Source organism: Cryptomeria japonica, chromosome 7 (genome assembly GCF_030272615.1).
Source record: "Cryptomeria japonica chromosome 7, Sugi_1.0, whole genome shotgun sequence".
Classification (NCBI taxonomy): Eukaryota; Viridiplantae; Streptophyta; class Pinopsida; order Cupressales; family Cupressaceae; genus Cryptomeria; species Cryptomeria japonica.
In genome coordinates this window covers 486,779,629-486,923,807 of record NC_081411.1, presented here as the reverse complement: position 1 = coordinate 486,923,807, position 144,179 = coordinate 486,779,629, and the positions used below count along the sequence as shown (strand labels likewise).

At 36.0% G+C, this 144,179-nt stretch overlaps 1 protein-coding gene across 1 annotated transcript; it reads right to left on the bottom strand.

Annotated features, from left to right (window-relative positions):
- Window positions 1–30,243: 30,243 nt before the first annotated feature.
- LOC131065750 (protein IN CHLOROPLAST ATPASE BIOGENESIS, chloroplastic) lies at window positions 30,244–126,804 on the bottom strand. The gene is made up of 11 exons (XM_058000375.2): window positions 126,595–126,804; window positions 89,512–89,595; window positions 64,042–64,116; window positions 63,911–63,953; window positions 63,528–63,585; window positions 63,191–63,358; window positions 31,651–31,713; window positions 31,451–31,545; window positions 31,167–31,248; window positions 30,632–30,742; window positions 30,244–30,531 (listed from the first exon to the last, which is right to left on the bottom strand). Exons 1-11 carry the CDS (start codon window positions 126,668–126,670, stop codon window positions 30,391–30,393), a joined length of 996 nt encoding a protein of 331 aa, XP_057856358.1. The 5' UTR covers window positions 126,671–126,804; the 3' UTR covers window positions 30,244–30,390.
- Between the last annotated feature and the right edge of the window lie 17,375 nt (window positions 126,805–144,179).

The following is a 144,179-nucleotide window of genomic DNA, read 5'->3' as shown; positions in this document are numbered from 1 at the left end:
CACTCAAAAGTTTCAATTGTGGTAAAGTTGGAGACTTTGCTGCAAAATGTCCTTATAATGAAACCGATGGAGATGAGTCAAGAGGGCTTAGCAAATCTTCTGGAAAAGATAAAGAAATAAATGTCTACCGGCAAGGAAGAAGAGGCTACTAGAAGAAGAAAAAACTCTATACTATTGAGGATGATGCCATAGATGAAGAAAGTGCATCAAAAGATGACTACCATGAGAATGATAGAAAATGTAATCTCTTTATGGAAATTGGTTAATCAGTTGGTGAAGATGAGGAAGAAGAGGATATTGAGGCTCAAGTGAATTTAGAAGGTGAGCTTATAAGTGCTCTTGAGGAACTGAGTAAAACAAGAAGAGAACTCAAGAAGGTCAAGCTTACTGCAATAGATGAACAAGGTCTCTTGAAGCAATCCCTGGATGAGTCCAGTCAAGTTATATTTGACTTGAAACTGCAATTGGAAGAAACCAAGAGGATATGTGAAGTTACATCCTCTGATATGATGAAGAAGGAAAAGGAGCATCAAGATCTAGAAGCAGAAATAGTGAAGCTCGGAAAGGATCTTGAAGAAAGTAAGGAAGAAATAAAAGTGAGGAGCAAATATGAAGGCAGCACCGAAGCCTTAGACAAGATGTTGAGCAAACAGAAGCAATCCAAAGATACCGGTGGCTCAGGTTTTGAAGAAGTTCAAAGTTCAAACAACAAAGACACATCTGATAAAGAAATAAAGTTCACCTCTTCAAATGAAGGTGAAGAGAAGAAGACATTCACTGTACACAAGGATACCGATAAAAAGACATATGTAGATGTTGTTGGAAATCATCATACAAACCAGTATACACAAGCAATCAATCAGAGGCCACACTCATTCTACTGACATGCAGATCCAAGGAGAAATGCAAGAGATGACCATGAAAGATTCACCAGAGTCAAAAGCATAAAGGGAAGACCCTCAGTGAGGAAGTCCTTTGCAAGACCAAGACAACCTAACCGGTATGTTTCAAACTTTCATGGTTATTGTTATCGGTGTAACAATTTTGGGCATAGAATAGCTGACTGTAGATTAACCAATAAGCCCTCTATGAGTTATGAAAGTAGAAATCCTTTTAATGCACTCTGGGATGTGAATTTTGTATGTTATCAACGCAATGGATATGGTCATAGGATTTTTGAATGTAGGAAGAATAAACCAATGCCCTACAATAATTTTAAGGATTCATCTTTAAATGAAAATGTGAAATGCTATAATTGTCAAGAGTTTGGACATATAGTAAAGTTTTGTAAAAACAGGAAGATCGAGCAGAAGAAGACAAATCCTGATCAAGAACCAGTAGTTGAACCAGAGCACAAAATAGCAGCTGACAAGAAGAAGGAAACCAAACCGGTATGGGTTGAGAAAGAAAAGGACAAGGCAGAATCAAGTCTGCTAGTGTATACTACTTTACATGTTGAAAGGAAAAATCTATGGATTGTAGATAGTGGTTGTTTCGACCACATGACCGGTGATAAAAATAAATTTATCAAACTTGAAGATTGGAATGGTGATTCAGTAAGATTCAGAGACAACTCATCCATCAAAGTAAAGGGAAAAGGTACTCTAAATATTGATAGAAAATTGAAGGCACATGATGTATATTATGTGGAAGGCCTAAAGCACAATCTGTTGAGTGTGAGTCAGATGTGTGACAAAGGTTATAAATTCACCTTTGACTCAACCAATTGCCAGATAAAGAAAGGGAGTATCGGTTAGGTTGTGGCAGAAGGAAAAAGAATAGATGCCAATGTTTACAATTTGAAGGAATGCTATGAGTCCCAATGCATGATAGGACAAGTTGATGAAAGTTGGTTGTGGCACCAAAGATTAGGCCACATAAACTTTGATAACTTAGTTGTAGTAAGAAGAAAGGGGTGTGTGAGGAATATTCCACCCATCATCAAACTAATAAGCACATTTTGTGATCAATGTGTGAAAGGAAAGAAGACTAAGGTGAGCTTCAAGACAAAAGAGCACAACACCTCAAGACCACTTGAGATTGTGCATACAGATTTATGTGGTCCAACTATGACAAGAGAACTTGTGGGTGAAAGATATTCTATGCTCTTTATTCATGATTATTTAAGAATGGCATGGGTCACTTTCCTGAAAGATAAGTCACAAGCATTTGACAGATTCAAGATCTTTAGGAAGATGGTGGAGAAAGAAAGTGGGTGCAAGCTAAAATGTCTAAGATCAAACTGGGGAGGAGAGTTCACATCAAATGAATTTGAAGATTATTGTGAAAAACATGGAATTAGAAGGAAATAATCATCCCCTAGGACACCACAGAAAAATGGTGTGGTAGAAAGGAAGAACAGGACAATTAAGGAGATGGCCAGAACCATGTTAAATGAGGCCAGTCTGCCAGACACATATTGGAAGGAATTTGTTCATACTATTGCATATACCTTGAATCGGGTCCAACTAAGAACAAACAACAGAATGACACCTTATGAGTTGTCGTATGTGAGAGGGAGAGTCCTAATTTACCACCAAATGGAGTTCTTTGATGGTGTAATCCTATTCTCTATTAGGGCCCATAGTCTTCTCCTATGTACTCCCCTACCAATAGTTTGCTTGTTTCACCTTCATCAAGCTCACAAGGTAAGCTTGCTCACTAAATCCTTGCAGGGGTACATGACAGTCAACACTTGTTCCCTCTCTTTGCAAAACCACCCTTCATGTTTGGTTTGGAAAACTCTCTCCTTTCGATTACAAAATGGCTAAGTTCCAAGGCTTATAGCCTTCTGGATCTTCTTCCAGTTCTCAATAGATTCCTCCCTTGCAAGTTATCTCCTTCACACTACTGACACCTAGCCGGACTATCACCAAGCTTGCCTAGTGCCAGTTTGCAGTAATAGCTAATGCCATCTCCTGGACTTCCACAAATGAAAACCTACTGTACATGATTGGCTCTGCTTGACCACCTCCAATGGTCGTGTGGAGTTTCAAGCCAGAGCCATGTTGTTATTTATAAACAGAGAACCAAAATTGAAAAAGGAAAACTTATATACATATTCTAAGCTTATTCCCGAGTTCAACCCAGTAACTCAAAGAATAGAGAAATGGAGCGTTTACATTGACTACATAAGTGAACTTAAAGATTCTAAAACATTGTTGCAATTCACAAAAAAAAATTAGACACTGAATGTAAACCAGAAAATAGACTTCTCTTTATTATTTAGGAAAACAGATGTGTTCTCCATGGCAATCAACCATCCACATTCAAGACAACAACAACCCTTTTATAGATGCCTGTTGGGTCTTTTATACATTCCATCCTCTGTCGTAAACTCCTCCTATTGGACAAGATTGATCTCATTACCAACGGTTTCCAACGGCAACTGTCGGGCAGGTTCTATCGGAGCATCGGGGTAGGATCCAAACAAGGTTACCGATGTTCGATGATAACCTCCAACTCTTCGCACTTCCTATCGAGTCTTCGGTGTAACATCAGAACGGACTACCAATGACCAACATCTTCACACTTCCGCTTCGCACTTTCCATCGGGTCTCACTTGTGCTTTGTCATCGGGTCGTTGGTGTAACATTGAAGCATTCCATCCGATAGTCGATGACTTACTCCAGTCCGTCCACTTTTCTATCGGGTCCGCGGGATAGCTTGAAACCACTCTGCTTTGTCATCGGGTCATCAATGTAACATTCAAGCATTCCATCTGATAGCCGATGACTTACTCTGATTCGTCCACTTTTCTATCGGGTTCGTGAGATAGCTTGAAACCACTCTCCCCAATAGCCGATAACAATACTTTGTGCCTATGTTTTCTCATCAGGTCATCGGGGTAGCTTGAAAACCACTTCCGCTGATACTCGATGGCTCTGCTCCAAGACAATGCTAACTCATCGGCTCATTGGGGTAACTTGAACCGGCTCCTTCTGATACCCGATGACTCACCAATAAACAACCCATCAGAATAGGTTATCCCGATGTACTTATGAGATACCATTTCAAACTGAGAAAACACACATTTGAACCTAATCACACCAAAATTGTTGAAAACTTTGAAAATTTAACCAAAATTGGGTGGTCCTGCACCAGCATGACCAGAAATCATCAGTCAAATACTTCAAAGTATTTGGAAGCAAGTGTTTTATCAAGAGAGACATGGATCGTCTAGGTAGTTTTGACTCCAAGAGTGATGAAGGAATATTACTTGGTTACTCATCAAATAGCAAGGCCTACAAATGCTACAACAAAAGACTAAGAAGAGTCACTGAGAGTGTGCATGTAAAAGTTGATGAGGATATGCACAAAGGAAGTCAATCACAGGTGAACCGATATGATCATTTTGATGATGAAGGTGAGGAAGCTCAGTTAGACAATGAACCAAAAGAAGCATCCAAGAAGGCTCCCAACTGGTATGTGCAATTGAATCACCTAAAAGAACAAATTCTAGGAAATAAGAGTGATGGTGTGCAGACTAGAAGAAGACTTACCCAGAGTGATGAACAAGTAAACTTTTGCCTCATGACTGAAGTGGAACCTAAAACATTTAATGAGTCCAGAAAAAGACAAGAATGGATGAATGCCATGGAGGAAGAACTGCAACAGATTGAGAAGAATAGAACTTGGGAATCAGTCCCTAGACTGGAAGACAAGAACATCATTGGTACCAAATGGGTCTACTGGAATAAGATGAATGAAGAAGGTAAAATTGTTAGGCATAAAGCTAGACTGGTGTGCAAAGGATACTCTCAGGTAGAGGGAATTGAATTTGAAGAAACATTTGCACCGATAGCTAGATTAGAAGCAATTAGGATGTTTCTAGCCTTTTCTGCCTACAAGGGTTATAAAGTATATCAGATGGATGTAAAATCTGCCTTCCTGAATGGAAATTTGGAAGAAGTGAACAGGTACCAACCGGAAGGGTTTCTGCTACATGATGATGAAACCTTTGTGTGCCGGTTAAAGGGGGCTCTTTATGGCTTAAAGAAAGCTCCTAGAGCATGGTATTCAAGATTGGATCGATACCTGAAGGAGCAAGGATTTAAAAAGGGGAGTGCTGATAGAAATTTATACATAAAGAAAGATGGAAACCACATGATCATTGTGGTTGTGTATGTAGATGATATTATTTTTGGAGGCAATAAGGACACCCTATGCAAAGAATTTGCTGATCAAATGCAGTCAGAATTTGAGATGTCAAATCTTGGTGAATTGACATACTTTCTTGGTTTGTAGATATTACAGCAAGATAAGGGAATCTTTATCTCACAAACCAAGTATGCAAAGGATATGTTGAAAAAAATTCAACTGGAAGATTGCAAATCGGTAAGTACCCCCATGGTGACCGGAAGAAAATTAAGCAAGAATGATGAATCACCGGTGGTGGATCAAACATTGTATAGATCCATGATAGGTAGTCTATTGTATCTAACTTCTTCTAGACCTATAGTACAAGTAGTGTGCATGGTGGCTAGATTTCAAGCTGCACCTAAGCAGTCACATATGAATGTTGTAAGCAGAATATTTAGGTACCTCCAAGGAACACTCACTTATGGATTGTGGTACCCTAAACAAGGGGAATTCATCTTGGAAGCCTACACTGATGTTGATTGGGAAGGTTGCATTGATGACTAGAAGAGCACAAGTGGTGGTGTGTTCTTCCTAGGTGATCAGTTGGTCTCATGGCATAGCAAGAAGCAGGTCTCAGTCTCTCTATCAACTGTTGAAGCAAAATACATTGTTGTTGCTACATGCTTCTCTCAGGTGCTTTGGATGAAGCAGACCCTCAAAGACATACATGTGGACATCACTAATCCTATTCTCATCTAGTGTGATAATTCGAATGAAATCAACATAGCAAAGAATCTGGTGATGCATTCTAGAACAAAGCACATTGCTATCAAGTATCATTTTCTCAGAGAGAAGGTTGAAGGAAAGGAAGTAAGGATGGATTATGTCCCTACTGGAGAACAAGTAGCATACATTTTCACCAAACCATTATTGGTCAGCACCATTGAGTATCTACGACACAAGTTGTGAGTTGTGTCATTTGCCTTATGCACTTAAGAAAGGAAGGTTTGATATGGTTCAGGGGGAGTTCATAAAAGCATCTATAACTCTCGAACCACATCTCAGTACTGGCTACAATCACTGGAAGCATCCAAAGGGGGAGCGTACAATACCCTTTGTCATTGTGTCAAAGGTGGATAAATCTACCGGTATGAAGTGTCTAGTAGTAAGTTGACATCAATGCCAAAGGAGGAGATTGTTGGCATTATTGGCATTAAGTTGTCATTGATGTCAACTGATTTGGAAAGGTCATCGATAGTAACAAGTGGTGACCGGTATGATGGCAATACACATGAGAGTGTGCAGACAGAAGGAAGGCTACCGGTACACATGACATGTGTCATCTACTGGTAAAGAAGGCTTATCGATAAGGCATAAACCGGAATGAAGGTTGTTTGTTTTCTATGAAGGCACAACAACTGGTGAACAAAACATAGAGGATGTTTGATGGTCATAACCACTAAGATGAACTAAACTGATAGTCTATCTTAGTTGACAAAGAGTGTCAAACCGACATAGGAATCCAAGCAGAGGTGGATGTCGACAAGCATGACAATTGGATGCGAGGTGGAGGTATTGCATAGGTCGATGGAGTGTGCATCGACGTCATGAAGATCATGTCCCTGGAAAAGCATATCAAATCAAATCGGATTCAAATCAAGTTGGAGAAAGTAAAACCTAACAAGGTAGTGATTGAATGTGTTCTTGGTGGGAATCCATGATTATAAACAGATGAGCTTGAAACTGAAATGATTAATGTTGAAGGAGAGGAAGAAGAGTGAAGAGAGATTGAGTGTAGAGGAGGATCATCTCCCTTAGAATTTACACTAAGGAAGTTGTAGAGTGAGTGTGCAAGCAAACCGGTGTGAGGGTTTAACCGGTTGTGATAGAGTACCGGTAAACTATAGCAGGTCTAACAGTTGAGATAACCGGTGAGGTGTGATTGATCAAGAAGGAATCCCAGTACGACACAATGTGTTGAGAGGTTGTGAGAAAGAGAGAAGAGAGTTCAAGAAGCAGTGAGAGAAATATGTTGACTACTAGTGTGAGATCCAGTAAAGAAGAGAAGACTGTTAACCGGTAGAGACCTATTTGGTCAAGAGTTACAGAACTCATTTGCAACAAGAAGCTATAACTGTATCAAAATTGGATTCCAATATACATCACCAAGTTGGAGCTTGGTGCAGGGGTTGGTGCTCCTTGGGTTGGTTCCCTAAATTTTTGTAATTCAGTGTTTCATTTGTGAGGCTGGATTGGAGCAGTTGTCTCTAGTAGCATTTCTCATTGAGGTTTTTCCCAAATTGGGTTTTCCTCGTATACCTGGTGTTGTGGGTTGCATTTGTGTGATTGTCCCTTTTGATATTCTCTTTTGTCTTACCGGTTTGATTGTTTAGAGCTTAGGATAACAATCAGTATTCTAAGGTTGCTTTAAAAGGGAAAATATTAGGAACCACTGGTTCACCCCTCTCTTAGTGGTACATTGTGTTCAACACTAGAAAGAAGCAAAATCGCTACAGAAAGAGGAAATCTCTACCATGATGCACTTGCAGGGCAAAAAGTATTCAAAACGCATTGAATGGGCATGAGTGTCGTTTGAAATCAACTTGTAGAGTCATTTATGGAGTAATGGTGATCATCCACGGTCACTTGAAAGTAGTTGGGAATGATTTTGATCAGATTTGGACTATCAATGGGACATAACTGATTGTCGACCATTAAAGTTGATAACCACCTCAGGCAGCCATTTGAATTTTATCATGCTTGTGAGTTTGAATATCAACCGTTAGATTTCCCTTGTCACGTGTAGACAGACATTCCAGATTGCGTCATGAATCCCTCCAAGGGCTCAATAAAAGTTTACTGATGGTCGTGATCACGCCATACCACCTTGGTCCTCCGATATGGGATGACGGGGAGCATCAATCTCCTTGTGTTTTTGTCACCCCACGAGGCCTTTTGATTCTTTGTATTTCCCTTGTGAGATGGTGGGGAGAGTTATTTCCTTCTTTCCTTCTATCCCATAGCATCTTTTCTCCTTTCATTTATCCTCGCGGGGTAGAAAAGAAGGACTTTTTGTCCCCCACTATCCCACGACAGCCTTTCAGTCTTCTTTATTTGCTTGTAGGGTAATGGGGAAGGAGGAACCTTCTTTACCCCACTATCCTGCAAGAATTTATTCAATTGTCTTCTCACCGTGCGGGGTGAAGAAAGAACAAACTCTCTTTCTTCCTTGCTATCTTGCAGAGCCTTTTTGTTCTATGTTTTCACTACGACGACTAACACAATGTGCATAACACGACATGTTAAACACAGTGTGGCTAACATGTCAGGATTTTAGCCATGATGATTTCTTCAAATCGGTAATTTTTAGGGCTAAGGTTGACATAAAATTAGTCAACAATGGCTATTTGCATTGAATTGTAATATTGAGATTGAATTTCCTCTTGTGGAGCAAGAGTATAGTTTTTTTGCAAAGTCAACCATTGAAAGTATAGTTCCAGCTAGAAATGTGTCTCTACATGTAGAAATTCATTCATCAATCCATCAGACATGTTGAGTGTGTTTCACATATTTTGGTACAATCTTACTCTTAAATTATGATATGAATGTATGTACACTTATTCTTTTTTATAATTAAATCACAATGCTTCCCATTTTTCCATCCTTTAAAGAACAATTAATATTCTTAAATATTTTAATATCTACTAATGTTGTCCAAAATCCTTTCCAATACTTTCATGCATACATTCTCCTAAAAATGAAAGGTTGACACAACTAGTGCATTATCCAAAAATGCATAAGCTTAAATAAAACAATTGTCTATTAGATCTTTCACAAAACAAACCTGTAATAAACTCCTTAATTATTTTAGGCGGCATATTAATACCATGTTATGGCATAATCATGTTAGTATGTAAAGTGCGACATATATATTTAAAAATATTATAATAATAATGAAATTTCCCATGCGTTTTACAACAATAAGAGATTTGATGCTTATTTTTTCACATACCAAGCTTTACATTTTTCAAATGATCTTTGGCTTAGTGGTAATATTTCTAAGTAACACTGAATCATCTAAAAAAATTATATAAAATTTGGTTTGAGTTGAATCTAATAGGTTTTTGTGATGAGGATCAAAAATTTTGAACCCCACTCTTAATTTCAAAACATCTCTAGCATTAGATGATGTTAGACAAATCTAATACCGGGAGAAAACTGAGATGGCGGGGGGGGGGGGGGGGGTGTTGTGAATCCATTTTCTATCTATTCACAACTATTTCATATTATAACCTTTATACTGGAGCACAAGGAAACCAACACAATTAAAGATAAAACATGAAAGCACAGTACACACAACACTAATATTTTGACGTGGAAAACCTGGTAAAGGGAAAAACCATGGTGGGAAACCCTACCCACAATCAGATAATACTTCTATACCAATATGTAAAATAATTAAAATGGGGATTGTACTTGCAATCAGGCCAATAGCCTAGAGCTCATTGTTCATCACAAAAGATAAGTCTCACTGACTTAGAAAATCATCAGACTATGATCTAGAAAGAATGAACAGTGAAAGTAGCATCTCCTAATGCTTGATACAGTTCCGGTTAAGCACAGATGTCTACCCTACAACACCAAAACCTTTTGCTGAATGATATAACAATGTTTTCACATAAACCTTCCTCTGATAATTCACACATAACCATCGATCCCATACCATACCATTGATCCCAAAAACCATATTCAATTACATGAATAAGTCACCTATAAATACAGATCATCAACCTTATTGATAAGGTCGGATAAACTCTAAGCCCATAAACCGATAATTACAAAAATTACATCACACGATATTACCAGACCAATATTATGATTTATATTACATATCATGGACCTAAAACAAATTTCCAAAATAATTATATCCGTTGGAAATCACACTAAGACCAATCACCAACCGGTAGAAACCCTTAGTGCAATAACATAGAAAGTCTAATTGGATTCAAATAGGACCATCATAACAGCACACAATCCAATGCAAAGTCACCAAACAATTAGGACATGATCAAGAAGCACCTTCAGCATGCTTGAAACCATTTCCATAAGACCGACCAAAATCATCTAACCAAATCATCAAATATCGCTAACTGGTAAAACTAATCGGTACCGAGAATAGCAACCGGGAACATAAGCGATAGATACTAGAGCACAGAATCATAAACCAACAAAATATGGTAAGGATATAACCATCCTAAATAAGCATCCAAAAATAAAAACCAGGGATCCGATCATACCGGATCAGAATCACAGTCAAAACCAAGATAAACACCAAGTCTAACTGGGATAGTAGAACCGTATCCAATTGGGACACACTGTAGGCATCAATGACAACACTTAACCAAATCCATCATATTGCCAACAATCTCCCCCTTTGGCATTGATGGCAACACTGAATGTGAAAAACATCCAAGTGCCAAGGAATGCCAACAATCTCCCAAAGAAGATTGATCTGAAGTATATCTCCCCCTGAGATAGACATGAATACCTTCTCCTCCAAAGATTAGCTATTTTTCACATGAGAACCATCTCCCCCTTTGACATCAATGACAAAGGATGGATACCAAACCAAAAAGAAAAACTAAACCAAACAGCTGACTACTCCCCTTGAGCAACAACATCATCTCATCAACCCAGATCAGAAAGTATGTCTGATAGGATCATAGGATTGTTGCATTCCTGCATCTATAAGTCTCTTTCGGAGGGGTGGTAACCCCCAACTAATCTTTGAGATATTCAAAAGTATCTATAGGCAATGGTTTTGTTAGAATATTCACAATCTGTTCCTTAGTAGGCACATAAACTAATCTGACTTCCTTTGCTTTAACCTTTTCTTTCAAGAAATTATACCTTATGTAAATGTGTTTTGATTTGGAATGAAATACCATCTTTTTTGACATATCAATAGTAGCAGTATTATCGTGCAGCGAATAACAATAGGCTCATCATAACTTACCCTTATATATTTCAACATTTGTTTCATCCATAATATATGAGTATAGTTAATTGCAGCAACTACATATTCTGCTTCAGCAGTAGATAATGAAGTACATGTTTTTTCCTTGCTAAACCATGAAACCAACTTCTTATCAAGAAAGAATGCATCGCCTATAGTGCTCTTCTGATCATCCACATCTCCTACCTAATCAGAGTTTGTATATGCATATAGTCTAAAATCATCACCTTTTGCATACCATAACCCATAGTCTGTTGTACCTACTAGATATCTGAATATCCTCTTGACAAATATATCATGATTTTCTCTAGGATCTAACTAAAATCTAGAAGCAATACAAACAACATTCATTATATCATTTCTAGTCTGATTTAAGTAAAGCAATCCACCAATCATTGATTTGTATCTTCTTGGATTAATTCTAAGAGATTCATCATCCTTTGACAATTTGCAACCGGTTATCATAGGAGTACCGACAGGTTTAGCATTCTCAAGTCCAAAATTCTCAAGAAATTCCTTCACATACTTAGTTTGACAAATGAAAATACCTTTATCAGTTTGAGTGATCTACAAAGCTAAGAAAAATTTCATCTTGCCAATCATAAACATTTCAAATTCATTCTTCATATCATCGGCAAATTTCATGCATAAACTTTCTTCTCCACCAAAAATGATATCATCCACAAAGACTTCAATGATCAGTATGTCATCATGTTCAATCTTATAATACAAAGTACTATCAGCATTACCTTTACTAAAACCGAGCTTTGAAAGATGTTTATCTAATCTAGCATACCATACTCTAGGGGCTTGTTTCAAATCATATAAAGGTTTCTTCAATCTGTAAACCATGTCCTTGTCCTCTGATAAAGAAAATCCATTAGGTTTATTAATGTAGACTTTCTCTTCAAGATCTCCATTCATAAATGCACGTTTGACATCCATCTGATATACCTTGTAGTTCTTGTGTGCATCATAGGCAATAAATAGTCTTACCGCTTCAATTCTTACAGACAGAGCATAAGCCTCATCATAATCAACTCCTTCTTCCTGTGAATAACCTTTGCAAACCAATATAGCTTTATTTCTCACAACTTGACCTTCCTCATTTAATTTATTTCTGAAAACCCATTTAGTTCCAATAATATTCTTATCTTTAGGTCTAGGAACTAATTCTCATGTCTTATTCTTTTCTATATGATCTAATTCCTCTTCCATTGCTTTCATCCAATTTTCATCTTGACTTGGTTCAATAAAAGATGGTTCAATTTCAGAAATTAAGGATACCTCTTCAATATCTAACCTTCTAGTCATCACAACTTTCCTTTTATCTCCAATGATCTGATCTTCAGAATGATTTAGTTTCACATACCTGAGAGTCTTTGAATTTTCTTGATTTAATGACTCTTTTTGTTGTTCAACAGTCACTGTTGAATTTTCTAATGTTGTCAGAGTCACTGGTTCAATGCTTTAAACAGGTTCTTGCACTACCAGTTCTGGTCTGACAAATTCATCTTTCAGTCCATAGTCATATGATCTGATCTAATTATTGCCTTGCTCATCCACCTTAACATTTATGCTCCCCATTATCCTATTCAATCTTTTGTTATAACATCTATATGCTTTTCTCTCAGTAGAATAACCCAAAAATATTCCTTCATCACTTCTAGGATCAAATATTCCTAATGCATCATCTCTTTTTATATAGCATTTAATTCAAATAATTTTAAAATATCTGACAGTGGGAGTATGACCAAACAACAATTCATCAGGAGTCTTATCGGTATCACCTTTTATGTGTACTATGTTGAAAGTGTATACAATGGTATTGAAAGCTTCTCTCCAATAGATATTAGGCAATTTAGCTTCAATCATCATTGTCCTTGCAACATCCAATATGGTTCTATTCTTTCATTCCACTAATCCATTTTGTTGTGGGGTTCTAGGTGCAGAAATTTGTCTTCTGATTCCATGCTTCTTACAGAAGTTGTTGAACTCACCGGATGTAAACTTACTGCCTTGATCTGATCTTTAACATTTTATCTTCAATCATGTTTCTATCTCAACCATAGCTTTCAAAATTTTGAATTTCTCAAGAGATTCGGATTTTTATTTCAAAATGCAACCCACATCATTCTAGAATAGTCATCAATAAGTAACATAAAATATATATCACCTTGGAAACTTTTAGTCCTTGCCGGTCCACACAGATCAGTATGAATAAGATCAAGAATTTCATTAGATTTATCATGTATGCTTCTGAAAGAAGTTATAACTTGCTTACCCATTTGACATTCTCTACATACTGGATTGTGAGGTTTAACAATCTTGGGCAAATCTCTGATAGTTTGTGTTGAATTGATCTTGACTATGCAACCAAAATTTACATGACACATCCTCTTATGCCATAACCAGCTTTCATCAACCTGAGCAATCAAGCAAGCCTTCTCACCAGAGTTCAGGTGAAAGATGTTTCCTTTGGTATGAGTTCTAGATGAAATCTCCAATCCAAATCTATTGATAATTTTGCATTTGCCATCCTTAAACTGCAAATGAAATACTCTATCCACCATTTAACCTACACTTAAAAGATTATGCTTCAACCCTTCAACATAATAAACATTATCAGTATTAGTCTTACCATCCAATGATATTGTTCCTTTTCCTTTGATCCTACATGCCTTGTTGTCTCCAAATCTGACTAGTTCACCATCAAATGCTTGCAGAGTTTAGAACTTCCTCTTGTCACCAATCATGTGATGTGAGCATCCACTGTCTATAACCCATTCATCTAGGTTTTCTTCAATTTTGGAAGCTAAAGCCTTCTCCTCATTATGAGTATCTTCAATGAAAAATTCTAGAGAATCATCCTTGATAGCAATAAAGACCTAATCTTTACCAGAGCTTCCATTACCGGATCCACTTACAAGTTCATCATCATCATCATTATTAGTAATACCAAGATCATCATCACCTGCATAATAACATGATTTATCCTTATTCCTTCTAAATCTAGGTTTGTTCTGATATTCCAGATTAGGCTTATAATTCCTCATAAATCTTTCTTGATTCCTAGTAGCTCTCTCAGTACATCTAGAAGAAAAATGACCAATCTTATTGCATGAAAAACATTTAAAAGGGAATTTTCCTTCATACTGACTTCCAGTCGGTCCTTTAGGGATTCTTCTGGCGATTAAAGCTTCCAACTCTTCAAGTTCTTTGACTTTTCTCTCAATGTCTTTCATATCTTTAGCATTCAATTCCTTCCAGTCTATATTTTTCTTACCTGAGGGAGATGCTCTAAATGCAGTCTCTATTTTAGTAGCATTTGATCTCCAAGTTCCTCAAGCTCAAAAGCAGTCAATTTCCCAAGTAATGTGTCTTTGGTAACATGGGTACTTGACATTGTCCGGAGTTCATTAATTGCAGTAGCCTTCATCATGTAAGACAGAGGTAGAACTCTCAAAATATTTGACACAACCTCATCCTCACTAACTGATCCGCTGCAACATTTGATTTTCATAATGATTTCATTCACTCTATCCATGAAAGAACTAATCTTCTCATCTTCTTCCATCTTCAAAGTTTCATATCTTACCCAGAAGCCTTCAAGTTTTGCAATCTTTACTGCTTGGTCACCTTCATAAAGAGTTTCAAGCTTTATCCAGATCTGCTTTGCATTCTCCAACTCTATGGCATTCAATAGATTTTCATCAGATAGGGTACTCAATAATGCTTCTTTTGCTCTAACATCATTTTCAGCTCTCTTTTGTTCATCAACAAGTGTCAGTGTTCCAAAATTAGGATCATGAGGTATATATCCTTTCTCCACTATCTACCAAACTTCATCTCCAAGACATCTCAGATGAATCTTCATTTTCTCATTACATATCTTATAATTTGTGCCATCAAATCTAGGACTCTCCTTCCAATAGGGATTAAATGTGGAACTAGATGCAGATGCCATTGGATTTCCTCAAGCGGTTAAGATTCTACAGAGAGGACCTTGCTCTGATACCGATTGTTAGACAGATCTGATACTGGGAGAAAACTGAGAGGGGGGGTGAATCAGTTTTCTATCAGTATTCAGAACTATTGTAGATTATAACCTTTATATCGGAGCACAAAGAAACCAACACAATGAAAGATAAAACATGAAAGAAGAGTACACACAACACCAATATTTTTTACGTGGAAAACTCGGTAAAGGGAAAAACCATGGTGGGAAACCCTACCCACAATCAGATAATACTTCTGCAATAGTATGTGAAATAATTACAATGGGGATTGCACTTGCAATCAGGCCAACAGCCTAGAGCTCACTGTTCATGATAAAAGAGAAGTCTCACTGACTTACAAAAGCATCAGACTACCATCCGAAAAGAATGACCTATGAAAGTAGTGTTGGCCATTTGGTGGAATTGATTGTGTATTGCATTAATGTTTTGTCATTGATGCCAAAACTAGTTGTTTGGATGCTTTACCGGCAGCCTTCTGGTCCCGGTAGGTTGAGTGGTTTCTGGTTGACTTGGATCCGACATGATCCGGTAGACTTCGGTATAGTTTGGTAATGGAATTGGCTTGTTCATTATACTCATGCTCATATTTGGTCATTTGGTTTTGGTCTGGTGATCAGATGCTATCCTGCTTGCTTAAAAGCTTAGTTTCTAGTTTTGGCAAGGGTTTCAACGATAGTTTTTTGTGAAGATCTTTGATGAATTGCATAAGTGGTGTTGGTGCAGCTTCTGGTGGAGTTTTAGGCTGCTATTGGTAATCATGTTCGAGACTTGGTGGACAGAGATCATTGCTATAGCGTGTGGACCTATATTGGGTCCCGGTTGATCTAGGTTGTGGATTGGCTTTAATGTAACGTGTGGATTGGTCTTCTCTATGTATTTCTGGGATGTCTTATATGTTGGATATTATTTGTTTGGTCTAAGGCCGACATGCTTTGTAATTATGTAATTGTTTTATTATCTGGTGGCCGACCTAATTATTTATGGTCGAGAGTTTGTATATAGATGTAAGATCTCATTGCAGATCATCATGGTTATTGTTAGAGGTCATGGTCAAGGAATGTAATGTACGAATCATGTAATATCATTTAGGAAGAGGAGTTGGTCGATCATTGGAGATCGAATTGGGTTTATGTAAGAGGATTTAGTCCTTTGGTATTGAGCTTAACCAGAATTGTACTCAGGCATAGGAGATGCTATCTTTTGCAGTTCAACACTTCTCCGGATTGTAGTCTGGATTTCTATGTAGTTAGTGAGGCTCCTTTTGTGATGAGTAGTGTGCTCTAGGCTGTTGGCCTTCCTGCAAGTGTAGACCTCTCAATTGTAATTCACATACTTACTGCAGAAGTATTATCTGACTGTGGGTAGGCTTCTCACCGTGGTTTTTCCCTTTACCGAGTTTTCACGTACAAATATTGGTATCATGTGGATGGTATTTATTTTGTGATTATTGTTTATGCTTAATTGGATTAACTGCTATTCTGGTATTTGGTTTAAGAATTATGGTATTAAAGTTTAAATTTCTAATGGTTTCGGTAATTTGTGACAATTGATTCACCCCCCCCCCCCCTTCTCAGTTGTCTTCCAATTATTTGAACTATCTAATAATTGGTATCAGAGCTTTGGTTCTCTCTGCGGAAAGCTTAACTGCTTGAGAAAGATCCTATGGTGAGAAATAGTTCAAGTTCATCCAGTTCTTCTGGAGCTATCTTTCGAAGGATATCTCGAGGCTTGATGAAACAAATTACACAGTATGGAAGATTCGGATGGAGACTCATCTGAGATGTCTCGGCAAAGATATTTGCGAGATCACACAAAATGGTGTCACACCCTATAATCTAGGATTGGGAAATCCTCCTCCGACAAACCTAGACAAGGATCTTGAGAATGATTATAGAGCAAGAGAAGCCCTCTTGTGTGCACTTTCTAATCAGCAAATAAAGAAATTAACCAACAAATCATCTGGAAAGGCTATGTGGGATAAACTGGAGACTCTTAAAGAATGTGACCCTATAGTGAAGATTGCTAAACTTGATGGTTACTGGGTGAGATGTGAAAACCTGAAGATGAAAGAAGATGAAAGGATTACTGCATTCATGGAAAGGGTAAATGAGATTGTTATGGGAATTCAATATTGTGGTGGAACTCTGAGCAAAGATGAAATTGTTTCTAAATTCCTGAGAGTCCTACCATCGTCTTACAAAATGAAGGCTAATATTATTAAGTTGAGAACAATCGTTAATACATCTGTCAATAGAGATACTTTGGTTGGGAAACTATCTTCTTTTGAGCTTAAAGAATTTGGACCTTTTGGAGCTGTGAAGTATGAACCTACTTTTCATGCATTTACATCTATAACCGGTAAGCAAGACTGGAAAGCTTTATATGCAAAGGAATTGGAAGATATGAAGAGAGAAGATGATGAGTTTGAGAAACTTGAAGCATAATTTTCTAGAAGAGTACCTAAAGGACTGGTAGGAAGTAAGTATGAAGGAAAAGCACCTTTTAAATGTTTTGCATGTAATAAGATTGGTCATTTTGCATCTAGATGTCCTGAAAGAAATTCAAGATTTGAAGAAAGAGTTAGAATATCATTCAAGCCTAACCCTAGATATCAAAACAAGTATAAATACAAGAAAAACAGAGACAAATCATGCTACATAGTGGATGAGGAAGGCATTACTAATTCTGATGATGAACCGACAGAAGACTCTGCTAGTGGATCTAGCAACGGGAACGAATGGGTGTTTCTGGCTATCAAGGAAGATGATCCGGCACTGGAAGAGAAGGTATTTGCTACTAAAATTGAAGACAGGGATGAATGGGTAATTGACAGTGGTTGTTCACATCATATGACTAGAGATAAAGGGAAATTGATGTCTTTGCAAGAATTTGATGGCAGTCTAGTTAGATTTGGAGATGACAAAGCATGTATGATCAAAGGAAAAGGAACTATATCATTGGATGGTAAGAACAATACTGACAATGTTTATTATGTTGAAGGTTTGAGGCATAATTTTTTGAGTGTAGGACAATTGGTAGATAAGGGATTTCAATTACAGTTGAAGGATGGAAAATGCAAAATCATTAAAAGACCTGGTTTGGAGATTGCAATCGATACACAGACAAAAGGTAATATATTTCATTTGAACTCCGGTGAGAAGACATGTTTGATTACACAGATTGATGAGAGTTGGCTATGGCATAAAAGGTTGTGTCATGTGAATTTTGATTGCATTGTGAAGATCAGTTCAAATAAGGCAGTTAGAGATATACCTAAGATTATGAAGTCCTATAATCTGGTATGTAAAGAATGTCAAATGGGTAAACAGGCCAGAACCTCTTTTAGGAGTATACAAGATAAATCAAATGATGTTCTTGATCTTATTCATACTGATTTGTGTGGCCCTACTAGAGTTAAAAGTTTTCAAGGTGATAGATATTTCATGCTAATCATTTATGATTATTCTAGAATGATGTGGGTTACTTTTCTATAGGAAAAATCTGAAGCATTTAAAAAGTTTAAAATCTTTAAGGCTAAAGTAGAAACTGAGACAAGATTGAAGATTAAATGTATGAAATCAAATCATGGTGGAGAATTCACATCCAATGAGTTTAATAACTTTTGTGAGAAGCATGGTATAAGAAGACAATTTTCTGCTCCCCGAACACCTCAGCAGAATGGAGTTGTGGAAAGGAAGAATAGAACTATCTTGGATGCTGCTAGAAAAATGATGATGGAAGCTAGTCTACCTCATATCTACTGGAGAGATGCAGTAAGTACAATGGTTTATACACTCAACAGAGTACATATCAAACGAGAAACTAGTAAGACACCTTATGAATTATGGTTTGGCAATACACCTACCGTTAAGTATTTCAGAAGTTTTGGTAGTAAATGTTATATCAGGAGAGATGATATCATTGGGAAATTTGATCCTAGATGTGATGAAGGCATATTTCTTGGTTATTCTAATGAAAGCAAAGCATATAGATGTTATAACAAGAGATTGTAGAGAATTGTGGAGAGTGTTAATGTCAAAGTAGATAAGTTGAACAGAAGTCAAATCAGAGTTTATGAGAAGGAACCGACAGTGGAAATGATTATATATGAAAAGGTAGCACCTTTACCTGAATAGAGAGTTGAACCAGTTACTCTGGCAGTATCAAAGAATTCTACAGTAACTGAAGAACAGGGTAGAGGAATAGAAAGTCAGAAGACTCCTAGGTATGTGAGATTGAATCATTCAGAAGATCAGATCATTGGGGATAAGAGCAATGGAGTGATGACAAGAAGAAAAGTGACAACTAATGAGGTATATTTAATTTCACAAGTTGAACCGGTATTAGTAATTGAGGCATATAAAGATGAATATTGGTTGAAAGCTATGGAAGAAGAATTAGACCAGATTGAGAAAAATAACACATGGACCTTGGTTCTTCGACTTAAAAATAAAAATGTTATTGGAACTAAATGGGTTTTTAGGAATAAATCGAATGAGGATGGTCAAGTTATAAGGAATAAGGCTAAATTGGTTTGTGAAGGATATTCTCATAAGGAAGGAATTGATTATGGAGAGAATTTTTTACCTGTAGCTAGGATTGAAGTTGTAAGATTATTTCTTGCCTATGTTGCTTTTAAAAACTACAAGGTTTATCAGATGGATGTTAAATGTGCATTTTTGAATGGGGATCTTGATGAGGAAGTTTATATTGAGAAACCTGATGGTTTTTCACTATCAGATGATACAAATATGGTTTGTAGGTTAAGGAAAGTTTTATATGGATTGAAACAAGCACCTAGAGCTTGGTATGAAAGGTTGGATAAATATCTTTTGAAGCTTGGTTTTACTAAGGGCAGTGCTGGTAGTAATTTATATTATAAGATCATTGATGATGATATACTGATTATTGAAGTATTTGTTGATGAAATTATTTTTGGAGGTGAAGATAAGTTATGCATAGAATTTTCTAAGATTATGGAAAAAGCATTTGAGATGTCTGTGATTGGTGAGATGATTTTTTTCTTAGGTTTGCAGATTACTCAAACTGACAAAGGTATTTTCATCTATCAAACTAAATATGCTAAGGAATTGTTGAACAAATTTGGTATGGGAGATTCTAAACCGGTAAGTACTCCTATGGTTACAAGTGAGAAATTGACAAGAAAAGGTGTTTCTGCACCGATAAATCCTACAAGATACAAATCTATTATTGGAGGTCTGCTTTATTTGACTCAGACTAGGCCTAACATTATGAATGTTGTTTGTATTGTTTCAATATTTCAGAGTGATCCTAGAGAAAATCATGAGATGGGGATGAAAAGGATTTTTAGATACTTACAAGGTACATTAGAATATGGCTTGTGGTACCCTAAGGATGATAACTTTACTTTATGTGCATATACAGATGTTGATTGGGTTGGAGATGTTGATGACCGGAAAAGAACTTCCAGTGGAGCTTTCTTTCTTGGAAAGAAGTTGGTTTCATGGATCAGCAAGAAATAGTCATGTACTTATTTATCTACTGTTGAAGCTGAGTATGTTGTTGCTGCTACTAACTGTACACAAGTTTTATGGATGAAGCAAATGTTGAAGGATATAAAGGTGGATTGTGATGCACCGGTAGTTATTCACTATGATAACTCTGTTGCTATCGATATATCAAAGAATCCGGTATTTCATTCTAAAACAAAGCACATATCTATCAAGTATAACTTTTTGAAGGAAAAGGTGGAAGCAAATTAAGTTAGACTGGTTTATATGAACACTAAAGAGAAGATTGCAGATATTTTCACTAAACCTTTGCCCAAGGAATCATTTGAGTACCTGAGAGACAGATTGAGAGTTTTTGCCCCTCCGGTAGAGACTTGATTGATGCGGTTTGGCATCAGTCTAGAATGCACTATCAGAGATACTATTCATTCCAGCACTGATGTGGGATGCTACTGCTCAGGGGGAGTAGTCAGCTTTGTGATTCAGTGGTTTATATTTTTGCTTTCATATTTTTGTCAGATATTTGGCATTGATGTCAAAGGGTGAGTGATTTTGATGTAAAAAAAGAAAAAGAAAGTGAAAAAGAAAAAATGAAAGGAAGAAAAATTCAGAGCTTTATAGAGATATTATTTATAGAGGGAGAGAAATTGATATTCAGAGCTATATGTGGGAGATTGTTGGTTGTCTTCCATTGGGGGAGACTTGTTTGGCATTTCCTCGTACTTAGATGTTTTTCACATCTAGTGTTGCCATCAATGCTAAAGGGGGAGATTGTTGGCCATTTGGTGGAATTGATTATGTATTGCATTGATATTTTGTCATTGATGCCAACACTAGCTATTTGGATGCTTTATCGGCACCCTTTTGGTCTTGGTAGGTTGAGTGGTTTCTGGTTGACTTGGATCCAGCATGATCCGGTAGGCTCCGGTATAGTTTGGTGATGGAATTGGCTTGTTCATGATACTCATGCTCATATTTGGTCAGTTGGTTTTGGTCTAGTGATCGGATGCTATCCTGCTTGCTTAGAAGCTTAGTTTCTAGATCCGACAAGGGTTTCATCGGCAGAGCTTTTTGTGAATATCATTGATGAATTCCATAAGTGGTGTTGGTGCAGCTTCTGGTGGAGTTTTAGGATGTTGTTGGTAATCATGTTCGAGACTTGGCAGATGGAGATCATTGCTGTAGCGTGTGGACCTATACTGGGTCCCGGTTGATCTAGGTTATGGACCAACTTTAATGTAACGTGTGGATTGATCTTCTCTATGTATTTCTGGGATGTCTTATGTATTGGATATTATTTGTTTGGTCTAAGGCCGACATGGTTTGTAATTATCTAATTGGTTTATTATCTAGTGGCCGACCTAATTGTTTATGGTCGATGGTTTGTATATATAGATGTAAGATCACATTGCATATTATCATGGTTATTGTTAGAGGTCATGGTCAAGGAATGTAATGTGCGAATAATGTAATATCATTCAGGAAAAGGAGTTGGTTGATCATTGGAGTTCAAATTGGGTTTATGTAAGAGGATTTAGTCCTCCGATATTGAGCTTAACCAGAACTGTACTCAGGCATAGGAGATGCTATCTTTTGTAGTTCAACACTTCTCTGGATTGTAGTCTGGATTTATATGTAGTCAGTGAGGCTCCTTTTGTGATGATCAGTGCGCTCTAGGTTGTTGGCCTTCCTGCAAGTGCAGGCCCCTCAATTGTAATTCACATACTTACTGCAGAAGTGTTATCTGACTGTGGATAGGCTTCCCACCGTGGTTTTTCCCTTTACAAGGTTTTCCACGTACAAATCTTGGCCGGTGTCATATGGATGGTATTTATTCTATGATTATTGTTTATGCTTAATTGGTTTAACTGATATTCCGGTATTGGTTTAAGCATTCTGGTATTAATGTTTTGGGTTTCGATATTAAAGTTTAAATTGCTAATGGTTTCAGTAATCTGTGACAACTGATACACCCCCCCCCCCTCTCAGTTGTCTTCCAGTTATTTGAACTGTCTAACATGTAGCATCTCCTAATGCTTGATATAGTTCTGGTTAACCATAGATGTATGCGCTACAACACCAAAACCTTTTGTTGAGTGATATAACAATGTTTGCACATAAACCTTCCACTGATAATACAAACATAACCATTGATCCCATACCATACCATCGATCCCAAAAACCATATCCAATTACATGAATAAGTCACCTATAAATATAGATCATCAACCTTATAGATAAGGTCGGCTAAACCGTAAACCCATAATTACAAAAATTAAATCACACGATATCACCAAACCAATATTATGATTTACATTACATAGCATGGACCTAAAACAAATTCCCAAACAATTATATCCATCAAAAATCATGCTAAGACCAATCACCAACACGTTTCACCAACCGGTAGAAACCCTTAGTGCAATAACATATAAAGTCTAACCGAATCCAAATAGGACCACCATAATAGCACGCCAGCCAATGCAAAGTCACCAAACAATTAGGACATGATCAAGAAGCACCTTCAACACACTTGAAACCATTTACATAAGCTGGACCAAAATCATCTAACCAAATCATCAAATATTGCTAACCAGTAAAACTAACTGGTACCAGGAATACCAACCGAGAACATAAGTGATAGCTACCGGAGCACCAAATCATGAACCAACAGAATATGGCAAGCATATAACTATCCTAAACAAGCATCCAAAAATTGAAACCAAGGATCTGATAATACCGGATCAAAATCGCAAGCAAAACCAAGATAAACACCAAGTCTAACCGGGATAAAAGAACCATATCCAACCGAGACACAGTGTTGACATAACCAAATCCAGCATATTGCCAACAAGTGATACCCTTGTATTATCATGCCAATATTTTTCATCCAAATATTTAATTTCAATATTCAATTTCATGTCAGACCTTGGGATTCGACCTCTAAAAATCCAACAGTGGTTGGTTAGATCATTTTCAATACTTTCTATTCGCTTTGCCACTCTTTCCAATGTTATAAGATGTATGTTTAGAATTTCACTGATGTTGCTTAACATTTTTTTATCCAAAGTTATTTTATTCATCATAACAATTTATATAGCTCATCATGTTGCATTCTTATCTTTAAATCGACTCTTTTTTTCCAATAGACTCAATGGCATTTGCAAAAGTAGATATAGCATGTTTAAGTGATTCATCTCTTCTTTTTTTGTTTCACAAAAACGCTTAACTTTTTTACTACTATCATTTTCCACATTCCCATTTATTGCATCATGAGTTAATATTGAGATGTTAGTTTTTTAATTTAAAAAAATGTTTGTATAATGTATTGGCATATGTTCTTATTTGTCTCCAAGAAATCTTACCAATAAGATTATCCAAAACATTACCTTCAATTTCAAAAATACATATTTTTTCATTTTCAACAACACAAGGATTTTCATTTTTAACAACGAAAGGATTTCCATTTTTACCAACATAAAGGATTTCATATTCACTATTGGTTTTTATAACTTGCCCAAGAATAAAATTAATCTCAACATTGGTATATCCATCTTCTTTTAAATCAACACTATGAATATCATCTGTAATCACATTTTCCATATCATTCAAAAGTGGATTTGAAGACATACCTAGATTTGTGTCTATTGTCACAATCTCCATATCATTGAGAGTTGGATATGAAGACATACAAGGATTTGTTTCTATAATCATATTATCTTCCATATTCACCTCTTGCATATTTGCATCATCTACATCCTTTCCATTCTCCATGGTCTTTTCAATGTTTTTTCTCTTCAATAGTCATGGAACCAAATGCTTCAATATTATTCATTTCTCAAATCTTCATTCTTCTATCTCTTTGTCACTTTGCCTCCTCTCTATTTGCTTCAATTTCTTCAAGGGTTACGACATTCATTTGTTTCTTCTTTTAACATTGTTTTGATATCATGATTACTAAATTTTAAAGTGCAAATGAATGTGAATAATAAAAAATATTTTTTTATTCCTCTTCAAAATGACTTATCAAGTACATTATTCCACTTCAAAATTGTTGCAATGGTTGAATCCTTCCAAAATTGAATAGAATATTACATGTAAAGATCTTGCACAAGACAATAATGATTTAAAAATTGAAGACTAAGTTAATGTTCATCATACAATAAAACATGTGAAGTTGCAGTAAAACAATGGTAAGGCATTTTCAGTATAAATTAGAAAATAATGGTAAAAAAGAATGTGTTTTCAAAATGAGATCTTATTTCCTTTTAAGCCATTAATTTTATTTTTTTAAATAACGGATTTCATTCCAAAAAAATTGAATTATGGTTCCAATTTCAACTACAAGTTTTGGGTCGAAAAAATGCTTGGGGAACCAAACCTTAGCTTTGGACCTACTTTGACCTACAACTTGAAGGTCATGTCAATGTCACTAGAAAATAATGACTTTGGACATATGTCTGATAACTCTTTTTGCATTTTTTTTAATGAAAATAAAACCCATTATAGATCATATTGTCTAGATTTCAAACATGCATTTTTATTTTTTGCAATTGGATTATTTTTTCTATTAGTGAATTATTTTTTGATGAAATGGTCTATAAACTTGAAATATTAGGTTTTCTTATACTTCAATAATTTTTTACTTTTTACTTTTTTGTGAAAAATAAATTATATGACATAAATTTACACAATTCTTTTAAATTTTAAAATTTTTTTAAAAATGACAAGTTTAGGTCTACTTGTGGTTGTTATACACAAGGGGTTTTCAAAACAACAATTGGGGCCAATACAAAATTAATAAGAAAATTATTAAAAAAAAATTACAAAAAAAATCTTCATCAATCTTCAATGTCTTACAAATCTTTTCCCAAAAGGATTCATAAAACTACTTTTATTTAGGTCAAAATATGGTTGTTGTGCATGAGCATGGTATGGTCCTAAAAAGGTGACTTTTAAGTAGTGGTTTTTAGACATGCCTATTGAAAATCGATTTGTATCATCAAGGTATTAAAATAAATTACATATTTGGAAACTAGGCCCCAAGTACTACATTTCATATTACCAGCCTTTTTTAAGATTGAATTTTTAAGTGCTTCAAATTATTAGGTCAATTGTGACAAATTTTGAAAAAAAAAAAAACAATACTTCCACTTTTTGGCCAAAAAGAAAACTGAACTTCTTGCACACCCAAGTGGCACATTTTTTTGTGACATCAATGACAAATAGGTTTAGGCAACACAATTTAAATGCATTTTGTATATGTTGTTGACTTGGACATGTGACAAGGTGATATTAGATAAACCCTAGAAGAATTGTGATTTGATAGAGTTGTGGGTGTTATCATCATATAATTATATTAGGCCAACATGACTTCAACATGTCTATATGGACCCCCAATGTTAGGGTGCATGATTACTAGTTTGTTTACCTTTGTGTATGCTCTTCTCAAGAGCAAGAAGAACTATGATTGTGAAGCATATGTGAAAGACACAATTAAACATGAATATATAGAGAAGACCTTCTCAAGAAGACCAAATTGAGAAAGGACCCCTAAATTCAAACATTTTAATCAGTCTAGAATATAGGAGACAATACTAAGTTGTTTGTAGGAGGGGCTTGAAGAGAGCACCCCTCAAAAATCCCCTTTAGAAAGCAAAACAAAAATCAAGGAAAATCCTTATCCTAAACTACCATCTCCTATAAAAAATTAGGTATCATGCAAGTTCTTGAATGGTTAGAAGAATGGAACCCATATGGGATGTAATCTATAAATATGTAGGAAAGGTTATCTTTGGGTCTAAAATATTTACATGCAACAACCTTGCAAGATAATATGATCAATTGATTGGGAGACATACTCCACCCAATATTTAGTTTATGCCTCATGGTTTCAAAGAATGGTCTATAATTATTATTAGGGGTTGGTAATGTCACTATGAGGGGTGGATTTTGTACAACCCTTGGGATTCAACACTACAATATTGTTGTTATTTGCTTCAATAAAGGCTCAAAAGTAATTGAAAAAAAATGTTACTCATTTTAAGGATTAAAGGATAAGTTATCTAGAGGGGAAATTGGAAGAAAAGGATTTTGGTAAAAAAAAAAAAGCATTAAAAAAATTATACCAACAAATTTTAAGTGCTAACTATCACCTTGGTCACAACTAGTCACAACTAATTGGAATGAGCATTGCAATTGAAAAATTGTGGAGAGTACAATAATCCCTTATAAATGGAAGAAAATCTATTTAGTATTGATTCTTTGCCCTTTTCAAGTATTGGTAAATGTGATTTAAACATTATTGGGATTCATTTTGTATTCAATTTTTTTTATTTTATTTTTTTTTGAATTTGAAGCTTTATTCATTCCATTTTAAGTTTTTGAACAGAGGGCTTTTGGTATGTCTAACCCCATGTCTCCATGTTGCTGCTTAAGTGCAAAATCTGCTTAAAATTAAGCAGCCGAAGTGTTCCCGTGGAAATTTTCAATTAAGGGGAAAGATAAATTAGAATCTTTTCCTATTTTGGTGGAGCAACAACTGCTCAAAACTTGAAAATAAGCCTTGAAAAAAAGGGGGACTGAAAATAAACAACAAATGCTTATTGAGAAGAATGACAAGTAGCTCCACAAAGCATTAAAGATTACTTTTTAAAATGCAATTTAAGATAGCTGCTTATTTTTATAAGCAGCAAAATTCACATTCATGGAGCCACCAGCTCCACGAATTGCTGCTAAAAAATTGAGCACCATCTGCTAGCCAAAACAAGCTAAGCAGCCACATGGGGCCCTGCCCTAAGTGGAGTTAAGGAATCTATAGAGTTTGCTTTCATCAAATTATTTGAAACATGTAATCTTCACTTTTTCCATACAGTCATTGCATTTCAATTTATATTGAAAATTTACATATCTGGACATTGCTCTTTATTATTGATCATATTTTTGACAATTTCTTTGGGTTATCACATTGACTTCATAATGGTAACTACATTGAATTTATCATGATAAATTTATTATGTTATGGCAGAGTTTATATGATAAAATTTGTATTCAAATTCTGGAAATTTTCGTATCACAAGGCATGTTATTCATGATATTGTCATCTCTCTTATATGATTTGGTTCATTAGGTTGTTTATCACCTTTTTTTAATTCTGTTATGTGATGTCCCCAAACTAAACCTCATCAAATATTTAATATTATGAAAGCTCCTTGTATTATCTTTTATAATAAGTTGATGCAATTGAAACCAAATAGTTTGATGACGATGCATTGAAAATAATCAAGATTATTAAATGATGAATGTGAAGCAGAAGAAGAAAGAGATCTTTACTCTTTGGCCAAACATGAAAGTGATATTAAAAAGAAAGAAAAAATTAAATATGCATCGATCCCTGAATTAAGTTTATCATACAGCGACTCATTATGGGAGGATGTCTCTGAATTATATCAAAGAATTAGAGCAAGATGTGGCATTTGGGAGTTTTATTTAGAGGCAGCGATTAGTATTATGGAGAGCAGGGATTATAATATAAAGTGATTGATTATATTGATACATAGCTGATAAATACGACGAGTCTCCTTGTATAACAGTAGCGGTAATGCAATGAGTTCCACATCAGCAAAACCAAAGATATCCCACGCAAAACAATAGTAAAACAAATCGTTGAATAACAACAAAGGGCAAGGAGAACCCATGTCGACAATCGAAAAGTAAGAAGAGTAAACAAACATATGTATGGTTGCCAAGCAGAATTAATGCTGAAGATCATCGGTCAATCGACATTTCAAAGATCGAACCGACTAAGGCATGAATTGATCATAATAGATATTAATGATTGGATCGATAACTAAATAGCATTAATAATCGACTATCGTCCGCAATCGAAATCATAGGAAGAAATACGCAATAGAATAAACAACGGTAAAGGAGATATTATTATAATCGAGCGATGATCAAATATACAATGCAGCGATCTCTTAATACTTATCGAATGGTCTTAGTATCACACGTACAGAGGATCAACCAAATTGGAGAAGGTTGATAGTCAAACAATGAGCTACTGGTGCATCTATGAGATAGCCGTACCTGTCAACAGCAAGAAATGTGATACATATATTCAACGATGTGATATACGTATTCAGATGGGAAAAATAAATAAAGAAACAATAACCAGTGTGGATTGAGTGAATTTTTAGGGAGATGCACGAACTATGAGAGGAAAGAGATCTTCAATATCAACGATTAAGGTTAACCAGCGATTACTTTACAAAGTTTAATATTGACTTAAGGGTAATCGTGATTTAAAACATATGGAGCCTTGTATTATCATGGAGAATTAATATGGGGGACATTACATCTGGACAAACCCGATTAGTGATGAAGACTCTTATTATTTAAAGAATAGAAATCTGTATTCAGACAATACTAATCACATGATTAGTCAGCGATAATTGAGAAAGCAAAGATTCGTTGAGGCATAGCACATTGAGCATTACGGAGTATGTTATGAAAAGACACGTATTATAGGGGGTGATTACAAGAACTAGTGATAACAACGATAATGATTCCTTGGTCAAGCAAATCGATGATTATGAAAGAAGTCGGTTGTGAATAGGGATGACTCATCGAATCCAAAGGATGCCACCTTTCAGTTTGAAGGGGTATAAGATGCAAGCTCAACACATTCTACAAAAAAAGATATAGAGGGCGTATTTTTTTTTAGACAGAAATATATACACCATGGACTACTAATCAGAGGATAGGTTGCAGACTTAATGAAGAAAGGTTTATAAAGAAAGTATAACAGATTTAAGACGAAAGTATCGTTGCAGATTTATACTAGTTTTTTAGAGTAACTTGAAGAGGAAAGTTGAGAGAATTAAAGATAAGTTCTACCTTCTCAAGCTATTCTTAGAATCTTAAGTTAATTGTAATAAAAATGTCTTTAGTTTTGATAAAATCACATTTATTAATGGATTGCAACTCTCGCTTTAAGTTTGATTTGTTATTTCAGGACTGAATTATTGTAGATCCCAAACAAGGGACATTACATATTATCTTTATGTGTATCAATTTGCTCCTTATTGATCACTTTCTGATCAATTGTTTATTGATAAACCCTTTTGTGCCATATTTTTGGGTGGGAAAATTTAGATTTCAACCAATTTTATATATTGAGGTCAGGTTGTGATATCCTTATTAGAAAAGGTGGTGCAGCGTCAAATTAGTGAATGGACTTGAAATTGTTGTTAAGTACTCTTTTTGATCATATTACAACTTCCAAATTAGTTTTTACAGAAAATAGTTTGTTGTGATGACCACCCATTTTTATTTCTGATGAATGCTAGTAAATTTGTTATGGCATGTCCAATGGAAGAAGCTATAGCTCCTTTTCATATGCTAGGTGCAGGCCCATGAATTATGAAAATATAAATACAAATTTTAACTTTATCCAAAAAGGCGTGGCTAATTTGCACAAAAGAAAGTTCAGTTCGTGTCAAAGGCAAGGGGCTTAAGATTTCCGGGACTACTTAATATTTGAGGAAGATATGCTGACAGATGGCAATCTAATTATGCATGATTTTTAAATCAATTTTCAGTTAATTTGCTATCAATCCTAGAAACTTGTAGCTTTGGGAGACAGATTTTCCATTGGATTGGGATTGCTTAGTTGCAAACAGTTCCAAAATTGTTTGAGCAGCACCTGCTAAGACAATTTGTTGTCCAAATCTTCATTAACAAGTATTTTCTCACAGTTAAATAATTGTTATACATAATCTTAGGGTTCATAAAGTATGAAGCGAGCCAATGCCTCCAGCCCAGCTTCCTTGTACAAAGCTGCAAGCTGTTCCCGGATATCAAGCCATGATGCATCAACAGATGCTAAATCCATCAAGAAGGCAGCCTGGTCAAGAGCTATCTGAGATACAGAAGGGAAGCATTAGTTAATTTAGTTCTCAAAACACATGAAATGTACATATTAAATCCTGAAACAAGTTATTTGCATAAAGCTCGTCCACCTGTGCAGGTGCCTTCCCTTTTTTAAGATCCTCTCGCCTTCCCTCATCCGTAACCCGTTCTCTCAAGTATTCAATTTGCTCATCATCCCACCCAGCAATGTCACCAACTTTCTGCATACAACTTCAACTCATAAATTCTGGTGAACAACTTTCACCAGCTTTAAACCGTAATCGCAAAAACCTCTTGGGAATAATTTGGCAAACCAGAATTTTAAGAGATTTTCAATTAATTGGGGTTTAGTCCAAAAAATTGGCATATCAAACAACACATAAAAATTAACTCACAGAAATTAATAGCAGAAAAAAATTTAAAAATTTTGGGGTGCACTGAGTTTTTTGAATAATAGTGATAATATCACAAGTTCCAATTTATTGAAATTAAATCGTGATTATTTTGTTCTCAAATATTCTGGTATTTTGTTAAAAAAACCAGCAATCAAGTTTGCAAGTGGTGATTAATTGAGATTTTTTGCTGATTATTGCTTCACTGCTTTAGACTATAGGAAGGGATACATTTCCAAGGCAAGATAGATACCTCATATCTACATCCTAGTGTCCACCATGGTAATTTCAGTGCTGCTCTCGCAGCATCCTTAGCTTCAAGCTTACGACCAATTCTGCCAACAGAGATTGGGAAAAAAATTGTGACCAAAAGTATTAACAGTACTTCGAAACCTTTGTAATTTTATGCGTATTGTGCATCAAATTATTGAATGAGATCCAAACAATGAGTATTCTGAGCTAAATTGCATGGCGTGTAGCGCATTATTTTTCTTTGGACAATAGATAAAAAGTAGTGTTAAGGCCAATCAGGCTGACTTCAGGAAAAGCTCTGCATTGAACACAAAAGGGCGCCCAAAACCAGGAAAATGGTTCCTATTCAAGTAATACTCCCCTGTCACCAGCGCTGAAACCTTCATACACAGATTAAGTATTTACTTGCAACTGTTAGTTTCAATGCAATATAATCCACGGTTCAATGAAAATAAATTTCAGCACAAAATTTTGTTCGTAACTACCTGGTCACCTCTTTGCAAATGGTCCAACGCAATACACTCAAGAACATCTGTAAACAACGCAACCTGGAGCAATGCATAACAACTAACTTTTAACCTGTAGACGTCTAAGTATCGATCTGTGCTTAAAACAGAAATCACCAACAATGAAAATAACTATTCCAGTTATGATCAAAAAGAAAAAAGTGCATCTGCCAAGTCAATATAAGATTTAGGTTGTTACAAAAGTAATTTGCATATATGGTTTGGGATAAATAAAAAAAAGCCATTCATCCAAATTGGATGATAGAAACATATTTACTAAGCTACTTTTCTCCATCACTACTCAAAAACTAAACAACCAAGTTCGTAACTTGGTACACTCTGGAGATCAAAGATTTAAAACTTGCCTGACATGCCAGTTCATGCGAGGCAAAACAGCTCCCAAGTCACTCGCCTAAAAACTCTGGAGGCGATTTTTTTGGTTACTAACTCACCGAGTAATGGCGACAACATACGAAAAACTTGCCAATTGGAGCAGAAAGGAAGTCATCGGTGAATTTGATCAGTTGTGTGTTTAGATGGGCAACAATACGCACAATAAACAGGCCAATGGGTATTGACTTCGTTTGCCGACAGCCTTATTAGAGGCACGTTCTGTGTATACTTGCGCGTTTTTACCTTTTTCTAAACAAATGCTTGAGCATTGTGAGGCGCACACCTTAGTTTGCCCTGCCTGCAGTTTCGAAACACTAAACCCTGTGTTCTCAGACTGGTGTTATGCCTGTATTTGCAGATTTTTACCTTTGTAAAATCCCTTTTTCCATTGCTAAGTGCGCCCTAACACTAAACTCTGTTTTCTATGTACTTGCTTACACTTTTATCTTTCAAAAATCCATTTTCCCACTGTTAATTATGTTTTTTAAGATTATCTTGTAAAATATGTATTTTTTATGTTCGGAAATCTTGCCAGAGTTTTTCCCCAGGTCACAAATTTCAAAACTATGCTCAAGACATTCATAGTTTGATAAAAGATTACAGGAGTTTACATGGGAATATATTGGCTTTATAAGCCACTGAAATGTAAATGTGAAGCTCATCCCTATGAATTCAAACAATTATTCTGAGTTTTTACATGTTACAATGGCCTATTTTTTCTGGCACGTTCTATGCTCTACCATCTCAATATAGTATCAGAGCAATAATTGTTCTTGTGCCTGTATCTGAATAAGTGCTGTGAATTTGTGCGAAGAAGCATAGAGAATGCAAAGAGATGCATAGAAGAATATAGCATAAAGGCGGAACTGGCTTTGGGAAAGGCACGACTGGTTTTTTATATAAATTAGGCAAACATTATATGCACTGCTACCAAAGAGAGATATAATTGCATAAAGGAAGTTTGTTGTGCAAACTGCGAAGAGCGTGGTTTTTTGTTGCGTGTGATGTCATTTGAAGGTGTTTCAAATCAAATGCACGCTTCTGTGTGAACATCTACATGTGAAGGTATTGCTAGGCGAGTTTGAGGCTGCGTGAAATTTTAATAAAAGTTTTGACTCCTACATTGCCATCAACGCCTTCTCTCTGCATTTAAACTCTTTCTCAGGCCAAGTATGAAATAAAACGCGACAAATAAGACACTGCAAACTCCAATCGAAGGAAAGCGAAATTAAGTATGTTCAAGTGTATAGCATGAAAGGTATAAGGCATATGCAAGCATCTTGGAGGATATAAAAGTCTATCACAGTCAAAAATGTCACTGATCATCAAACCTGAAAAAGAAGCCACCATATATGTTGTTTTCATATGCTCTACATCACAATAGGAATTCGAAGATATTGTGTAGTAGGAGAAGCATATTTTTTGTTTGAATTATAAGGTTTGAGTATTTGAAAAGATTAATTTTAAGGTATATCTAAGTTTCACAATTCTTTGTTTGTGGTGAGATAAGGGTAAAAAGTAGATGAGTAACTCCACACGAGAGCAATTACTGCTCACTAGGCTACACCAAGTATGTGCATTTAAAAAAGATATTTTTTGGAGAGATTTATTACAAGGGCGCATTATCGATGGAAACTGACACCTAATGTCTACATATGGCTTTTATTTTGTGTTGCATGCAATCCTCGAAGAAATATGGCCTTTAAGCTTTGACTATCTAGTGGCATATAGTGTACCTGATTACATCTTACTTGACACTAAATGTTGCACGACATTAAAAGCGAAAGCTTAAAAAAGGTTATGAAGCAAATATCGAAGATAATGGATAACATAAAAAGAAAAGGATTTATCAAGCTTAAAGAACAACTTCACTGGAAGTCGAAGGTGCCCGAAGCTGGAAGATTTTTATCATCTCAAACTAGCTTCTCCCTCAAAGATGATACTTTACATGAGAAGCAACACCAATTTCATTGTGTCCCTTCACGGAGCCAGGATGGGCTTGGCTTTTATTGGCAAAACTTGTGGGTGCAGTTAGTGAATTCACTTTTGGTTCAATTTATTTTGTACACCAAAGGAGGAATTGGTTCCCATAGCATTGGAGAGGGATATTGACTCTTTCGAAGGAAAGTGAGCTCTTGGAGGAGAGTTGTTCTTTCATTGTGCATTGAGGATGAGAATATTTTATGTTCTCTTCTCTAATGTTGTACAGAGGTTTTGCAGGTTTGACAATCAGGAGATCTCTTGATGGAGTCAGTTGATGTTTTGGGTGAGTGAAGAGAATTTGTGGAGATGCTCCATCAAAGTTTCCAGAAGGGTTGTGTTCAACTCTTTTATTATTCTGCCCTTGGATTGATGTAATAAGGGGTGGAGGAAATGTTGGATTTATTACATCATTAGATAGGTATATAGGTTAGTTTAGATAACAATAATAAAATAAATTAACATATAGATGGTAATCTATAAATAAATATTAGGTTAGTTAATTGTTAGTAAATAAAATATTTGTTAGGTTAGTTGGTTAAATTCCCAGTAAATAAGTTACTGAAGTTTACATGGGAATGTATTGGCTTTATAAGCCACTGCAATGTAAATGTGAAGATGAATCCAGTAAATTCGACCAAACAGTTATTCTAAATTTTTATGTACAATGATTTAGGTTTCTGCCATTTTATAGGCTCTGCCATTTCAATATATTTGGCCAAGTGAACCATTCGCCATTGGCTTGCTATCCTAAAGATCCATTTGAGATGTAAATACTTTATTCTATATAGAACGATGTACCTTGTTTGTCAAGACTCAAAACCATCCATTAGAGAATTGAGGTCACCTCTAGTGATTCAGTTTCTTTGATTGACAATGGTATTACTTCAAGCAACGTAATCCCAACAATTTCCAGAATCTTGATACTTTCATATATTGCCAGATCGAAAACCTCCATTGTTGTAGCAACTCCTTACTCAGCTTTACCTCTTGAAGATTGAGAATTGTTGAATTCCCTTTGGCCATTGAGAATTGTTGAATTCCGTTTGGCCATCAACCTTTAGGATATTATCATTTCACAAGGAGCATTGAGTCCCCTTATGTTCCAGGAAGTGACTTTCATTTCAAGGATTTGACTCAATCAGAAGCCCACTGAAGATGGAGGAAATGGGTTTGAATCAAAGATCCAAAACTTCCAACATCCACAATGGAGTTCTATTGGTGGACATTTTATCATCTACCGAACACTTAGAATAAAATACCACAAGGATACTCTATCTTCCCCTGAACAAAATAACTAGTTGTGCCAAGATTGCGAGAAAGACTCCAAGGTCTATATGTGTGAACAAGCGAATTTAGTGGGATAGCTTCTTGGGTAGTGTATGCTGAAAATCTCAAGATGGACTTACACTTGAGAACTAATATCATTCACAAGTTCAACTTTGGCAGATTTAACAATTTATGTTTTTGGATTTTCTGGTTTAGGACTTCAGAAAAGATAAAAAAAGGATGAAGGTTTAGGAATTCTAACTACTTCTAAGCTATTCCTATGAATTCAAGAGACGGTAAAGATTAGGTGAAATTGGTAACGACGCTTTGTTTCGCCACACTCAGACAACTACGCAACACGGGTGCAATCTTCTAAGGTTATGCTTAAAATTTTCACACTTACGAAGAATACCAACAATTGAACAATATCATTCCAAGTAGAAGTTAAACATCCATATTAAAAGCTCAGGCTAACTTTACACATTGAAAGGAAATCATCCATCCAACAAAAGTATGAGCAAGATTTCACCGATCAATACTATCAGATCTATCATTCATCTAACAACTTGAAAACAAATTACTTAAGCAAATCTAATCTAATCTAAATGTTGAAGGGGATATGCAACCATGCAACCATTTATCAATAAAAGGATTTCAAAACAATACTGATAATGAATTTATTTTTATTCAAATAGCTATGTGCAACAATTTCATAAATCTCTCCACCACAATGAAATGAGACATTGAGAGTTTATATAGAGTTTTTGAAAGCAAAATAAGCAGCCGAAATCAATCTAAGATCGACAGCTGAGACCTAAACAACCTAACCTTAGATAAAGTTTTTAAAATAAAATCCAAGATCAACTTCAAGAGAGACAAGTGGTAGAAGATTAGGATTGTATCCCTTTCTTCTGATATTCAATGAATTTGGACACAATTTGGTCCACTTCCTCCATGGTGACATTTGGCAACATGTTGATCCTGAACTCTAATCATTCCACGTCATCTGCACACAAAGCAAAGGTGATCTCCCAATCCAATTCCGCCCTGAACTCTGACCTTCAAATTCTCCAACTGCATATCATTCTCTTGGCGGGTATCCTTCCCAATCATTTTTGTAACTACAAGGAAGATCTTGTCTTGAATCGCCTTTATCTACCCTTCTATTCTATTAGCATCATCTTTCACCTTTTCTAATACTTCATTCTGTGCAACCAATGTCCAGTGCCAACAGTTGAAATCATAGGCAGGCCCTGCTTCAATTATCTTCTGATTAACCAACTCTTGAGATGAGATTCCTTTCAGCTCTCTAAGGGATGGAATGATTCTATCTTGGACATCCTGGAAGTTAGCCCATATTTTTGCCATATTCTCAATCCTGGAAAGCAAAGAAGAAGTTTGATCATATGCTGATGAGATTTCTTCTATGAACTTGGGTGCTTCTTCTTTTATACTTTCTATCCAATCTTTAGTTTCTCTGGCTATTACTGCATCTTCCTCGAAACTTTTGACTACTTGTTGGGAATCCAAAAGTGAGAGAAGCTCTGGATTGGCTTGATCAAGTGGCTTAGTAATCAACTGCCGAATATACTCTTTCAAGCTGAGAAACGAAAAATTGCCAGAAATAGCCCAAACTCGGCGAGTCCGAGTTCGAGTCACCCCCCACGAGTCCAACAAACTCGGACTCGAACTCGGTCGAGTCTGGGGTCCAAACTCGCCTCGACTCGGCCAAACTTGCCAGACTCGACCAGACTCGGCTAGACTAGACCAGACTCAACCAGACATAGACTGGGCTCCAAAATCTTTAAAAATCTCTAAATTTCTTGATTTTTTCACTTTCCCGAGTCCAGCCGAGTCCGAGTCCGAGTCAGCCTTGCCGAGTCCAAGTCCGAGTCCCGTTTCTTTGCTTTCAAGCACTCTACTTCTCTCTTATGCCCATTCTTCTTTTTTGTCTCCTCATCCAATTTTGCCTTCATGTAAACAACTGAATTATCTAAGTCATCTTTTACTTGGGCCTTTGTGCTTGGGCCTAAGTCAGAAAGTGGTGATCTCATACTCATGAGGAGCAATGTCTCCCTTTGCTTTGTTCACCTTAGGCACAACTATCTGCACTGTGCGGTTACTTGTCTCATCTCTCTAGATGGTAGAAAATCTCTTGGCTGGTTTCTTCACAGTAGTTTGCTCTAATCTGGCCAAGAAATCTGCCATGTCATCCTCTTCTTGTTCTTCTACTACTAGCGTGTTCATCTTCAATCTCCTCCAACCATTCAAGAACAGTGGGTTGCTCGATGCCTTCTACCTCTTGGTCATCCTTTGTTTCTATGTCACGTGCAATACCCCGGAGAGCAGAAATCGTCCCTTCTTGAAACTCTTATTTAATATCCGTGTCATGTTCTGATTCTAGGATTTTTGTGTCAGTAGGAGATGGTGGCTGTTCATCTTCCTGGTGGACTGATTCTGCATTTTCCTCATGAACTAAAGAGGGAATTTGTATTTCAACCAATGATTCATCAACAATTAATATGTATTTCTCATTCCTTGATGTGGCGGAACGAGATGGTTCTATTCTTTGCTTCTTCTAAGAAAGTTCTTCATTCTCAACTGCCTTCCCCTTCCTTTTAGCACTCTCGCTTGGTCTGGCATTTTGTGTTGCTTCTTCATTTGAAGAATATCCTTCTGCTACTCCCATCAGATTATAAGTCAAAGTTATATTCTTCTGCTTCAGCCTGTGACACTATTGATTAACCCACCACTTTGTATATGTCATGACTGGCCGCATCAAGGTGATCAAGTCTGTATGCTCTAGTGCTGACCATTTGATGGGAGGAAGAGGTGTGTTCTCATCAAAGCCAAGTTGAGTATGCTCTCAGCTATCTTCTAACTAATTTGGTACGAGAAAAGGTTGAGTCTCTCTGATGAAATTCATGGATAGCCTGGAATATAACCTTTTTCCTGATTTCATACTCATCAACAGCATTTGCCCAGAAATCTTCTATATCTACTTTATGTCTAAATCTTTCCTCTTTCGTTGATCTGATGTTATTGTGAGGATCATAATTGGTTCTGGATTGGTAGAATGTGAAAGGATACCACTACATCTCTAGCCTCGCACTCTTAGCTGTCAGCGCAGTTGAACAAGATTCTTCCATATTTCCAATGAAGAATGGGAAAGATATGGTTGCCTTCTGCCTTACTCTCTTGAAGCTCCGATATGTTTCCAACTGTCTAAGAACTTATAATAGGACCATCCTATTGGTTGGGTAGATTGCCAATCGGTAAGGACGACCTGTGAAACCTTGGATTCCGGCATAAGTAAACTTTGGAAATTGGATAAACTAGGATTTGTACCTGTTGATTAGACTTTTCGATTCATGAGGAAGTCTATTGTGGGTGCCTCCTTGCAATGTTCTTGTGACGTACATTAGGAATGTGTCATGGGCTCAGAAACTTGTCCTTAAGCTGCAGCTGAGGATAACAATCATATGATCGGAATTCATTCTCACCACCTCCTACTATGCCTTTACAAATCAGTCCTGAATATCTGTAAGTTTCAGCCAACGGATAAATTATGTAAGAACTCATGTGGAATGTCTTTGTCCTTTCCAAGTTTATCAACTATTCATGAAGGTTATCACTGATTATGCGAGGCCAATTGAATAACTAGGTTCCTGAAGTGATTTCATCCATGAAATAATACATCCATGTTTCGAATAGCTAACCCTTAGAGCTACCCATTACTCTATTCAATAGTAGGATGATATTACCATACTCTTTCTTGAAGAATGGACGCAACAAATACTTCGGCACTTTTCTTTGAGGTCTTTTCTTCTCAAGCCAAGACTTGTTTACATTCGCAACACAAAGTTCAGACTGACTATCATAGACCCTCTGGGCTGCTCCTTAGTCTTATAGGTGGTTTTACTGTGCTTTGGTATACCAAATGTCTCTTGGATGGAGAATTCTGAAAGATTAGCCAAGACTCTTCCATCTGATGCAATGATTTCTCTCGATTGTGCTTTATAGTGCAAAGCACATTCAACTATTAGCTCAACACACTCTTTGGCTGGTAGGAATCCAGCTTCCTGGACAATTCCATTGTGCATCATTTTGTGGGCAATAGGTGTAGGAATGTGTCCATCATGTCCGTACATTCTTTTCTTGAATTCCTCCATATCAACATGTCTGAGGTCTGTGTCAATGATATTCTTCCATTTGGATTTGATTTTGGACTTCAATTGTACTCCTTTGCTAGCGAACTTCATTGCTACCTGTAAAAACACATGAAAACTCCATGTTATTTTCAGAATTTAATTCTGATTTTAAATTTTTTTTCTGAAAAATTTCACTTTCAACCTGTTAAAAGGTTAAGTTTCTGCAAAAAAAGCGAATTGAAAGTGAAGGGTTTGGTCAAGAAATTGATAAAAATTGGAGAAAATAAGACAGAAAGGTGAGGAAATTCAGTCAAATTGATTTTTTGAATCCTCTTTATGACTAAAATTTACCTCTTATTCTGAAAATTTGTTTTAAAATCAGAGAAAAGTGCTTAATTTCTAGACCTTTAACACTGAGAAGAATCTTCTTCTGGACAATTCTTCTTCAAAAATCCAAAATTCATAAAATTTGAGAGAAAACTTCTCTTCAATGCTCTCAAAAATTCTCAACCTGAATAATGAATTGTGAAAGTGAATTAGTTGAAAATATAAAGTCTAGGGTTCTTAAATTTAGAAGTTTTTGATTTGTTTTATTGTTTTTTTTTTATTTTAAGTAATTTTTATTGTTTTTTTTGTGTTTTAATCTTTCCAAAATGGAAAGTTTTATTTTTCTCTCAAAAATTCAATCTTATCAAGGAATCTTCTAGAACTTTCTAGAAATTTTGAATTTCTAAATGTTGAAAATTATTTTTTATATTTAAATTTTGGAAAATAATTAAAATTTATTTCTTGTGACATTTATTTCCCAATATGCTAGTCTGATTTTATGTGAATTGTGATCAGAATTTTATCTTTCTGGCATGGAAAATTTATTCTCAATTTTAGGTCTGGCTAGGTATCTTCACATATTCCATTTATGCCTAGATGAATCAATGTGTCAGTGTATGATTAACTTGCAAGGGTTTGGACAATTTATTTTTTATGCCTTGAGGTTTGTGATTTTGGAAGGAATTTATTTCAATTTGCACATCCTATGTCTTGGCATGCTTCATGTCAACTGGACAATCACCATCCTTTAACTTTCTTGAACTTGGATCTTGTTTGTCTTGCCAATTCATGTCTCGTATCGGATCTTGGAAGGACCTTTGGACAATTGTCTTTATGGTCAATCTTCATGCTTTATAAGCAAACCCTCAACATGTTTATACTTTTAAACCCTAGACAGGGGTTTGACTGACTCATGCCACCTTTATTAACTACAAATCGGAGTTCAGCGGAGTTTGGACATCATTCCCCATGTCTTGGTGAATTTGAAAAGAATTTGGATAGTCATATGTCCTCTTATCATGAGTAGATTTAGGAATATGATCAGACCATCTGATCTTATTTGGACAAAACTTGAACCATCTTTCTCTTGTACTTAGCAAATTGGAAGGGTTTCAAAGTTGTTTTTGACATTGTGTTTGCTGTTCATGGTGAATTCCAAGGTTGATCAGACAATTTGTATTGTATTTCTGTCATGCCCTTTGTCCAGGTTTATTTCATCTTCATGTGATGCTTTATTTGTCCAACCCTAGGCAGACTTGGATCATGTCATGCCACATTTTGTAAGACAAATTTCAACTTTGAATATTCTCTTTCTTGGTAGAATTTGTAAGCTTTGGACAGGTTTGTATCATACTTGGAAGATCATCACGTGTATCAAATTAGAACAATCTTTCTCTTCCAAGGCGGGTTTGGAGATGATTAAGAACTTAGGATATTTAGCAAACCCTTAGTCTGTTATCTTCAACCTTACTGATCATGATTGCAGCAGTTGGAGAATTTTGTTTGGCTTTCAAATCCCTGGACATGTGAATTTAGATTACTTTCTTCTTGGCGGGGCAAGGTTTACACAAGTTTGCTTTATACTTAAAAGATCATCAAGAAGTCTGTCAAAGTATTTCTTAGAATATGATAGGATATGATTGCTTTATCTTTAGCAAACCTTCAATTTTCTCTGTATGATGATCTTAAATGAATCTTGGGTATGTATCTTCCTCCAAATTTGTCTTGCTTTCTTATCAAGGACGGATTTGATAGTCTTCTGGACAAGGTGAAGTGCAAATTTGAAAGATTACTAAGGAGACTATATACAGATTTAGATTCTCTCTCCGAAGGCGGATTCAAGGATGATCAATGGTGAATTCAGAATTTTATCAGCAAACCTTCAATCTGTTGTTAATGGCGAACTTGAACTTCTTGATTATCCCTTTCAAACCCTTGAACCTGCTTTATTTCTCCTTCTGGAGATGATCAAGGTGGAATCTACACTTTCAAACTGCTACCAATGGGGAATTTGAGGAATATATCGAACTTATTTCCTTCAAACCCTTGAATTTGCTTCACTTCTTCAAGGCGAATTTGATAATAGGATCAGGTTTTGGCATGAATCTGATAATCTTTATGTTTTTGAGCTGCTTACTCTGATCACCCTTAGCGATTTTTGGAGATAGACTTATGCTTCTCGAATTTGGCAAAGAGAAGTGTTAGTAAAACCTTGTCTATATAGCTTCTTGGGCGGATTCTAGAAGCTTTATTTTAACCTCTTACTTGGCACACAAGAAAGTATCTTTAGGAAAGATTTAATGCTTTATTCCACCTTTAAGGAGTTCGAATTTCTTTGCTTTCTTCTAGAAGGGGGTTTGGAAGATGATTGCAGATTTAGAAAGTTTTATTGTTTTATTCTTTCTCTAAGAAGTTCGAACTTCATCTTTGGAAGCTTCCACCACTTTTTAGAGAGTTTTATTTGTTTCTAGAATTCGAACTTGAGGAAGGTCTTTGACATGTCACATGTTTTATTGCTTTAATTGCCTTGTGATGCCAAGTCATCACACTTGCCATTTTCAACCCCTTTGAAATGCCATGTCATCATTCTATTGCCAACTTGCAAGGCCTCCTTGTCTCTAAGGCCAACTTTGGAAAGAATTTGGACATAATTTTATTATTCGCTTTTATCCTCCTTCCTATGGCGAACTTTGTCAACCTTGGGCGAACTTTGGAAAGAGTTTGGGCATGTCTTCTTGAGCGAACTTTATATTCCTTGTGCCATGCTTCATCAAGGCGGACTTTGTCAATCCTAGGACAAGGCAGACTTTAGAGGGTGTCAGACATTCTTGTGTATGAATAAGCTTAACCCTAGGCAGGAGTTTGAGTAACTCTTGACATGGATTAGCTAACCCTCAATAGGAGTTTAACATTTGTCGGACAATTTTACTTGGACAACTCTCCTATGCCTTGGCAGACATTGATCCTACTTTAACCTCTTCTATGCTTGACATCCTTGGACGATTTTGACTGATCATCTGTCATTCCACTTGCCTAACCTTGAGCCTTGTCGAACTTATCTGCCATCTTACTTCTTCAACTTAGGCGAAATTTTCAATGTGCCATATCTGAATTCTTCCTCTGTACTTGATCAACAATGTTCATTCCATGTTGATACCATGCTGGTTCATCTGGGACAGAAACCTTAATTTGGATTTCCACTTTGCTTTTGTACTGTTGTTCTTCTGGAACAAAACCCTAATTAGGGTTTGCATTTTTCTTTTTATCCTTAAAGACATCATTTTCAAAATATGAGAACATGGGAAGTAATAATTTGGCATGGGGATCAAAACCCTAATCTCAGAAAAAAGCAAAAAATTCAAACCCTTGCTTTTTAGGTCTAGAAGCAAAAAAATTCAAATCTAAAGACATGGGCAGGATAAAAATGACCTAAAGAACAAAACCCTAATCTCAGAAGAAAACAAAAATTTTGAAGCCCTGCTTTTTATACCTAGAGGCAAGATTTTCAAATTCCGACAAAATGGGTAGTACTGAAATGACTTGAGGAGCAAAACCCATATGCCACTTTCTAAAAAGCAGAAAAAGCAAAAATTTCTAAAAATAGCAAGTTGTTAGAAATTACCCAAAGCAATTGCGATCCTCGTCGTTTGGACCTTCTGAGCACTTTGGCAACATTCAAATGCAATTTTGAGTAATATTTATCAACTTGGCTCAGGATGACTTCAAAAACTTAACTCTCAAAATGAAGATTTATGAAAATGCAGAGCTAAGACAAGACCCTAAAAAGCACAAACAAGGGATCCCTATCTGTGATGGGGCGATGTGTGAATTAGGTCACAACAAGTTCCTGCAAATCGCACACATGCAAATATGGATATCTAATCTAAATCACACACTTGCATGCTATTAAAAACCCACTCCATTGCACTCCTATTCCTCAAGATTTTGTGCTTTGTAACAATATTGCTCTCAAAAGCACGCACAAAAGGCTATGAGGAAATGGAGATTCAAAATGCAAGATGATTGAAAGAGAAAGCGACATGCAAGATAACAAGAATGCAAAATGCAAAAGATGAACTAAACGCTAGATGATTGAAAGAAAGAGGGGTTGGGTTTAAATAGTTGTCCTTAAGGAGAAATCATGCATCGGGATGAATATGGGATAATAGGAGATTAGTGGTATAGGACGAATGAGTGGTAAGGAGAGAAGATAAGTGGTAATAGAAAATAGTAAGTGGTAAGGAGTGTTTATTGTTTATTTTAAATACATGGAATGGAAAATAATGAAATATATATTTATCTAATGGATTTAATGAATTAATGATATGAATATGTTAATAATATAATGGAGAATGAATACATTATAAAATAGTGAATAATGGAATACTGTAATGTCCCCTACTAGGTCTAGGCTTGTTTTCACCATAATTTATCCATTCCAATATAATTATGACTTAAACTAACTTGATTAGGAGACAAATCTAACTTAACATGAATCAAATCTGTGATATTCTATAGTTCAATTAATACATCAATTATTAACAAGTAAATTGTTCATCTATCATACATCCATAGTAACAGCAGTAGCGAGGATTATATCCAAACATATTCTTCTTACTGTATATTACCTTGTGAACTCTTTCTGATTTACAATCTAATATTTATTTGTCTGATAAAAGCTCTCTCTCTCTCTCTCTCTCTCTCTCTCTCTCTCTCTCTACATATATATATATATATATATATATATATTTTCATCTGATATATATTTTCATCTATTTTCAGATATTATTAATATACTTATTATGGCCGGTAACTGCATAACTTAATAGATGTATTACTGCCTGTAACTGCATGTATTACCACTAAGGAGGAGGATATTACTGGCTGTAACTTAATAACAGTTCTGATCTGATTATTAAGGCTTTTAGTATTTTGTAATCTTCCTTCCTATTCGATGATGCTCAAACACTTATTTATGTCTTGACTGGCTTACATCAGATAGAATACCTTTTTTTTTCTCCCATAACTGCAATGTCGTCCTCCTTATATGAATGGATGGTTCTGTTTGGCCAAAGGCAGCGATTCCTTACAAAGTCGTTACCTTGGTTATCCTTAACAGCAGCTTGATATTATTTAATAACTAATATTAATGCTCAATCGGAATATGACAATTTTATCAGACTTCATATATTCCAGTATACGTATGAAGCACATCCCGCAATGTATATGGGTATCCTTTCACGTAATCAATTACACACGGGGGTCAATCCTCACGTTAACACCAAATATGATACATAGGTCACGGGTAATATATCAGTCTCGTCGGAGTACCTACTCAATGTATTACTAAGCTTATTGGCTTCCTCATGAGTGAATGATCAGACTAAGGCATCTGAATGATATTTATGGTCTGAAGAGGTTGGTTTATTGTCTTCGCTGAGGCCTATGGGGTCTTTGTTTCTGATATTCATATCATGATGGTCAATTTCCTCTAAGGATCGATTTCATGTTCTTTTCCCTCAGATGCTGCGACTGGTTGGTGAACCATCCCTCCTCCAGCTATGAATTTTTTAACAAGGTAATCCCCGTGAAGCTTTATCTGAAGTGGGGTGGTGACTCTTGGAAGAGTCACCACTTTGAATGGTGGTGACTCTTCCACCATTCAATGATGCTATATCTGAGAACATCAGAAAAGCATGGATATCACTAACTTTATATCCATGCTTTTCTGATGTTCTCAGATATAGCATCATTGCCTTCAGACCTACATCGAAATTATGCACTTATGCGTGAACTAGACCAACAATTGCAATGTAAGTAGTAAATATATTCATTTGCTAAGCTTTTCAATATATTAATAAACATGCTAATATTTCTCTTCCTTCAAAGTGTGCCCTGCTACAAATATTTTACATTTTGTTGACATGACTGATTGTATTTATACAACAATATTTATTTATGCGATGCCAGCTCCTAGAAAATTTGTGTTTATTTTATTTATTTAAAGATTATATTCAAGACTATTTAAGAATCATATCTACATGAAGGTTTTAATTTTTTATACTGAAACAATTTTAATTTTTACACGGTTTTGTATTTTTTGTTTAAGCTATTTACATGAGTTTTTTTTTTAGGATTTAGGGCATAGTTAAACTAAGACTTATTTACTTTTAACCACTAGGTTGTTTGATTTTAGATTGAAGGTAGACCAACACATTCAACTTCAGATTTTTTCTGGCAAATTATGCTATTTAATTTCTTCCGTCAAATTCAAAGGAAAATAGTGGCAAAAAGGTTCCTTTCTGGATTATGGAACAATTTTAATTTGTTACAGGGTTACCTATTTACATGAGTGTTTTTTTTTTAGGATTTAGGGCATAGTTAAACTAAGATTTATTTACTTTTAACCACAACTTACTTCGTTTAGGTGTAATTATGCTATTTTATTTCTTCCGTCAAATTCAAAGGAAAATAGTGGCAAAAAGGAACTGTTTCTAGATTATGGAACAATTTTAATTGTTACAGGGTTACGTAATTTTTATTTAAGCCATTTATATGAGTTTTTTTAATGGAACAATTTTAATTTTTACACGGTTTCATATTTTTTTATTTAAGCTATTTACATGAGTTTTTTTTTTAGGATTTAGGGCATAGTTAAACTAAGATTTATTTACTTTTAACCACAACTTACTTCGTTTAGGTGTGGCAGCGATATAAAACCTGAATTTTAATTTCTACGGAGTTTTGTATTTTTTATTTAAGCTATTTTGATAAGTTTTACTGTGCTATTTATGATAAAAAATAATGATTTCTATATAATAGAAATTTAGTACATGTTAATTTCTATACAATATACTTTTACTATTTCGTATTTTTTATTTAAGCTATTTACATGAGTTTTTTTTTTAGAATTTAGGCCATAGTTAAACTAAGATTTATTTACTTTTAACCACAACTTAATTCATTTAGGTGTGGCAGCGATATAAAACCTGAATTTTAACTTTTACATTTTATATTATTTATGTTTAGATTCTCCTTCAACTTCAGATTTTTCTGGCAAATTATGCTATTTAATTTCTTTATTTACATGAGATTTTTTTGGAGGGATTTAGGGCATAGTTAAACTAAGATTTATTTACTTTTAACCACAACTTACTTCGTTTAAGTGTGGCAGCCATATAAAACCTGAATTTTAATTTCTACGGAGTTTCGTATTTTTTATTTAAGCTATTTTTATAAGTTTTACTGCGCTATTTATGATAAAAAATATTGATTTCTATATAATAGAAATTTAGTACATGTTGATTTCTATACAATATACTTTTACTACGTGTTATCAGATCATGGTGCGATTAAATGAAGCTATTGATGTAATCACGATTTCAAGTGATTTACCTGAACAACAACTGTTGCCCTCGAAACGAGAAGACGCTACTGCTTCAGGATCTGCTTCAAACTCCGTTGACTGGAACGGAAACAATGAAAGTGAAATTGAGATGCTTGCAAAGAACATTAGTGCAAGTTGCCATGAAATTATCGAAGACCTAAGGTGGACATGTGGCCAGGCGGAGCACCTCCAAAATGAGGAGATTGAACTGGTTGAGGGTGCTATGCAAACGGTCAAAACAACATACAACGTACTTCAGACGTACTATGAATCGATCCGAGAAATGCGATACAGAGAGTTTCATGGAATAAATGATTTAACAACACCAAAGCATAACTTCCATGAATTTGTTAGGCATGTATGGCCCCCTGAATAGTATGGAAATTGGAAAATAGAAGTTTTTGGTTGTCTCTATTGATTTTGAATACGTGTAATATATGTAACCTTTCAGAAAAATTATAAGCGACTACATGTACAATCCAAAATCCTTTTGAAATAAGATAACCACAATGTTAGTTTTCTTCCTTCCATAAATAAAGGTAAGGCATTTAAAATATTAAGGATAAACTTCAAGATTTACAGTTCATCTAACTCTTATGGAAAAACTAATTTAACAACAGCAAAGCATAACTCCGATGAATTTATTAGACATTTCCATGAATTTATTAGTCGTGTATAGCCCCCTAAATAGTATGGTAATTAGAAAATGGAAGTTTTTTATTGTACCTATTGATTTTGAATATGTAACATATTTAAATCTTATGCTATATGCTATTTAATTAGAAGAATAAATACTTTGCAGGAACAACCAAACAATGGCCATATTAACTACAGATGCAATCAAGCTTATAGTGGAAGGAGCTATAGACTTATCCCCATGCGTCCAAGTATTCTTTATATCAACATTTGGGAGCAACCCTGAACAAACTACGCGATTCTGATTAGATATTTCTGATGGTACACATAAGCACAAAGCAACGTTGCCCAAGAAGTATAATAATTACATAATCTCTAAAGAGATTAAAATCGGATCCATAATAAAGTTATCAGAGTACAACTGTCCCAAATCGAGTAACACACGGTAAGGAGCTAATTATTAGAGTGCTTTTTAGATTTAAAAATAATTAAAATTAAAAATACTGCTTATAGAATTAGAAAATGTAATGTTGATAGTTTGTTTCATTACACGTGTGTAGGTGGATTACGATTATATGCCTAGAGATCATATCTACGATACATGAAATGATTGGGGAACCAGTCTCCCTTGATGCAAACCAGTACTGCCAGATGGATCAAGCGACACAATTCACCCCTACTTTGAATATTGGAGTAGAAAACCTCCAAAATTCAGGGATACTCTCTCAAACAAAAGTACTATTTGGAGTAAAGCGACCCCAAAGTTCAAGTGGGGTATTGAGCATAATTACACCTATAAAGAACTTGAATCCATTCCAAACAAGGTGGACTATCAAAGTTCGTGTGACTATAAAGAAAGAAATTCATCAATACAATAAGCAAACAGGACATGGTCGAGTGTTTAGCTTCGGCATCACACGTGTATCATGTTTTAACAATATGGCAGATGCACATTATGGTAATATAGACATTGGAGCTACGTATAAGATTTCAGGTGGGGTTGTGAAAACTGCTAATAAAATTTATAACAAACTTAACAGTGGGATAGAAATAACTCTTGTGCCTGAATCAATAGTAACCCCCTGTGAAGATGACCCTTCCATTCCAAAAAACCATTTCTCATTCATGCCTATTAATGAAATACTTGAGCAAAGTAATAATTCAGTCATCGATGTTATTGGTGTTGTTATTTGTGTAGAACCAAGCTCAACAATCAGAAGAAGAGATGGAACAGAGGTCATAAGGCGTACCATAAAGCTACTAGATATGTCTCGAACTACAATAGAAGTTACGATATGGGGAGCACCATCTGAGAAAGAAGGTGTCCAACTGCAAAAAAAATACTACCTTCAAGAGACAACAATCCTAGCAATCAAGAGTGGATGTGTTTGAATATAATGGAAAGGTATTGAGTACATCAAGCAATACACACCTAATTCTAAACCCAGCAATATTAGAAGCTGATAAATTGAGAACCTGGTTTGACCAAAATGTAAGTGACACACATGAACCTTCGGTCAAGTATGCTAGCTTACCCCCGCCAATTACACGAATGACAATCAGCGACATCCGACGACAAGCAGAGCATATGGGACAACCTCATCATTGCATACTGAAGGCAACAATTGTACACATTAAAACAGAATCCTTCTGCTATCCAGCATGCTCCAATCAGATAAATGGAAATGAGTGCAAGAAACGATTAATTCAAAATGAAGAGTTAAATTGGTATTGTTCTAAATGTGAGACGACACTCACAGAATGTGCTTATAGATACATAGTTCAAATGCAATTAGAAGACCATACAGATACATTATGGGCTATAGCATTTGATGAAGGAGCGACACAACTACTGAGTATGCCTGTTGAAATGTTGTATAAGCTATAGTTCGACCCAGATGCAGAAAGTGATACTAAGGAAGTAATAAAGTTTGTACTAAACAAACAATACATCTTCAAATTGACGTACAGGAAGGAAAAATATAATGAAGAGGAACGACTGAAAGTAACAATTACTAGGGTAGAACAAGTAGATTTTGTTGCAAAAAGTAATATCTTACTTGAACAGATCAAAGCAATGCATGATGAAATGGGAGCTGAGGAATAGATTGAAAAATTATAAAAACAAGCCTGTACAATGATTGTGAATTTTTCATATAACACAAAACAAGATATAGCCTCTACGGCCCACATTGTCAAAAAATAAGTTGTATACGAATGTAAAAATATATTTGTTAAATGTTGTAAGTGTTACTCAAACCCATGGCTCATTCCAAAATATTTAAATTCTTTTCTAGGTCATTTGACTTGTATAAATAGATATATGATACAATTAACACTTTCAATGTACAGACGGATGCAACTATATATTTGTTAATGTTGTATGTATTATTCAGAGCACGCCTTCTTCCAAATATCTGATTCTATGTTTTTCTCATTAAACTTGTATAAAAATATATATGGTACACTTGATGCTTGTTTTTTCATTCATGATTTTCAATTGCCTGGCTATAAACTATCTAACCCCAAAATGTGTATATCAATAACAAACATTGAATTTGTTTACAGATGGCCGCCCACTTTGTAAAAAAATAAGTTGTATACGAATGTAAAAATATATTTGTTAAATGTTGGAAGTGTTACTCAAACCCATGGCTCATTCCAAAATATTTAAATTCTTTTCTTGGTCATTTGACTTGTATAAATAGATATATGATACAATTAACACTTTCAATGTACAGATGAATGCAACTATATGTTTGTTAATGTTGTATGTATTATTCAGAGCACACCTTCTTCCAAATATCTGATTCTATGTTTTTCTCATTACACTTGTATAAAAATATATATGGTACACTCGATGCATGTTTTTTCATTCATGATTTTCAATTGCCTGGCTATAAACTATCTAACCCCAAAATGTGTATATCAATAACAAACATTGAATTTGTTTACAGATGGCCGATTGTAATAGTCGAAAAAGGCAACTTAGCTCCAGGCAAATAGAAATAAGAAGAGAGAATTGTCAGAAGAGAAGCCAATATTATTATGCACAACACGGAGAACAAATTGCGACACGTAGATGGCTAAGAAGGGAAGAGAAAACTACCCAACACCAACAACAAATACTACACATGCCTACGTCCAGAGATAATCCGATGTTTACAGTGGCATTGAAGAGATTTCGTCAGAGAATAGACACACTAGCTCACCTAAGAACATGTCATGTGTGTAAGGAGTCCTACCCAGGCATGCTCCTTTCTTCGTCAAACCTTGATAGCACTTGTAGAAGGTGCTTTAATGAGAAAGGCCTGCACCGCTTCTCTGTAAGCAATAACATGGATCCTGGTGAGCAGCCAATAGTCCTAAAAAGGCTAACTCAGATAGAAGAAATGCTTATTGCTAGAGTAAACCCTGTCTTGCAAGTGAATCATACAAATGGAGGTCAATACAAGTACAGTGGACATATAGTTAGCTTCCCACAAGACATAAAAAATATAGCAAAGGAGCTTCCACGAAGAGTTTCTGACTTAGATGTGCTTATAATACGTCGATTAAATATTCAAGGTCAGTATTATGAATGCTACGTGAGGAGGTCACATGTTAGAGATGAATTGGAATACAAAGTAAAAAACGATCTGTATTATAAAGATGTTATAATCAATGATAATCACTTGTCAGAACTCCCTGAAAGAAGGACAAACATTTCTGACAAATTACATACCATTAAAACTAACGATGAATTTATAAACCTACATACTGGTGATCAGACTGATGAAGAAGAATCTGAAAATGAAATACCAAACACGTCATCTTTTGTGGCTAAGTTGCCGAATAGACACAGTGAACTTGAAATCATAAAGCAGACATTGGAGCTTGAAGACACTATAAGTGAAAGTATTACTTGGCCTACAATTGATACGTCTCCAGTTAATGAATATAATACTGAGAGCTTACTTGACATAGCATTCCCTACACTTTTTCCAAATGGAACTACTCTACAATCCCAACCACGATTAAAGGAGGTAAAAATGCACGAGTATGTGTTACACCTAATAAGGTTTTATGACCAAAGGTTTGGAAGGCATCCAAGGTTTCGATATTTTATATTCAATCTTATGATGCGCCATTGCAATCAGGGACTTGCGACAATATTCATGCACACCTCAAAACTCTCCCAGACACACAATTAGCTAAAGAGCTTATGCGTTTTGGATCATCAATGAGAGGGACAAGGCCATATTGGAAAAAGTGTCGCTCTGAGTTATCCAGCATGATTAACCAAATAGGATCACCCACATTATTCTTCACACTGAGTGCGGCTGACACAAAGTGGCCAGATTTACAACAGCTACTGACAGATGCTATGGCTCTGGCAATGCAATCAAACAAGCACCGTCTACAGAATGTGATTAATAACCCACATACTACATCTCTATACTTGCATCAACGATTTACTATCTTCCGTGAAGAAGTCATCGAGAAACTCCTGAATACAAAAGACTACTGGTACAGGTATGAATGGCAACATCGAGGAACGGCCCATATACATGGATTCCTTTGGCTCCAAGATGCACCAAACATGGACAATCTTGATTGGGAAAATAATGACGAGGTTAGAAAGGTCAAAATGTTATTTGATCAGCATGTCAGCACTTGGAACACGCGAGAAGTATCGATGAGAAATAATACAATACATCGCTCTACCCGTGATGATCCATGCCTCCTAACTACACCTGAAATATTAGCCACAAGCATGTCAGAAGACTATGACAACATAATCAATCGAGTCCAACGACACACAAAGTGCAAAGAGGGTACATGTTTACGTAAGAAAGGAAAAAAATTAGAGTGTCGATAAAAAGCACCATGGAAAGAGCAAGAAACCTCCACATTATCACGTGATACAAATGGCACAAAGGAGTATAAACCTGCAAGAAATGATGACCGACTAAATATACACAGTCCAGAAATGATCTCGATCTGGAGAGCCAATATAGATTGCCAGCCTGTTGTGTCACGACAACTCGTCTTAAAATACATTGCCAAATATGCATCAAAAGCAGAAAGGGCTTCAGAGAGTTGCAAAGATATGCTAACAAGAATATCCACGAGCCAACGGACAGGAGATGCTGCGGTAACTGCATATAGGAAATTCATGACAAAACTTCTAGTTGAACGCGATATTGGTGCACAAAAAACATGCCACATGCTACAGAAATTGCCCCTTGTGTGCAACAGAACTTTCACAACCTTGAATGTTGGTCGAAAAGTGCTACACCGAATAAGAACAAAAGGGAATGAAAAAAGATTGGAACTTAGTTGCCTGGATTCTTATATAGAACGCCCAGTAGAAATGGAAAGTACATCACTATTAGAATCTGCAAGATCTTACTCCTATGCAGCAACTCGTAAAGGTTCCAAATGGAAACAAAGAACAATAAAAGCCATTGTGAATGTTTTCCCGAAATTCTATAGCATTCCAAAACAAGATTCAAAAATCTTTGAAAATTTTTGCTGGAGTGAGTTACTTCTATATAAGCACTTTCGAAACATAAAACAAGAGATAGGCCTTGACCGTGAGACAATAATCGCAAATTGGAATCAAATGAATGAAAATAGGTATAGTGTATGGCATGTAAATCGTACCACCGAACAGGAACCGAATACTGAAGAAGAAGAAGACAGTGAGAATAATATAGACACAGAAAGTGTAATGGAAATGCAAGAATGGGAATTACTCTAATGAATGGGAATAACAGGTCATATGGACATAGATGAAAATGAAATGCTTGGAAGGCGTGAGTTTGATCGTAATTACAAATGGGATGAAAAAACTGTGCCGAATGAGCTACATGATATGGCATTACAATTCATAGCCATGGCAAAAAACCATTGCCCAAATGAACCTATACCATTTGTTGACAAAGTACCAGAAAAGACCTTATCAGTAGAACAAAAGCAAGCATTGGCAATAATCATGAATCATAGTAATAGCGTTACGAATGGAGCATTATATATGATTATACAGGGAACAGCAGGCACAGGGAAATCTTATCTGATCAGTTGTATAAGGAATGCACTTCAAGGAGACACTCCTTATAGGCATCAAATCCTTACACTGGCTCCAACAGGAATAGCTGCATTTAACATAAATGCAACAACAATACACTCAGCACTGAAAATTCCTATTAAAGATATGCACCCATTGCAAGGCCAAGCGTTGATCGTGCTCCAAGAAGACATGAGATATGTACGATACATTCTCATTGATGAGATGAGCTTCATAGGACCAAAACTACTTCTACGAATAGACACGAGGCTACGTGAAGCTTTCCCAAATAGACAACATTTACCATTTGGAGAGATATCCATAATTTTGATTGGAGACCTTACACAATTACCACCTGTAATGGACAAGCCTATCTATGCTTCATGCTCAAGTGCCATAGCACTATGGAACCTATTTACAACAATAGTAACCTTACAAACAGTGTTCCGCCAACAGGGTATAGAACCAGCGCAAGCAAGATTCAGACAAATCCTTACCAACATACGAAATGCACAACCAGAACAGGATGATTGGCAATTGTTGATGACACGCACAAGCAAGGAGCTTATACCCATTCAGAATGAAGAATTTAACAAATCAATACATCTATTTGCTACAAACGACATGGTAAAGAGCCATAACTCCAGTTGCAATTAGCAAAGCTGCAAATGTTCGAAGTCGGCCAAATGGTGAATCTGAGGATGAACAACTTGAAAAGCAAATTCTATTATGTAAAGGCCAACAAATAATACTAACAACCAATATATGGACCAAAGCAGGCCTCGTGAATGGGGCTCTAGGCGAAGTAGTCGACATTGTGTATGAATATAGCTCCAAGCCACCAAATATTCCAGCATATGTAATAACAAGAATTAATAACTATACTGGGCCATCATGGAATCCGACATATCCAAAACTTGTACCATTAACTCCAATATCACTGGGAAACAGAAGACAAATCCCGCTTAAGATGGCATGGGCTATAACAGTCCACAAATCTCAAGGCTTAACACTCCAGAAGACAACAATTGATATAAGAGCTACTGAAAGGCAAGGCTTGACATTTACAGCCATATCCAGAGTTAAAACGTTAGACGGTCTTCGTATAGACGTTGGATTCTCCTTTGAAAGATATTGTAAAATGCAGAACAACCCATATACAATCATTAGGAAGCAAGAAGAAACAAAACTACAACAACGATCATTGTAAAATAAAATAAAAGTTATATGTCAGAATTATAGAATATTGGATGAATGATTACATATCTCTATAATTATATTTGTTCATAATTTTAGACATCTAAATCTTTACAAGTTTATTTATGTCAATTGGATATGAAATGATTAATAAATACAGCTTTCACATGCTAAATTTATACTCTCCAACATAATGATAATAATTAAAGCATATTTTACAATCAGCTAATCATTGCACCTTTGTATTGGTGCAAGCGCTAGTGAATAATATAACGGAGAATGAGAAATGAATATTATAATGGACCCACTTGATGATGTAGGAAAAATTAAGATTAATTAAGAGGACATTTTAATGAAAAATTTTATGTGTCTACACCCCGAATATGGATTCCTAGTGCCAGATTCACAAGACTCTTCTTGTATCTTGTCAAGGGTATAATATCTCCCTGTTTTCTTTGGACCATTATCTAATGCCTTTTTAGTGTTTTGAGATTCCTTCATACTGCTCTTTTCCCATCTTCCTCTAGGGGGTTTCCATCAAAGCCTCCATCTATGGATTTCTCAATTTTTTTGTTATAATTGTTGGCATTTTACACTCTTATGAGAATAGTTGATGTTGTCATTGATGGCAACCAACTGGCAATCATCTAGCAACCAACCGGCAGTTATCGGCACCGGCAATAGACTTCTATATACACCGGCAGGCACTTCACCGGCAGCGGCAACAATGCATATCGGCACTCAAGCCGACATGGAATAAACTTTTGATTATTGTTTTATAATGAAATTATCTCTTGTAAAAGCCGACATGGCATATTGTAAAAGACTCATATATGTATGAGATCTTATAGGTCTTTTTGTGTAGAGGATAGATGAGAAGTATAAGGCAATTTTGTATAAGGTGATATAGTTGACAGCGAAGGTTTTGGTTATAGACTGAGCTTAAACCGGTACTGAACCTGGCATAGTTGATGTTGATTTGAAGCAGTACATTGTATTAGATTTTGATAATCCATTTTGTAAGTCAATGAGACTTCTAATTTATAGCTCGGTAGTGAGCTCTAGATTGTTGGCCTCCCTGCATGTGCAGGCCCCTCATTGTAAGTAATATTTATTCATTGGCCAATGAGTGAATATTGTGGGTCACAAATCCCACCGAGGTTTTACCCACATCGGGTTTCCTCATTAAATATCTTGTGTTATGGTGTGTTCTCTATGCTGTCTCTGTTATTCTTATTTGCTGCATTAATTCTTATTTACCGGTACACTGTTTTGAGATGCAAAATTCTTAATAAGTATAAATATTTTGTTAACCGGTTAGACATTGATTCACCCCCCCTCTCAGTGTCTTTGGGACTGTCATTGATTCTAACAATTGGTATCAGAGTCTGGTCCTCTATTTTCAAAAGCCTAACAGCTTGAGAAAGATTCTGACACCGGTACAGATGGAGAACTTAAGAAAACAGTTGGAAGGAGCTCTTGTAGATTATGATGCAGAGAAATTGAAGAATATCAAACTTGAAGATGATCTAAGGACTGCACAAGAATTCATTAAAGGACTTCAGGAGAACTTTGCTATAGCACAAAATAAAATAAAAGAACTTCATGAGAAGATGCAGAAAGATGATGATGAAAAAGAAACTCTTAGAGATATTGCAAACAAATTGAGACAAGAAAACAATAATATGAAGAATGAAATGCAAGATATGACTATGAGGTTATGCAAAGATATTGAAGACAGAAGAAGACCTGACTAGGAGACTCAATGATGCTAGAAATGAAAATCTAAGACTTAGTCATGAAAATGATATGTTGAAGACAGATCTAATTCACATGCAACATGATAAAACTGAGCTTGTGAGACAAATGGGAATTCTGGAAAATGAGTTGGCTATTGCAAATAAACACAAAGACAAATTCAAGAAAGTTCAGAGGAGCTTGATGACATGCTGAAAAGTCAGAAACCTAATGGAGATACTAATGGACTTGCATTTGAAGTTGGAGAAAGTTTCGGTACTGCAAACAATCTAGATCAGAACAAACCGATAAGACAACCTAATGCTTATAAGTTTAATGGTAAATGTTTCAATTGCAACAAATATGGTCATAGAGCAAATCAGTGTAGATTTAGAAATAATCAGAATACAAACTCACCCACCGGTCAATGTTCCAAATGCAACAAAGTTGGTCATAATTCAGAAAATTGTAGAATGAATGTGAAATTTTATGTTTGTGGAAGATATGGACATTTATCTAATCAATGCAGAACACAAACCGGCGAAGGATATGGAAAGGCTATTCAGAGAAATAATGTGACTTGTTATGCCTGTAACAAAATTGGACATATTGCTAAATTTTGTAGAAGCAAGACTTCACCGGCAAACAATAAAGGATCCAGTTTGAAAGGCAAAGAAAAGGTAGATGAGGTAAAGCAAGAATTTTCAAAACAATGGATTAAGAAGAGAGATCAGAAAGTTGATGAAACTGTCTCTGCACCGGTAGAACAGAGTAATCCTCCACCGGCAGGAGATTCTTCATCCAACTGAGAAGTAACCCTTTGGGGGTATTGCAGCAAGTTGAAAATCATGCAGATTACCCTCGGTTGATGGTGAGAAGATAGATTTCTTCTTTACCGGCAAATGTGTTAAGTTTTCACTTAACCGACGAGCATTTAATGCGGTTGGTGGAAGATATGTCATTATAAATCAACTAATTTCCCTCATTTTCGACTCACCGAACATTCAAATTATCAGAAAGCGCGAAAACTGAGCGAAGGCATTTAAGGCGAAGGTGCGAAGTGATTTCTTCAGACATTCAGAATATTTTCAGGCAGTAAAAGGTATTTTTCAATGGCCTCTTCTTCTGTTCCTGAATTTATTCCGAGCCCTACCATTGTGGAAAATGTGAAACGCCCTAGGCCCGTTTTCAAGATAATTCCCGAAATTGCTAAACAAGATGACTCTGTTGGGGCATTTTCGAAAATTCCTAAAGATGTAGCATTTGTAGAAGACCCTAGGATTTATATACATTGCAATATAGAAGATCTAGGTTCTGAGGAATTAATGAAAATATTTAAAAAGGTCATTTGTGATGAACATGGTATTGTTAAACCCGAACACAAGATTGTGGAAACTTTAGGTTTTGTTGAGATACTGAATATCCCTCAATTTCCAGAGGAAGTGGTAAGGATTGTATTGAGTAGAGCACATGGAGAATTCTTATGGTTGGATTTTGTTTGCAAGATAACCCGACAAGCAATTAGGGCAGTTGCTGGTTTACCCTCAACCAGTAGTAGACCTGATAAGACAAAGAAGATTCCCAACAACAAGGTGATAAGCCTAACCGGAGCAACATCTGACAATAGATCACTTAGAGTAAATTATATTAAGGACATCAATGTGAGATTTGTAAGTATGGTGCTAGGATACAAGGCCACACATGCTAACAGGCTAAATTTTGTTTCTAGTCTCTGTATACACAGTGCTTATGAGATGGTAAACAACAATTCAATGATAGATGTGTGTGAATGGTTAAAAGATGAGCTTATTGACAATTTGAAAAAGATTAAGGGAGACAAGAAAGGCACATTTTGTTTTGGAAATCTGTTGGTATGTTTGATGTTGTACTTTGTTAAAGAGATCCTCGGTACAGGACCGAAAGACTTTGGTTATGATATACCGGTAGGAAAACAACTACAGGAAGCTTTTACCGGCATGGGAACTGCTAAAGACAACAACATAACAGATTACTTTAAAACTTTCCAAGCTAAGATGCGAGCTAGAGAAAAGTTACCACAGAGTGTAGTAGATAAATATGACAAAGAAATTTGTTTTGTTATCAAAAGAGATGAGACATGGATGGAGGCAGTACTCCCTAGGACTATTTGGGTCACTGAGATGGGATATGAAGTAGATCTTACTATTCTGGAGACATATGCCAAAGCTTTACTGGATGCACCGAGAGAACCATCAGAAAAGGTCTTTGGTAGTGCTGAGACCATTGAGAGTAATGTAAATCTGTTGAAGAAAAGAAAGAAAAGAGAAAAATACATTAGAGATGCTTCTAAGAAAGTAAAGAAAATGTCATGAACATTAGTGGCATATCAGCTAGTGAGCTTGAAGGACTTCAACCGGAGTCACATATTTCACCAGTTGACACATCTTCTGGAACTGGCAGTGATAAGGCAGCGGAATTTAAAAGAGTTGAAAGGAGGAAGATAAAACCTTCACCGGTACCCTCTCCTTCACCTAAGAGAACAAGGACTTTGAGAAAGAAACAGCAAGCAGTAAGGGGACCGCCTAAGAAACTAACACCAAAGAAGAAACAGCAACCGGTTACCCCTTCTTTGAATGATTTATTAAATGAAATAACTGATGACGGCAATTTGGCTAATGTGCACAAACTGTATAATACATTTAATGACTCTGACAGGGAGAGTATTGAGAACAGCATTATTTTACATTTGGACATATATAAGAAGGTTCTGATTGAAGTTGTGGATGATTTACCAAATGAACTTTATAGAAGATTGGAAGCAAAAAGGATTGCAGTAATGGAGCTGGATAAGAAACTGAAAATTGAAAAACTTCTAGCTGTACATCCTGTTAAATCAAGAGAAGAAATTGATGAACTTATTTCTGAGGCTAACCGATCCGTTTTTGCCAGTGGGCACCGGCAAGTGAGCTTAATGGCAGGAAGAGTGAAAGAGATTGCAGATGAGACTGCAGATAATTGGGATATATTTTTTGTGGAAAAGGAAAAATTGGTGGAGTTCCAAACATTAAGATTACTGACAATCTACCGCCACCTTTGGATACTGCACCGATACACTTAAAAGATCCATCGGTTATTAACACTGAAGGTATTACACATGATGATACTAATCCTGAATTAGAGATACTTTTTACAATGAATGTGGATACTCAAGAAGTAAACATTATCGTGGATAAGGATAATTCAGAGGTTAAGGCAGACAATGTTGACAGTAGCACATGGCAGAGAAACCGATAGAAACTGTTGAAGCTGAGATCCCAACCCAAACAGAGCAACCATCAGAAACTGAAAAACCTACTGAAGATAAAGATACTGGCACAAGGCCACCGGAGACAGAAAAACAGGCAAAGAAACAAACTGAGGCAGAGGTACACACAGAAACAGAGAAACAGGCAATCACAGAGACATTAAAACAGTCTGAGAAACCTTTGCAGGTTGTGATGCAAACCCAGACTGATCCACCAGAGGAAAATGCAAGCAAAATGGATACACCTGATGGAAGCAAAGAGGTAATAAAGATAATTGGTCAGACATCCGGCACATCTATAGGTGAATTCAGACCTACCAATGTTACAAAGGTACTTTTGGATTCAATCAAGAAGATAACGGATTGCAATGCATTGGCCTACAAGGCAATTGATAACACCTTACCTATTCTTAAATTGATTGCACCAAATTGTAACATAGATCATATTAAGGATTCTTTAGGTAAATTGGACACATTGTCCAAATTTATTGCCGATAATGTAATAACTGTTGACAAGGTGAATGAGGACACAATCAAGGAGAAAATTGAAAAGGAGAAAAACAAATTCTTTGAAGACACTATAAAGAAGTGTACAGAACACTTGAATACATTATTACCGGTACTTAACTCTACAATTTTGGAGTACAAAGAGCTATATAGGGAAACATGCAAACCTCACCTTTTGATAGAGGACATAGATAAGGAGATCAGTAAAACACAGAAAGAAATCGATAACATAGCTGATAATATAATTGGTTCATCCGGACATATATCAGTTTTTGAGCAGGAAATGACAGTTTTTGAGGAGAAATTAGAGAAACTTGAGAAAGAGAAGGCAAGGATAAGGTCAAATGCTCGGGAACTTAAAAATAAACTTGGTCCTAAGTTGGACAATCTTATCTCTCAGAGAATTGAAATCTCTAAGGCATTACTTCCAAGAGAGTGATCATCAGAAGAACACATGCACTATCTCACCGGCACGATCCAACAGACTGAGGCAACCTTGAATGACAGCAAAAGGTTTATGCAAAGTCTAAATCTAGTTTTGGCAGATATTTTTCAGATTGTAACCAACCGGTTACAGACCTTGAGGTGAAATTTTTGCACTCGTTTGACTATTTTTGACAACCTTTGTCATTGATGTCAAAGGGGGAGTAGTGGAGAGAAAAATACTTATAAATAGGACATCACTTGCTCAGGGGGAGCACATCTTTTTGGAAACTTTTTGGACTTCAGTTTTTGGAAACAGTTTTTCGATTTTTCTCATGAGTGTTGCCATCAATGCCAAAGGGGGAGATTGTTGGCATTCTACACTCTTATGAGAATAGTTGATGTTGTCATTGATGGCAACCAACTGGCAATCATCTGGCAACCAATCGACAGTTACCGGCACTGGCAATAGACTTCTACATACACCGGCAGGCACTTCACCGGCAATGGCAACAATGCATACCGGCACTCAAGCCGACATGGAATAAATTTTTGTTTATTGTTTTATAATGAAATTATCTCTTGTAAAAGCTGACATGGCATATTATAAAAGACTCATATATGTATGAGATCTTATAGGTCTTTTTGTGTAGAGGATAGATGAGAAGTATAAGGCAATTTTGTATAAGGTGATATAGTTGACAGCGAAGGTTTTGGTTATAGACTGAGCTTAAACCGGTACTGAACCTAGCATAGTTGATGCTGATTTGAAGCAATACATTGTATTGGATTTTGATAATCCATTTTGTAAGTCAGTGAAACTTCTATTTTGTAGTTGGGCAATGAGCTCTAGGAAGTTGGCCTCCCTGCATGTGCAGACCCCTCATTGTAAGTAATATTTATTCATTGGCCAGTGAGTGAATATTGTGGGTCACAAATCCCACTGAGGTTTTTCCCACACCGGGTTTCCTCATTAAATATCTTGTGTTATGGTGTGTTCTCTATGCTGTCTTTATTATTCTTATTTGCTGCATTAATTCTTATTTACGGGTACACTGTTTTGAGATGCAAAATTCTTAATAAGTATAAATATTCTGTTAACCGGTTAGACACTGATTCACCCCCCCTTCTCAGTGTCTTTGGGACTGTCATTAATTCTAACAATAACAGATTTTTGTCTTCCTTCCTCTGCCATGTATCATTTCCAGAAATGCAGCTATAGATCCAAACACCATTTTTCTGAAGAAGGGTCCAATAGGGAATGATAATACCCTCCTTTTCACTCACTAGGATACAAACAATTTAAGGCCCTTCTACAAAAATAATTTTCAAAAGAATACCATCATAAACCACAAATCAGACAATCAAAACTAAAAACCTAGCAGAGTTCATCTCCCTTCTTAGCTCATCTCATCTCTTAAAATGATAAGACCAAATACGTCACTTGATCGTAGCCAAAAGGTCAAGAAAGATTGGAGAGAAGTGAATCTCCTCTTTGTAAATTACAGACTGTGTACCAATCCCAAGTTTATATTTCCTACACTTTCTAAGGAGGTCGTTGGAATTATATCTTTGACGTATTAGGGTTTGAATTAATGAATAATTATAATTCTCATATAGGGATGTTCTTAGCATGTCTATTAATTAGGTTAGTTGAGTGCACATTAGAGTTTTATTAGACTTTGGGAAGAAGAAATATAGTAGTCTCTCTGTGTGTAGCATTGAATAATGAATTGTTTGAGAGTGTATCATTATAGGGCCTAGGCATAGCCTTCTAGGCAATGGAGCCAAGACTCTACTGTATATAATTTATCTTTCATATTGAATAATTGAGTTCTTTTTTAATTTGTGTATGAGATTTTGTGTCTTTAATTCTTATTACCAAGTCATAGGGTGCATGAGGGTTCACTGGAAATAAAGCTAACATTCTTTAAATATAAAAGCATGCTGTTAAGAATGATATTACAATGATTTTATGAGTTTTTCTTTAATTCTTGTAAGTGAAGTCACAGGGCACACGAGTGTTCATTGGAAATGATGCTAAGATTCTTTATGAACCAGACAGCATCCATTGAAAATCATGTTTAAATGATTATCATGAGTTTAAAACAGGTCCTGTGACTTGGAGCAGAGCACAAATATTGAATCACTTAAGCATCAAAATAAACTGTACTAACCTTCTTCATCAGATAAACATTGATATTTTCAATTTTGGATTCAGCAAAGTCACCCTTTTTATATAATTTCTTGCCCACATTTCCTGAAGCAGTGTACAGGCTTTCTGTTGTGTTGTTGTGACAGTTGCTATCTTCTTCCACCAGAATTCTATGAATGTATTGATCTACCTGCAAATTATCAAGAAACATTATCAATGCTTAAAAGTGGGTTAACATAACCGTAATATCATTGGACTCCCAAGCAGAGATCTGAATGTAATGCAACATCAAAACATAATTCATCCACTCACTTGCAGGACTTCAAGAGCTTCATTTTCAATTAGAATCAGTAGCTTACACTCATAGCTAAAAGTAACACGCCATGCTTCTGAACTTGGACAACTGGCATTTCCATCCTGTAAGTAGCACTAATCAGTGTCGGTAGCAAGCTTTAGTATCAAAATAGTACTTCAAAGACTTGCTATTTATGAGGACTCTATGCAACAAGAGAGAGGTGATGCTGTTTATGTTATCTTAAAGAGAACAATGACTCAGAAATTTCAATTGCACATAATTAAGAAGCATGTTAAATGAAGTAAAATTAATAAGCATGAAAGACAATCTCATCTTTTCACCTGCATCAGTGAGAAACATGCACTGAGATTTCTAAGAACTCTTATTTTTTATTTTGACAAGGTAATCTGCAAATGAAGCAAAGATGACAATATAAAGATATCTTACCCATCTGGACTTGTTGGCCACCTTAGCAGAGCTGTGAAAGCACCTATTGAAGGTAACAAGGGAATAAGATGAAGAAAATGAAGCTAACAATATTTACACACGGATAAAAACAAAATCTCACGAACAATAACCTGATTGATCTTCTGAGAGTGGTATTGCAAGAGGAATTATCCCATGTCTAGCACTTGGAGAGACAAGTTTTTCTCCTGTAAATCACAAGAACAGTGCTTTAGCAAGCACTTGGATAGAAAGTTTGAAACCTTTTTGAAACAAAAGGCAACTGCATACTGCCATGCGCAAGAAAGATTCAAATTCAAATAGTACTAGAGAGATTCAAACTGACACATTGAATTTATGTATTGTGCATGAACTATTACAAGCTGCAATAAATGTACTTCAGTTATATTAATATTTCAGTCTTAATCACTAAGAATTCACAATTTTTATTTCCACAATGAAAAGACAACCAGAGAATATTAACATAATTTTTATTTGGTTTAATAGTAAACAGCAATAAGAATATATCTGGAATACTGACATATAAGCTACAAAATATCAGTACAATTCCAAATGTACAAAATGGACTGCCAAAATGCAAAATCCTTAAATCTCATGGATGCACAAGGAAATAAGCTATTCACTATAAACAAAAGAATTATTCCAAGAAATGTTCCATTTGGACCCCAGGGCAAAGGCTATATTAGACATGGCAGTACAAGCCATATAATATAGCAAGCATAAGACAAGCTACAGGGTATAATAGCTGCCAATGCCACATTGTAGAGTAAAAGAAGACGACAAGAAATTGGGGCCAATCCCTGATGATAAAACTGATCCTCTAGTATGGAAAATTTCCAAAATTACTTCAAGGAGACATATATGAGCATTTGTCAAGTCATAGGAGTTGATGTACAACCAATGGTTCCAAAGTGAGCTATGGCATTGGCTTCACACATCCAACATTACAAGCTAAAATAATACATCCCTCTTTCCTGACTTTGGAAAAATGCTTATTATACTTTTGTGTTTAGCTAATCAATGATATTGCTTTTTGCTTTTACTATGGATGGAAATTCTTAATGATTGGAAAGCGAATGATGAAGTTATTTTGCTATCAATATTTTATGAAATCCGTTAATATGGTCAAGATGTGACTAACTGGTTTTCATGTATCCAAGTGGATGCAGGATTCATGACACCCTCAGGAGGGAGAGAGAGTATCATCAAGGAGAGGAGTGCAGACTTTGGAAAAGATAGATTATCATTGAACCCTGAGCTGGGAAATAGTTGAGTACCTAGTCGGCTGCCGCCTTGGTAAAGGATTGGTCATCTCGTCCTTGTTTGTCAGCTGTTGGTTAGCTTTCTCTCGTTGCTTAGGATTTTCCCTGCGTGGGGTTTATATCGGAGTTATGTTGTCTTTAGTTTCTCCCTTATTTGATGATTTCACAGATTGCCTTATCCATTGTGGTGCTTATTTATCTAATAATACATATTTACGTTTAAACACCTATTTGCTCATAAGTAAATATATTCAGAGTTAATAAATATAATAATGATGCGTTTTATTTCGAGGATGGTCGTCGGTCGTCTTTAATTGAATTATTACCGTCATTGGGGGCGTTTATTTTCTGAGTGGCTTTGTGTAAGGTGTAACTCCTTTTTCCGCAACACTGCGTTACGACCTTTGTGCGTGCTGTCATGTCCGTTTCTTGCACTCGTGCTTCCTTTCTTGGCTGGTAGCTTCCACAATGTTTTCCATTACTTATAGTCTTTTCTAAGCTGAGTGAAGATGTTATGATTTTGTTGGGAAAGAAGCATTTTCTGTAGAGAGTTTTCGGCAATTTCAGTATTGATATCCATCGCACATAGTTCTAGTTTTTTGGGGGGAAGAAGGAAGAGCTATCCGTAGTTCCTGGCTAGATAGCATTGCGGGATTTCACTCTAGGAGCGCACCATTGTTTGCTTGTAGTCTTGCAATCTGAATCGTTCCCTGTCAAGAACTTCAAGCAGACACTAATGTACAGGAGCATCATTTGCCAGGCAAGAGTCTATGTCTACCTTGTTTCTATTAAGAGTAAATCATAAGTCGAAATAACTCTTTATTGCTAATACTAGTACTTGGAATTTGAATGAAATTATTATCTCTGTTCTTGTTTACGTCTTGATAATGGCGTGCATGCTTTAAGTTAAGTTGCAATAAGGAAATCTAAAATCCGCTACATACCTATTCCATGATATATCGATGTGGACATATAGAATTTCTATAATCATTTTATTGGTCAGTAATTAAAGGAATACTTGTGGCTCAATAGTTAAGTCTGTAACATTTGTTATTGTTTTTGATATGACTGTATGAATTCAAATAAGCCTCCAAATAATATATCGAGTGGCAAGGGAATTGATCCTTGAACTATATATTGGCTCTTGTTCTTGCATGAGACAGTAGGTCAGAAAGGAGGACAATATTCCATCTTATGTACCTTTGATTCATCTTGTCCTGTCAACCTGAAATGTTAAACCTGGTCCGATTAAACAATCTGAGTAGGGTAGAGTTTTTTGTTGCCCTGAAGATGTTGGGCTATGATAAACCTGAAGTCAGCAGTGGGCTGGATGATATAACAAGTTCCTTTGTAGGTCTGTAAGATCGTCTGTAGATGTCTTGTGAATGTGAAACTAGTCAGTTTTTTTCCTTGGGGTTTAATAAACCTTAATTCTTATGTGAGAGTGAGTCAGTTGCATTCCAGACTGTTTAGCCGAGTAAGGGTGGTGAAAGTCGACAACACATTATTGTGCTTATATTGAGAATCCTTGGCCAAGGTGGCACGGCAGTTAGCTTGCAATCGTCAATTCACAAGAACCAAATACACCACTACCCTGAGTGTCATACCAGTTAGGGGGTACCTATAGAGTATGACCAGCTAGTCTGTGTAGATTCTAAACACCAGGCTCAGATGGCTTAATGGTATTGATCTATCCTTATTCCGGTACCCTCGTGAAGGGTCGAGCCCTTCCAGTAGGAAGAGGCACAAGGGACTTATGTCCATGGTTGGGCAGAAAATCCCTTGATGATGCTCTCCCTCTTCCATGTTATACCGAGATATGCATCTGTTAACAGCAGGAAGTTCGTTTCTATGTAATCTCTAAACCCTTCTCTTTCTTTACAGTTGAAATAAAATAATATTTAAGTGACAATTAGTTTCCATTTTGATGAAAGTGTTTAGTTAGTTGGTAGTTAAGTTAGTTAATTAAGTTGATTAATTATTTCTTTTCAGCTGAAATTGAATGTTAGTTGTAAATCTTTCAATAGAATGTTATTTAAGTTTGTTGTTTTTCCGTTAAAGTAAATTTGTTACATAAAAACATTCTATGATTGTGGTGATTTCCTAGAAAAACATATGCATGAAGGATTGGAGAAAGTGAAGCAGGTAAGGAAAAAGTCTCTTAGGTGGTAATCCCTATTGTGCCACATGTATTTGCATGTGCTATCTGGTAAGGACAATAGGAAATTAGGGGCAGGATTAGTCCCAGGAGAACTCCAAAAGGAAACAATAGGGTTTGTCTCATCATGGACTGCCCATCTCAACACACATAATCCTAATGGCCTTTTTTTTATATTTGAAGACTATTTAGTTATCCCAATTTTGAGGAGGCCATGGTTTGAAAGGCTCAAGTTGCCACAAGATTTTTCTTGAATTTTTCAGGCCCCTTGACTTCAAACAAAATCCAACAAAAAGCCATAATGGGGGTTACTGGCATTTGAAGCCATCACGCCACACAAATTGCTAATTTGGGTACCAGCAAGGATTGTCTTTTTAGAAGCTGTGGCAGATGAATTATAAACATTTCATGATTCAAAATAGGAGGGGCATATTTCCCCCTCATGCTAAGTATTTTGATTATGATGTTTTAGGGAAAGAAGGTTATGACAAGCTAGGAGATACCATTTACAAATATAATGAAGTTGGGTAAAGCTAGACCCTATGATCCTGAGGGCTTTATCAATATGTTGAGGAAACAAGTTGGTAGGGTTGGATATGAACAACAATAGCATAAAGGAGAAGACCTCATCAAAAGCTGCAAGAATATAACTAAGAAGGATTTAAGGAGAGACAGGTGGACAAGAATAATGGCGGCAAAACAAAGAAGACAGAACAATCCGGATTTTAAGGGAGCATATTCTGAAATCCAAGACCCAATAGAGAGGATGCAGGTCAGACTGGAACATGTTGACACCCTCAATGTGATGCCACCCAAAGTAAAGCCAATTGAGATTGTTGCCCAAAGAATGGTAGCTCTCGATACCCTATTAGCACCCATGGGTGAGGCGAGAATATAGCATTAGGTTGGTTTTCTCAGCTAGAGCAATCTAGGAGCCAAACTCCCATGGTAGAAGGCTCCATTACATAACTACAACATACTAGACCTGCTACAAGCCAGCACAAAGATCTCATCCCTTCACAGGCCCTTGTTTCCTATGATGAAACTGAGGGAAATGATGAGTTTATTCCCCCAGTGATCCCATCATGAATATTGTTAGGTTCCCCAAAGCATTTTGGAAAATTGAGGCTATTGCTCCCAAAGCTGTTACTCTATTAGGAGATTTCGATGTTAATGATATAATAAACGATGTAAGAAATAAGGCATGTGAAAGATTCATCTCTAGTGACAATTTTATCAAAACAACTGTGTTTAAATTTTTGTACTATACTGAAAACAGTAAAATAATGAGAAATGATCCAAATACTGCAAAGAGTGCTTCATTTTTTGGAGTAAACATTGTTGATATATTCTTAGCAGGCTAGGAGATTAGAAAGGTGGAGTAGCTTCTTGTTGCTTCCAGGTTGGTATCTTGGCTGTACAATTGCTTTTGACACTTTGAGAAGTAGTGAGGTTGGTGACATACTCTAGAGAACTGAACAAGCAAGAAAATTTTACTCAAACTCTGAATACTGCCTCTCTTTAGAGACTCAAGCAATATGGGCAATTGCCCAAGGTAATGGCAAGCCTCAAGTGTATGATGACCCACAAAGACTAATTCAACGATTAATTGTCAAAAGTGGGAGACAATCAAGCACAAAAGGCAGATTCTCTAGTAGTATGTACTACACAATTCAATGAAGCCACCACCAAGAAGCTACAAAGGGACTATGATCAATTGCTGCAGGATGTCATCAAGTTAAATAAAGAACTTGGAGAAGAAAGAGCCAAGTCAAAGGGCTACTTGGATCAAATTCAATTATTAAAATTAGGATCTATTATCCCTCCTACATCTTAGGGTAGTGGTATCTCTTAGAAAGAAATGAACAAGATAGTGGATCAATTAAGGACCTTGCAAGAAGAGAAAAAGATTTGAACCACCAAGAGAAGGCAAGAGATAGAAAAATTAATGAAAGGCGTATTTGAAGCCAATGTATCAAACCTCAAGCAAATGATTTTTGGGAGTGCCATGCCAACCTATTGAAAACCATAGACCAAGTTTAGGATTTGAGCCCACAATTGATAGAGATTAATATGATATAGCTACCCAAGGTGGTCAAAAAAATTCTTAGGATTAAGGTAACATCAACGTTGTAAATCTTATGTTAATTAATTTGCTACAGATTCCTATGAAGGTGTCTGTAGGTCCCTAGGGTGTTGGTCGAAAAATAATTAGTAAACATATTCCAGCTATAGTTTTTTAAATGCCTTCATTATCTCAAGCTGGATGCTTGGAAAGAAGTGAAAGGTGACACGTGGCCTTCTATATAGGTGAATTGGAATCTCCTCAAGTAAGGCATTTGGAAAGGTGGGAAGGATGACTTGGCATTCCATACAAGTGACTTTTGGCTACACCAGATTGGGCACTTAGAAAGGAGCGAAAAGGTGACTATTGAATGGATGACTCTTCACATTTGAGATGGAATTCCAAGGAGTGGGACATTTGGTTTTTACAAGGAGCATTTTGGTGCCATGTTTTACCATGGTTTGTGTGCCTCTTGTTTTGGAAACTCCTATTAATATCCTACTTTCAAAAATTCTATAGATTGGATCCTTGGGATGGTGGTTATGCATCATGTTTTGGTTGCTTTGTTGAGAATTCACAGTTATATAGGTGTTGAAGATACAAGACAAAGGAGTGAAGGAAGGGTATCACTTTATAATATTGGTCAATGAAGATAATACATACTTGGCCTCTCTTTCTTGTGGATTTTTTTTCCCACAAGGGTTTCTTCATGTAAACATTAAGAAATGGGTTGATTTTATGTGGTTAACTGATTTCTTTTAGTTGCTAATTTATATTCATAAATACATTAATGGTATTTAACACATCAAGGACACATAAATGGATGGTAATTCATGTGTAAACAAGCTTAATTTCAAATCTGCACACATAATTTTCAGATTTCATATTGTAGTAGTTTACCTTTTATTCCTAACATTTGGTATCAAATCTTGACCATCCTTGGTTCCTATGTGTAATGTCCCTTTTTTAACTACCTGGAAAGTGGGGACAATTATATATCAACTATCAGTTTTCAAGAGATGTCTTCCCTTGGTGATGCTAATGTTGCCTTGCAAATGACATACAACCGATTCAAAAGGAGCAATATATGGATAGGATAGCGGATTGATATGGTATCTGATATGATCCTTAGAAATATGCCAAGTTATAATATTTCAGTCTGTAACACTATATATACAGAGATACATGATCTTTCTGATATAGTGATATGGGTTATGCAATAAATCTCTGGTAAAGCTGATAATCTTTCCCTCCAGCTAGACTAATGTAGAGCGGATTTCTGTTTCAGATTCACTCTCAATAAGTATGCAGAAACTGTCACTTATGTCTCTGCTATATTTAATGTGTCGATATACTTATGCAACTATGAATACAATGATATCACCCCATAGTAATAGGTTGCTGTTTCTAGTATTGGCGATATATGCTTGCATCAAGATGGTGCTGTCTTTGATATTGCTAATATTCCTTATGCAATCACTTATGTGCCTTCGGCAATGGTTCCCAAAGAGCGATCCTAAAGGAAGTCCAATTCCCACTCCCCTACTAAAATGGAAAGAGTTGCCTTCTTATATTTTGTGTTTGGAGTGTTAAGACATGCCTCATGTCTCTTTGTGAATGCTTCCTACATAAACTTACTAATCATTATTAATCTCTAAACTAATGATCGATGGTAATTGGGTTGTCATCGGGTCTATCTGAGATTTGCCTTTAATTGGTGACTGTTGATCATTAGTTGACATCGCGTCACTTTAACCATAAGGCTTAATCGACTTGTACCCTTAGTTTAGCCAATATTGTTATAATTCAAACTACGGCGTTATTATATGGTTGACCATTACTAGGTATACCGTTTCCATGTTAAGCATCGATAATTTATGATTATTAATTTCCCATTGCTTGGCTACCGCTTTTCATATGGACTACCATTGCTGTTAACACAAGAGTATACCGTAATTATTGTTCTTCACTGATCCCTCATTCATCGACTACCTTCAGTATCGTGCCTGCTATGTCTTTCTTCTTTATTGTGAAGAGTGGATGATTGGAACGATTTCTTGGTACCTTTATTGATTCTTCCTTCTTCCGTTCTTCTAAACTGTAAATATATATAACCATTCTGATCTGATCTGAACTGCTCAGTCGTGATGTATGACTACTGATACGTATGGCTGGAAATATAAGTCTAAGAGAAACACGGCTGTATCCTCAAAGGATGAAGTAAGAAAATAAGATATCCCATGATGTCCTTTGAGAATGGGATCGATCCATATGATATATCTTGCAAGATCAAAGGGTTGCATCTTTTGAGTGTTTTAAGAGTTACGTCTTTTCAATGGAATGGCTTCCTCTAACAGCCACGTCTTCTATTTAATATTATTAATTTATTTACTTAACATTTTTAATATTATCACTGCTATTTATCGATCATTGTTTAAGATCAATATACCACTTCAATGATACTCAATGCTTATCATAACCTTGTCGTTCTTTGTCATTATCATTGAATTAGCTTGCTGCACATAGATTTTAATTATTACCTTAATAGATTGAGCTTTATTTGATGACCTGTCTTATAACCGCTTGTTCTTCTTTGTTGATATCAATTTGGCATATCGTTCATGTATCCTAGTTATCTTTACTCGTATGCACTCACCGGGTATTTATTTTATTATTATTATTTATTTATATTACTTATATTATTATTATTTAATATTAAGCAATATAAATTTTATATTAAATTTTATTTGTTATTAATAAATAATGATCATATATAACATAAATAATAATCATAACAAATAATAAACATTAATAATTATATATTAGAGGAAAATTGTGAAGTCTCATAAATGAGACGATTTTCCAATATTATTAAATGTTAATTAATAAATGTTTTAATTATCGTATTTATTGAATCACAATAATCCAATGTCCAAAAGGGGTTATGACACTATGGGTGTAAGGGGTTTTTGGTCTATGGTGAGTTTCTGGTAGTTTTGTTTTGCAGATTTGTGTGTGGAAGCCATGGTTGCATCTAAATGGTGGTTAGACATTGAGAAGCTCAATGGAACTAACCATGAATTGTGGAAGTTAATGATGGAGGATCTCTTAGAAAAAAGAGATCAATGGATAGTGTCAACAAAGAAATTTCAGCCTGACAATGTTGTCAAAGACAACTAAGACAAGATGGATAAGAAAGCACAGGGGACAATTCGGCTTTGTCTTGTCTTGTAGACTCTATCCAATTCGTGTATTGTGCTTCTATATTCATTACGAATGTCAGAGGAGAGAATAATTCTTGCTATTAGTGCTAACTTAACAAATCCCGAGTTGGATGCTCATGTTGCAACTTTGATGGTAGAAAAAATGAGAAAAATGGCCACTATGGATAGTTTTAAGAATGCTCTTCATGTTAGGGCAAGGTCCAAAGAAAGAAGAGGATCTAAGGGAGACCAAAAAGGGCCCAAAGAGAGGTCTAAGTCTCAAGACCAATCTTAAACTCCTAAATGAACAAAGTGAAGTGTTGAAATTGTGATAAAATGGGGCATGTGAAGGAGTGCAGAAGTAAAAATAAACAATAGGATTCCTCTACAGAAAAGTCCTCTGAATCAAGTGATGAAGCTGTATTTCTTTCTTGTAATATTATGTCCGATAAATATTGGTTGGTGACTCAAGATATTCATACCCTGTGAATCTTCATAAGGAATGGTTCTTCTCATATCAAGATTATGGTGATGGGGAGGTATACATTGGGGAAAATAATTCATATCCTATTGTTGGATGGGGAAAGGTAAAGTTGTGTTCCAACAATGGGAGGATAAAAATTTTCCCAGGCATTTTACATATTCCTGGATTAGCAAGAAATTTAACTACAATTTCAAAGTTGAATGATTCAGGAATGCATGTAACATTTGATAAGATTGGTTGTCGGTTGGTGAGAGGAAATATGGTGGCAGCAAATGCATCAAGAATAGGGTCCTTGTTTAAGCTGGACGACACTACTATTCCACTTGTGTAACTGATAAATCTAAAAATATATGTATTGTAGCATCGTAGATCAGGCCATATAAGTGAAAAAGGATTAAAAATGATAATGAATAAAAAGTTGGTTGATGGTTTTTCTTATACCAATGAGTATTATGGTTTTTGTTAGAGTTGTGTTTGGTAAACAAAACAAATCATCACTTCTTTAGGAAATTATCAACCAAAGAATAAATTAGAAATCATTTATATAGATGTATAAATTCTTATGGATGTTGGTTGTATTAAAAAATCTTGGCATTTTGCAAGGTCACCAGGAAATGGGGGATACATGGAGACTCCAAAGACTGGTACCAATATTGGTACTGCTAATTTTCAAAAATAGGAGACGAGGGTACTTGGAGGTGCCAATTTTTTTAATATAATTCAATAATTTCCAAAAAATATCATGACACAATTTTGAAAACAAGAACAGTGGTAAAGTTTAACATTAAATTTAAAGTTTCAATACACAAATCAAAATTTCAAATGTCATTGTGTCAAAGAGTTCAAAACCATACTACATATTTCATATTAGATTATCATTTATATTGAAATTCAAAATATTGATAGTTTGATGTTGATACGCAAACAAAAAACAAAATTCAGAAATATATAGTCTACTCTTGAATGTTGTGATCATCCATATCAAGGTCCTTAGCTATGATGCTTTCTAGAGAATCATCACTCTCAAACTCAGGTTCCTCTGATGGTAGCAGAACTGGGGGTAATTCATTAAGTCCATATGGTTCAATCGCTTCATCCACCATGGTTGCAACTTCTCCATCTTATGCAATTTGGTCCTATTTTGCTGAAGGAACCTCCATGTATGCAGTTTCAACATGAGAGATAAGACGAAGTGAGCTATGAATGTGCACCAAGTTATTTGCTTTCTTTGACTCTAATTGGTTCCTTTTTAGTGAATGAATAAAACCATAAGTACTCCAATTTGTCTCACAAGATGAAGAGCTAGCTAATTGTGAGAGAAATCTTAATGCAAATGATTGCAATTCAGGGGTTTCACCTCCATCATTCCACCACCACACTATAGGGTCTTTCTTTGCTCATATATCATATAACGCTTCCCTTAAAAAAAAATCATCATGCCCACATGAAAACTGATTCAATTGACTCCTCATAATTGAAGCATCCTCACCTTGACCATAAATCTTTTTTATTGCAGCCAAAATCCCTTCATTACCTCTCAATCCTCATGTGGAGCCCTCTTATTGGTCTCTTGTGAATTATGCCATCTAGAATTTAAGGCATAGGCAGCAAAATGAAGGGGTGTGTTAAGTTTGTTCCATCTTCCATGTAATTTTTCTTTTATCAAAGAATATAAAGAAAGATCTTTTGCATCTATTATTTTCTTGACTTTCAAACATGGAATCTATTTCTTCATAAAATTCTCACAAACATGGCTTGTTTGAGTTTGCAAATTTAATCACCTTACATATGGACCTAATAAAGTCCAAAACAAATCTAACATCAGCCCAAAAATGGTCATCAAGGACCAAACCTATTACCTCATCTACAATATCTAATGTAGATTGCCTCCAAGCTGTCCATGCATCACTAACTACTATGAAACACAAAGCTCCTTTGACTTCACAAAGGCGGTCAAGAAGAATGAAATAAGATGCAAACCATGTATCAGCAGGTTTCAGAAGTTCCACCTTGGCAAAATTTCAATAAATGGCTTGTGTGTGGTGATGATTACATATGAACATCTTATTTTTCTGCCCTTTTCTAAGCTCTAAATTCTCTAGAACTTGCCAATATCTTTGACTGCATTATTCAATGAATGCACACTTCAATGTCCAAAATATATGTTTGTGCATTTTTTGCACCATCATACCTGTTGCTTTACAAACAAGGGCAACATCAATAACAACTTTGACTACATGTAAAGAATCAGAAAATGGTGCTTTAGGAAGCACGTAAAGAATCAGAGATGTGTCTCTATCTCCGTGACATGTCTCAAGGGGGGAGACATGTCTCCCAGCTACATTGGTATTTTGTAACCATGATTGATGATGCTTCAAGGTTTACCTAGATTTATTTTATGGGGCATAAATATAAATTAATTTTACTAAGTTTACTATAGTTAGTGTACAATGCCTATTATTATGTTTTGATAATAGGGTTTATCTCACTATGTATTAATTGTTTGTTGGCTTCGAGTAGCTATAAGCGTCATTTGGTTGATGGTTGTGTTCCTCTTGGCAATCGTCAAGTATTCTAAATAGCTTTTTCATTGTCAAGGAAAGTAGTATGATCTAGTCAAATTGAATTTGATCCTTGGCTAACAATCTCTGGTCTTATATAATAAATTTCTGTGCGAATATAAATATATTCTTGATCCTCTATTTGGTATGCACTATTAATTATGTTCATTATTTCAACTATTCATTTTATCAAATAGAGGAAAAACATTTGGCTTGTTTCCTTAAAAGAATAGAGTCAAATTTTAGAAATTCATGCACTTGAACCCCAATAAAGGCAAGAAGTGACCACAAGGTGGTCAAAAACAAGAGATCAAGCAATCTATAAGGATCATAGAGAAAAGGGAACAAAGAACAAGATTAAGAGAAACACTTGAGGAAAATACAACTGTACATTTTCCAAGTCAAAGCCCTTCCCAAGAATGTAGTTAGAATCAGAGTGCAAACAGAAGTAGAAACCTCAATCAGGAAAAATAAAAACAACTTTATGAGTAAGGAATGACAAGAGATAGTAAGACATTTACCCTTACCAAGACGAAGGGTGGATTGATTTCATAGATCAAATTGAAAAGTCAAGACAACCTTCTCTAGACAATGGAAATTTGGAGAAGTCAAAGTCCTTCACATAAGCAGACGAGAGTAACCTTTGAGGCATCGGAGAATTGTCAATCAAAGGAGAGGAAGCCAAGCCAAGGGTGCATAGAAGAAAATTTGAAGGAAAAACAAGTGTATAAAACTCTAACGCAAGATGAGTTGAGGATTCCCACATGTTCGAGAGTGTGAGAAAAGCATTGGATTGTCTGAATCAAAACTCCTTAGCAAGCAGGTTCTAGGAACTAGGTTTGCATCAAAATGAAGTCATAGTAAATCCCTAGTGGAGAAAAGAAAACTTGCCCAAATTGATAAGCTATTGGTTAGAGAATCTCATTAGGCACTATAAGACATGTGAAAAAATCTAGACAACAAATGGGCAAGATGATAAAGCAATTTGGCTACAGCCTTTTGTGGCCACCTTGCAAGGTGTAGAGATTGACTAGTATACAAAAACTAACCAAGCCTCCAAAATGTTAACAATGATAGAGAAAAATAAAAAATTACTTCATATCATTGTTGCATATGCAAAACAAAATTGAAAATGATATATTGATATTCCAATTAATTTCACATTACAATTGACTTATAAAGGCTTTGTTTCCCGTCAACCAACCTATGGCAATGCAACTTCCCAACTAATTATTTATTAAATCTTATCCTAAGTCACTAAATTGACTTACTTAAAAACATAACCCTTAATTTTTTCCAACATCCTCCTTAAGGTTTGCATTACAAAAACAAAGAAAAACAATATATGGATTGAATACAGCAATCCCACTAGAAATCTGTAGAAGCATTGTTGTGAAATATCGATCGAAGAATAATGACAGTGATTCTGGAAGACTGATTGCCGTGAGTTATTGATCGTCTCCATCATTGAATCCGATTTAAATACAAGAGGAAAGGTTGCCTACGTAGGGGCATGTCCATACATGGCAGTTCGTCTCCATCATTGAATCCGATTTAAATACAAGAGGAAAGGTTGCCTACGTAGGGACATGTCCATACGTGGCAATGCCCCTACAGAGGCAACCGTTCATAACAATTAGTTTGTTTATGTTTAATTTCTGAACTGTATGCTCTGTTAATATATCACTCTCCATAATGACTTTCAGGCATCGATTTAATAACCATATATATATAATAACCGATTTACCATCAATTAGATTCACGAGGGCTATATCTTAACACTCCCTCTTAGCAGGAGTGGATCTAAATAATTTTCTTGGGAGCATATTATGTCATGACTTCCAACACAATTTGGGACAACATTTAATATAGTCTTGTCATGACAATAAACTCAATATCATGATATCCGGCTCAGTCCGAGACAATCACTTAAGAAGTCAATCATGAGATGATCACATACTTTAGGATCAAGACATCCGGCACAGTCCGGGACAACAACTTAATGTAGTCAATCTTGACACTTGGTCAACTATTGTCAAGATCGTCACCTTGAAATAGTAACCTTAAACATAAGAAGATCATCATCTTCTTGAACACAGTTAGAATATTGCAATATACATTTTATTTATTTATTCATGAACAAATTACACATGGTAGGAATTTCATCCTAATAATCTCAATTATAATCTAGTCATACCAAGTTTACTTCTGAAGTATTCTATCTTCAATCTTGCAAGTGGCTTGGTGAAGATATCAGCATTTTGTTCTTCAGTACTGATGTACACTAGTTTTATGACGTTTCGATCTACCATATCTCTTATGTAGTGATAAGGGATCTCAATATGTTTGGATCTATTGTGAAAAACTGGATTTACTGAGAGCTTGATACAGCTCTGATTATCACAGTGAATTATTGTTGAATTCAGAGTTTTTCCAAATAATCCAAATAATAACTTTCTTAGCCATACCGCTTCACGAGCTCCCATGGAGGCTGCCATATATTCTGCTTCGGTGGAGCTTTGTGCAACTGCTGACTGTTTTCTGCTGAACCAAGATATCATAGCAGAACCAAGACTGAAGCAACACCCTGTAGTACTTTTACGGTCAATGGTACTTCCGGCCCAATCAAAATCAGAATATCCTTCAACTATCTCAACATTTTCATACTTTAAGCCAAGTCCAATTGTGCCTCGTAAATATCTTAGAATGTGTTTAGCAGCCATTAGATGTATCTTCTTAGGTTCACACATGAAGTGACTTAATACATTTGTAGCATAGCAGATATCAGGACGAGTATTTACCAAATACATGAGTGAACCAACGATTTGTCTGTAGAGTGTGGGATCTGTAGGTTCTGAATCTTCTGCCTCAATTTTCAGCTTGTGCAAATTAGTTTCCATTGGTGTAGCTAATGGCTTACACTCCATCATCCCAAATCTAGTTAGAATATCTGTGGTGTACTTTCCTTGATTTAGGAAGATGTAGTTTTTCTTCTGCCATACTTCTAATCCCAGAAAATAATGTAGAAGCCCTAGATCTTATATTAAATTCTGCTGCCAGATCTTGCTTACATTTCACAATGAGATTATCCTCTCTTGTTATCAAAAGATCATCCACATAAAGGACCAATATAATCATATTTCCATTTGAAGCCTTGAAGTAGATGTTGGGATCTGCTAGGTTCTTGGAGTACCCTAGTTTGGAGAGATAGTTGTCTATCCTTGCATACCAAGCCCTAGGTGCTTGTTTTAGCCCATAGAGAGCTTTCTTTAGTTTACAAACATAGCAATTTTTATCACGTATGGTGAATCCTTCTGGTTGTTCTATATATACTTCTTCAATTGAACCATTTAGGAAGGCAATCTTTACATCCATTTGGTGAATTTTCCATCCTTTGGATGCTGCAATTGCAATGATTGTTCTTACTGACGTATACCGGGCAACTGGGGCAAATGTCTCTTCATAATCAATTCCTGCTTTCTGAGAGAATCCCCTTGCCACAAAGCGAGCTTTATGTTTTTCAATACTGCCATCAGATGCATATTTGATCTTGAATAACCACTTGGATGAGACAACTGATTTGTCTTTTGGTCTAGGCACTATATCCCAAACATCATTCTTTAGTATAGATTGATATTCTTCAACAATAGCATCTTTCCAAGCCTGTTTTGATAAGGCTTCTCTGACATTTGTTGGTTCAGAATTTGTGAGTTCGGTTAGAAGTGCAGCATAACATTTTAGAGTTCTTGTTCTCTTATTTTCTTTGAAAATTTCATTTGGTTCTACATTATTCTCTTCAATCATTTTTCTTGCCCATAGAGGTCTTTTCTTGCTATTGAGTGTTTCAATATTTTCATCAACGAGAGGTTCAGAAGCTCTTATGATGTCCTCCCTCTCTCCCTCTCAGTGTCTGAAGGTTCGGAATTTTCTATGATATTCTCCCTCTCAATCTCAGTTATGTGATCTTCTTCTTCTTTAGTAATGTTATCATCCTCAAGTTCTTTGAGTGTAGTGTTTTCTTCAAACTTTACATCTCTACTTATCTCAACAGATTTTTTCCCTGGAATGTAAATGTGATATCCTTTAGTATTTTCACTATAGCCAATGAAGATACCTCTTTTTCCGGATGGTTCTAGTTTTGTCCTCTTTTCTTTAGGAACATGTATATATACGGGGCAGCCAAATATCCTTAAATGACTTAAGTCTGGTTTGTTCCCTGTAAAAGCTTCTTCAGGAGTTATGTTTTCTAGAACTGAGTGCGGACATCTGTTTTGAATGTAGACTGTTGTATTTGAAGCTTCTGCCCAGAATGAAGTGTGTAAGTTTTGGTCATGCATCATGGCTTTGCTGCTTCAATTATGGTTCTGTTCTTTCTTTCTGCCACTCCATTCTGTTGTGGATTATATGGTACAATATACTCTCTCTTAATCCCAACAGAATTACAAAAGTCTTTGAAGTTGTCAGATGTATATTCTCCCCCATTGTCGGATCTTAACACCTTAATTTTCTTTCCTGACTAGTTTTCTACTAGTGCCTTGAATTCTTTGAACTTAGATAGTATTTCATTTGAGTCTTTGCACTTTAGAAAATATATCCATGTTTTTCGAGAGTAGTCGTCAACAAAGATTATGTAGTATAAGGATCCAGTTAGGGATGGTGTTGACATGGGACCGCATAGGTCTGAGTGAATTAGTTCTAAAATAACTTTTGATTTGTGCTTGCTTGAGGGAAAAAAAACTTTCACATTCTTTCCCAAGGCACATCCTTTGCAAATGCCTGTGTGTTCAGATTTTAGTTGGGGCAGTCCTGAAGTAATCTTCTTTATGTTGGATAGAGCACTATATCGTAGGTGTCCTAATCTTTTGTGCCATAATTCATTATTATTTGAAACTTCAAGATTTAGTGCTTCCTTTTGATCACTGCATTGTTTGTATAGGCTACCATCTCTTGAACCTACTGTTATGGTATTTTTGATATTTGTATTTTTAGGCCAGAGTAGAACTTTATCTTCATTGAAGGTAACCCGATATCCTTGATCAGCTAGGCCTAAGATTGAGACTAGATTTCTTTTTATTCTAGGTACAAACAAAACATCCTTTAATTGTAGAGATACTCCATTTCTTAGTTTGATAGTACAGGTCCCAATTCCTTTCACAGGATATGTGGAGTTATCTCCAATAGTAACCTCTTCACTTGAGTGCCCGTTAAGTGTTTCAAACTGATTTCTGAATCCAGTTATATGCCTTGATGCTCCACTATCTACGATCCAAGTGTTTTTATTTGTATTTATTTCGCTTGATAGGGCTAAGAAAAAGTGTGAGTTTTCTCCTTTGACTTCGGCTAGAGTAGCTTGTGTTTTCTTCCTTTCTCGACAATTCCTGTGAGTGTGCCCATATTTGTCGCATTTGTAACACTGAATTTTAGACATATCTCTTTTCTGATGGTTTTTATTTCCTCTCTTCCATTTGGAGAACTTTTTCTTTTTGTTGAAGGTATTTGTATTAAGTGCTTGGATTTCTCCTTCTTTATTTGGCCCTAATCCTCTTGAGATTAGTCGAGATTCCTCTTGAATGCACTCATTCTTAAGTTGTTCAAATTTGGCTAAGGGGGGTGTTTTGCTAATACATTGAATGTAGGATTCCCATGAAATTGGTAATCCTCTTAGGGCTATGAGAGAGATTTCTTGATCATCTACCTCATTTCCAATAGTTTGTAATTGGTCTTTTACTTCAGATATCCTTGAAAAGTATGTAGATATTGTATCATCTTTATTCATCTTTATGTTTGAAAGTTGTTGTTTCAAGGTTAACATTCTGCTCGCATTGTTAACTTCATATGTATTTTTAATGGTTTTAAATACTTCATGTGCTTTAGGCAGTCTGGCTATAGATGGAAGAATATGATCTTTGACTGAGTCAATAATTATTTTCTTTGCTTTATTATTACGCCTTTTCCAGGTAGATTTCTCTGGTTCATCATTTGGCATGTCTAGATTTTCTTCTATGTAAGACTCTAATTCTAGTTCTTCAAGAATGGCAATGATTCGTATCTTCCAGGAAACGAAGTTGGAGGCTCCTTCGAGTCTATCTTCCACTCTCATATTACTTGACATTTTGAATATTTTCTTAGTCGGATATATCCTCTACGTATATAGCCTCTGCGTCGATTTGTTATTTACTTCCGATAAATGCTTATGAGTAATATGGCTGTCTAATTTATTCTCTTAATATGCTGGCTCTGATACCATGTTGTGAAATATCGATCGACGAATAATGACAGTGATTCTGGAAGACTGATTGTCGTGAGTTATTGATCGTCTCCATCATTGAATCCGGTTTAAATACAAGAGGAAAGATTGCCTACGTAGGGACATGTCCATACGTGGCAATTGCCATGTATGGACATGCCCCTACAGAGGCAACCGTTCATAACAATTAGTTTGTTTATGTTTAATTTCTGAACTGTATGCTCTGTTAATATATCACTCTCCAGAATGACTTTCAGACATCGATTTAATAACCATATATATATAATAACCGATTTACCATTAGTTAGATTCACGAGGGCTATATCTTAACAAGCATCTCCAACATATCTCCATAGAACACCCCAAACTACTTATGTCCAAGCAAGTGTCTTGTCTAACCACCAAACCTCTTCAGAACACCCCAAACTACTTATGTCCAAGCAAGTGTCCTATCTAACCATCAAACCTCTTCTAGACACCCCAAACTGCTCATGTCCAAGCAAGTGTCCTGATTATCCAACAAAACTTGTGAATTGAGACATACTCCATTATATCCACAAGAATACAACTCCTTTGAATTGAGACAAACTCTATCATCCACGGTAACACATCTGCAAAGCTATGAACCAAGACAAACTCAATAATCTACAAACCAAAACAATTGCTATGCCCCCCCTTGCTTCGTGAATGGACCTAAACAACAAGATAAATCATAAGACTAGTGTTGCTTCTCATGCCATATATCATCTCTGAGTGAAAAGCTAACTTGAGATGAAAGATGTCCTCCTGCCTCCATTTTCTCCAACCTCCAATATGATTTGCTCAAATTGTTTTTAAAATAGATATTCCTTCTCATTGTAGTTGTGAGAAGAATCTTGATCATGTACTGCAAAACCACACATTTCTACCTTATTTTCAGCAACCATCAAAGCATTATTATTTTTTAAGTTATCATCAATAAGATCCTTAGCACGTTGAATGCAATTCATTAGAATATGCCCTCTTTATTACAATGGTAACATTTAAAATTTGTAATCTTTCCCATTGAATTGTTAGACTCCTTTACAAAAAAGTAGTTTTCTTCAGTAATTGTATGATTTTTAGCAACTCTACTCTCTTCAACAATCAAGAAAGAAACCAGAGTCTCGAATCTTGGATTGATATTGTTTAAAGTACAATATTGTCAAAGATTGGAGGCATACTACTTAAAAAAATTGCTTTGGCGTCATCATCATCAATTGTAGAATTTATGTCTGCAAGTTGATTAAGAAGAGAATGAAATGTACTAATATTTTCAACAATGCTTTCACCCTCTGTCATCTTCAAGCCAAAAAGATTTTATTTAATTGACATCTTGGCACTTGAAGCTTGTGAGCCAAATAAAGGATTAAGACCATCCTATTGGCAATGTGTTGTTATTGATGTCAACCTAATGTCTGACAATATATGTTGTCCTCGATTGTTGTTGTCATTGATGATATGGTGATTGGTTAGAGAATTGTTGTAGTTGTTGAGGAAGTGATGATGAAGTTGTATGTTCATGTTTGTCAATATATGAGGAGATTGTTGGCAGCTGATTGTCAGTTGTCATTATGATTTGTATGACTGGTATAAAGAGGTTGATATAGAAAACAAATGGATATTGGTTATAGATGGTTTGTGGATGTCCACCTTCTTGGTGTCTAATGTTTACATTTAGTATGATATGCTGATACAGATGATGATGCTGACAATGTGGCTGATGGAAAAGATAGCATGATGAGGTTTAAATGGCTTCAGATATTAAGATGAGGATTAGTTGCATGACAATAGAATGGAGTTATTGTACTGAGTGAGAAGATGATGTTTCCGGGACATTTTGGTCCTTGGAAGGTTGATAGAGAAAGATGGTGCAAAAGTATATACTCAAATACCGGATTCGTGGCTATAGGGCAAGGTGCGGAGCTGGGTTCAAGCCCAGTCTAGCCCTAGGTTCGCCGCCACTTTGGCCCCGTGGAAACTAGAAAAGGCTTTGTTTTTTTTGTTTTGTTATTTTTAAATTATAGTCCTACGGGTTTTGTCTCGTCCTCCGTCTCTCTCTTTTGGCTCCATCTTCCTCCTCCCCCCTCTTCCGTTCAATTTGGTATTTTAGCAAATAGGTGGCAATGAAAAGGTAGAATTCATTGTAGCACGACACTGTCTTTATTTTTATTTTAGTGTTATTTATACTTCAAGTTTTATATCCTTCGATTTGGTATTTTATAAATTTAATATGTAAAATTTAATACTTAAAAAAATTTAAATTAAACTAATATTATAATTTATATTATTATATATTAATAATATTTTTAATTAAAAGTTTAAACATATTTTATTATTTATTTTCTTTTATGTTAAACTTTATTAAATATTATAACATATTATTATTATTATAATATTATTATATTATATTATATATTATAATATTATTATATATGTGTGTACAAACGTACCCGTACCCATACCCAAGGAAAAAATATTGCCATACCTGTGATTTTGTGCCCGAACCAGTAACTTGAGTATATATTGATGTCTATTCGGAAGAATGCTCTACATTCCTCCACAATTGATGATATGGTCTTGTAGACTTGAACATAATGTTTATGCTCTATGGACATTGCACTCCTATCTTTTCAGGTTCTTGGTGTTGCAGCTAATGAGGTTGGTGATTGCAATTGGTTGTCAGTTTGGTTGTCTATCAAAACTGGTCCGGAAAATGCTCCCCATTCTCCACATTGATGTTTCAAGTGTTGCGTCTTGGAGGACATATTTATAATGTCTATATTGTGTCTCAATTCAACTTTCAAAAGCTAGTATGGTTTACAAGTAGTGATTATGTTGCTTTGTGTGTAAATGGCTCTCCAAAATGAAGTGCTTTATAGCAGTTGTGTTATGCCAACATGATTTTGATATGGAAAGAACAATTTGAGAATGATGTTGGATGTTCAAGGAATGTCTTGATATGCTCCGCATAATGCTAGATGGTCTGTTTGATAGTGTATTATGACCAGAATATGTGTTTCAAGGTAATTGCTTTGGTCCGGCTGACAAAAGTTGTTTTCTTCTTGTGGTGAATTCTTGGGTGTCTCCGCTTGCTTTGAAGAATGTGTTGCATTGAATTTGGGTCCTACCTTGGCGTGTGGGGATCCGCATTGGGCTTGTTCATCTAGAAGATATGTTTTGGGCCGATTGGTGATGTGCTACTTGGTGCATCTAGATTCCATACGTTACCTTGTTACCAACCTTGGAGGATGAGTGATAACGTGTGAATTATTTTAAACTGCTTAAGTGATATGATTCTTTTTTTGGTTGTCTCTATCTCCTGGATAGGACCGTATTCACAACATTTATGTTTTGGTGGCTGACTTGATAGGACCTATGTTTGTCCCCTACTCTAGCCGACCTAATTGATGTTTGCAATAAAGAAGATGGTATATATAGAAGATCAAATTGTTGTTGATGGTGTGGATGAGTGTGTGGATCAATATGAGTGTTGCACTTACATGGTTATATCATTTGCAGAAGTCAGTGATGTGAAGTTGTGACAAAGGAAGTGTGCGGTGATTGCTATGAAGTTGGTTGCTTGAGACAAAGATTCAATGACAGCTTCATACTTGGAGATTGTTAGAGGCTATGTCATTGAAGGCCTGTTCATTTTGATTCATATGTTCATGTACCTTTCTTGGAGACAATGAGTCTTCTCAACAAGTTTTGTATCTTGCCCTGAGGCAGTGCATCTCAGCCTACAAGTCCCTTGTATCTTGCCCTGGAATAATGCATTTCAGCCTACAAGTCCTTCAAAGAGCAATGCGCTTCCTTGGCAATGAACCTAAAACAATATTGTAATCTTTTTATTTATTGTGAGTTGACTCTCACTATTGTTTTTCCCTATTTGGGTTTTCCACATAAATCCAGTGTTATCTTGTGCATGGTGATTCATTATTTTATCTTTCATTTTGCTGATAAGATTAAAGATTAATTCAACAATAAATTGTGAAATAAAATCCAAGTATTTGGTCCAAACTGATTCACCCCCCCCCCAACCCTCTCAATCTTAAGTATTTGCTTTGAAGTTTTACTAAGATTAATATGGTGTAAATATGCATCAAATAACCCAAGACCAATCAATGTTGTATCTCTACGATCTTTTGCTATCCATTTTCCTCCTCCATCTTGATATCTTGGTTTTTTAATAGTTCCATTAACAATATCCCACAAATTTTTTTCTATCAAAACTAATTGCACCTTAACTTGCCATGCATGAAATCATGCCCTTCAAATTTAGCAAGAACATATGATTTCTCCATAAAAAATTTCACTCCAACAAAACTTATCTTGAAAATGCCATGAACCACAAAATTTCTGCCTCTTTTAAAATATGGAGCTACCAACTTTGAACCATTGATTAAAATGATTAAAAATGCTTAACCTTAAAGCTTCAATCCCATGCACAATGGTGGCAAACATTCCAGCAACCCTCTTCTGCCCAGCATCCAAAAAACTTTCAATTATTTTAGTGCCTTAATTTGAGCCTCCTCCATATCCAACTTCTTCTAATCATGCCTTCTCTGATTATTCCAGCAGAAATCCATCTTCAACAGGCACAAGAAATAACGGTGCTCTGATACCATGTTAAAAATGAGAGAGAAAATTAAAAAATAACTTCATATCATTGCTGCATATGAAAAACAAAACTGAAAATGATATATTGATATTCTGATTAATTTCACATTACAAATGAATGGCTTATAAAGCCTTTGTTTCCCATCAACTAACTAACCTACGGGAATGCAACTTCCCAACTAATTATTTATTAAATCTAATCCTAAAAATTGTAAACCTTAATTTTTCCAACACAGAAATACATGGAAGCGATTAAATAAAGCCTTCAAAGAAGAGTTGATATTGCTTCGTTATGATAATGAGATAGTAGTGAAAAATACAATACAAAGCAAGGCAAGCATGAAGAGATACAAGCTTATAATCAGACTTAAAGAATATCTTTTAAAGTTAGAAAAAAAACCAGATGACAATCTCAAGAAAAGACGGTTCATGGGACTACTTCCGTCATTAAGAAAAAAGATGAAGGTAGTACCACCCTCTTCCTATTCAGAAGCCTAAAATTGAGCAATGGGCATAGAAAATGAAGATAGAATGCCTCACATAGTAAAAGAAAAATAGAGGAAGACAGAAGTTCGAATGATAGCAGCAATAATGAATAAAGAATGGTGCAAGCGCTTTAAGGGTTGTGCTTTGAATAATGAAAAAATCAAAAGAAGAGAAAGAACCAGCAAAGAAACTATTGAACTATGGTGTACCAAGTGCAAAATTGAAGATCACACTTAAGGTATATACCTTAGAAAAACATGCATCTAACATCCTTACCAAGCCATACTCTTTATGACAAAGCCATACAAGTTCAACTATCAGTGGCTGATTTGAGTTTAGTTTTGGTTTTCAATTTTCCTTCATTTCCTCAGAATTTTTCCAAGTACTAGATTTCAGACATTTTTGAGTTTCAATTTACTCCAGAAGTATCAAATTATTTCAAGGCTTCAAATTTATGTTTTCAAATATTTGTCTTTTGCTATGATCAATTGAAAATCAGTTGTCATAAGAATCCAATATTGTAATAACTAGACGATTTACCACCAGTAATTTAATTTTAATAACTAAATATCCTGGACAGTTTACTGCTAGATCCATGTTGTCGTTGTAATAAATCCTGATTGGTTTATTTACTGGATCCATTTATTTTCAGTATAATATCTGCCAACTTGGCATGTATAAGAATCAGGTGATATAGTCTATCATTTTGGCATTGACAAATTTCCGCTTGTATTCAACCAATTCGGATTGATCGAAATTTGCATATCACCATCTACCATTTTAGTATTGATCAATTCTATGACTTTACTTCTAATGTAATTTGCTTGACTGCCAATATCTTTATTTATTTCATTGTCCTCATTCAAGTTTCCATATGCTCTCACCCTACCCACATCAAGAACTTGGTGATCAAGAAGAGCTAAGATTGAGCGATTGCAAAATTTTCTTGTAGAATTAAATTAGCATCCTACAAGAGACACTATAATTGTCTGAATGGAATCTTAAGTGTTTATTGAGCCTATATAGTCATAAAAATATTAGAGAAACTTGAACAAAAAAGTGATTTCAATTGCAAAATAAATATATGAAGAAACAAAGCAGGAAAAGTACACAATATAATATCGCAATTGTGTTATCATTCAAGACTATATTGCAATTGTGCTAGTGTCCATGACAAGTACATGTGTTTGAAATTTGGATTACAAAAAGAGAAAAAAAAATTGATTTATTGTGACTAGAAATTCTGAACACCGTTATACATTAGTTTCAATATATATTTGATATTGGACTCTTGGAATACGGAGGGATGGAAGGGGAATGGCCAATCGTGTGTTGTACTATTCTTCTCCATTAACGGAGGGCAATTGTATGTTGTACCAAAATTTTGCCCCAACCTTGTAGTGGTTCTAAATGTGAGCACAATTGGAGCTTATTTGATGTCATTCCCACAAAGAAGTGCACCAAATTGACACAAAATCACCTCAATAACCTCATCTTTGTGTCATACAGCCTTTGCCTTCACTCAATAAAGGTGGAGGGCTCAAAACCATTAGTCAATTGACTTGAATGACATTGATTCATATAGCAACTGGATAGCCAAGGATGACAGCTCCACGTTTATAGAAGACATGATTGCTGTTTGTGAGAAGCGAGAAAAGGAGAGTACATCAAGAGTTGAAGTAGAAGACATTGGATTGGATGGCATCATGGTTGATGATGATGTTGAGCTTTAGTAATTTCCTTCTAGATTGAGTAGTATAGCCCCATTGACATCCATCATTAGGATGTCTATGGGAAATTGTAAATTATTTTTAAACAAGAAAACAAATCCAAGAGGATACTGATACTAATGCGTTATCAGCTTAAAGTATTTGTGTATATCATTATGGTGTTTTGATTCTTTTGTTATTTATTCTAAGATCCTTCATAATCTTCAGTAGCTGTATTTTAATGTAAATGCACGTAGTACCCATCAAAGAGCTGCCGAATGTATCATTCCAAGCGTGGATGTAATTCAGACCAAAGGCTAAGATTACAAAAGTAAAAACAATAACCTTGTGGGCAGAATATTTTAAATTTGTCAAAATAAGTTTCATGTAATAAAAGGCATAGATAGATTTTTGGTCATATCCAAGCCAAACACCACATATAAGGCAAAGTCCGTAAGGAGATTTCTTTCCATTTGTCTTCTATGTTGTTCAAATTTCATACCCCTATGCTTTGAACTCACAACCAAAGCTGAGAAGTAAACCAAACCTTTCCAGTCCACCTATAACTGCCTGGAGTACAACCAAATTCTAGTAGACCTATTTAGATGTGACATGTGCCAATAAATTACATGAAGAAATTATCTTCTCTGCCTATCAATTGAGGCAGAATTGGAATGGTTAACATGTTAATTGATTCAATGAAATCGTTATAATATGTCAAGACAATGCATTCAATGTCCATTTTGGTATCAATTTATAAACCTAACCTTTGGCCTGTAGAACTTTTAGGAGACAATGAAGATGCTGGGGAGGTCGAGTTGTAGCTACCTCCTTGATGAAGGTCACGTGATCTGCATTTAGACAAATAGAAATTAACTTTTCTATATAAGTACAACCTTTTGGTTAATATCAAACAATAAAGAAGGATGAATCATCTCTTAGAATTAAAAAACAACTAAAAAGCAATTAACTTGAAGATGAATCCCAGATTCCCATCAGAAAGGGATGCAGCTAAATTAAGAACTGAACATTTATAGTGGAGGAATTTTTATCATATTTAAAATCAATCCTATTTTTGGTTAAGGTTTGCATCACGCACAAAATGATTATAGAGATGAACACTTTGTAGTCGTTGAAGTGGTACTGCACACACATGCCCACCAATATGCATATTGCCTTATTACAATGTGGAGATTTGAACATGAATCGCTCTATTTACAAACACACCACATTACCATTTCACTACAACCCTTTGGAACATTTGAAATAAATGTTTTGTTCTCTCGTGTAAACAATAACATGTAATTTATTACATACAAGGAATTTCAGAAGTACTTTGATTGATAGCAAGACAAAAAAATCCAGTCAGTATGATTTTAATTCCCTCAATTTTCTTCCATCCCAAGAATATCATGCTTTTGAAAACACATGTTTTCTGAATAGAAATGAAGACTTTATATGAGCTTTGTTGTTTATGGAAAACCAGCCACTACTACATCACAGAAAAAGGAAAGTATGAGATTCATACATTTCGTCTTTGATTGTTGCACTTATCATTATCAAAGATACTTGTTTTGGAATGAAGTGAAGGAGAAGCAACCACAAGGTTTACAATCAAATTGGAAACTTCTCCCACACAAATGTCGAGTTTTCTAAGGTTTGCAGTCAGGCTGAAGACTTATCTGCAAGGGAATTGATTCGAACCTTTTCTTTAAGTTCTAGATTCAGCAATGTTAGCAAAGCAGAGAAAACATCACTCATCAAAATAAACTTATTTTCATAGCACAATCACATCAATAAAATATGTCATAAGATGGTATCATGATATGAGTACATCAGGTATCACAAAGTAGAAACAAATGCCACATGATCAATCTCCCAAATGACCTACCTGTAATACTCTCTACATGACCATGGTTGTAAAGACAGAAATTTTGAATAGGGAATCCTTTCTAGACTTTTAAATCCTACTGGCCATAGATATTGCACATGACAATTGGAATGGGCAATTAATAAAGATAAACATTCAATAATTGCATCACTTATTAATCTACAAAATAATTAAATTATAAATGTGTAAATGACTATTAATGTAATGTCCCCTAGTTAGTTATACTTTTATATTAACCTAAATTTGCCCAAATCTAAAATAGGTAATTAAGTTTATGGGAATACCTTTGTATACTGTTTTCCTGCAACTCAAAATTAGAGAACACATGAAGTAATACTTATAAATTAAAACATATACTAGTGAATTAAATTGAGTGATACAATTCTTTGATGTATTAATTACCATTAGTATTATATTTGCTAGATAAAATCAGATTATAGGTTAGTTGCCATTCTTTATTATCCGATTCCTCATGCACTAGTGTAGGCTAGCTGGATAGGGTGTCCAAGAGACCCTCCACCCTAGGCCCAAGAGCAGATGCTACATCCCTCTTGGCTCCATGTGGCACGTGTTAAGCATCCATCATGGAATGGCGTACCCAGCGAGGTGTCCTATCACCGTCCCCCCTCATCACAACCACCTCCTCTCTTAAGCCCAAGAGCAGATGCTTCATCCCTCTTGGCTCCATGTGGCAGGGATTAGGCATCCACTATGGAGTGGCGTGCCGCGTACCTAAGAGAGGGTCCCATATTAAGTAGTAATATGCAGTTGATATGATTGATCAATTAAACAATCTTGTATAGATTATAAGTTCCATTATAGAGTTATATCAGTTTACTGTTAGTATCATCATATTTATCACAGCCTTTATATTATCAGTGTTAGCTTAGACAACTGTGTTATGTCAGATTCTGTACTAGTCTTTAGATTCCACTTATAATCAACTTTATATAATAAATTAGATACATTCCGTTATATTATATTACCACATTTAATGTTGACAGCATTATAGAATTCATCTTCATCACACTCGTATTCCTCATTATGACATTATATTTGATTATGTTCATTAATTGATTTCAGTATTAAATTATATTTACTGATCATTTATCAGATAATCGATTGCATTATTGAACCATATTTATTGTGAATGATCGTTCACCAGATGATCGTTTGCATTATCTGATTGCAGTTATTGTGTTTTTCTGTTCATATATTTCCAGGTAAAACTAAGGCAATGCAGAGCCCGCACCTTTGCTGAGAGTCCTGTGCGTGAGTCTGATGGAGCAGCTTCTTTCGTTGATCCCTTCTCCTTTTCTTTCTTTCCTTCTGTGCTAAGTGTGATGGTTGCTGGTGAAAGTTTGACCTTTCTTTTTCGTATTCTCCTCTTCTGACTTTCCCTCCCAAAAAATGTTATTCCTTTTTCCCCTATTCCTTTATATCTTTCAATGTGAGGGAGAGGTCACACCTCTTCATCATGTATGCCCTTTGGCAAGAGACACACCCTTTCACCATTAGCACCCTTTGAAAGAGTGTAACTCTTCATCATTTATGTCCTTTGATGAGGATTCTATATCAGCAAACAATGGTGACATTACACTTGATCTTGGGGCTGCCTTCTCGTTTGATCAAAGTGACACTGAGGTGGAAGCAGATTTAAAAGTCTATAAGGCTCTTGATACTGAAGGGTTTGATGGTGTTCTTGAACATAAATCAGATCTATTAGTGCACAGTGCTGATCATGATCTTGGTGTTGAGCAATGTCATCACGTGGATGATGTGGGGTGTGAGACTAGGGACAACCAAGGAGTATTTGAAGATAAGAATGAAAATTTTGATTGTAATCAAAGGCTCAAAGAATTGGTGAAGTCTAATCCTATTTATGATATTGAGCATTTTCAGCTAGTTGGTGGAGTTAGACAAGAGTCTTGGAGCAGCTATGGGAGCAGCAATTGCAAGAAACAAAGTTCTGATTTTTTCTTGCAGCCCATTAGCAGTACACCATCTCTGTATTCTTATGAGTGTGATGGCTTCCAGGTTCTTGATAACCCTTTCTTTGAAGTGGGTATTGAGAAAAGTTATGAAAACCCTCTCTTCGTGATGGATGATAAAACATGTGTTGAGGTGATCGAACATGAGACTGAGTATGGTTTCCAGTGTATGGATGATTTCAACATCTTTGGCATCAAGGTGTTGTCTAAACATAGTTCGGTAGCCGTCCAAGGTTTCCTTGCAGCAGCAAGGAATGAAGATTTCAGACTTGTTACTCATGAAGTAGGGGAGAAAGGACCAGAATGTGGTGATTGCATGCTTGATAACCTAATCCTTGGGTTGAACGATAATAAGGCTCATACCAGTCCATTTTGGGAGTTAGATTTGGGGACAACATTTATTCCATACTCCAATATTGTTGAAGCTTTCATGGTTAGGCTTCAAGGGTTTGCTCGAGGAGACATCAATTTCTTAAGTATGCTCTTGGTCCTTACTAGCACTTGGGGATGTTTGGAGTTTTATTTTCAGTATGTTGAAGATCACTGTCGGTTGGGTGTCCAGGCTCGAGATCGTCAACGTGGTCTGATGGAGCTTATTACATGTGGAAAGAAGGATCTTTGGAGGGATAAGGAACAAATTTTCAGACTTGATGGTGATGTTCCCTTCTTTACCAGCCATTTGATGGTTCCTTTTGCTCATCAACTAGTGGATTGGGAAGATATTCTGAGCAAAGGATGGTTCCATGCGGAGTTGGAGTCACTAGAGAAGATATTTCCAGCCTTGGACGTGAGCAGATGTGTTGTTTTGGATGACGACTTCCTCTGTTGCAGCAATTGTTCATCTTCTTGGATGTCAATTTCCCTGAAATCAGATCTCAAGTCAATCATTTCAGACTTGGTGGGCTGCTGATGTACTTTTTTTCAGACTTCACAGTCTCCTGGCAGGACGGATTTATGGTCTCAGATGAGAGGTATGGCAAGTTGGGGCAATCAGTATCTGTATATGGGAAGTGTTCAAGCTCTAACTAGTGGTTATTCTTATGCCCTCTCTTCCACTTATGATTGGGACATCAAACCTTTGCTTTCTATGGTTCATCATTCTGAGGTGCTTTAAGTAGGAAGTATAAGAGATTTCAGAAGTCTCCATGGTTGTATCAAAATAATTCAATTGAGGCCTAGTAGATTCATGTAGAACCATGGGGATGGGGTTGTTGAGCTCTTGCAAAGGATTGTTTTCATCTTTGCAGGGAGATTTGGGGAAGCCACATTTACAGTCATGGCTCCGCTTGACACCTTGGGGATATATGTTGTGGAGTTTGATTGTGAGTTCTGTAGGCTTTATTTCCTATTGCCCAGGCTTGTGATAGATAGTGGCATTGTTGATATTGATTACTCAAAGCTTTATGTGCATGAGATGTTGCACGGTAGTGATGTCAGTCCTTCAATATTTTTCAATCTGAGCATCATGGATGGTAACATTTTGGAGTTACAAGGTAGGTTAATGCAGTTTTGGTGTGATGTTTTCACTGATGTCATCAAAGTGGCGCAACATCAGCATGGTGGGTTCTTCTTGAGACGGGCATGGGACCCTAGGATCGTACTTGCTTTGGTGCGGATCAATTTATAATTTTCGGAAGTTGTGATGGCATTGCTTGAGGTCAAGCAATTTTGGGAAGGGCGGATTGTAATGTCCCCTTCTCCGCAATGATTAGTTTAGTGGTCCATTGGCCTGTTCCGGAGACCCGTAGGCTATTTGGAAAGGAGAATTAGGGTTTCCAACTTTTGTGGGGTTCTGCTCGAGCTTTTTAGGGTTTACCATGAGGGAATTCTTCAGTTCTATCTATGGTTTCCTTCTGGGTTTTTCATGAGCTCCAGGGTGGTATAACATGCATTTAATTCTTTGGTGAAGTGAGAACTTACTATTTTTAGTAAGTTAGGGTTTGGCTGTTTGGATGATGCTGTCTTACTGAGTTTTCCAAGCTCTTTCTCCGGGTGCGAAGATCATGTTTTTCGGAGGAGTATTTCATGACTTACTATTTCTAGTAAGTGGTAGTATTGAGCAATTCTATTTTCAGCAATTTGGATAGGGTCCTGATCCAGTTGCAATTCAGTGGTCTTCATTGCTCAACTTTATCCTGGATTTTGTTGATAATCAGCATTGGAGTCATAAGTGATTTAATTAAATATTATTTCCTTATCGTAAGCTTTAATATTTAATTATTTTATTACTGATTAATGATATATTGGGCGACTTAGGAAAAGAAATATTTATATCTAATATCAATGTTATATTTTCCTAAGTTAGGCGTTGAAATTTGAAGAATGCATTATGTTATTATTAAAGACTTAGGCAAGTTCGAACTTGTTTAAATTATTGGTAGAAATGCAACTTGGGCGCCCACCTTGAGAAATGAAACAAAATGTCATTTGGACGCCATGTGTGAGTGAAATGAAATGCAAATTGGAGGTGAATTTGAGGACATTTACATTTGAATTTCAGAGGAAAAAACTATAAATACAGGTGCTTGGCCTCCCAAGATTTTGATATCTTATGAAATTGCATTGTTATGCTACCTGTTTGGCGATTGAAAATCTAAGCTTCGAAGTGTGGCTTCCTAGCTAAGTCTCAGTTTCGTACTTGGGAAATAGTACCTAGCTGTGTTTCTGGTATTTCCTTTGCTGTTAGAGAGTGTTTTGCTGAGTGTGGAGTGTTTGGTTTGGATTTTGGAGTGTTTCTTTGCTGCTGGTCGTGGAGTTGCTGAAACCTTATTTCTCTCGTACCTCTTTACCAAGTGATTTCTTCATTTTGGGTATTGGCTCTATCAAAACATGGCTTGGAGGCGATATAGTCTGCAATTTTTTAGCTGTTGTTTTCGAGAATTGGATTTTTAGTTGCAAATCGTACCTTTCAGCTGGGTCGTACCATTCCAGGGGTGCATTGGGATGCGTGTTGCTGTTTTGAGGCAACTGGACTGCAGGTTTTGTGTTCATGTTTCATCATCCAAGTTATATATTTCATTTGCATTTGATTTGGTGTGTTTCTGACTTCATTTGAGCGAGTTATGATCATTTTGGTGTTGCCGGTTCAGACTAGTTATGCTTGTTTGACTTCAGATTTTTGGTATAGCAGCAGTAGCATGATTTGAGTTAAATTGTTATTTGTTTCTTGTTGTAATTTGCATTGGATATTATCTCTAATCTTCTCTTTCTGAATTGTAAGGTTAAGTAGTAGTGCTACTAACCATTTTTGGTATTGCTTGCCCACTGCATAAGTGGAAGAGGCTGGCTTAGCCACCTATTTGCTCTGCAATTCAATTATGAAGTTTTGTCCTCCCACTAAGTAAGTGGTTGAGTGATTTCATGTTTGTAATGGTCCTCCCGCTGAATAAGCGGTCGAGTTGAGATTTGATGTGATTCAGTCCTCTCGCTGAAACATTGCGGTTGAGTGATTTATGTCTTGGTGAGTTGTTCACTTGGCTGGTTTACCGCCAAGTTTCTTGTTTACCTGCTGGATAAGCGGAAGGGGCTGGCTTGCCGCCCATTATTGTATTTAGCTTTCAATTGGTTTATGGTGCTAACGATCCCCGGAACACCGTATGCTCTCACCCTCCCAGATTGGGTTCTTGGTGATCAGAAAGTGGAAGGGTTACTTTCAGCAGTATTGAGATTATATTTTCTAACCTTAACGGGTTATGATGTTTGTTTGTAATCCTTATTGCATTAAAACAAAAAAACTTATCCGGGATATTACACCTCTTCATCATCACAAATACGCACTCTCCCAACCCTCTGTGCCTACTATTTCTCAAGGAGGGTAGTTCATACTTTAAGTTCTCCAAAGGGGCATATGAGGGACCACTAACATTTCTATCTTCCAATATTTGTTTATTCTAGAGAGAACATGCCACATGAAATGAGTTAGCATAGGAAAAGAAAAATTCGGCAATTGAAGAATTTGCTACTTCCCATGATTGCACATTTAGCATCCCTACAACACTAGTAGGCCCCCTCTTCCCTTTAGTAGAACCCTCTCAACATCCAAAGTATGGGAAGGCATACTCAATTGCATAGTCTCTATTGGCATGCCCTTCTTTCCCTCACCTTCTATGAACAACCTAAACACCTAAGCCTTCTCAGATAGAGTTGTTTTTTAAGACCTTTTAACCTTGTCCAACTCTACACAAAATATTTCTATAAACCCTTGTGTAGAAGCCCCTATAATTGTTGTTTCACAAATTACATAATCATACTCTACTCCCTCTTAAAAACTCTTGTATGTGTCTACAACAATTGTGAATTGCAAAAGGGGTCTTATGGAATTGAATGGACTCTTTATGTAAGTTTCTAGGAGAGTGGAAGGGCATTCAAATTGGTTACTACTCACTTCACCTACAACACTACCAAGCCCAAAAAAACCCTAGTACCTCTATGGTTTGTTCATTGTATCTCAACCTCATCACTATCATAACTCTCATTGTTGCTAATGTTGCTTCTTTTTTTTTTTGAAAAAATAGATGCAAGTGAAAATAATTTTCAAATTCTTAGACTATTGCTTAAGTGTTTTACACTTTCACCGAAACCAAAAAAATATAGAGGACTTGTACAAATAAACAACAGATGCTATAGATGATTCAATTTTGATGCTCTGGAGTTTTCTTATCACTGTTGTGCTTTTCTCTTCTCATTGTTGTTCCCTTTATTTTCTTCTTCTCACAAAATGCAAAATGGCAAAACAATGGTTTTAAAGTTGGTAAGCATTAGTATCTTTGTTTTAGGTTTATGAGGCGAAAGGAGGGAGGGCCTTGTGGACTCCCACACCACCTTTTTACTTTTTCTTTTTCTTTGTCATTTTTATTTATTTCTATATTTTTATAATGTTGAGCCATAAGGGATGATTGCCCATTCCTAGGACAGTTGAGGGGCATCCAAGCATCCCCTATCCATCTTCAGGACGATCGTTTGCCCTTGCCATCCCCTAATCTTGTTTTGCCATCCTAGAGATGTTTCTGATTTTTTTCTCCTAGGGGATGGCCCTGCGAGCATTTCCTTACCATTCATACATCCCTAAAATGTCCCTAGTGTAGGAACACTAGTACTTCCCTAGGTGACACATCCATGTGGAACATAGGTATCTAAGGCATGTGTGTACCATCGCCTCCAATTCCCACCCAAACCTCACTAAATATTGCATCTGTCTCAAAACATCAAAATATTGTGCAATTAGTGTGCACACCTAGAATGGATATCACAAATTGTTCATAGCTGAACTGCTTTTTCCCCATGGCATGAGCTCTCAATAAGTTATGCGAGATTAGTGTGGTCATATCTGCCACCTCCTTTAATATTCTATCTATTTCCATTATTAAATGAACTTAACTTGCTTCCCAAGGCTCTTTACCTCTCAAATCTATCTTCCCTCTCTTCACTATAAGTCTTTTGGCACATCTCCATAGAAGCAAATGAGTTTCAGCATCATTCAACAAATCCTCAAGGATAATGTTGTCTTTCATATCAATTTATTTTCTTTTAACCTCTCCCCAACTTTCATCATCTAAAGTGGGAGTATAATATTTTAAGAAGTTGCTTCCTCCACCATGTCTTACACCTGATCACAATTGCCAGCTGCACATGTTTACTGTTTGCTCTACTTTCCACTTTTAACCTGCTACCTCTATCACTTTCTCTTGTTAATCATCACCCATTTCTTCCAAACTATCCTTCCTCCCCATGAGAATGACTGACCATCATCATTGACATGATCATCATCATTCTCATTTCTTCCTTTCTTTCATGCAGATTATTGTCACTTAATTTTGTGGAGTTCACCAAGTCCTACATACCCGCCTTCCAACTGATCACTTTTTGCACAAACCCTGCAAATTTATTGATACAAGGACTATAGCTAAGTTCCTAACCTAACTAGTTAAAGAACATTAAACTCATAAACCCTATATTAAGTAAAATAAAATTCAAATCCATTTAACCCCAATCCTTATGCCACCAAATACCTATTTCATCTTTTCTAGCAAATGATTTACCTAGTTGGAGAATTCATCAACTAAAGAATCTCCATAGAGCACCAAACCACAAGTACATCATAGTTATCCCATAATCTGCAACATATAAAAGATCAGTGAAACTTTTTGCTTTCAAGCTATCCAACAGTATAACTAGGACAAAAGACCCTAGACACAAAGCAAAAACAAATAATGCACCTCAACTGGAAAATGAGAAAAGCTGGAAAATAATGCATGCACAAGGGAAGAGGACCCTCATTTGTGACCTCAACTATCTCAGGCCAGCCTAAAAATTCTTGAGATTTATTTATAAAAAAAATATACATGCAAGGGTTAACTTAAAAAGAGTAACCCCCAAAATAGTACAATTATAAATAGCCAACAGATTGGGGGCAGAAAACTCTGCAAAGCAGTAGAAAATAAATGAAGACCACCCAAAAATGGAAAACGAAAAAATCCTCAACTGTCACTATTCAAGGACATGTTGGAGGAGTAAATGACATTAGTATCAATCACTGTAGGAGTACCAATACAGAATCTATGAATGCTTGTCAGAGAAAGTCCAAGGCAAACAAGCTAGACAATCCAAAGAGGTAGTTTGCTTTCATTTGTAGTACCTACTTCTTTTGTACCTAAATTTGGAACTGCAAATAGCTTCATAAATATGCAGACCTCCAAGGCAATTGCTTCCATTTAAAGGCAATCTATTTAGTATGAGTGTCATTCCTATCTCATGCTGCTTCTGAAATCCAAATTTTTTTAGGAATTGAGAAACTCTATACATTGGGCAAATATTGTAGTCCTCATAAAATGCCTTCATTATGTTTTGTTAAGATAATTGTGTCCAACTATGTATTAATTGTTTGTCAGCTTTTGGATAGTTTTAAGAGTTGGTTGATAAACGGTTCTGTCCTCCTGGAAACTATCAAGCCCTTTAAATAGATTTTGTATTGTTAAAGAAAGCAGTATGATCTAGTCAAATCAAGTATGATTCTTGGCTAACCATCTCTGGTCTACTTCTGTAATAATTTCATGTGTGAATAAGGATATACATTTACTCCTCTATCTGGTATGCATTATTAATTATGTTCACTATTTCAAGTATTCATTTTATCAGATCGGAGAGTAAACATTGGAGCCATTGCCTTAAAAGAAATCAGGTCATATTTAAGAGATTCATGCCCTTAGACCCCAATAAATGCAAGAAGATCCCACAAGGTGTTCAAAACCAAGAGATTAGGCAATATTTAAGGATTGTAGAGCAAAGAGAATGGATAAGAATACGAGAAATAGTTGAAGAAACCCCAGTAATTCAATTTCAAAGTCAAAGCCCATCTCAAGAAAGAAGTCGAAGTCAAAGCCATAGTTGGAGAGACAAAACATTTCCACTACAAGATAACATACAAATGGGAGAGGGGGAGGAGATAGCCAAGCACTTACCACTACCCAATGAAGCGTGGGTCAATCTTTCCACCCAAGTGAAAATATCAAGACAACCTTCTCTAGGTGAGGTAAGTTGGGAGATGTAGTCAAATTCCTTCACAGAAGTGTACAAGGGTAACCTTTGGGGAATTGAAAGGTTGTCAATTGAATGAGGAATCAGGCCAAGGGTGTACAAAAGAAATCTGAAGGTGAAATAAGTGTGTACAACATTGAAGCTGAGGGAAAAGTAGAGGATTACTACGCACCAAAATATCCGAATCAAAATTCCCTGCAAAGCAAGTTATAGGCTCTAGGTTTGCATCAAAACAAAAACATGGTAAGCCCTGGTGTAGAAAAGAAAAAATTACCAAAATTTACAAGCAATGGATCAAAAGATCTTACAGGTATTGTAAGACTTGAGAAACAATTTGGACAGCAAAGGGACAAGATGAAAGACAATTTGGCTATAATCATTTCTAGCAACCATGTGAGGTGTCAAGATTGTTTGGTATAGAGAAATTGACCAAGCCTCTTGAAACACATGGGAGATATTAAAGAAGGCCTTTGAAGAAGAGTTTAAGTTGCTTCATGATGATAATGAAATAGTAGCAGAACCTAACAATACAAAAGAAGGTAAGCACGAAAACATACAAGCTAATAATCATAGACTTAAAGAACTGCTTGTAAAGTTAGAAAAAGAACTTCTTGATGGTCTTAAGAAAAGATAGTTCACCAAACGTTTGCTTCTGTAAGAAAAAAGGTGAAGATAGTACCACCCTCTTCCCATGCAGAAGCCTACAATCAGGCAATCGGCATAGAAATTGCAGATAAAATGTCATCATGCGGTAAAATAAAAACAAAGGAAGATGGAAGTTCAGATGAGAACTGTGAAAGTGAATCAAGAACAATAAAAGCACTCCAAAGAGACATGTTCCAAAGAATGAAAGAATTAAAGGAAAAGAAAGAAACTAATGAATGGTGTACTGAGTACAAAAGTGAAGGTCACACCACAGGTAACTATCCTAGAAAAATGTTCTATGAGATTTGCCAAGTTATGGGTCATTCAATAAAAGAGTGCCTATATAATTTAAAGACCAAGAAGACACAAGTACTCTTTACACAAGGAGAGCAATCCATTTCACTAAAGCCGCAAAACACATCTCCAAGCAGTTATCGAAATCAAAGAGGTCAAAATCAAATATAGTAATGCCAAAGAACAATGTTGACAATGTAATGAATGGAGACATTTGTGAAAGACTACCAGCACAAGTAGGACATATTGCAACTAATATGCAAATGGTGTTGACTTGGAGACCATGAAGACATTGGATGTCCGAAGCAAAGGGCCAATGTAAAAGGGCACTAGTGAAGCAAAATGTTGCCAAATCAACCTATGAGAAGGAGATGTTTGTCATTCTTCATGTTGTCAGTAAATGTAGGCCACATCTAGCAAGACAACACTTTTATTATTTATATAAGAACATGTCTACTCTCCAAAAAAGCAAAAGTAGGTCAGAAAATTATCAGGTTATCATTGTAAGCATGGTTGAAAAACTCTACGCGCTTTTGAAAAAATTGCAAGTACTCACGAGCCCTAATCCGGCGCGAGTGACTTGCCATTAAACTCGGCACGTGGTTTTTACAAAAACACGTCGCGATTTTAACTAGTAAAAATCGCTAAAAACCGCTTGAAAAATCGGCGCGAATAACAATAAAAAAGGTTTTAAGTCAAAAAAAACCGAAATAATTCTCCATTCTTTTTTTCCAAGTGACGGGAGCCCAAAAAAAAACGCACGACGGCAGGCGCGTGACGCGACTATGGCAGTTTGCAGCAAATCCGACCCACACGATGCCATTAGGGCATGATTTTTGGCAAATCCGATCTACACGCGACTAGGGTTGAAGGGTTTCGAATTTCAGGTTCATTTTCTAAACAGTTCTTCTAAATTTTTTTTTTGTTTACACTATTTTTTTATTTTTTTTACAGTATTATTAATTTATTAACACTTAATTTTTTTACAAGTTTTTAAAAGTATTTACTATTTACTATTTACTATTTACTATTTACTATTTACTACTTAGTGATTGTATTATAAGTTTTTTTTTCTAACACTATTTTTAAATTTTTTATAGTATTATGATATTATGAATTTATTAACAATTTACTTTTAAAAACAATTTATTAACAATTTACTTTTATCAATTTAGTTTTATTAACAATTTAACAATTTACTTTTATTAACAATTTACTTTTTTTTTCTCTTTTTTTTTTTTTGGATCAGTAAGAGGCCGAAGCCAAGAATTTTATTAAATTAACAATTTACTTTTAATGATATTATAAATTTTTATTAACAATTTACTTTTATTAACAATTTTTTTACAGTATAATTAATTTTTTTACACTTTACAATGACTGTATTATTAAAATTTAATTTATTATTAATTTATTAACACTATACTATTAATTTATTAACACTATATTAAAAATTTAATTTATTAAATTTTTAACAGTATTGTGAATTTGTGACTGTATAAGACTAAGTTTTTAACAGAATTGTGACTATAAGTTTTTATTTTTTAATATTGTGATTTTTTTTCCAGTCTGATTTTTTTAATATTGTTATTCAAAATAAGAAGTTATTAACAGTTTTACAATGTTCCCTAAAATTCTAAACGTCGACTCTCCCTTTTGCTAGGTTCTCTTCTAGTTTTTTTGAAAGAAAATGGCTTCTAGTTCTATAGGTGGTGGCAAAAAAAGAGACCTTTGTTGGAAACATGGGACACCAGGTCCAAAAAGAGGAGACGTCGTTTGTAACCATTGCACCAAGATTATAAAAGGTGGCATTAATAGGTTCAAATACCACCTTGCACAAATTGAATGCCGAGATACCAGAACATGTAAGAAATGTCCTGAAGAGGCTACGAGGGATGCAATAGCAACGCTTGAAGCATATGATCAAAGGAAGGCAACAAAAAAGAGAACAGCAGAGGCAATTGTAGCCCCAAGGGCAGATTTGAGTTCTACAGGGTCACATACAGATGTGGGGGCATCTAGTTCTTCCCTTGGGCCACGGATACGAGGAATGGGAAGTGTAGGCAGCCATGTGGAAAACTACTTTGTTCCACGTAACACTCCTGGCGCACAACCTGGATTGCTAGGCACTGCATGGAATAAAGAGGCTCACGAACAAGCAAAGGTGGCGTGTGCTAGATTTTGGATCTACAACGATATTCCGTTCAATGTTGTTTCTAGTCCATCTTGGCAACAATTGGTCACTGCATTGACTATGGCAGGTAAGGGGTTCAAGTCCCCAAGTCGCTATGAGATTAGTGGACCGTTATTGCAAGATGAGGTCCAAAACACTCACGCATTAGTGGAAGAGCAAAGGAGTATTTGGGGGTGGACGGATGGTAGGAATAGGACACTCATCAACTTTCTAGTTGCTTCAGGGGGACAATTAGTATTTTTAAAATCAATCGATGCCTCCAATGAAGTGAAGAATGCAGATACCTTGTGCAACATGTTGGATGAGGTGGTGATGGACGTGGGAGTACAGAATGTCATACAAGTTGTGACTGATAATGCAGCTGCATATGTGGCAGCCAGCAAACTTCTAATGGCTAGACATCCGACATTATTTTGGAGCCCTTGTGCTGCCCATTGTCTTGACTTGCTCCTTGAGGACATAGGGAAACTAAGTTGGGTAAAAAAAGTGGTTGAAGATGGAAGGAATATCACCAAATACATCTACAATCACACATGGGTCCTGAATCTTATGAAAGAGCACACTGATGGTAAGGATCTTGTGCGATCGGGGGTCACACGCTTTGCTACCAATTTCTTCACCTTGCAGAGCATACTTGCTACATAGCCCAACCTGAAGCGGATGTTTGTGAGTGAAAGATGGTTGGGGAGTCCTTATGCTACAAAGCTTGAAGCAGAGAAGGTTGTGGTTGCCATTTTTTATTCTAATTTTGCCAAGGTAGTGGTGGAGATCATCCACGTAAGTTTTGAAACTTTAATTGATGATTTATTATTTAATTTTCTAATATTACAATTTGCTGATTTTGTTAAATTTTTTATATCTAGGTGTCGGAACTGCTAGTGAGGATGCTACGAATGGTGGATGGGGATCATAACTCCATGGGGTATCTATATGAGGCCATGGATAAGGCCAAAGAGGCGATTCAACACTTGTATGCGTCAAACAAGACCAAGTATGAACCCATATGGCGCATAATTGATCGGAGGTGGAATCATCAACTCCACCAACATATTCATGTTGCTGCCTTCTTCTTGAATCCCAAGTTTTTATACTCCCCGAGTTTCAGAGTAGATGCAGAGGTTAGAATTGGCCTTGACACATGCATTCGAAGATTAGTTGATGATGAGAACCTTCAAGACCTGATATTTGATGAGTTGCAGAGCTATAAGAAGGCCACAAGGCCATTGTTTTCTTCACCTGATTGCAAACGTAGGAGAGACACCTTACGACCAGGTAAAAACAAACATATGTTTAATTTTATTTTACCATTTATTTCTCTCTTTAAGATTATTAAAATCTTTACAAATAATAAATGGCATTTTTTCTCCTTGCAGATTTGTGGTGGGAAGATTATGGTGCCACAACGCCTAACCTTCAAAAGCTTACCATCCGCATATTATCGCAGCCTTGTAGTGCTTCTAGTTGTGAGCGCAACTAGAGTGTTTTTGAGGCCATCCACACACAAAAGTGCAATAGGTTGACTCAACAACGCTTGAATGATCTTGTCTATGTGTGATACAACATTCGATTGCATGAGAAGAAGGTGCAAGGGCAAGATTCACATGAAGCACTTGACTTGGATGACATTGATCCATATGCTGTAGAATGGGTTGCTGCTCCTGATGATGTTGATAATGATTTGGATCCATTCCTTATTGATGAGCAGCTAAGTGAGTTGGAGAGGGCAGGAGAGGAATGGGATGCGGAAGTGGCAGCACGTGAGGAGCAGGAGAACGAGGTTGATCATGCAGCAGAGGCACCTATTGAGGCACCTGTTGAGGATGTTGCCACTACTTTAGCACCACCCCCCAGCAGCAACAATCTTTTTTGAGCTTTAGTCATAGGCGTAATTTATGATTTCTCATTTTCATTGATACCAAAACTTGAACTTGATATGTAATCAGAATTTCAGAGGTTGTTGTTTTGTGGTCTATGACTCTATGACTCTATGCCACTATGATACATTGAAATGTATTGAACTCTTATTCATATGTTGCACTTGCTTTTTGGTTTATGCTATGTATTTAACTCAAACATCAATTTATATATCATGGAAACCAATATATGTTATACAAATTTGCTGTAAATGTGTGTTTTTGAATTTTTTTTTTTTTTTAAATGTATTTTCAAATGTTCGATAAAGTTGTCGAGTTTTTCCCCGAGTTTTGGCTAGTCCCAAGTTTTTAAAAAAATTTGGCCTTGCCGAGTCCGACTTTTACAACCTTGATTATAAGATTATCTATAGAAAGGGGAAAGAATATGGTGGCCAATACCCTTTCCCAGAAATTTGAGGATTAAGGAACCTTATGCACTTTATTCTTCCCAACTCTAGATTGGTTGCAGACAAGTCAAGGAAAGGTAATAGGATGTGTGAATTCAACAACTTCTTCAATAAATAACAAATGACCCTTCAACTAAGACTTGATGCACTCGAGATGCTAGCTATTTAAATTACAAAGGGCACATTATTATTTCTACAAATTTTGTTCTTTGGGTCCTGTTATCACAAAAGCTTGCACCCTTGCTGAGCTATCAACTCAGCAACCTTGTGAAACATGGAAACAACCCCGAAGTGTGGGACCTTGCGCAAGAGGGTTGAATCTCCGGAGAAGGCCGGCTTCCTTCTCAATCCAAATGCAGGTGTTGAACCAACTCAACACTCCAAATCTTACTTCTAAACCTATCCTAACAGCTTGCAGAGGAAAAGGGAAGAGAGAAATGCTTAAAATGAAAGGAGGTGATGCACCGAGATAAGATATCGTTTCTCTCCCCACCCGAAATGGCACAAAGAATCAACTTAAATACCCAGGAGATGCACAAACTTCAGCTGCATGAATGACCTCAACGCACGTATGGAGGTTAGAACTTGTTGAATGTCAAGAGGGGAGAAGGCTTCCCACAAGTCACACCCAAAAACAGGTTAACACAGCATATATGTGAAAAAAAGCCACAAACATACACTTATAATGAAGGTAACACATACACGACATTCATAAGTTGAAGTAAGGCAAGAATGATGATTTCAATTCATTATAAGGCCAACGGCCAAACTTACTAAGGTTTGATCAACTTTTCCACAAGGTTTGATCAACTTTTCCTTGTTTGCAATCTACCTTTCTGGACTTGCTCTGCTACTAAAATCATAATTGTATTTGAATTTGGTTTGGATTATTGTTGAATGACTCTTTTATTCTGCTGTGATCTGACTACTCCTTACACATAATTTGAACTTACCTTCTTGGCTCTGGAAAATCAGATTTTTTAATTTGGAAGTTTGTTTCAGGTCTGATTTTCAGACCCGACTTATGTATGAGCCCACTTCTAATCACCGTCTTCTTGTGTCCCACTCTGGTTTTCATTTTCAGGCTTATGGCTCATTCTTCTGATTTGCTATTAACAACATCAACTTTAAGCTTCGATTGGCCCCCATCTTGCATCTTGTTTTTGTCTTCCTTTTGAAATGCCCTGCTCTATGTTCCATTCCTTGAGCTTCAATCTGAACAGAGAACATTATGAATCATAAATCATATAAAAACTCCCTCAACACTTCATCAAACAAGCCTTGAATGCCCCCTTGAATCTGGAAATGAGTATACGATCAAATAAATAAAATTTCTCTGAAGTCAGGACATTGTAATTCTGCCTTTTTTATAATCTGATTATGAATTTAAATCCCCCAATGTTTTGTTTATGTGACACATCTTTTACTTCAAAGGCCAGCTTCTTTATTTCCTTAGTGCCACACCTTGCCTTTATATGTAATCGTGGATTTAAGGGGCTTGAGCATGTGTCATAATGGTGAGGTGGATGTTTTTTTTTTCTAAAAAAAAGCCTTGAAACTTTTACCTTTTTTCCAAAGTTAAGTTTTGGTGGGCCCAAGCAAGGACATGGCAAGGAGGGATGAAGAGATGTTATGAGCAAGGGAAGAGTGGTAAGGAAACATGCCACGTGAGAAAGGAGAATAGAGGATGTTGGGGAAAGGGAGACATTCAGGATATGGAGGATGAAGGAAGGAGATATGTGGGGTAAGGTAGATTTAGGATGTGGGAGGTATAAGGGGGAGTGGAAGGAGTTAAGATAGGGGTAGGGGGTAAGGTAATAAGGGAGTGTGGGTAATGGATGGGTAGGTTAAGAGGTGTGAGATAGAAGGTAAGCTTAGGGGAATAGAGGGGAAAGAGTATGAGTTGTGGGTTAGGATAGGTAAGTTTAGGGGTGTGGGGTATAAGTTAGAAAATGTAGGGAATGGAGGGAAATGGGAGTGAAAGGTAGGAAGTAGAAGGTGTAGGTTAGAAAAATGGGAGTTGGGGAATGAAGGTAGGAGATGAGAATAGGAAGGTGGTTAGGGACGTTAGGATGGGGTATACGGGGATAGTGGATGAAGTTTAGGATATGTTGTAGGAAATGGAAGGGTAGTAGTAGGTAGGAATGTGAAGGAGGTTAAGGGATGAGGGTATGAAAGGTAGATGGAGGATAGAAAGGTAGGTGGATTAGAAGGGTAAGAAAGGAAATGAAAGGATGGGGATGGAAGTGAAGCAATCGGGCTTGGGCATCCACTAGTAATGCTGGGAAAGGCAGGTCAAAATCTTTGGAGGGCAAAGGAAGTGTTGAACCTCACTTCTGTAATGTTCCCTCATTTTATAGCTTATGCACTAGGGACATTTATCTTGCAAAGATCAATTTCAAGAAACTTTTTCCCTAAAAGTCTCAAATAATGCTTAATTAAATATATGCAAGGTGATCTTGATTAATATATACAAGTCTGTTTTGCAACTTATAAGATGCTTTGATATTGTAGTCCTTGATCTAAATTGAAGGAATATGCAATGAAATATCCAATTCACAGAATTGAAGAGAGAATGCTTCTCTATCTGATGTGTGACTATGTAACGTATGCTTTGAATCTCTTTCCTTGGGTTATAGCAATAATGTTATTTAAGCTGTGTCTGGTCTGGCAACAGACTCACGCTGATAACTTTCCCCTTCGCCTATGTTGAAGAAAGATGAATTGCTATCTTTGATCTATGCCTGAGAAATATGTAGTGCCTTAGTGTTATATCTGATGTGGAATTTGTAATATGCAACCTGTTATGCCAAAGGTAGTAATGCTCGATTGGGCAGATCTAAATAGGATACAATTGACAGACAGAAGTAGTATTCGATGATGTTTTAGAGAATGGTTTTGATACCCATTATATATCTTGCAAACGTGAAAGGTAACATCCTTTGGATGTGAAGAGGCACCTCCCTTACTTAATCATGTCCTTTGATGAACAGGGATTAGTGTCTTAATCTTATTGTTCCATTATATATGCAGATCGGTTGTTATGTAAATCGTATCTCTTAATAATTGTTTGTTATCTCTTAATTGCTGTCATCCATAATTAATGTTAAGCCGTATCACCCTCAGATCAATACAGATTGGTTTATGATGCTAATCGAACCTTTCCAATTTAATAATTATTTGTTATTTCTTTGACTAATTGCTGAGTGATTAATCTCCTACTCCGTCTTCTATTGTGGCGAGGATATATTAATTCTATATCATCGAGTATGACAATGATAGGTGCATATAGGAATCCTTGTGCTTGGATGAATATCAGTTATGAAATGTTTACGTCTGCATATAAGTGTCGTCTCCTTTGCAATTTCGTCTCTTCTTAGAGACTTCACGAAATTGAAGAATGGTGTCAATTCAGTCATGTGTTGACAAGGGTGGGGACATCACAATTTCATCCTAAAGAAAGAGACTTGATCCGCTCCTGAGCAACTACAAATAAAAGGCTAATAGCAAAGACTCGACAACTACCGACGACTAAGCTAAGACAACTAACCTAGAAAGCGAAAAAAAAATGGGGGTCCCCATTTGCAATGAGGCAATGTGTGAAAACATCACAACAATACCATTATACCATTTGGCACTCTATACAAAGATAATTAACTTCACTTCTGTATTTTATTTTAGTTCATCATAAACATATAATTAGAAAATGGTTTCTCATTTAAGCATTCCATTACTTATTTTTTTCTTATACAAGAAATGGTTTAAGGTTCTAATTTTTCATTTACTGAGAAGCTGGTTTTCTAGCTCTAAGATTCCTGTTTTCCTGTTGGAAGGATTGGATTGATATAGATAGGATGAGAACGAAGGTCCCGTAGGGTAACATACCTCTGATAATATAAAAAGCCAGAAAACATGTACGGTGGTTTAATTTAAAAAATGTTACCATACGGCTACTTTTGCATCACCCCTGAATGCTCAATGCAGTGCACTCAAATGCTCTCCATGAAATTAGATCCTTTGCCTCCTCCTAGAGGAACGACATGTACAGAATCTAAAATCACTCCAAACAATATCAGATGCTAAATGGAAGTTTCTTCTGTAGGAAGAAACGCTTTATTGTAATCTAACAATTTTCCTTTTTGATAAACTTTGGATTGTATTTGATTCAAACTATTGGATACAATACAGAAAAAATAATTTACCTGCACAATCGATACCATCGACATTCTAACTAGAACCGTGGGGTTTAAGAATACTTTCATATAAATGCTCTGATAGAACATTGGAATGGTTTAAAGTATCAAAAAAAAAACCCATTCATTTCGTAATATTTTAAGACTAAGCATACTAAACAGAATACCAAAGAAGTTATCATCAACCCACCATATGAAGTCGAGCTTGAGTGGGAGCAAGCTCCAACGAAGGGATGTTTCCCCACTAATTATAATAGACTATAGTCTTCAACTTCTCAACTATACAATCAAGACTTAGCATATAATTAGCAGGTTTTTAATATTCATTTAATGCAAATGACAATTACGTAAACTGGGGCCCCTAAATCAGAGGGAAATGGGATATAAATTGTAATATAATGTTGTGGGAAATAAAGGAAACCCTGTAGGTGGTGGACGAATTGAAACTTTGATTGTGAGAAAAAGATTGCAGTCTAAAGTTGTGGACAAATAATAAATTCAAGCATACTTTAGCACATTTATGCATGTGTAGGACTGCAATGCCAGACTTCACTTTGATCAATGATGAAGAGGATTGTCAACCCACACAGACTTGCCACAGTCAGCACTCAAAAACATATACAAATCTGAAATGTATAACAGCGAAATAGATTAAAATGGACAGCGAACTGATGCACAAACTCCATAAATTCTTATTGAACTCAAAACAAATGTGCATTACAATTCTTATTTTTACCCTCACCTTGACTTCTGCATCCTTTTTCCAACCACTACTTTTAATAGAGCCTTGCTCCATAGGCTTTTTGCTAAGTAATAAAAATTTGAGAATTTCAATAGTTGTTTTCCTTGAGCTTTTGTAAATTCATCATCTACAATCTTCAATATTAGCAGTAGTTTTTCCAATTATCTTCAATCTATCAAACTTTAAGTAGTCTTTCTACTTCCAACACTTTTAATACTACTTGCTCTTTTCTAATTTTGTTTGCCTAACAATTGACAATGATTGCTTGTTGAGTTGGTCAATATTAGTGGTCTTTAATTAGATAGCTAGACCTAGACTTGAATCTTGCAATAATCTAGCACAATTAGGAAATGCTAGGGTGAATAGTTGAGATCCAAATGGTGGATCTCCTATTCTTGAGTCTTCAAGGTCTCAACTTGCCTTCTGTGAAGCTTCCTTACCCTTGAACCTTTAGAATCCCTTAAGGAAAGTTTAGCTATTGCAAGTGTATAAATCATGTCTTGCAGTTTTTTGAAATGAAAGGGGAGAAGCCTATATATTGTGGTGTGATCTGTAAAAATATCATTTCCATTTAGCCAATACCAATATATGGTCTATATAGGCGGCTAGAGCTAATGGTAAGGCAAGTACAAACAAAAGTCACAAATGGGGTTCCTAAGGGGTTAGAAGGGTGTAAGGGTAATTGTATATTATGGGGACAACATGAGGATATTAAGGGTCATTAATAGGATAAGAAATGAATTGGATGTGGATAGAATGAGGACCTTATAAGGAAGGCAACTAGTGAAGGCAATGACCTATGGCACATCTCTCCATAAGCCATCTTAAGTCAATCCACTCTAGTCCCAAATAAGGGAGTTAATGTGATAATCATGTTGACAAAACAAATTTTTGGTGAGTCCATTTTAAGGTGTATACTTTCCATCTTTGCATTGTCCTTGAACAAGAACATATAACTTCACTATCTGCATACATCATTGAAAGTCTATATGGCATTTCAATCAATCAATGGGCTTTACTAGTTTTGATGGATATTTGCTTGCTCCACCCACCAAGTTGTTGATTGATTCCAACAATGGTTATGGTGTGTATCTCATAATTTTGGCTATTGCCATACATGACTTGTCTTACATTTGTGAACAGCATCCCAACTTATTACATATAAATAACAAGTTTTATGTTAGGGTGGGGATGCCATATACCAGATCCTCCATGTATTGAGCAATCTTTAACAAACACTACCAATATATGAAAGATTTGATTGTTCTATATTCTATATATTATACAATTACTTTATTTGTTATTGCAATTGATGTTCTCTTAGAATTAAATAGCAAACGTTTTCATGTTGTTGCCTTTGTGAATGTTTGGCATTTGAAAGTGGTTCAAAGGAGATATTAGTTGGCAATACCTATTGATGATGATACATAAGTGATTATAACACAAATTGGTCATTGATTGAAGAAATTGTTGAAACAAGCCAAGAAAGGGAAATTGATCTCACAAAAGACTATAAGCACTCATGGGACCTATTTGTATGTACCACAAGTGGTAACAGAAGAAGTTGATCAATTGATTGATCATTTACCTTGAATTCTTGCTAGACACTATTTGTTAGGATCTCACCTACAAAATATTGTCAAATAGAACAATCACAAGGGAAAATAACACAATGTGCATAAAAAAGCCACAAATATTCTTTTGTTGATTATAAGAATCACAAGCCTCTTTGAGGGAGCAACCTCCTTGAGAGGAAAGCTCTATTACAAAATGTGATTCCAAGATGATATTTTCTTTATTAAAACATCAATATAATAATATATAATCTTCACAAACAATGATTTATGAGGTACAACAAATGTGAGATAAATTCACACAATGTAATTTTAGCTAAATAAGTATTCTATGACTATTATAATGCTTTGAATAGTTAGGACATGAGAATACTCACATGCCCTCTCCCTTCGGAAAGCCTCCTTCCCAAGGTTTGAATCGTGGTATCTACTACTAAAGTTGGTGGAGCGTTCCCCATTGGTGTCTTTTGATTGCAATCTTTGTCATTGAACCAAAATGTTTGTAATGGTGTGGGTACCAAGTGAGTGCGAAAATAATCTTTAGCTTGAGGATGATAGATCCATTGTCATCCATTTGGGAAGGGTGGATGGGATGTGAACATGTTGGCCAAGGGATGTTCCTTAGACATGAGACATGCAAAATGAGATGTAGCTTGGAAGGTAGAGGAAGATCCAACTTGTAGGATTTTTTGCTCACGTGTTGTAGTATTTGGAAGGGGACATAGAATTTGGGTACTGTTGATGTGTTTTTTATGCACATGCGAACACAGAATAAAATACCAAAGTATCTTATCCTCTCTTGAACAAAGCTTCTCTGAATGCTAAAGATTTCGCCTAAGGATCAATCGAAGCAACTCCAATAGGTTCTCTACGTGTGGATAAGCTCTTGTGGTATGATGTGATTTTGCTGGAATCACAAGGGGACTTATGTTTGACTACCTGAGCGTTTAATCTGCTAGAACTCAAGTCCTATTTACTCGCTGGAAGATAAAGAAATATCAAAAGAGACAGAGCTCAGAAAGTCTACTCTAAGACCTAGAATGCGAGAAGATGGATGAACGACTAGGTGGAGTCCTATTGGGTTGGGTCTCACCATCAGGCTGAACAATTCAATACCAACTCAATGCGATCTTCTAAGGGATGCTTCAAATATGTTCAAATCGTACACCGTCAGACTCTGATCACCATTCAAGATAATGCATGAGCAACAGAGGTATAACGACTTGAGATTGGGCTCGTTCTATGCCAGTTGACTACGCAAGGCGCACTTACAGTCAGCAAGAGGCTAGTGGTTTGGACTAGGTGGATTCCACGCGAGTGCATTCAATAACTTCTTTCATTCAATCTAATTATCTATCATCTAAGATGAAGATTCAACAAGAGACCATGCATATTGCAAAGAAACGACACATTTCACCATGACTTCAATGAAAATGGAATTTCTTTACAATCAAGGGCAACAATTACTTGCCTTCTCCTAATCTACTCTAATTGCCATTCTATTCACTAACTATTCACTAACTCTTTTTTAGCTAACTCCTAACTATTAACCTTTACAAATGAAGGGCCAGAGCTTTATATAGAGAGCTCCTTACAATTCAATGGCTCTGATCAATTTACAATCAACGGCTAGGATTACAAGTTGGAAACCCTAATTAGGGTTTGTTATAACAAACTTCCCTAGCCAATGAGAAAATTACATTCAATACTTGAGAACCAATAGGAAACAGGGGTAGGTGCCTCGAAGTTTGTGCCATCACTGTTGAGTTAGGTACACTGAATCTAGACATGTTGAGGTGGAGCTACCTAACTGGAGGAACAGTGACTGGGATGCCACCTTGTCTTGTACTTGCTCTGTGATGACCTTTGGTTGATCTTCCTCTGTCCTTATGCAATGAATGATGTCCCCTTCGACTCCCATGTGCTTGATGAAGCCCTCTCACGATCAAGTCATTCCTTCTTCTCCAGTAGCATTACTTCACCTTGAAGTGCTTGTAAGGTCATTCTTCTCTTTCATCATGTGGTTCCATTGTGTGGCGGAATGGAGTCTTTGAGGATAGCTTGGAAATTCTTGAAAACTTGAAATCTCTCAATGCTTTCTCGAACACTTGAAGTCCTCCTCCATCTGCAAAACAAACCAAAAGATGATTAAGTACACATGATAAATTTATCCAACATAGCATTTCTTACCTCAAATCATTAACAAGAAGTCATAAAAATGGAATTCGCTTAGGATCCTCTCTAGGGATGGGCCCTATAGGAATTTTGCTCTGGACCCTTTGGAAGGGTCAGAAGCGATTTTTGCTATTTTGCTCAATTAGACCTCATTTTCAACATTTTACAATCTTGGACTTAACCTTCGAACCTCCTCCCATCATGATCTCACAACTAGCCCCTTGCCCAGCTCAAACAAGGTGAAAAATAGGGATTTCAAAGGATTTCGCTCTGGACCCTTTGGAAGGGTCAGGAGCGAAATTTATGATTAAGACACAATTCCATCCCTTCCTTGCTCCGAATTGCTTCTCAAGGCAATTATATACTAGTCTTCTCTCCACCAATGCCTTAGGAATCCATCTCTTGATCTCAAACATGAGCAAATTAGAGGATTTGGAGAATTTCGCTCTGGACCCTTTAGAAGGGTCAGAAGCGAAATTCATACTTTGCTTGTTTTCCCTCACTTGGCTCTATCCTTCCTACTTTGTTTTACCTTGATTCTCACCTTTGGATCCCTCTCTCATGAAGGCAACACTTGTTTGACCCCCAAGAAGGCCTGAAAGGAGAAATTCACTCAAGACCATGGCCAAGGATAGGACCTATTTAGAATTTCGCTCTGGGCCCTTTGGAAGGGTCAGGAGCGAAATTCAAGTTTTAGCTCAAAATCCTCACTTTTGGTGATCACAAGTTATTCAAATGCATGCCTAGGGACATCTTCAAGCTCAATTCACCTTGGTCAATGTTTGGCTTAACACAAAATTGGAAGAAAAAGGAGATTTTGAGAATTTGGAAGGGCCAGGAGCGAAATTCATACTTTTGGACAAATTCCTTTATCTTCTTCACTTTCAATCACTTCCTATGATAAGAGTATATCAATCTACCCCCACTATGCCCAAGGAACAAGGATGTTGGTCTAAACAAGGAAGGAAATAGTGTCTATGGAGAATTTCACTCTGGACCCTTTGGAAGGGTCAGGAGCGAAATTCACACTTTGACACTTCTTCCTCTCAACTTACCTTCAAACTTGATCAAACCCATCTCTCCTCACCACAATCAAGTCAATTTGCCATCCACTTAGTTCAAAACAAGGTCTTTTCAATGTCTTAGGCAAAATAGAGGGTCAAGTTGAGGATTTCGCTCTGGACCCTTTGGAAGGGTCAGGAGCGAAATTCCTATTTTGGGTTGATTTTCACCACTCCATTGCCTCAATCCACCTTTCAAAGGCAAGAACGCATTAAAATCTTTCCAACCATGCCTTAGAAGTCAAAAAACTTGGCCATAACAAGGAGGAACATAGAGGTTATGGGAATTTCGCTCTGGACCCTTTGGAAGGGTCAAGAGCAAAATTCATCCTTGAGTTCATTTCTTACTTCTTTCCTCCCATTTTTGCCTTGGATCTAACTTCTCAAACCTTTCTCCATCATGATCAAGTCAATTTGCTCTCAAACTGGCGTTTTACTTTGAGATTTTGTGAGGAAATAAGATCTTACAAGAATTTCGCTCTGGACCCTTTGGAAGGGTCAGGAGCGAAATTTATACTTAGGCTCAAATCTTGACTTCATCTCCCACATTTCCTTATCCAAACAAGTGTTTTGCCTTCAATAATGCCTGGGAATGAGTTAGTTCTTAGTTTGGGGCAAGGTAAAATGTCTTATGGAGGAATTCACTCTAGACCCTTTGGAAGGGTCAGGAGCGAAATTCCTATTCTAGGCTCAATTCACCTCGAATTTGACTTGGCTTTGCCTTAGACTTGCTCCTAGATCCATTTTCTTCCATATCCTTGCAAATTTGCTCAACCATTCAATGACTTAGGTGAAAAATTAGGTCCTTTTGGGAAATTTCGCTTTGGACCCTTTGGAAGGGTCAGGAGCGAATTTTCATTTTAGCTCAACCTTCTTGACCTTTTTCACTCATCATGCTTTTGACTTATCTTCTTGAATCCTCTCCTTGCCATACATGAATATCATTTGATGTCCTTAGTGAAGAAATAAGAAATAAGGAGGATTTCGCTCTAGACCCTTTGGAAGGGTCAGGAGTGAAATTGGTGAATTGGGCTAGAATTTCTCATTTTCCCTTCAACTTTGCCCTTTGACTTGGTTGTTAGATCATTCCTTCATCCTAATCAGGTCCATTCGTCTTCAAGGTGATATCATTTCAATGTTTTTGATGACAATTTAGGTCTTTTCCAAGGATTTCGCTCTGGACCCTTTGGAAGGGTCAAGAGCGAAATCCATCTTTTAGGTTCAAATTTTGACCTCTTCATCAAATCTCCAAGTCTACGCTTGTCCAAGGCGCCCTCAAAGAAAAAATAGGTTAGCTTCTCATCAATACATGCCCAGGACTCCATCATTCGTCAATTTGACCAATCTCAGACCCTCAAAGATGATATTCACTCACAAGGCTTCATTGACTTCCTCAAACTCAGACAAGACACAACTAGCAACAAGAGCAAAACTTGACCTAAGGAAGGCATTCAATGAGACCTTGACCTAGACCACCTACTGACTCACCCTAGCTCAAGCAGGGCCTATTATCTAAATAATCCCTCTGACAACCCTCCAAATGCAAAAGGTCAATAGACAAGAACCTAGAAGACCAAGAAAACTAACCCTAGAAAGCAAAAGGTAGGGGTCCCCATTTGCAATGGGGCGATGTGTGAATACGTCACAACAGGTACTAGCTTTTGTCTATAGGTAATATTGAGGGATGTCTACTTATATGATTGAAGATGTAGGAAAATCATATCCTTGATAGTGAATGTATGCTTGGAAGGATGTCGATCAATTTGTTGTTTCATATGGTTTTGAGCCAAGGGCGAGTTGCCCATGTCAGTGTGGATAAGAGACTCATGTTTGTTGAGGGTGTTTGTTGAGGGTGGAGTCAACAACTTGCACTTCGGAATTGCTAAGAAAGTAGAAGGGAAGAGACGACGTAGTTTTGGCCAGACACAACTTCATAGGGTTTCATCTTGGTGGAAGAATGATAGGAGGTTTTGTGCCACTATTTTGCAAGGAGCAGCCATTTAGCCAAGTGAGGTTGTTGTTCTAAAGCAAAGGAACATAAGTAGTCTCCAAGAACTTATTCACAATCTATGTTTAACCATTAGTTTGCAAGTGATGTGTAGAGCTCATCTTCAGTTGTGTTCCCTATAGCTTGAATGGTTCCTCCCAAAAGCTTCTATTGGAGGTGGGGGTCATGGTCATAGACAATAGAAATGGGCCTACCATGAAGGCATAAGATGTGGTCAAGGAAGACTTCGGCAAAACAGATAAATTAATCCACACATTTTATGTATTAAATCTAAATTAATATATAATTTATGTATACATATCTCATTTATACTAAATGCTCACCGTTATTACACAAATATTTTAAAGTTATTTGTTGAGATGATAGATATTAACCTCCATTTTGTGGGGTAAGAAATTACAATTGTTTTAATTGAAGGGAGAACGATAAGTTGTTTACTATGGGTTTACTTTTTATAAATTTGTGTAAGCTGAAATGCATTTTAAGAGCTGCAATACAAATGGGTGAAAGAATAGAAGTGTGTATATTTGGAGAGACAATTGACGACCACCAGAATGCCTAACTTAGGCAATCCTTTAATAAAATCCATGGAAATGTTGGTCCATATTGCTTCTGAAAGAAATAGTGGTTGTAGAGTGCTTCAAGTTTGGAGAATTTTACCTTTTTGGTGTTGGCACATATCACATTCTGTAACAAATTTGATTTCCTTTTTTGTACCAACCCAATAAAGAAAGTGCGTTTTATTTGTTCATGTCTTGAGGAACATTGAATGCTTAATAGTGTAAAGTTATTTCAATTTTAATTAAAGAACAAGTTATGAACTATGAATGCTATATATGGATATGAGGAATTATGTCAATGTCTAATAATTCTGATTTTTATCTGCAGGTCTGAAGGAGAGAGATCATTTAATATTTTCTATGTCTTCTCCAAATGAATTCAATTGGCATATATATCATTTAGGCAACCGGTCAATTGGTGTATTGACCGGTCATGCCTTTTAGGCATGACTGATCAATGCACCCATTGATCGGTGCCTTTACAGTTATACCATTAACACAATGCTGATTATCGGTTCAAAAACCCCCGATAGCATATTGTAATATCATAATATAATGACTGATCAATTTAATGAATCGGTTCATATAAACACCGATGATTCAAAGTGCACGATGTATATAATCCAACCAGTGCATTTGTTAACCAATGTTAATACCAAATGAAGCGGTGTATTCATTAAACCCGATAACAAATATGCCCGATATAATTAAGCCCGATAACAGATGTGAATCGGTGCCAATGTTTATGCACCCGATAGCAAGTATGTATCGGCGAATTTAACCCAATAACTTATAGCATTTAATATGCTATCGGGTTAATACCCCGATAGCATATTAATGCCAATTAACAATTGACATTAATATGCTATCGGGTTGTTAGCCTGATAGCATAATGATAAGCAATGTTTGTACAATCCGATAATCATATGCAATATAAATCAGACATGAAGCATGTAGATAAATAACAGAACAAGGAAGGTTAGGAAGATCTTATCTTGCATAAGCTACCATGCATTAACAAATAGAAAGGGATACATGTAATTCTTGTGACAGTGGGACCCAAAGAACAAAATTTATAGACAGATTAACATGCCCTTTGTAATAGTAGCTACTATCCCAAGTGTATCAAGGCTTAGTTGATGGGTCATTTGTTGTCAATTGAAGAAGTTGTTGAATTTACACTTTCTGCAACAAATTTTTTTATTTCTTTTTTCACACTAACCTGAATGAAAGTGTATTTTTTTGTTCATATATTGAGGAACCTTGAATGCTTAATAGAAGGGGATGCATACAATTCTTGTGACAATGGGACCCAAAGAACAAGATTTGTAGACAGAATAATGTGCCCTTTGTAATGCAAGTAGCTACCATCCCAAGTGTATCAAGGCTTAGTTGAGAAGTCATTCGTTATCAATTGAAGTTGTTGAATTTACACATCCTATTGCCTTTCCTATCGAATTGTTTGTAATCAATTCAGATTTGGGAAGGATAAAGTACACAAGGTTCCTTAATCCTCAAATTTCTAGGAAAGGGCACTAACCACCATATTCTTTCCCCTTTTGTAGATAATATCATAATCGTAGCCTAATAATTTTGTGACCCTCTTTCTCTACTTGGAGAGGAGAAATGATCTAAGAAGTATTTGATGCTATGATTGCATTTTATTTATTCATGTCTTGAGGAACCTTGAATTCTTAGTAGAAGTAGATGCATGTAATTATTGTGATAGTGAAACTTGTTGTCATTTTATGACACCCTTGGTCCATCAGTGAGAACCGATCAGAGATATGTTCTATGGACCATTGATCAAAGAGAAAGCAATGGAATCATGAAGTATGAAGTGTTGTCTTGCTGGAACTCCGGAACCCCCAGGTTCCCAAGTTCCTAAGTCCTCTAGTCCTCAACCCCGGAACTCCGGAACCCCCAGGTTCCCAAGTTCCTAAGTCCTCTCGTTCTCAACCCTAGTGACTTGTACACCTTCTTTCATGGAGCTACAGGAGTGCATTTGATGATTTTGCAGGATTTCCATCAAGAGAAGTACAGGGCCATGCTTATTTGTGGTTACTTATGTCATGCTTGCGTGCTCTGACTTTGGAATGTCAGGCAATCCACCTTTTGGGAGTTCTTTCTTCTTGGGATTGCATTTTCAGGGAATGGCCAGGTTGCTTGCATGTACACAATGTCAGGTGCATGCACTTCCCTGCATTCCCTAACTGACATTTCCCTACACATACAAGGGTCAAGGCTTCTCTCCCTTGACCAATGGTCTCTCCTATGCAACCAGTTTTCTATATAAGGCTGTTATGCCTCATTGTAAAGGGTTCTCTCCTTGCTGGCTTGAGCTATTCTATGCTCTTTCACTTCTCTTAAAGACTTGTACTTCGGAATTGCTAAGAAAGTAGAAGGGAAGAGACGACATAGTTTTGGCCATACACAACTTCATAGGGTTTCATCTTGGTGGAAGAATGACAGGAGGTTTTGTGCCACTATTTTGCAAGGAGCAGCCATTTAGCCAAGTGAGGTTGTTGTTCTAAAGAAAAGGAACATAAGTAGTCTCCAAGAACTTAGTACAAAAAGGGTATCTACTACAAACGAGCATGAAAAAGCCGCCCAAGTGATTGACTACAAATGAACTCCCGCTCAAGATGTCAAGTGCAAATGAGTATGAGAAAGCCACTCAAGATGTCAAGTGCAAATGAGTGTGAAAAAGCCGCCCAAGATGTCAAGTGCAAATGAGTATGAAAAAAGCTGCCCAAGATGTCAAGTGCAAACCAATGGTATTTTGCCACCCAAGTTTATTAATACAAATGCAAGGTTAAATACCGATGAAGATTTGGTTAAATACCAATCAAGATTTGGTTAAATACCAATCAAGATTTGGTGATACAAATGAAAGAGAGATAGGCGATTGTCTTGGAGAAATTCACAAATGCAAACAATAGAATTAGGATAAATTGAAGATGATCAAAAGTTGATCATTTCAATTAGATTGCACAAATGCGCACAAGAAGACGAAATGTGAATGGGAATAAAAGATTGATCAAGGAAAGATAGACAATCAATCAACGAATCTCACAAAGTGATTTTACAAAGCACAAAGTACAAATGAAGCATGAAAAGCCGATTTTGCCTACTTGCAATAAGGCAATCAAGATTAGATCAATCGAATCATTGTATACAAATGAGGAGAAGAATGCCGATTCAAAGTACAAATCAACTCACAAATGCCGCCATCTCCCAATCAATGACAAGTCGGCCACCTTGAATAAGGTAGGGCGCTCAGCTATAAAGCAAAATAAAATGTTTTATTTGAAAATTGCAAGTCGGCCCAAGGTGAAAAGATGCAACCTTTGGAATCCAACGCCTATTTAAGGGGGCATTCCATTTCATTTCAAAACATTATTCAAGCAAATTAGCAAAAAAATAAGATCTGCATTTCAGAACATCAGCGATTTTTATCTTCAAGACAGCGATTTGACAAAAGAGACCAGCGATTTTGACAAAGAATTTTGATCATTTCATTGATCAAAAGGGAAAAGATTTGGATTATAAAGGTTCTGATCCCAATCTGGAAAAATTTTAGTCCAAATTGAAGGCAACTTAGACAAAATTTGGTGAAATTCTGTGCATCATCAGACCTGTAGCAAACATAGAATCAGACCTTGCATGGAATGAAAACTTGGAAACATGTGAATTAGACCTTCAAAGCTTCGAAATCAGGTCCTAAAGCTTAAGACCAGACCAAAGGGATGTTGAGATCAGACCTTAAGGTCTGGAAGTCAGTCTTTGAAAGTTAAAAAATTCAGATATGCAACATCAAAATCTGAACTGCAAGCATCAAACTCAGACCATGAAGGAGTCAGGTCTTAAAAAACATGAAAATTAAACCTTGGGAAGACATAGAATCAGACTTAGCATTCTGTATTTATCAAGGTTTTGTTTTTATTGATATCTAAACTATGTGATGTAATTTCAAACCCTTCTGTTTTGCAGGTCTGAGGCGTGAAAGATGAACACTTATATAAGCTAGAGGAGAACAACATTCACAGTTCACACCATTAAACATTGCAATATCAAGAAGAACTCAAGATGTGCTTTACAAAATGATAAGTAGACCAAGGATAAAGCTCAGATCGTGCAAGGAATGGAAAAGAAAAATTTCACAACTTGGTGGATAAGTTCAAAGGTGCATCACATCAGGATTTACATCATCAAGATCTTCATTTCATCAAGACAATCAAGGGGTGATTGAAAGGATTAAGACATCATAGCATGAAGAATACTCCAACAACATGAAGTTAAGTCATAGAAAAGGGGGGCCAACGACAAGATAGAGACTTGAACGTCATAACCTCAAGGGTATAATCTCCCCATGGAGATAATTCTACAATCTCAAGAATTTAAAGATGGAAATCTTAATCATTGATAATACCTTCATTGTCATCGCACCAAGCTTAGGAGGTGTTGAGCATCAAGAGATATTGCTCAAACACTTTGTGTTGATCTACTAAGTATGAACAAATTGAGATGGCATCCTAGTCACCACTCAACTAATCAAAAGATTCTACGTCAACGTGTCCAAATGCAATGCATCTGAAGGCACAAACTTTGAGCTACCTACCCTCATTTTCTATTGGTTCACATTTGATATTGAACCTAAATGTAATTTTTGTTGAGGATGGGTGTCTCAAATTTACTGGTTGAAATCTTGTAATATGACAAAGTCATGTAATCGGGCGTTTGGTTACGTTGCAGTTTTCTGTAGTGATTAGTTCAGTGTGACACACTTTCGTGTTATCAACAAGCTCTTAAGTCAATTGATTACCCCTCGTGGTTTACACACAGTTGGAGATTCAGCGAATTTGAGTAGACTTGAAGAAGTCTTGGCGACGTTGGGCGTAGAAGGGATTTGGATGTAACATTAGAGTTTGGTAAGATGCTTCAATTCGATAAGATGCTTCAAGTAGTTAACCGAAGTCATATCTATCACCGATAAGCCATGAGATGAAGTGTGGACCACAACTGACTCATGCTATCTTGCTGAATTGGAAGTCAATGGTTGGTTTGAATTGGATCCTATGCCGACAATCTTTGAGATTGAGTGGGGACCACTGTTTACTCGGTTTCACTTGCTGAGTTGGATGCCGATAATTGGTCTGAGCTGGAGTCTAAGGAGCGTGGTTGGAATTTGGTGTGGAATACTCTGCGTGTTTTCAACAATCTAAAAAGTCTGACGATTGGAGTCATGAGAAACTAAAACGAACTGTTTTCTGGACAGAGGTATAAATGTCTAAAGAAAGGGTTGCAGAAGTTAGTCGAGTAAGTCAGTTAATTGGAAGTTGACCGATTGGATGGGATTGTTGGTTGCCGAATGCTAAGTTGCAGAATTATTGTGACTGTAATTTGTGTGGATCGAAATTGATCTAATATCTTTATGCTTCCTAAACAGAGACTAGAACAAAGTGTTAAGTCTCTATCTTGTATGTACCTTGTTTTACTGTAATACAAGAAGACATTGCTTTGTGTGTGAGTTTTTCACCCGTAAAGATTTTCCCACGTGAAAATCTGGTGTTTTTCTATGATTGCAAATCTTTTTGTTTACTATGTTTTTCTGTTATTATGCATCTTCAATGACTGTAATCTAAAATTAAAAGTAATCCCTGCTTCTCTCCTCTTTGAATTTAACATTTGGAAGGCGTTTTTCGCACTCTGCTTTCCCAACAATTTTCTCATTGGACAGAGGAGTTTGTTGTAACAAACCCTAATTAGGGTTTCCATCTTGTAATCTCGGCCATTAGTTGTGAATCAATATGAATCATTCATTGTAAAGGGAGCACTATAAAAGGCTTCTCTCTCTCATTTGTAAGGGTTAATAGAAGTTAATAGAAAGTTAATAGTTAATAGTTTAGTAGCAGATAGCAACTAGAGTAGAAAAGGAAGAGAAGGCAGAAATTGTTGCCAAATTTGTAAATAAACATCATTTTCATTGAAGTTATGGTGGAATGTGGTGTTTCTTCTACAATTGCATGGTTTCTTGTTGGATCTTTATGTTAGATAATGATAATTAGATGAATGAGAGAACTTTGTGCATGATCGATGGTGAAATTCATATATCCATACCACTAGCAATTTGCTGATTGTAAGTTTGCCTTGTGTGGTCAACTGGAATCCTTAAATGAGTTTAACTTCAATTGCTATTCGTACTTTGATATGCATCATCTTGATGGTATCCTTGTTGATAATGATTTGAACATCATTTTTGCTCTCCTTAGAAGATCGCACTAAGCTTTGTGGAGTTGTTATTTTGCATGTCAAAGCAAGGCTTAGTCGAGTTCACCAAAGATTGTCCATCATTCCTACATTCTTAGGATTAGATTAAACTCCCAAACTCTATCTTTTGCCAATTTATTTTCCAATCAAATAGTTAGAATCTAAGTTCGAGCAACATCCAAACATTCAACATTTAAGTATTCAATGTAAGTCCTCTTGGATTACCAACAATCACATCAACCATTGAGCTTATCCACGAGTCAAGACCTAACAGTAGAAACCTTGGAGTTGTCTCGTTTAATCACGAAGCATAGACTCTGACAGTAGAAACCTTGGAATTGTCTCATTTGATCACGAAGCATAGCATTTGAGAGACTTTGTTCAAGAGAGGATAAGATGCCCTATAATGTCCCCATCCTAGTCAGGGACATTGGTTTGAGGAGTTAGCCTATTTTTGGACCCTTGTAGGCTAACAGGGTATGGATAAGGGGGTCAGTAATGCAGTATCTTGAGGAGTGGTCTGTCTATTTGTTCTAGTTCAGTGTTGAGTTCAATTTTGGTCTTCGTTTCATCAGTTTCTAACAGTATAAGAGGATTTCCTAATTTTTAGGGAAAAACTACTAAAAATAGACATGGTCCTATTTTCATTGGCGTGGCGAACTGTGGCCCCAGCTTCTGACAGATTCAGTTTCCGAGCAATAATGAGAGAGAGATGAATTTTTAAGTGGTTCCACAAGCAATTAATATTTTAATGAAATATTAATATAAAATCACAAAGTGCATCACTTAAATTTATTTAAGTGAAAAATTAATATCTCCTAAGCTAGGCGTTGCTTTTAGGGTTAAGTTGGGAACCCTAAAAGAAAGTTATGATTTTTAAATCCCTAATTGCCAAAAATCGTACTTTTTGGGTATTTTGGCAGCCAAAATGGAAATTGAACCTCATTCATTGATATTGAGCATTTGACATTTCCTCTGAGCACTTGGCTATGGCGGCTAAGGTTTGGCTATTAACCTGTTTTGGAGAGCGTGCATTCTTCAGAATTCAATAGCTTTGAGATTGTGAAAGATCAATCGAATTGTGTCAGCTTGGTTGGCTTCATTCAGAAGTCAAATTGAATTGAATTGGAGAAGATTTGGCTTCTTACAAGGCAGATTTGTTGTAGGTTTCCTATTTATTGTTTTGTTGTTAATTCTTTTGTGGTTTGGAGGCTTCTTTTCCCAAACACACAACTTGCTCATTTATTGGCGCCATCTTCCACTGTTTGGGTGTCTTAGTATTAAATAAGAGTAGATCTGAATTGTTTCAGAATAAAAATCAGAACTTTGTAAGTTGCTGATTGAATTCTTTTAAATTCAATAAATTGGCTAAAGACCTACGGGTATGCTTCTAAATTCTCCAGTTTATTGTTTCAGTTGATTAAATTCGTGTATTATTTCAGTATGTGTTGCAAATTAAAGAAACCCCCTTCTGCAACTTCTGTCTATTTCTGAAAAACCATCTTAATAATTAAAATTACAAAGAAGATCTACAGATTACAGCAAGGGTTCATCACAGAGTTATCTCATTTGATCACGAAGCATAGACTCTGATAGTAGAAACCTTGGAGTTGTCTCATTTGATCACGAAGCATAGCATTTGAGAGACTTTGTTCAAGAGAGGATAAGATGCCTTGGTATTTTATTTTGTGTTCGATTGTGCTAAAAAACACATCAACAGGTATGTCTATTGGTTGTTTGGTAATAGATTACACTAGGATCAGATCCTAAATAAACATGGTTATGTTAATTGAACTGGTCCTTAGTAGATGGAGAATTTCTATGTATGAAGATGAAATCCCCGGTATTTGGCCTCACCAGTTGGTGTCGGTTAATACCCAAATTTACCAATCCAAAGAATTACTTTATGAAATGAAAGAATAATCATAATTGATCTCTGAAAAGGATTCTTGAAGAAAAATCGGAACAGTTGGAATTAAAAACACTACGGAGTGGTATCTTGATGCATGATATTATGCCTAGCTGTGAAAATCTTAATCTTTAATCTATTTTAATGTAATGAAACTACTAAGAAAGAACCAGTGCTGCTATTCAATTAGCATTATACTAGAGCACAAAACCATAGTCTCCCGCAAAGGAGCGCAAAGACAGGTTTATTTCGGCACACTAACCGCAAATCCGAAGGGAGAAAATAATTCACCTCCCTAAGACAGAGGGATACATTTAGCGAGAAAAATTTGCCAATAATTAGTAATGCAGATTGATTAACTCTCAAATAGGAGTTAGATGACATAAAAATTTGAGCCCTTTGCTGAGTACAGGTTTTCATCGTAGACTATCATAAGCCTGATTTTAAACTATGCTGTAAATTTTACGAGAATAACGTTTAACTGGATTACCAGTAGAGGTGCATAATGTAGCAGAAATAATGACTGCGGCACTCCTCGGCAGCGCTGCCGAACGTATCGCATTCATAGTTCTATGCCTGCTCTTGCTTGTCACATTATTGTTAACCCACCTTAGTCACCTGCTTCTAACTAGTTTTTTCTTATCTGTTCACAACCACACATAAAATACAAAACAGCTACACAACACAATACAAAATAGCTATGCTATAATCTTATTTCGTATTTATTGAAGTGTCTTGAATTGAGCATCATTTTGATGTTTATAACAATAGTCTTGTGGCATTTGGATAATGATGTAATTTAATAATAATAAAATAAAGTGTTATAATCTAGGATAGTTAATTCAATAATAAACAAATATCAAATATTAAAATCTAAATTTATTAACTAGCATATCTATCTTTAAAGGAATATAGGTAAAGCATGTCGAAAGATATCATAGTTGTTTATTATTTTACTTAAAAAATATTATAATTATTTTATAATTGAAATTGATGAGAAGATTAGTTGGAATGATTGCCTGAATCATGACCACATTAACAATAAAATGTAGTCTCAACCTTGAAAAGTAATTTCACTCCAACCTTCAAAAATTGATTGGTCAAATGAGGGTGACTATCTAAATCAATAGCATAATGATAGCCTTAATTTGTCTACATTTAACCTTCAAATGACTATGTGGGTCTTAGTTGTTGTTGTGATAACTCTCAAGAATAGATTCACCTTGTTGTACTTATGTTTTTTGAAAAACTTGGTACTTATAAGCCACATTAGGACTTGTATTTGAGTAGGAGAATATATGTCTTGTCTTGATTGGAAACAAATCTTATTATACATCTTCAATGGTGTTTGAATAAGATCAAAGACATATCATCCTATCAAGTAATAATGTTTGATTTTTGTCTCAAATGCTCTTTGCTATTGATTATTTAATGACTTCATTGTTTTTGTCTTTTTTATATGTCCCTCTAAAATGAACTAAGATCCTCCTTTATATCCAAAACCCTAAGTGCTCAAAGGGAATGCATGCTAATAATGTGTAATAAGTATGACCTAGAAATTTAAACTCAACAATTAGAAAAAGAAATTTGAATTTTAACATTGATTTTGCCCTAGTTGTCATGTAGCCAACATCACAATCGCACCTAGTGTCTCAGCTTGGAAAGGGTAGAACTAAAGGAATTGGTCAACCCAACTTACATGACTTAAGAAAAGTGTTAGAAGGTGGCAAAATACAAATTGGGGTAGAATGTTGGAATCAAGAAAATGCCCAAAGCAAGTCAAAAATAAATAGGGGAAAAGGGAAAGAATGCACATGTCTCCTCTACATTTTTCCCCAACCTTGGCATGCATGTGAACTACATAAATATGGATGCTAAACTAAACAAGCAATTTGCAAAAATGTGAAAAATAGATCAATTTATGAAAGCATATAGATACATTAACAACATTTTATGTGTCCTCTTGTGGCTACATACTTGCATCCATAAATATATTAGTCTTAATTATAAAACTAATGTTAGCATTATAAAAGCATAATCATGAATTTGCATGATACTCATCATGTCAACAATCAAACAAACTAAAAATATAAAGGTGGTGTAGGACTCTTGAAGAGTCATTTTAAACATAGATCTCATTGTAGGACTCCAAACAAGCCATTATAACCATGAGGCTAATGAAGAAAAGAATGGTTTAACACTTCCAACAAGCTATAAACCACCCTTAGAAAATCAAGGAATTCAATGGTTCAATACCTAGATTAATGAGAAAAGACTTAACTTGGAAGATATGAACAGAAAGATGATATTTTGAATAGTTGAAATGGTATAGCCAGCATTGGAAAAACTCTTCAAATCCCTTGAAACTCGAACAACACTCCAAAATGGCATCAAACACATCAAGAATTAAATATCCAAATCAAAATACTTCATAGGTCTTCATTCTTATCAAACCCATATCACCAAGTTTTGAGCCAAACCCTAAAAATTCAATCTAAAAATCAACAACTAGCTAGAGAAAATCTTTCACCATCGAAACTAGGCAAACTAAAAAGTGTTTCATCCTCAAAATTCCAAAAAAGAACTCTCCAAGTTCATTCCAACTACATCTTGTCACATGTACACAAACAGAATGAGAGAATGAGAGCCCAAATCCCAATATATAATAGACTTGGAAGGAGAAATTAGGACAAATTCAAATATTCAAATATAATATTCCCTCAAAAAGGGCCCTCATCTAACTTTTAAAAATAATTACACAAGCAAAATGAGAGAAGGAGAGCCCAAATCCCAATATATAGATTTGGAGGGAGAAACTAGGCAAATTCAAATATTCGAATTATATAATATTTCCTTACAAAAAGGCCCCATACAACTTTTCAAAAAAACTTATGTCTCCTATAGCCTAGGTGTCCCAATTGGAGAAACTTTTTGAAATATTAATTCACTGAAGATAAATATTAAAAATTCACTTTTAAAACACCAAGACATCAAAAAACAGAGAATCAAATATGTTGAAACCAACTAAAGATGACAAATGTTATTTGATGTTGCCACGAGTATATACTATAAATAGCAACTTGTCCTTCCATGAACCAAAGAGAACAAACCCAAAAAACCTAGAAAGATCGGTGTCATACAAAAACTTACTATAAATAGCAACTTTCTTCGAGGAACAAAGAAAACAAACCTAGAACAAAAACCTAGAAAGATTGGTGTCATGCAAGCACTTACTATAAATAGAAATGCCCTTTGAAGACCAAAGAGGATAAACCTATAAAAACCCAAAAAGATTGTTGTCATGCAATCACTTACTATAAATAGCAATGTTCTTCAAAAACCAAAGAGGACAAACCTATAAAAACCCAAAAAGATTGGTGTCATGCAAGCACTAACTATAAATAGTAATGTTCTTCAAAGACCAAAGAGAACAAACCTAGAAAGATTGGTGTCATGCAATCACTTACTATAGATAGCAATCTTCTTTGAAGACCAAAGAGAATAAGCCCAAAAAAACCTAGAAAGATCGATGTCATGCAAAAACTTACTATAAATAGCAATTTTCTTCAAAGACCAAAGAGAAAAAACCCAAAAATCTCCCAAAAGATTAATGTCATGCAAGCACTTATTATAAATAGTAATTGATGTTGAAACCCATTGAAACTTTAAGACCTAAGCTCACCAATAACACCGGAGCCCTCCAAATGCATCAAGAAACCTACATAATACCCTAAAAACTCGCTAATGCTCATAGAATAGGATGGTGTAAATTGGGATCATTATAATCTTCCTTCCCAAAAGATTGGTTGTCCCTAAGCAATGTTTGCACAACACCAGAAACATCAAACTAAACTAGACTACAAACTAATGTGAGATCCCAAAGTCTCACACCAATCTCATAAAGAACCTGCCATGTTGACAGTGCATCACTTAGATTATAATTGCAAACTCATCAAGCCAATTCTACACTCCCCTCTCATGTATCCCCACAATTCAACCATCATCGAAACCCAAACTAAAATACCCTTAGGGGTTGAAAACTATACTATGAAACATCTCCTAAAGAAATATCACAGTAAGGTCCATATCTGCAATCATTGTCTAACACGATCCTAGACAACAAGAAAAATTGTCTACACAACCAATAACAATAATACTCATATCTCCACATAGTGATATGTAGATTCACAATAGTAAAAGAAACCTCCTCCTTGATCTTCTTGCTAAAACAAAAGAAGCATTTGCAAGAGTTCAACAAACTCATCATTGTAACACCATATGGATCTAGCATGCCTCCTCTAAAATACTATGATACAACCATGAAGGCTTATGAAAACTCTTATTGTTCCAACTCCTTGAGTCTCTAAATGGTGAACCAAAGCATGTGAAGGTCCATTGTCATAATTGAATTCCTAAGGGTTAACTATCCAAATTCACATCACCAACCTTCACAAGATGAAACTCCACAATATGAATAGAATAAATAGATATATGTCTGATTTTTTTACTAAAATGGTTGAAGAGTAATCTAATTTATACAAGTTCAATTCTCTATGCAATGAACAAGAGTTGTGCCCAAGGGGTCTCCAATTATTAGCATGAAAAAAAAGCATTACTTTGCTCAAAAACAACTCATAAGTAGTTGAGAAACACTTCAAAGCAATCTCCAACTAAAAACCTGTACTTCGTTGGCAAGGAAAAATATGCCAACTCCCTTGAATGAGATCAAGACAAAATATGAGGTGACTGACCTGCAACCCATCAACAAGCTCAAGATTGAAAATCTTGTTGGTTGAAAATTTTGTACACCTAGGGGATGTGCAAAATTGTGATTTCAGCCACAGTGTGTGAGTATGATACTCTCCTAATTTAGGGAAGGCTCCCCCTATCTACAAACTAAACTAATCTAATATGGGTGAGACAACAGTCTTTCTTCTTCTTTCAAGAAAAACTATACTTTTCTCTTCATAGAAAAGCAATAGCAATTGGAAATAAATAACAGCAAATACAGAAACGAGACTTTTTTGTAGGATTTTTAGAACATAAAGGGAAGCAAAGTTTCCATGAAGGCACAAAGACCTCTGTCACTTCCCCGGGATGGGAAAACAAAAATGAAAGCACAAAGTCTTCAACACTTCTACTATCCTATCAGCCTTTGTAGATGATTTTCTAGTAACTAAGCACAATATGTAGTAGCTCAAAGTCTAACATCATGATGCTATGCACAAACATAGAAAATAAAAATAGCACAAAGTCTGCAAGTTACCCCTTTGCTTGAGTGTCCTACAATAGTTTTAGACGTGACAAGCAGCTCAAAGTCTGCAGTATCAAATCTTAAAACCAATCTAAAATTCCAAACACAATAAGCAGCTCAAAGTCTACAAGATTGAGCTTGAATCCCTCTTGTATAACGCCTCAAAATTCACAATCAATCTCTAGAAAATGTCATCACATAACACCTTGAATCAACACAAAGTTTGAAAGCAATTTGCCTCTTTTATTGAAAGCAATATGATTTACATCCAAGCTCAAAGTCTTAGAGTGCACATACAAGCTGGCAGAGTTTTGTTGCATTGCCAAAAGAAAAATATTACAATAGACCCCCTCAAGTATTTATAGGAGAGGAACCTTGAGAAAAAGGTGGGAGGATCCTAACTAACTTGAGAAATTCTCTCAACCACCATGACTTATTCCAACTACAGTCCGAATTGAACTCAACTTGTAGTTGCTTTACATGTAATTACATTTAACAAAATGCAAGTAAAAGTGACACTTGCAATTACAATTTTTGACATAACATGTAACTTGTCAAAACAAAATTACAAATGCATAATTGAAATTATTCTATGTGTCCGAAGATATGACTCTAATTACATCATCCTTTGTCTTTGATGATCTTCATGTTGCTACAAGATGCTAGAACTTGAAGTATTATGGATTGGTGAAGACACCTCGAATCGGAACGGGGATTTGCATCTTTAATGATCTTTGTGTCCTTGGCCGAAAAACTTCAATCTTATCTTCTTTCCTGGGGTAGTACTAGCTTTTCAGGAGGGAAATCCTTTGCAAGGCTGAAGTAATAAGCCTATCTCTATCTTGAAAGCATTCTATAATTTGCATCCATGAATTGTTGGTGTATCTCTTCTTTGTATCATCCTCCAAACTTGAAATCTGCTTGCAAAATAAAGCCCATGCCTTAATTTATTGATTTGGTAGGTCATGTGTGCAAAGAAGACTGACATTGGAAGGTCTAAATTGATGTAAAAAAAGGGCTCACAAGTGAATTTTGGGTTTTGGGATCTGCATTACATGTGCGGAAAAACAAGAGCATTAACTTGTAATTGTGAAGAACAAACATGCAACTTCATATGTGTAATGGATAACTATAAGTTTTCACTTGTAATTGTACTTTTAAAACTCATTTTCAAGTGTTTTTTTAGTGCATTTTGGACCAATTTCGGGTTCTAGAAGGTTGACTGCAAGTGAAGACACAACTGCAATCAGGTTTTAAAATTTTGACTGCAAGTAGACTTTAAATGGGAAAAATGGAGGAAGGTGTGAAATGAGTGGATGAAATGGTGGGAAAGGGATTTTGACATGAAGGAGAAAATGGAAAGAGTGATACCAACCAGTAATGGCAAACTTGGAAAATGAGAAAGACTCTTGTTTGCAATCAGATTTGTAAAACCCAAAATCAAATGAATGGGAAAAATCTGAAAGAGGGGAAAATCATGCAAATTTACAAATTGCATTCAAAGAACTTATCTATTTGGGAAGATCACTTAGAAACTCAAATTTTTGCTTGCTCAAATGCCTTAGACCAAAACAAATGAGCTTGGGAAGAACTGAAATGCTCCATAAATAGACATGTTGAAAACCCTTGGCAGCCAAAACAAACTCGAATGCAAACTTATTGCACCAAAAATGACATGAAAGGAGGAAAAAAATGCCTTTAATCATATTGCAAATCCACGTTGGGGATGAAGAAGGAAAATGCCTTGCAATGGAGGATCAAAATGCAGCAACACATGTTTGAAAAACATCCATAATGGGGCAAAAACATGGCTCCAAATCAGTAAAAATGCCTCCCAAATAGCAAGGAAACGTGGACCATAAACTAGAAAATGAGTAACAAAATGTCCCACCTCCTTCATTCAATGCATTCCTCCATGAAAATCAGATTCAAACCATGAAAACTGGGTTTTTTTGGGAGTGAAAATGCATTTCGGGTTCTTGAGCTGCAAATACAAGTAGCAAAATGCACTTGGAAGTTGTAATCAGGTTTTAGAATCCCTTCTACAAGTTTTAAATACTTCACTTTTTTCCTTTCTAAGGCAAATTCGAGTTTTAAAAGAAGAACACAAAAATAAAGAGCAAAACAACTTGTAATAGGGAAATAAAATCCCCATTACAAGTTTTAAAAACAAAACATAAAGGAACAAAAAGACTTGTAATAGGGAAATAAAATCCCTTTTACAAGTTAAAAATGACTTAAAGGACATAAAACATGCAATAGGGAAATAAAAACGCTATTACAAGTAAAAAGAACATTAAAACTTGTAATAGAGAAAAATAATCCCTACTACAACTTAAAATCACTTAAGTAGGAACTTTTAAAAGAAATTATAAGTTCTTTTTAAACTTATAATTTTAAATTCACTTGTAATTTGCCCAAAAAGTTCCTACAATGACTTAAAAGACATAAAACAAGGGGGAAATAAAAAGTAAATTACAAGTGACAAGTTTTAAATAAAGTGCACTTGTAATTGTTTTAAAATTTTCGTACAACACTAAAACAAGAGAAAATTAAAACTTGCAATCAAATGAAAATTTCGCATTTGCAATAAGGAAAAAAACATTGAAATTGAAGGAAAGACATAGCAAACGAACTCGAAACGTGATGAAATTTGAAACACGGATCGAGGATGGACTGAAGATTAGTCCAGTTTAACCATAAGCTAAAAAAATTCCTCGGGAAGAGTGCCTTAAGAGAAAAATCTTCAACCTGCAGTGACTACTCTGAAACCCGAAATTGCACCAAAAACTAGGAAAATGAAGACCAAAACTCACTAAAATTTGGACATTGATGGCAAAGACAACCCCCAATGATTTGACAATAACAAATGTGAGTTTTGTGCCTCATAAAACATGCCTTGGAGATAAAAATGACGCATTTAAAACAAAAATTTGTAGGGGTTGTTACATTTTTTAATTTTAAAAAATGAGGACAACAATTGGCTCTGACTGGGGAACTTCCTTTGATTGTTGGAACGATTGAAGGGAGTAGAATCTAGAACTCTAAGTGCCTTAGTATCCATTGGGTTACAGAGTCAAGCAACAAAGACACATACGACAAAAAGGATGATATGACTGACGCAAAGCAACTACTTAAAACAAGATGCTAACTTGTGCAACTGCACTTATTAGAAATGGAAACCTACCTATCCTAAACTAGCCATAATGAAAACCTTTCAAATGAAACTATTCACTGGATCAATAAAATAATTGCCTTTCTTCAATAGCTTATTGTACCTTTCATGATCATTATCAACCACAACCAATAGAGGCACGAACAAGTGTACCAGAACTTGATGCACAACTCCTTGGAAAAGATGAACAAATTCACCTTCCTCTTGAAATGAATCATATGTGTTGCTGCTCCAAAGTAGATTTTTGAAACCAGACTGCTCATGCTTAGCTGAAAATGCATGTTTGGCTTCTACCTCAAGTGTATCTTCAAGTTCAAGAACAAGTGAAACCTCTGTCTTTCCATTAGCTTCCAACCAAGAAAGATGGCTGATTGGACATCCTTTTGATCGTACAAAGAATGAATACTTCTTATTAGCTGCAACTTGAACAACTAGTTTTTGAACTGTGACAACCGCATGCTGAATGGAAAGATTTTCATATGATTCAAATAAAAACATGACTGTATTGCATTCCTCAGTATGTTGTTCACAAACTTCTGATTGGAGAGAATCATCAACAAGACTTGAACAAAGCTCTTCTATAGAACTTTCTTGAGGACTCGAACAAATATCAAAACCTCCATCTTGGAAAATAGACTCTTGATTTTCATCTTTCTCAAACTGCTCATGATCTTTTAACTTATGGGATACCGGTTTGGCATCAAAGCTTGAACAAAATAGTTCCATCTCATCCCAAAATGTATCCTCTTCAATATCTTCTTTGCTCTTTTAAATAGGAGAGCTGAAATTTGCTTCATGACAACTCTCATCAAACTTTCCAAACATCAAAATAGAATTGTCTTTATGTTCTAAAACTGTCTTTTCACATCCCATGACGTGATTTTCCTCCTTCATCAGCACCTTGTAAAGGTGGCCTTCAACCTTTTGTCGTGTATTCCTCATGGTATTCGATATGGTCTTTTCTTTTTGTTCATTAGCTTTCTAGAACTACATAAACTAGATTTGAGAGTCACCAGCTATGTCTGCTTCCTCCTCTTGGAAGAGACCAACAAGATCACTTTGTTCAAATTCAGATTGCTCCACTGTTGCATTTGTTGGTGGTGCCTCAAGAGAAAGTCATTCTGGTGTTGAAGGAAGTGTGAGAGTTGAGAAATACAACACCACAAGAGCCCAAAAGATCTCTGCAAGCTGAAATAAACATGTTACAAGGAGAAGCAAGGAAGCAACAAAGGAAAAACAAATACACAGAAAATATGCTCAAAAAGATGAGAGCTCAATATTCACAAAATGTGTAATATGATAATCAATGATACAAAGAAAAGAATTAGCCTCTAATAGGTCAATAAACCCTAAAAGGGAAAACCCTAGGCTTGCACATAATAATTAATAAAAGAATTAATTATTATGCACCTAAAGTTAGCTTAAGTGTAAAAGAGATAAAGGGAACTTAAATAATTAAACAAATGTTGTTTAATTAATTAAGTAAAGACTTGATTACTCTAACACCCCCCCTTAAGCTAGACTTAGGGAGAAGCTAAAACCTAGAACAACTACCGAAAGTAGGAAAGATGGGTCTCGACAATAAGGCCTGATCAGGTACCCAAATACAATGAAATCTCTATGAACCTAAGAAATAGAGAAAACCACGTGGGAAAAAAACTCTACTCCAAATAGAGATGGAAAAGCAAGAAGAACACCACTGAAGCAGGAAATAGTTGCAAACACTGTCGAAGAGTAACTGCTAATCTGAAGAACCTCCACTGAAATAGAACATGACCAGGTAGAGAAGACTGTAATATATATGAGTGCCCTCAAATGACACTACTCGAATCAGATGGCAAACAAAGGCAAACAATTGAACTTGAAGATACAGATGGCATGAGAAACCAAAGCCTAAAGAGCTGATCAATCGAACCAAGGAAGCATTAGAACCAATAGGACAAACCTCCCCATAATGTTGAAAAGGGAGAGGGACAGGTACACTGAAAAGAATGGCCAACAAGAACTACATGACGAAGAACCAAGAACATCGAAGGCATAGAGAAAGTACATAGTGTCGTGGAAGGAACACTCACTTGACACACATCATGAGGCTAATGTCGTGGAAGGAACACTCACTAGAGAAAGGTAGATGGCAAACAAAAGACAAACATCAACCCCCATGGCACTTTATAAGTAGTGCACATACAATAAGGCACAAGATGTGCAAGATCCCAAGTAAACAATTCATGATGACACTTTATCTCAGTGTGTTTGCATAAATAAAATGCTACAATGATAAGAAGACTGGAAAAATAAAGAACAATCAAAATCGAGACATCCTACTTAGAGAAAGAGATCCCAGGACTTGAAACAACCAAAATATTTACTAGAGTACTGAAAAACAAAAAACTGAATAAAATATTCCTGGAGCAGAATCTAGAAATAAAATTCATATGGTTGGAAAGTACATAGAACAAAATTTCCAACAATATAAAGTTTTCAAAAAATGGAGTTCGGATGCTCATTCTATGGCCCCGGAAGTGCAAAAAAGAGACCCCACTTTGACTAGAAAAAAGTACAGTCAAAAAAAAAAATTGGAAAAAAATTCCAAACCACGAGGTCCGACTCGGAACTAGCTTTCCGACACCTATTCATTTTTGAAAAAATGACTCCGTTTGCCCAAGTTATGGCAAAAAAATCAACCCCCCCTAAAAGAGGCAAGAGGGAGGTGCAACGGTGGCAGGGTTGGGCGAAGGTGGCTCGTGGGCGGCGCTTCGGTGGAGGAGTGGCGACCGGGCGGAGCAGAGGTAGTCAGGTGGTGGTTTTCGATAGGCATGGGCAGTAGCCAGGAAGCGCAGGTGGCGGTCGAGCGGTGCAAAGGCAGCAACAACCAGAAAGCAGAGCTGCGCAGTGGTGGCGGTCAACGAGAAGGGGGGCAGCGGGAGAGCAGGGCTGCGCAGCGGTGGTGGTCGATGAGAAGGGCGGCGGTGAGGAGAGTGGAGGCGAGAGATCAAAGCTGCGCAGCGGTGGCAGCCAACGAGAAGGGCATCGATGGGGGCCTAAGGGCGGGAGTTGGTGGGGGCCGGCAGGGGGCCCGCTCTGACAGCGATAGAGTCATGCGACAACCAGGGGGCTCCACGGTACCCTGCGTACCGTGGGGAAACCCCAAATTTTGATTTTTGTAAAAAACTTGTGCCGTTTTTATTTTTTATTTTGTTTTGAATTGTTTTTTTTCAAAAAAATCATTCGGCCTGCATGTCGTAAAAAGGCAAAAAATTTTGAATTTTTTTTCTCGAACTGTGTGTCAAGGCCATACGACCTAATATTGGAAAAAATACCCCCAGAGGCTCAAGAGCCAAAAATGGTCAAGGTTTAGATGACCATAGGGGTTTTTGGGCCTTTTGAGCATGATGGTGAGGTCTGTTTAGGCCCAAAGTGCTCAGAAAAAAAAGCCTATCCCTAGGTGCACAAAAAAAACTTTTGAAAAACCTCAGATCTGCTTCCAAAGCAAAATACTCAAAACAAGAACAGGTAGCTGTAGATCTGAAGCTCTGATACCATGTGAGAGTTGAGAAATACAACACCAGAGGAGCCCAAAAGATCTCTGCAAGCTGAAATAAACATGTTACAAGGAGAAGCAAGGAAGCAACAAAGGAAAAATAAATACACATAAAATATGCTCGAAAAGATGAGAGCTCAATATTCACAAAATGTGTAATGTGATAATCAACGATACAAAGAAAATAATTAACCTCTAATAGGTCAAGAAACCCTAAAAGGGAAAACCCTAGGCTTGCACATAATAATTAATAAAAGAATTAATTATTATGCACCTAAAGTTAGCTTAAGTGTAAAAGAGATAAAGGGAACTTAAATAATTAAACAAATATTGTTTAATTAATCAAGTAAAAACCCGATTACTCTAACAAGAAGCTTGTCTTGATTTTCAACTACATAACTAGAAGCAATATTTGGATATGGCCTCATTGGAATGTCTTCATAAGGGGAGCTATTTGCCTTTTGAGGGCAACTAGCTCATTAGCCAACTTTTGCGCCATGAGATTTGTTCTCTTAGTAGCCCATGATCCCAAAGAAGAGTTTTATTTGGACCCATTTGGCTCTATCTTAATCTTACCAGCAAGGATAAGATCATCTTCAATACCAATTGCTAAGGCTTGCGTTGTTGCAAGGTCTCTTGGAACAACTCTTCTCAACAAAGAACTCACCTCAATAACTTGAGCATTAATGAAGAAGTACTTCAAATTTGCAGCGGTAGGTTGAGCAACAACTGAAATTTTGTTACACAACTTATTGAATTTAGCCACAAACTCCCACATGGGTTCATATGACTCCTTTTCATTTGAGTCAACTGAGCTAACAATGCATGCACATCTTCTACAAGCTTGAACCTCTCTTCAAACTTGTCTTTAAGCATGGCCCAAGATATAATCGAACTGACATAAAGTTTATAAAACCAATCAACTGCAATACCTTGGAGAGTCTCCACATATAGCCTTACAAATACATCTTTGTGTTCAACACCATGAACACCACATGCAATGTAGAAAGAAACAATGTATTCGTCAGGGTGTTGTTGTCCATCTCCAAAGAACTTGGGAAAGTTCTTCCTTGAACCATCAAGAAGAGAATGCAAAGGCGGAGTCAGATTCAACAGACCAAAAACATTCCCCCAAGGACCTTGAGCAACCATTTTACATGTCCTTGGTGAAAGCTTGAAAAACTACAATGAAATATATTACAATGAATAGGATACCAGTATACTTCAAAAAAAAGCATGAGACTTTTGAATGTGTATCGTATCTCAACAGAGTCACCAATGCTGACTCAAATGGGTCAATCTGCTATCTAATGATTCAACAAATTTATATTAGAGATTCTAAGATAGAATTACCAAAATATTTACACTCTTATCAACAAAAACCCAAGAAAAGTTATTCCTTTTTTTAAAACAACAAGACACTAGACTTCAAACGAAAGTGTGAGGCTTTCAAATGCATTTGTGTCCCCAGCAGAGTCTCCAAAAACTATTGGTTAAAAATTTTGTACACCTAGGGGATGTTCAAAATTGTGGTTTTAGCCACATAGTGTGAGTATGATACTCTCTTAATTTAGGGAATGCTCCCCCTATCTATAAACTAAACTAATATAATATAGGTGACACAACAATCTTTCTTCTTATTTCAAGAAAAACTATACTCTTTTCTCTTCACAAAAAAACAATAGCATCTAGAAATAAATAACAACAAATATAGAAATGACAATTTTTTGTAAAATTTTTAGAACATAAAGGGAAGCAAAGTTTCCATGAAGGCACAAATACCTCTGTCACTTCCCCAAGATGGGAAAACATAAATGAAAGCACAAAGTCTTCAACACTTCTACTTTCTTATCAACCTTTGTAGATGATTTTTGGTAACTAAGCACAATATGTAGCAGCTCAAAGTCTAACCACATGATGCACCTCTTATGCACAAACATAGAAAATAAAAACAACACAAAGTCTGCAAGTTACCCCTTTGCTTGAGCGTCCTACAATAGTTTCAGACGTGACAATCAACTCAAAGTTTGCAGTATCAAATCTTAAAACCAATCTAAAATTCCAAACACAATAAGCAACTCAAAGTCTACAAGATTGAGTTTGAATCCCTCTTGTATAATGCCTCAAACTCACAATCAATCTCTAGAAAATGTCGTCACATAACACCTCGAATCAACAAAAAGTCTGAAAGCAATTTTCATCTTTTATTCAAAGCAATTTGATTTACATCCAAGCTCAAAGTCTTAGAGTGCACATACAAACTGACAGAGTTTTGTTGCATTGCCAAAAGAAAAAAATTACAATAGACCCCCTCAAGTATTTATAGGAGAGGAACCTTGAGAAAAAGGTGGGAGTATCCTAACTAACTTGAGAAATTCTCTCCATCACCATGACTTATTCCAACTACATTCATAATTAAACTCAACTTGTAGTTGCTTTACATGTAATTACATTTTACAAAATGCAAGTAAAAGTGACACTTGCAATTACAATTTTTGACTTTACATGTAACTTCTCAAAACAAAATTATAAATGCATAATTGAAATTATTTTGTGTCCGAAGACATGACTCTAACTACATCATCCTTTGTTTGTGATGATCTCCATACTGCTACAAGATGCTAGAACTTGAAGTATTCTGGATCAGTGAAGACACCTCGAACCAGAACGGGGATTTGCATCCTTAATTATCTTTGTGTCCTTGGCCAAGAAACTTCAATCTTATCTTCTTGCTTGGGGTAGTACTATCTTTTCAGGAGGGAAATCCTTTGCAAGGCTGAAGTAAGAAGCCTATCTCTATCTTGAAAGCATTCTATAATTTTGCATCCATGAATTGTTGTTGTATCCCTTCTTTGTATCATCCTCCAATCTTGAAATCTGCTTGCAAAATAAGGTCCATGCCTTAATTTACTGATTTGGTAGGTCATGTGTGCAAACAAGACAAATTGATGCAAAAAAAGGGCTCACAAGTGAATTTCAGGTTCTGAGAACTGCATTACATGTGCGGAAAAACAGGAGCATTAAATTGTAATTGCGGAGAACAAACATGCAACTTCATATGTGTAATGGATAACTACAAGTTTTCACTTGTAATTGGACCTTTAAAACTCATTTTTAAGTGTTTTTTGAGTGCATTTTGGACCAATTTCGGGTTTTGGAAGGCTGATTGCAAGTGAAGACACAACTGCAATCAGGTTTAAAATTTTTGACTGCAAGTAGACTTTAAATGGGAAAAATGGATGAAGGTGTGAAATGAGTGGATGAACTGGTAGGAAATGGATTTTGACATAAAGGGGAAAATGGAAAGAATGATACCATCTGGTAATGGCAAACTTAGAAAATGGGAAAAACTCTTGTTTGCAATCAGATTTGTAAAACCCGAAATCAAATGAATGGGAAAAATTTGAAAGAGGGGAAAATCATGCAAATTTACAAATTGCATTCAAAGAACTTATCCATTTGGGAAGATCACTTGGAAACCCGAATTTTTTCTTTGTCAAATGCCCTAGACCAAAACAAATGAGCTTGGGAAGAACTGAAATGCTCCATAAATAGACATGTTGAAAACCCTTGGCAGCCAAAACAAACTCAGATGCAAACTTCTTGCACCAAAAATGACATGAAAGGAGGAAAAAAAATGCCTTCAATCATATTGCAAATCCACATTGGGGATGAAGATGGAAAAACGCCTTGCAATGGAGGACCAAAATGCAACAACACGTGTTTGAAAAATGTCCATAATGGGGCAAAAAAGTGGCTCCAAATCAGTAAAAATGCCTCCCAAATAGCAAGGAAACGTGTCCCATAAACCAGCAAATGAAGAACAAAATGTCCCACCTCCTTCATTCAATGCATTCCTCCATGAAAATTGGATTCAAACCATGAAAAATGGGTTTTTTTGGGAGCAAAAATGCATTTCGGTTTCTTGAGTTGCAAATACAAGTAGCAAAATGCACTTGGAAGTTGTAATCAGGTTTTAGAATCCCTTCTACAAGGTTTAAATACTTCACTTTTTTCCCTTCTAAGTCAAATTCGAGTTTTAAAAGAAGAACACAAAAAGAAAGAGCAAAACAACTTGTAATAGGGAAATAAAATCCCCATTACAAGTTTTAAAAACAAAACATAAAGGAACAAAAAGACTTGTAATAGGAAAATAAAATCCCCTTTACAAGTTAAAAATGACATAAAGGACATAAAACATGTAATAGTAAAATAAAAACCCTATTACAAGTAAAAAGAACATTAAAACTTGTAATAGAGAAAAAGAATCCCTACCACAACTTAAAATCACTTAAGTAGGAACTTTTAAAAGAAATTACAAGTTCTTTTTAAACTTATAATATTAAATTCACTTGGAATTTGTCTAAAAAGTTCCTACAATGACTTGAAAGACATAAAACAAGGGGATATAAAAAGTCAGTTACAAGTGACAAGTTTTAAATAAAGTGCACTTGTAATTGTTTTAAAATTTTCGTACAACACTAAAACAAGAGAAAATTAAAACTTGCAATCAAAAGAAAATTTTCCACCTACAGTTAGGAAGAAAAAACCCGAAATTGAAGGAAAGACATAGCAAACGAACATGAAACGTGGTTCAAGGATGGATTGAAGATCAATCCAGTTTAACCAAAAGCAATTTTTTTTGCCTCAAGAAGTGTGCCTTAAGAGAAAAATATTCAACCTATAGTGACTGCTCTAAAACTCAAAATTGCACAAAAAGATAGGAAAATGAAGACCAAAACTCACCAAAATTTGGACAATGATGGCAAAGACACTCCCTTATGATTTGACATTAATAAATGTGAGTTTTGTGCCTCATAAAACATGCTTTGGAGACAAAAATGATGCATTTTAAGCAAAAACTTGTAGGGGTTGTTACATTTTTTAATTTTAAAAAATGAGGACAACAAATCTGACCCATTCTTTAGTAAGGAACACTCCAAAGAGTAACCATTTGTTCATTGCTCTAATCCCTAAATAAAATCCCTCTACAATCCATTCAAATATGAGAAAATAGAATCACAAAATGGCTAGTAAGGAAAGGAACAACACTATTAATTCTAAAATGTTGATCCTTATCCTTTGAAAAATGATTCCTACCATTCTCAATAAACTCTATCAATCCTTGTTGAGGATCCCAAGCATGGATACCCAACCAAGAAATATCTCCAACACACCTAGAAAGTTAAAAATCATAACTCTAAGTATCCTCCACAACATCTTGCTCATCATGGAAGTATGTGACCTTTTTGGTTATCTCTTGTAACCCATCCATGAAAGCATCAACAACTAAGGTGCAAGGATAAATTTTTGACTTCAAAACCAACCTCTAAGAAACCTTGAAATCTCCTTTCCTTGTGTTTTATTGAAATTAATAGCAACCAAAAAACCACATTTCATATTCAGTGGTCTTCCCAGAGGGTAACCAATAACCTCATAATCAACACCGAGCTAAAAATTACACTCCAATGAAAGTCTTGAATCTTCTCTTGGATTCCATACTTTGCTATTTTTACCAAGTCTAATGCTGCAACCAAGAGTTATTCCATCATGTACCTCAAAAATTGAATTTTCATGTCATAGATCAACACCCATCTCAACAATGGATTATCAACTGACACCAAGGCAATCATGAGTATGCAAGGATGGTGAATTGTTATTATGTTGCATGCCAAAATCAAAACTTCCATGCTTGACATCAATGTCTCAATGACTATCCCAACACAAATGTCCCTTTCCTTCACCAATTTGATGAAAATTCTCAACATTAGGATGAGGATCTAACTCAATAAGTCCAGTAGCCTTTTCTCAAAATCAACTACATGCATTCATAAAGCTTATTTGTTTTCAAGATTGCCCCTCTCAAAATCTGTTGGAAATATGGATGGAGTAACTGAGAGGGGAGGGGTGAATCAGTTACCACAAAAATAAATCCACAAGTCCCTTAGATGTCTTAAATATAAACTGCTGAAACTCAGTAAATTAACTTATCAGTGTTTATTAAACATTAACATGCATAAAACAAGTAACATGAACACAAGTAACACCAGATATAACGTGGAAACCCAATTTTGGGAAAACCACCAATGTAACTAGTTACTGATT

Bases quoted from the DNA above. Each gene is read 5' to 3' on its own strand.
- LOC131065750 (XM_058000375.2), bottom strand. From the start codon at position 126,670: ATGAATGCGATACGTTCGGCAGCGCTGCCGAGGAGTGCCGCAGTCATT. The intron at 63,586-63,910 runs GTAAGATATCTT...TGCTACTTACAG, and splicing joins TGGCCAACAAGTCCAGATGG to GATGGAAATGCCAGTTGTCC. The intron at 30,743-31,166 runs GTATCTATCTTG...AGTTGTATGCAG, and splicing joins CACTAGGATGTAGATATGAG to AAAGTTGGTGACATTGCTGG.